This window comes from Peromyscus californicus, unplaced genomic scaffold, assembly GCF_007827085.1.
Source record: "Peromyscus californicus insignis strain IS unplaced genomic scaffold, ASM782708v3 Scaffold_24__1_contigs__length_46423439, whole genome shotgun sequence".
Lineage (NCBI taxonomy): Eukaryota > Metazoa > Chordata > Mammalia > Rodentia > Cricetidae > Peromyscus > Peromyscus californicus.
The window spans coordinates 615,844-735,563 of NW_026294535.1; the positions used below are offsets into that span (position 1 = coordinate 615,844).

At 42.0% G+C, this 119,720-nt stretch overlaps 2 protein-coding genes and 1 long non-coding RNA gene across 7 annotated transcripts; 2 read left to right on the top strand and 1 right to left on the bottom strand.

The window, feature by feature from the left end:
• Window positions 1-232: 232 nt before the first annotated feature.
• On the bottom strand, window positions 233-47,951 carry Aldh1l2 (aldehyde dehydrogenase 1 family member L2). 2 transcript variants are annotated; one of them, XM_052752901.1, is made up of 23 exons: window positions 47,787-47,951; window positions 40,074-40,218; window positions 37,788-38,022; window positions 35,032-35,197; window positions 33,228-33,329; window positions 32,944-33,033; window positions 30,659-30,793; window positions 29,368-29,493; window positions 28,775-28,866; window positions 26,950-27,097; window positions 25,140-25,259; window positions 24,448-24,575; window positions 22,598-22,748; window positions 21,902-21,972; window positions 21,595-21,700; window positions 19,091-19,178; window positions 18,559-18,652; window positions 16,569-16,668; window positions 13,140-13,238; window positions 10,948-11,113; window positions 8,548-8,653; window positions 7,455-7,654; window positions 233-5,495 (listed from the first exon to the last, which is right to left on the bottom strand). In XM_052752901.1, exons 1-23 carry the CDS (start codon window positions 47,832-47,834, stop codon window positions 5,440-5,442), a joined length of 2,772 nt encoding a protein of 923 aa, XP_052608861.1. In that variant the 5' UTR covers window positions 47,835-47,951; the 3' UTR covers window positions 233-5,439. The 2 variants fall into 2 exon arrangements, with proteins under 2 accessions (XP_052608861.1, XP_052608862.1); XM_052752902.1 differs by lacking the exon at window positions 25,140-25,259.
• A 58-nt stretch (window positions 47,952-48,009) lies between these two features.
• LOC128119573 (uncharacterized) lies at window positions 48,010-57,271 on the top strand. Of its 2 annotated transcripts, none has more exons than XR_008221570.1 (3): window positions 48,010-48,326; window positions 52,341-52,417; window positions 57,076-57,271. It is a non-coding gene; the product is annotated as an uncharacterized LOC128119573 (long non-coding RNA). The 2 variants fall into 2 exon arrangements; XR_008221569.1 differs by having other exon boundaries at window positions 48,010-48,236.
• A 1,039-nt stretch (window positions 57,272-58,310) lies between these two features.
• On the top strand, window positions 58,311-117,649 carry Washc4 (WASH complex subunit 4). 3 transcript variants are annotated; one of them, XM_052752904.1, is made up of 33 exons: window positions 58,311-58,447; window positions 61,339-61,478; window positions 64,261-64,314; window positions 64,400-64,465; window positions 65,312-65,357; window positions 65,886-65,953; window positions 68,082-68,164; window positions 69,749-69,791; window positions 70,190-70,293; window positions 71,038-71,158; window positions 73,307-73,430; window positions 73,529-73,656; window positions 74,935-75,095; window positions 80,658-80,784; window positions 87,847-87,972; window positions 90,328-90,435; window positions 91,156-91,302; window positions 91,425-91,504; window positions 92,825-92,930; window positions 93,482-93,598; window positions 94,862-95,030; window positions 95,473-95,627; window positions 97,958-98,032; window positions 98,622-98,726; window positions 100,445-100,579; window positions 102,338-102,446; window positions 105,265-105,331; window positions 106,248-106,334; window positions 107,844-107,991; window positions 110,179-110,275; window positions 110,827-111,023; window positions 111,594-111,693; window positions 115,532-117,649. In XM_052752904.1, the coding sequence occupies exons 1-33, from the start codon at window positions 58,387-58,389 to the stop codon at window positions 115,597-115,599; spliced, it is 3,522 nt and encodes a 1,173-aa protein (XP_052608864.1). In that variant the 5' UTR covers window positions 58,311-58,386; the 3' UTR covers window positions 115,600-117,649. The 3 variants fall into 3 exon arrangements, with proteins under 3 accessions (XP_052608864.1, XP_052608865.1, XP_052608866.1); XM_052752905.1 differs by having other exon boundaries at window positions 115,535-117,649; XM_052752906.1 differs by lacking the exons at window positions 58,311-58,447; window positions 61,339-61,478; window positions 64,261-64,314; ... (1 more) ...; window positions 65,312-65,357; window positions 65,886-65,953 and having other exon boundaries at window positions 68,097-68,164; window positions 70,178-70,293.
• Window positions 117,650-119,720: the final 2,071 nt, after the last annotated feature.

Consider the following 119,720-nt stretch of genomic DNA (forward strand, 5'->3'; position numbering starts at 1 on the left):
ATAATGCAGGGCAGAAGTCAAAGGATGGGCAACTTGTGGGAGTCAGGTCCCTCCCTCCACCATGTGGGGTCCAGGGCTCAAATTGAGGGTTTAAAACTTGGCAGCAAGAGCCTTTTCCTGTGGAGCCACATCACTGGCCCCTAACAAATTATTCAGTAAGATGTGTTGTGGCACGGATCTAGCAAAGCAATTTTACATGCCCAAGAGTAGACCCACTTGATTATAGTCAGCAAACTGTGCAAAGATGTGTTTATTGACATAGTGATGGCCTCGTTGATTGAAAATGAAGGTAACAAGTTAGTGTCCATTAACAAGTGTAACTGTTGATTGAGAATGAAAGTAACAAGTTAGTGTCCATTAACAAGTGTAACTATTGATTGAGAATGAAGGTAACAAGTTAGTGTCCATTAACAAGTGTAACTGTTGAATGAAAATAAAGGTAACAAGTTAGTAGCTGATCAGCAAGTCTAACAATGGAGAATAAGGCAATCTCAGGTGTGTGGTTATTTCTGTGGAAAGAAACTGATGGATGAGTCACTTCATACGTTTTTACATAATTAAATACTATTTAAAACTCATTTAAGCATGTAAGAATGACAATCCCTCTCAGCCACCACCCCCTTCCTGGTTTTGTTTTTTGTTTGTTTGCTTTTTGTTTGTTTGAGGCAGGGTCCCACTATGTAGTCTTGGCTGGTAGCCTGGAACTCACAATGTAGACCAGGCTCACCTCTGCCTCCTGATGTGCTGGGATTAAAGGTGTGAGCCATCACACCCAGCCTCTCAGTCACTCCTATCTGCCACCTCTCATGTTTTTGGAGCCTAAGTGGGAAGAAAATAGGGTCTTTTTCAAAAAAAAACATAATTTGATATCCAAGTGAATTTTTAAAGTATATTTGCAATAGTAGTAACAATCCCTGTACAATGAGCCACGATTCGTCTACCACCTTTCATTATTCCCTTCTACCCTAGGCTTCCCCTAACACATTTTCATGGAACATTAAATATGGAGAGGCTCTTCACCCTTGTCCTAACTACTTCTGCAAAATCTCTTGCAGATAATATCTATTGAGCTGATTTTATTTTATTTTTATTTTGATAAATAATTCTTTGTATTCCTGCTCTTCAGTATCCAGGCCCTGTTGAAGGCATTGGGAATAAAAATCTCATGGTTAAGACTATGAGTTCACTGCACAAATACTTAATATTTTATTAAGTGTGATTTAGGCAGGTCACCTAACCTCTCAACTAGAAAGCAGATCCTCTTGAGCTCTCCTACATCTTAGGCCTGGAACAAAGCCAGCACTTGTTCCCAAAGATTACATCCCAGTGTCTGCATCGAGCTGTTTGGTATAGGCCAGGTAGTGGTGAGTGCTACAGAAAGAACAGACGGAGAGGCACAGAATGACAGAGCAGCCACATGTGGATGGCAGGTCATGTATGCTGAGCAGGCAATGTGTGGAACATGATTTCTGATGAGAGACGTCAAAGCAAGGCAGCAAGAAGCTGTGGACAGCAAGGACAGTTCAGCAGGAGGCAGTGGGATGCTGGTGTTGGCTTGCCTTGTCAGTTACCTTTCTTCCCAGCTCCATGTTCAGTGAAGTCGAACTAGTAAGTTGAAATCAGCTCTGAAGAGAGTTTTTACACGGAGAGTGCTGTGTCTTTCCCTCCTCCCCCACACCTGCAACAAAATCCATCACCATCACAGCGCTGGCACAGGGACCAATTCATTCAGCAGCCTGGAGGCGGGGACAGACTTGGTGTGTTTGAAAAACATCAGAGTGACCAGGACAGTCAGAACATAGAGAAATCAATAGAGGTGAGGTCAGAGGACCAAGATGGACTGGCAGTAGTGAATACACTGGGCTTTATGCTAAACAAACCCCTTAAGTTTTGAGCAGAGTGTCAAGACCAACAAGCTTTAAACAGGACACATGAGGGAGGAATAAGAGAATTAATAGTCTATAAAATGAGGTTATGACGTGGTGTGGTGGTGCAGGCAGAGAAAAGAACACCTCCATTCATTGGCAAAGGTACTGGCAAGATTGAATAGAATAGCAGTTATCCTATAAGTATAGAATAGTTACAGAATAGTAAAACCTGCTCAGTCGAGTGGCACACAGGAGGCCCTCAAATGACAGGTGCTGTGGACTTAGCGTTCTGGGGACAGAGACAGGAGTGATCATTGACAATTACAGTCAGCAGCTTGAGTATCAAGTGCTGAGTTTGAGGCAAGAGCCTAGAGAGAAGCTTAACCCAGCTGCAGATAGGAAAAGAAAGGTCTGGAAGGAAGTTTGCTCAAAGGACAGAACAGAGACATGGGCATAGGGAGCTAGGGTAGACATGCTGACCATATCTGCATTGCCCCAGTCCAGGGCCAAACACATCCGGGCTTAGAACAAATGATCTGAAGGAACTTGATTAAGCAATGACTTAGTTATCTCTGCTAATTAAGCCACTTAGGCAGGCTCCAGGACCCTCAAGCTTCAGTTCAGTTCCCAATGTTGGGTGTTTCTTGCTGCTGTTGATTATCATCAGTACTCAGATATCAAAAGCACACTTGCCAAAAACTGTATAGAACTCGCCATGGAGAAAGGTCCGAGTCTGTGGCCCACACATGGCCTTGGGAAGCTCTGAGGATCCCTTGGTTCTCATAGGATTATGGATGTGTACATGAATTTGGGAGCAGGAGTGGCACGAGCATTTGCTTTTATCAGATTCCCAAAGAAGTTCAAAGTTAACAGTGTAGCCACCTTGATTAACATTTGAGGGTAAGCAAGGTGGTGGTGGCACACGCCTTTCATCCCAGCTCTCCAGAAGCAGAGGCAGGTGGCTCTCTAGTGAGTTCAAGGCCAGCCTGGTCTACAGCCAAGGATACACAAAGAAGCCTTGTCTTGGAAACCAATAATAATAATAGTAAATAATAATGATGTAATAATAATAATAATAAAATACAGGATAAACAACCAGCCCAGGAGAGGAGAGCAAGCATGTTTTTTTGGTCTGCCATGCTATTAAAGCAAATTGATACTATGCCAAATCATGATAAGATACTTCATTTTAAAGTGTCCATCTTAAGCAGCATCAGCAGTATTCTCCAGTGGTAGTGAAAGTCAAGTCAGTGTGGGCAGGATCATCGTGAAGGGAGGGAACACAAGGAGTGGGACCGCAAATAAAGGGATGCTTCAGAACTAGAAAGATCACAAGCTTCAAAAGGTGGACACGGTAGAAACAAAGGATGAAAGTGGAATTCCCAGCCCACGGTCTGCTTCAGGGAGCAGTTGCTCAGGGAGAACTTCCGGAAGAGATGGGAAATCAGGAAAGAGCAGAAGTAGCAATGGAGGAATCAAGGCTTTCCTGAAGTTTTTGCAGCAGCAGGTTTCTCCTTTTTGAGACAGGATGTAATAAAGCCCAGGCAGACCCTGTACTCACTGTGTAGTTAAGGCTCACTTTAAACTTCTGGTCCTCCTGCCTCCGCCTTCCAAGTGCTGCTGCTGTGTCTAAGAACAGATTCTTGGTGATCAGAAGGCTTGCCTCATGAAGAGGGTGATGCCTCCAGAGTCACTTGCAGGGGGAGGGCCAGTGGTAACTTAGACCAAGGCTTCTGCCATTTTCTGCAAATAGGAACTGTAATTTGAGGCCAGTGAATAGTCATTTCAATTCTGTTTCTGATGGTAAATGAATGGTAGTGTAATAAGAAGTGCTGGAAGGCAATCTTTGCTGCATTGGTCAAGGCGGGATCTTTCCCTGGAAATGTTTTCTGCCTCTAATGTTACTGATTCCCTGCACACCCTCATCTAGCTTCCAAAGTTGGTAGTACTCCTCAGGAGTGTCTGCCACACCCAAGGAATGAGTGTTCACCGAAGCTGCCCTTCAGAAGGAAGATGTAACGGAAGTTAGCTGTTCTGGCCATCTTCTGGAGACTTCTGTGTTCAAGAAGTACCCTTTGTCTGATTACATGTCAGCAGCAATAATTAAACCTGTGTCACAGTGGGACTCAATGTGAGCACTGCACAGGAGCAGTGGCCAGTCCTTGAGTGATGTGACAAAGATACTGGGGGTGTGCGTGCCAACACTATATCACTTAAGTCACGGAGTTTATCGCCGTCTTACACCAAATTGAGCCCCGGGGACATTAGGTCACTAACTTGCCTGACATCACACAGCCAGTGAGCAACAGAGTCAGCAGGTAGAGAAGTGGGAGGCAAGATGTCCTGTGAAAGGGTGAATAAGCATCCAGGAAAACAGCCATGGGAAAGGTGCCACTTTTCCTGGTGCCACTGACATTTTAATAGTTAGTTTTGTTTGTCTGGTAGCCAGGCTCAGTGATCATCCTGCCTCAGCCTCCTGAGTCTGGTGTTGCAGGCAGGAGACACTGTCTCTAGCACCATTTTTCAGTGCACAGCAGGTGTCAGAACTGTGCCAGGCACGATGTGAGGAGAATGGGTGGGAAGTGTAGGAAGTTCATTTCATCCATCAGTTCACTTCACTGATCAATGAGCCTTCTTGGAAGTTCCCTCATCTAGTCAATTAACTCATCTCGGTATTTTTAAAGCAGAGATGGAAAAAGAGACTTACATTTAATTGACTATTTACATATACGGCGAAGCCCAGTGCTGGGGCTTTTTTTATTGCACAGAATCCTTTTAATGAGGGTATTGAGGAAGGCACTGCTACCCCTGTTTTACACACCAGGGAGCCCACATAGGAAGCCAGAGCTCAGAGAAGGTGGGTAATTTTCTCCAAGCCAGGTAGTATGACAGTCTAGTATGACTAAGATTGGCCATCGCATGCTGTGTACTTCCGGAAAAAACTGTTTACTAGAATTTAAACTATAGGACCAAAGACGATGACAATATAGGACCAAGGTCCTCAGAACTTCAGTTTGTACCCAGTAGGTAGATATGGAAGAAAAGCCATGGGCTGCTCGTCTGTCACAGTGGGCTACAGGAGAGTCAAAGGCACAAAAATGGATGTTCTATGAAAAGGGAAAAGGACAGCCATCACATTCTACATGGGGTATGCTGTGCTTTGAAAACAAAAGTAAAGAAATGGTTGTTAGTGTCCAATCTGTATGGCCCGGGGATTAATGATCCAGAAATCCTAAATGTATCTGTACATTACAGCTGAGTGAGGTCAGTGTGTTCAAGAGGGATGGCCTTGAAGAGAATAGTCCTTCATGGAACAGAAGGGGCTTAGATACTTTAGAAATACACAGAATACCCAACATTGTTAAAACCTAACAGAGGTAAGTCATTTGGTGAGAAAAATAGTATACTAGAATTTACTGAGGCCCTCAGGCAAATGCTCACACAAGCGGCCCAACCCTCTTCTTGGTCCTTGTATGTATTTTTGTGGCTCACAGATGGTTCCTCCTTCCTCAGCTTGTGACGGTTTGAGAAGCAGGCTATTCATCGAAGGCCTCCTGAGGCTGGCATTGCTCTAATACTCGAGTGTCACCGTTTTGGTCTTGAGGTATTCATTCAGGGCTTCCTCACCTGTGGGAGAGAAGAGTAGCCAACAGAACATTCACAAGGATGGGTGAAGATTTGTGGCCTAGGCCAGTGCTCCTCAGGTTCATACAATCATCCGAGGGCCTTGCTGACTTGCAGGTGGATTGAGTTAAGTTAGGGGAAGGCCTCACAGTGTGGATACTAATGGACCATAGACCAAGATGGGTGGTAAGGGCTTAGGTAGCCTACCTGGCCCTCTAAAGATTGGCGTGTTGGTTGGCAAGCTTCAGCCCTAATCTTCCTCCTGTTCCCTGCTGGATGAATTCCGTTTCCCCAGTTTACAATTCTGTGACCAGGGTGCTGCCTGTTCGGTCACATTACGTAAAGCAGAGTTGAGTATGGGTTGGAAAGCTTGGGGACTTTCAATTTCACCTTACTGTGAAGAGAAAGGAAGTGCAGCTTCCTCTGCTGGTAGAGACACAAGACCATGTCTAGGCTTTGCCTGTTTCCAGACAAGTGATCTCTACAGAAGCTAAGCCACGTGGAGACTAGTGAGCACAGTGGATAGAGGGGACAGAGGTCAAGGGCAGAGTGCCACATGGTGACTAGTGAGCACAGTAGACAGAGGGCTGTCGAACGTGTCCCCTTGTTAGAGTGACGCAGGGAGAATTACCAACTTGTTCCCAGCCTACTCCAGAGCAATCGGATCAAGTATCTGTATTTCCTGTAAAGCTCCTAGGTGATTATAACCTGAGAGATAACCAGCACTGAGACTACACTGACAAGGCTGAACTTTCAGCCTTGGAGAAGAACCACCAGACAAACTGTTGTGTTGCACAGTAAACAAGCCTTTGGCTGTCAGTTACCCTGTCAGAGGACAAGCAGAAATGGCCGCTTCTATAAATTTTCCAAGAAAACCTCCAGCTCTGTTTTAGACCCAAGACCACTTTTTATTCCTGTGAGTACACTGTCAAAAATCATTAGGAAAGAGAATCTAACACCTCAAATGAGCCAAATCTACAGATAATTTTCAGCAAATCAAACATTTTATATTTCAGGCTGGCCTCAAATTTGCTGTTCGGCCAGGAACGCTCTTGAACTGGTCCTCCTATCTCATGGCCTCTTAAGTGTGGTGGCATGAACCACCACAGCATGCTCTCACATCTTACGTGTATTTTTACACTTATTACGCTGAAGCAATACAGGACTGTAGAGCAGGAGGTGAGCTCCGCAGCTGGACCGGCTGGCTTTCACTTCTCTGCCAGTGCCTGTCAGTATGGAGCTGGGCACCTCACCCGGCCGTCCAAAGCCTCGTCTCCCCACTCTGAACAGATGAGTTCCTAGCCACTGTCTGCTGGGAGCACTTGCTTGTGCTCCTCGTGTAGTCTTAGGTTGGGGCCCAGCACAGCTTCAGCATCCAAAGTGAGCTGTGGCTTGAGAGTTGTCAGGGCGGTTGCCGACGGTGAAGGCTGTTAACTGTTGTACTCTGATCCTGGAGCCCTCCATGCCCAACAGACCCTGCCTATCTCTGTGACTCTGCAAGACTCAGCGTAGAGACAGGACCAACTCCAGAGCTACTTCCACCCTCAAACTGTCTTCTTGGTTCCACTGAGTTCCACAAAACTAAACCAACTTCATACTGAAATTCAGATTTAGAAACACATTTTACCAGTGAGATTGCTGAGTGGGTGAAGGCATTTTTCAAGCAAGCCCAATGACCTGCATTTAATCTCCAGGACCCACGGGGTGAAAGGAGAGAACCAACTTGGACTGCTGTCCTCTGAGTGCCACATAATGACATGGCACACTTATGTATGCACACAAATAAATATCTGAGGTTGTCTTAAAAATGTATTTAATTTTTTTTTTTTAGAATTTCAGTGTCCTTTGTAAACTGCTGTGTAGGAGAGCCCTTTAAAACAATAAGGGAGTATTGTTGCATGGAACTGCATGTTTCTGTGTGATGTAACATGGATGCACAGGAGCAAAATAAGCCACACTCACCCAAGTCTTTTCCAAAGCCAGACTGCTTCACTCCGCCAAACGGGGCCGCCACGTCTGTCTTGTTGTAGGTGTTGATGAAAACTGTGCCCGCCTCTAGCTTGTCACTCACGTACATGGCTTTGCTGATGTCTCTCGTGAAAACCCCAGAGGCCAAACCATATTCAGTGTTATTTGCTCGACGCAGCACCCCGTCGATGTCCCTGTAAGATGTTTCCAGAAGCAGAAAAACCATTAAAAGTACAGCGAAGCACACTCACTCTGCTTGAAGGTTTCTTTTTCATGTTAAAACAGGATAATTTCTTTAAAAAAAAAAAAAGATTTATTTATTTATTATGTATACAGTGTTCTGTCTGCATGTATGCCTGCACTCCAGAAGAGGGCACCAGATCTCATTACAGATGGTTGTGAGCCACCATGTGGTTGCTGGGAATTGAACTCATGATCTCTGGAAGAACAGCCAGTGCTCTTATTTCTCTGGGACCTGATTAATGTTTTTTAAGTGAAATACTCCAGGCCAACTCTGAAAGTTGCATGTGATATTATAACCAAGAGTATTCCACTCTTCACACATGCCGTGGAGTGTCTTTTCCCGTTTGACCAGCATTGTCTGTTCAGTCTTCAAGGATCATTGGTGAGCGTCCTCTCCCTGATTTTCAGAGCATGTCTCCTGTGTGCAACCCTGTTCAGATCTGTACAGGTCCAAAGCTCTCCAGTGTCCCCCCCCAATCCCCCTGGTTATTCTGTCACCTCAGTTTTTGAGACAGGGTCGCCCGTGATAGCTGGAGCTCACTAGTCAGGCTGGGTTGGCTTGCCAGGTGACCCTTCTGTCTCTGTCTCCCAGCTCTGAGCTTGCAGGTGTATGCACCACACCTCCCTTTTAAGTGGGTGCTGAGGATCTGCACTCTGGACTTCACGTTGACCCGGTGAGCACCACACCCACTGAGCCATCACCCCGCATCTAATTAATTAACCAGCTGACTTATCCTTAGGGTGGAGAATTGCATGTTCATGGGTTGTGTGCTCTATGTACAGCACAAGGCAGAGACGCTATCTAGCTGAAACCCACGTTACACCGTGTGCCTAAGGAACACACCCATTTTGAAATTTAGAAATGACCATGATAGGCCCGAAGGATTCCTCTTTGGCAAGGTACATGTGGTCTTCAACATCTGTGAACACGGTTGGTTCCATAAAGAAGCCTGTGAGGAAAAAAATAAAAGCATCCATCATAGGTGAGATCATTTCATCCCCAGTTCACCCCAGGCTTAGCTAACAAGAAGCAAACCATCTTTCATGCGGTGTCTGCCTTCCTGGCTGCTCGTTTTTTAATGGCTTTATTATGGAAACTTCAAGGATGTAAAAGTAGAGCATGGACTTAATAAATATTCATAACTCACCATCTTTGATTTGATATTTTCCCCACTGATATGTCTTCAAACAAGACCCAGATTCCATTTCCACTCCCAAGCATTTCAGTACAAGTCAGGCAAAAGAACAGGCATTTTAAAAAGAAAACCACAATCGAGATTAACTCTCATGAAATGGACAAGTTCTTTATTTGTGTTTTTACTTCATTTCCTTCCAGTGTTTGATAGTTACTACCCTCTTTGATTTAACTAAAGATTGAAATAAATCGACAGGTGCATTTGATTGTTTAATTTCTCACTTGTCTTTTACTTCGGTATTTCCTCCTCTACTTTATTCTTTTGAGATGATATCTCCCTATTGTCCAAGGTTACCTGGAACTTGCTTTGTAGCCCAGGCTGGTCTTGAACCTCCTTCCTGTCTCAGCTTCCCAAGTGCTGGAGTTAATGTGTATGCCATCCTGTCTGACTATACCATAGAATATCTTAGCGTTTTAAATTTGTCAATGCTTTATTATGTGACATTTGTTTCTCCATATGGTGTATTCCTTAAAAAAAAAATTGGACCCTGGAGAGATGGCTCAATGGTTAAGAGCACTTGATTTTCCAAAGGACTCAAGTTCTGTTCCCAGCACCCACATGTCAACTCACAACCATCTAGAACTGCAGTCCCCAGGGATTCAGACCTTCTTCTGTCACAGGCACTAGGCAAGCATGTGATACACAGACACATGTATAGGTAAAGCGCCCATACACATAAAAATGATGTCTTTAAAAAAAATAATGTTTTATGTGTTTGCCTGCAGGTATGCACACCATGCGCTTGCTTGGTGCCCATGGAGACCAGAAGACCTCCTTTGGAACTGCAGTTATAGCCATGAGCCACCACGTGGGTGCTGGGAACCAAGCCGGGTCTTCTGTAAGAGCTCCACTGCCGGAAATACCTGATCCATCTCTTCAGTGCCCAATGCCTTGTTCTAACAACACCAGCCTCTGTGGACCACCATTCTCTCCCTGAATCAATGATTTCATCTGTTAGAGAAATACAATGAAGTGATTTTTCTAATTTATATATATTTTTTTTCAAGACGGGGTTTCTCTGTGTTGCCCTGGCTGTTCTGGAACTCGATCTGTAGACCAGGGTGGCATCAAACTCACAGAGATCCACCTGCCTTTGCCTCTGGAGTGCTGGGGTTAAAGGTGTGTGCCACCACAACCCAGCTTTTTCTCTCTCTCTTTCTTCCTTCCTTTCTTTTTTGACTTGCAAGGATTCTTTTGTGCAAATGTTTCTATACCACCTACTCAGTCTTCTTTTATTTTCCTTGCAATTACCAATATTTAAAATAAGGAGTCAGTGCACAGTAACAGTCCAAATAGTAATCGTCTCTGTTTTTTGGTGATCGTACTATCAAGCCCTGCCTTGACAGCAGGAGAAACCCTTCCCGGGCTCAGCTGGAGAGTGACAAGACTCAAGATGACCAACCAGTGCCTGATAACACCATCACTCCTGTTCAGGGACAGTCGAGCGCTGGCCCATCAACTTTGCCATGCCCCTTGCCTCATAAGGGCGCATGTCACCCCATTCTACACAGGAAACCGAGGCTTAGGAAAACTGGCTGCCTCCATGCCCTCCGCTTAAAAGTGGCAAAGCAGCAGGCGGATCTCTATGAGTTTGAGGCAAGTCTGGTGGTCTACAGAGCAAGTTTCAGGACAGCCAGGGCTACACGGAGAAACCTTATCTCAAAAAACAACAACAACAAAAAAGTGACCCAGCAAGATAAAGATATACTTTTGGGTCAAATTATAAATATTGCTATTGGGTTGGTGTGATGGCTCAGTGGTTAGGAGTGTGGTCTGCTCTAGCAGAGGACTTGTGTGTGTTTGGTTCACAGCACTCAAATCTGGCAGCTCACAACTACCTATAACTCTAGCTCAGGTGGAACTGATGGATCTGGATTCTGTAGGCACCTGTATTCACACGTGTGTGCGCACACACACACACACACACACACACACACACACACACACACACACTTCTGCAGGGACAGCACTAAAACAGAAGTCATTTCCATCCATTCTGGCTTTGGGTGGGGGGCAAGCACCGGGCACTTCCCTAGGGGTGCTCTTACCCAACCGCTGCACCTGTCTTCCTCCGTATACCAGTGTGGCCCCTTCCTTCACTCCAGTTTCACAGTACTGCAGCAGCTTTTCTAGATGCGCTTTGTGGTTTTGGGGCCCGTGGTCCGTAGCTCTGTCCAGCGGATCACCAATCTTCATCATTTTAATTTCTTCCACCTGTATATTGCCCAGTCCACAAAACACAGTAACTGTTAGTAGTAACAGTGGATCCCCTGGCTGAGTTTCTACATGTGGTGCATGGTGTACTGAGCAGCTGAAGGATATGTGGTTGGCTCTTTCCAGCCTCACTGGAAGCAAGTTTTCACTACTTCCGTGTTACAGAAGGAGAAACTGAGGCCTTAAAGGAGTTAAGTGGGCTGTCTGGTCACACACAGTCACTCTGTACTGTCTTTAAATACCAAGTTCTTAAGTACTCTTTTCTAACAATACAAGCCCATGCTGTGTTTCCAAATCCCAAATGTTAATCCAGTAAGCAAACTGACATTCTGAAATTAACATGTCACCTTAGACTCTTGATGGAAATAGAAATTCTTTTTAAATGTGGTAGAGTGCCCTTGTGAGATTCTCATGAGATAGCCATGCCAGAAGAATTGCTGGTATGTTTTTCTTTCTTTTTTTTTTTTTTTTTTTTTTTTTGAGACAGGTGTCATGTAATCCAGGCTGTCCTAGAATTCACTGTGTACCAGGGCAGACCTGGCCTGTAACCCCAGGATAGAATGTTCTCATGAGAAGCTGGTACACTGCTCCTCGATGGCAGACCTGTGATTGCTCCTTGTCATCCTTGTCACAATCTAAGTCTACGTTTTCTGGCTGGAACTCCAGTTCAATGAAAAGAAAGGATGAAACCACCATGACCCCATACGTTTGAACACAGGTCTGCTTCTAATCTCTTGCTGTCTTGCAAACCCTGTGCTAGAGAGATGCTCTGCAAGAGAGGGACCATGGCAGCCTGCCTGGTTTTGTATTGCCAACACCCAGCACAGTGTTTAGCATTGCTAGGTGCCCAACAAATACTCTTGAGGGGCTGGTGAGATGGATCAGAGGATAAAAATGCATATTCCTCTTGCAGAGGACTTGAGTTCGGTTCCTAGTACCCACATCAGGTGTTCACAAGCACCTCTGACTTTCAGAGTGTATACACACACACACACACACACACACACACACACACAGATATCTTATTGGTTGTGGTGGTGCCTGTCTTTAATTCCAGCAACTGAAAGGCAGAGACAGGCAGATCTTTGAGTTTGAGGCCAGCCTAGTCTACATAGCAATCTTCAGGTTAGGCAAGGCTACGTAGTGAGATCCTCCTCATAAAAGTCTTTAAAAAGGAAATACAATGCATAAATTTTAAAAAATGGTCTGTATGCAAAACATGTTTGTACTGGACCAATACAGCAAGTGCTTGAAATTTCTGGTCTCTGCTTTGGAAATTTCATCAAGTGTCAGATCCTATAAGTCTCTATACCTCTGTACTGTGAACTGGGTCCTCCTGAGACACCAAGTGAATTACTCTGTAAGACTCCGTGACCACCCACTGACTCCTCACCACCTGCCTCTATATAATTGTGTTATACTCTCTCATGAAGAAAGGATACCTTTGCTTTTGGGTGTTTATGTGTCTGTATCTCTCTCTCAATGTGTGTGTGTGTGTGTGTGTGTGTGTGTGTGTGTGTGTGTGTGTGTGTGTGTGTATGTATTTGTGTGTATGTGCACACACACATGCAGAGGCCAGAGGACAACTCAGCTATTCTTCCCCAGGTGTTCTCCACTTCTTTTTTGAGACAGGGTTTCTCCTCGGCCTGGAGCTTGCTGGTTAGTCTAGACTGTTTGGCCAGTGAGTCCCAGGCATCTGCTTGTCTCTGCTTACCTGACCAGCACTGGGATTACAGGTATATGCCAGCACACCTGGTATGCGTGCGTGTGTGCGTGTGTGTGTGTGTGTGTGTGTGTGTGTGTGTGTGTATGTGTGTGTATGTATGTGTGTATGTGTGTATGTATATGTGTGTTGGAACACAGGGCCATGTGTGTGTTAAGTAGTCATTCCATCACTGAGCCCCCTGCACCCCTAGCCAGCTCAATGCTATCGATATCTCATATCTAAAAATCATGAATAATCCCAGAAATCCTTTTCAGGAAAACAGTGCATGTAAAACTCACAGCAAGTATGAAGATGCCTTACCACTCTGGTTACAAATTCGTCGTGGATGGACTCTTCCACAAACAGTCGTCCAGCTGCAATGCAGTTCTCTCCTTTATTGAAAAATACTGCACCCATGCCCTTCAGCAGCAAAAGAGAAACTAACATTAGCACTGCTCAAGTCAAGCCTGCCATCCAGTTACACAGAGACGGCAGTACTTCATGGGAGAGCATGTTCATATGTGTGTGCATGTGGACCAGAGGTCAATACCACATATTTTCCCCAGTTGCTCTCCATTCTTTAGGTTTTTGTGAGGGCAGGGGTGTGGCTACAGGATCTCTTGCAGTTGAGCTAGAGGGTGGCTAATGAACTCCAGGCACGCTCCTGTCTCCCAGTGCTGGACTCTAGTGCACACTGCCCAACCTGGCTTCCTATGGGGGTGCTGGGAGTCCATATGCTGGTCCTGATGCTTACTGAGCCATCTGCCTGCCCACACATTGTCATGCAAAGGCCACAGGTAACAGAGGTGTCAGATGGTCCTGTAGATTGTTGGTGATGGGGATTCCTGGGAGATACTTGTTTTGACTTTTCCCAGTTCTGGTTCATGAGCACTCATTTTAAAATGTGTGACAATGAGGGTATACCTAAAATAATTTTGTGCAATAAATTTATTCTACAAAAAAAGTTTTTGAGAGCTGTGCTGTGATGGTGCATGCCTTTAATCCCAGCACTCGGGAGGCAGAAGCAGGAGGATCTCTGAGTTAAGGCCAGCCTGGTCTACAAAGTGAGTTCTAGGACAGTTAGGGCTACACCGAGAAACCCTGTCTTGAAATATGGAAAGAAAGGAAGGAAGGAAGGAAGGAGGGAGGGAGGGAGGGAGGGAGGGACGGACGGAGGGACAGAAGGAGGGAGGGAGGGAAGGAAGGAAGGAAGGAAGGAAGGAAGGAAGGAAGGAAGGAAGGAAGGAATAAGGTGGAGATTGACAGAGCAGGGCCCCCAATGTTGTCCTCTGAATCTGCACAAGTACACACTCCCATCCTGTGTGCTCACACACATGTACACACACTCCCATCCCTGTGTGCTCACACACATGTACACATACTCACATGCAAAATCATCCCTCAAACCCTACCCCCATAAAAGGGATATCTTTAAGGATATGTTTACATTTTTTTAAATGATGGGCACAAAAAAACAGCAGATCATGCAGACTCGTGGAGTTGGGGTGATCTTTCCTTTGTAAATCCAGCTGCTGGCTCACTCCCAGGAAGCCTCCCTAGACAGAATTGAAACCCTCCGGGCACTTTGCAGCAGCAGCTGCATTTCTTGCAGTGTCTACCATTCTTGCATGGTGGGAGCTGTGGCTCTGCAGGGTATGGATTCCTAGTGGGTAGAGTGTAGCTGTGGCCAATAGAAAAAAACTGGCTCTCTGTACCCACTACATACTGGTTGTCTTCATGCTTATGATTTTTTTCACCCTTCGTAATCTTTATTCATCTGACACAGTCCAGAACATAAAATTTGGTGCTTTTAAAAATGTAATGGGGGATGGGGCATGACTGGAGAGACGGCTCAGCCATTGAGAGCATGTGTTTCTTTGGCAGAGGACCTGGCTTCGGTTCTCAGCACCCACACCACACACATGGTACGCGGACATACATTCATGCAAAACACCTATACATGTAAAATAATCTCTTTTAAAAAAATATAACAGTAGGGCCTGAACAGTTGGTTCAGTGGTTGAGAGCATTTCTTGTTGCATAGGACCAGGGTTCCATTCCCAGCAACCACATGGAAACTCTCCACCTCCTCAGGTACCAAGCAGTCATGTGGTGCACAGATGTACACGCAGGCAAAACTTATACACATAAAATAATAAAAATAAATCTTTAAGAAAAGCATATGGGACTGGAGAGATGGCTCAGTGGTTAAGAGCACTGGTGGCTCTTCCAGAGGTCCTGAGTTCAATTCCCAGCAACCATACGATGGCTCAGAACCAACTTAATGAAATCTGGTGCCCTCTTCTGCCCTGGAGGCATACATGCAGACAGAACACTGTATACATAATAAATAAATAAATAAACCTTTTAAAAATATGACAGCAAGCTAATGGAACAAATCCACCTTCTACTTTTCTTTCTCTTGTCTTTTCTCTGGAATGTTCTGGAAAGGTTCTTAGAAATGAACATATCCAGGGGAGTCTTGGCCTTGATATCAGTGTTCCCCTGTTGTCTGTCACTGGAGTCTCCAGACACAAATAGGCCAAAGAAGTTGGGGGGGGGGGGGGTCCTTCACTGCAGACCTCTCCACTGTCTTTGGGGTCCTCACCCAGTGGGGTTTGGCTGAGAATGCTCATTCAGATTACAGCTGGGGGGGGGGGGGGAGTGGGCAGAGGCTGCTCAGGGCAGAGCAGGAAGCCACACATGCAAATAGAGTCAGTCACTAGAAGGCTAGCACCCTCAACGCTGGCTCACCTCTGTCTCAGAAAGGAAGAGAGAGGATTCGCCCAATTATTTTCTCATGCAAAACATAATTGAGCTTCTTGTTTTATTTAAAAGATGTTTCCACAATTTGAAATAGTTTAACTCTCTTGGGCCACAAAGTTAGTAGGAGGCCCTGTGCCTCCTCACCTAGCTTCGTCCATAATGGTGTATGAAGTGGAAACCAGGGAGTGATTGCTGCCAGGTACTGTGTTTTTAAAGGGATGGAGCCTTGTGATGTCCATTCTGGTTCTGAACTTCCAGACTCACATGATCCTCTTGCCTCAGCTTCTTAGGTAACTAGTACAATATGTGTGTGTGTCACCCACTAAGCTCAGCTGCTAACTACTATCGACTGATCGATTGATTGATTACTTTTGGGCAGAGTCTCTAGCCCAGGGCAGCCTTGACTTCAGTATGAAGCTTAGAATGACTTTGAACTTCTGATCCTCTTGTTTCCCCATCTCAAGTGCAGGGATTATAGATGAGTACCATCATACCCAGTTTATGCTGTGCTGGGAATCGAACCCTGAGTTCTATGCATGCACAGGCAAGCCCTGCTAACTACTTTTGATCTTTATTTTACAAATCTTTTTCATGTTACTTTTTGGAGGCAGGTGTATGAATGCTCTAATGTGTGTGTGGAGGTCAAAGGACAACTTTCAGGAGGTGGTTTTTCCTTCCACCATGTGGGTCTGTAGGATGGAACTTGGTGTCAAGCATGGAGGCAAACCCTTTGCTGGGTTTGTTTAGACAGTCTAACTGGAGCCTGGTGTCCAGAACAGATAAGAAGGATGAAAAAGGCAAGGTGCTAGCAGATAGGAGGAGATATTATAAAAATATAAAAAGCCATTTAAAAAATTAAGCATCCTTAGGATAAACAAAAAGATGACATTTGCTTATGACTAGCTAAGCTATATCCCATCTGAAGACCTCCAATAAAGGAGGCTTTAGAACTAGGCACCTACTGCCTGGGTCTGGCCCACTTACCATCCGCACTGCCTTGTCAAGTTCACAGTCATTGAATATTATAAGTGGGGATTTGCCACCAAGCTCAAGGGAAACTTTCTTCAGGTTGCTCACAGCACAGCTAGAGGAGAACAAACAGGAAAGATTTGTTAGTCTCTCTCTCTCTCTCTCTCTCTCTCTCTCTCTCTCTCTCTCTCTCTCCCCCAAACATGTTACTACTTGACATGTAAAACATAACTGAGCCTCAGAAATATTAGGAACCTCATTTATGAGGGCACAGTGGTGCATGCCTGTAGTCCAGCATTCAGAAAATGGAGGCAGGAAGATGGAGCGTGGAGAGTTCAAGGCCAGCCCTGCTACACAGGGAAACCGTGTCTCCAAGAGGAGAGGGGAAGGAAAGAGAAAAGAAACCCAAAAGGGAGGCTGTGAGGTAAGTGTGTGAGGTTCACATGCTTTTTTGCTCCTGTTATATATTTTAGAGGTTTTCTATAATGTTTGAAAAATTCTGTGGTCAAATGATTGTAGCTGGAGAGTTTCTCTCTGGGTCCTGCCAAGCCCCCAGTAGTCTCGCAGCCCACTTATAAAATACTCAGAGGCTTATATTACTTATAAACTGTATGGCCATTGTTATCTAGTTTCTATATCTTAAATTAACCTGTTTCTATTAATCTGTAAATTGTCACATGGCTCGTGACTTACCAGTACTTTACATCTTGTTCTCATGGCAGCAGCAGCTGGCAGTGTCTCCTGACTCAGCCTTCCACTTCCCAGAATTCTCTTCTTTGTTTGTCCCGCCTATCCTATACTTCCTGCCTGATGACTGGCCAGTCAGCATTTTATTTATCAATCAATCAGAGCAACACATTCATAGCATACCCAGCATAGGGAAATTCACCTTTAAGAATTCAGTTATATCAAGGTCTGCAGAGCAAATTTAGCTTCTAGACGGCCTGCTAGACCACTGTGGGTGGGACACCAATTGCCAGAGGTGCGGTAGTTATTCACTCCTTCTGTTACGTTGGTTTTTGTTTGTTTGCAATTTGAGCAGTGCTTGTGACAAACCATGAGAAGGCCCATCCCAACCTTCATAGGTACTCCTACTCAGAGTGGATAGAGTCATAGAAAGAAAAAATAGCCCACAGATTTCTCCCATGACTCAGTGGCCATTGTGTTTATCATTTTGATTTGATTGTTTTGGGCTGTGACCTGGCACACCTTCTACCTTCATGTTGGTTGTGTTTGTTTGGATTTGCCAGACAAGCCATTAACCACACAGCTCTGTCCCCAGTCGTGACCCTGGTTTCAACTGTGGAGAGCTTTGTCTTACATTTATGTATCTCAGAATTTGTCAGTGATAAAGTCAGTTTCTCCATTTGATGTGGTTTTTCTTTCTTTTTAAAAATTTTTATTTTTAAACTAGAGCTGATGACCGAACCCAGGGCCTTACACTTGCTAGACAAGCGCCCTATCACTGAGCTAAATCCCCAACCCTCTTTTTAAAATTTATTTGTTATGTATATAATGTTCTGCCTACATGTATGCATGCAGGCCAGAAAAGGGGACCATATCTCATTATAGATGGTTGTGAGCCACCATGTGGTTGCTGGGAATTGAACTCAGGACCTCTGGAAGAATAGCCAGTGCCTGCTCTTAATCTCTGAGCCATGTCTCCAGCCCCTGGTGTGACTTCTCTAACTCTAATTTTGTTGTTTATTTATTTTTTGAGACAGGGTCTCAGGTATCCCAGGTAACCTTCCAACTTGTTTTGTAGCCAAGAATGACCTGTACCTTCTGACCCTCTGCCTCCACCTCCAGAGTGCTGACATTACAGGATGGGTCACCAGATCTGCTCTATGCAGCTTTAGGAATCAAACCTATGGCTTTGTGCATGCCAGGCAAGCACTCTACCAACTGAGCCCTATCCCCAGCCTTGGTTTTCCTTGTTCTGAAACTTTCTATTGAAACCCCAACAGAAGCCTGGTAGAGTGGGCTCCCTACAGCAAGCCAGTACCTGCTCATGATCTGTTTGCCCACAGACGTGGAGCCAGTGAAGCCAAGCTTGCGGATATCTGGGTGCTGAGAAAGCCGCTGTCCTGCAACACCCCCTGTAGAAGTAATCAGGGCCAAAACATGACTCAGATCTTGCTGGGAGGATGGGTTTGCACTTGCTGAAGTAGGTTTCTAAGCTTGTATGTGAACCTGCATTTTACATTTTCTGTGTTAATTACAAATGGATTAAAACAATGTCCTCCATGCCCTGTCTGCACCCCCACCTCATATTGATGGAGAAGCCTCGATTGTTATCTTCCAAAGTACTTATTGAAATCACAATAGCCCTCCTTAGGGCAGTTTTTACAGTGCTCTCCAGTCCCCCTTATAACTCCCTGTACCCCACACACTCAATTTCAACTCTACATTTTTATCACACTGTAAGTATGTTTATGCTTGGTGACCTGTGTCCAGAAGTGTTTCATTTAGGCTAAGACTGCAGTGGGAAACAGGATGTAGCTCCTGAGTCACTCATTGGTCCCCTGCGGGCTTACCTGAGCCTGGAACGATGTTGATTACCCCCTTTGGAAAGCCTGCTTTCACAGTCAGCTCTGCAAACTTCAGCGCTGTCAAGGGCGTGACCTAGAAGTGAAGACAGGAATTGCCTTCCTCAAACCTGTTCGGTCCTTACCAGGGCCCTGATTCCCTCCTTTGTGGGTGTGGTGCACACATGGGGTATGTGCACAGAGTGTGGGTGTGTTCGCTTATGGAGACCAGAGCAGGACGCTGTCGCCATCCACCTTACTGCCTCACGACACAGTCTCTAACTGAATCAGAAGCTTGTTGTTTCAGCTAAGCTGGTTGACCAACAAGCTCTTATACTCTGTCTACACCCACTCGCTCCTACCACTGCTGGAGTTAAAGGCATATTCATCTGTGCCCGGCCCATTACAGTTTTTGAGAATTCGAACTCAGGTGCAAATGCTTGCAAAGCATGTACTCCTACTTAGTGAGCCGTTTCCCCTGCCCCGAGAGCTCATTTTGTTTGTATTTTACATTGCTTTTTGTTGTTTTTTTAATTTTAAGATAACTTCAGACTCACAGCAAAGTTGCCAAAGTAGTCCAAATAATTCCTTGTATATAGTTCACCCTGATCACTCAAATACGGAGTCTTTACTGCATTGCTTTCGCCCTCTCTCTACTTTTTAATCTTCCCCCACACTAACACTGATGATATAAATGAGGGCTTTTTCGTTGGATCTCTAACAGTGGAATATGCAGGAAGATCCAGTGAAGTACGGAAAGTACCCGAGCTTCTGTTTCAACTGACAGATGCACAAGAAACCACCGTGACTCACAGTTAGGTCTGGACAGTAATGTTCAGTCTGCAAGAAGGTCAGGGGGCAGAGGGTCACAAAGGACATCAGTGTCCTATGGAGGAGTAGGTGCTCAGTGACAAGGGATCTATCTCTGTCTCTGTCTCTCTGTCTCCGTCTCTCTGTCTCTCTCTGTCTGTCTGTCTGTCTGTCTGTCTGTCTGTCTCTCTCTCTCTCTCTCTCTCTCTCTCTCTCTCTCTCTCTCTGTGTGTGTGTGTGTGTGTGTGTGTATGTGTGTGTAGGGAAAGGGATATCACAGTGATTCCCTCCCTGGTGTGCTCTCTCTCTCTCTCTCTCTCTCTCTCTCTCTCTCTCTCTCTCTGTCTCCGTCTCTCTGTCTCTGTTTATCTGTGTGTGTGTGTGTGTGTGTGTGTGTGTGTGTGTGTGTGTGTGTGTGGTGCAGGAGGGAAGGGAGATCACAGTGATTCCCTTGCTGGCTTTGTGTGTCAGGGTCATAGTCCCCTAGGTTGCTCATCTACTCTGAAAGCTGCCCCATGTGCAGCTGACAAGCCTGGCTATGTGGAATCACAGACTGTATTATGGTCTTAACTCAAGCAACCTTCATAAAATGGACACATAGTTGAAAGACTTGGCATGGAACCTGTAGGACAAATACTGCAGTGCATGTGGAAAAGAGCTACTGGTCCCCTTCTAGTGACAGATGGGTAAGCTACACCATGATGCTTCAACAGTGGCAGCCTGGAGAGACTCGGTGAGAAGCTGGCCCCAGACACTGAAGAACCGAGAAGCCTACTGTGCCAGCATGTGGATTAGTCTCTCACAGTACTGCAGTTGAAGGGAGGTGGTCCACAGAGTGTGGGGCTAAGTCTCTCACAGTACTGCAGTTGAAGGGAGGTGGTCCACAGAGTGTGGATTAGTCTCTCACAGTACTGCAGTTGAAGGGAGGTGGTCCACAGAGTGTGTTATTATGCCCTGGAATGAAGCCACCATGGATAGAATAATACTTAAAAGTGCTCCTGCAGCTGGATGTGGTCTCTGCCTGTAATCATAGCACTTGGGCTGCGGAGGCAGGAGGCTCAGATTTTCCAGACCAGCTTCCGCTGCATGGAAGTTAAAGCCCAGCCTGGGCCACTTGAGGTGCTCTTAAACAGAAACTACTGTAGCATTAATAGATGTCTCTAAGAACTGCGTGATGCATTTTTAAAGCATTCCCTTGTTACCCACATGCATACATGCTTAGGCATGTTCAACCTGTGGCCCTCCAGCCCTTTGCCTCCAAGGATAGCTGTGCATGTGGCCCAGCACCTTTGAGGATGAGTGGGTTACATCACAGAGTCAGAGGTTGTACATCCCTGGACCTTACACAATTGCTGTAATTACTAAGTTATTTTATGCACTTCCCCCTCATCTTCTATATCTTCCTAAGATTTTTGGTAATTACATGTGAATGGCATCAGCAAGATGGTCCTTCAGATAAAGCCCTTGGCACCAAACCCAATGGCCTAAGTATGATTCCCAGATCCCAAGAGGCATTGTCCTCTGACCTCTGCATACATACATGTGGTTCTCCCGGCACACACGTTTTAAAAATGAGAATTTAAGAATAATATATGAAGAGTTGTCTGTGAACTGTGAAAAGCTTAAAGGTGTGTTGTTTATCAATGTATGTTTGTTTTCAGTTTGCAGGCAAGGGGAACCCTCTGCACGCTGGGCAGGCTCACCTGTGCCGGCTTGAGTACTAGGGTGTTGCCTGCTGCCAAGCATGCTGCACTCTTCCAGGCCAGCATCATCAGTGGGTAGTTCCAGGGGATGATGATGGCACAGACACTGTGGGGAGAAGGCCCACAACCTTAGTCCCCACACAGCAGCACAACGTCCGAGTCACCCAGAGGCTGGAAGGCCCATGGCCTTAGTCCTCCACACACCAGCACAACATCCAAGTCACCCAGAGGCTAGAAGGCCCATGGCCTTAGTCCCCGCACAGCAGCACAATGTCCAAGTCACCCAGAGGTTCTCCTCTTGTCTTACCCAAGTGGCTCCTTCTTGGTGAAGGTCAGGTTGTGATTTGGACGGGCCTGGTTGATTGGGATTGTAGAGCCCTACAGGAAAGAAAGGCTGATACTTTACTAATTTAAATTACTAAGCTTAATCACAGATAATATGCTTTTTGCCCTCTCCTCCTGTTCAACGTCTAGGAAATAAATCCCTGAATTAGAATGAATTGCTGTTTCTTTCTCAAAAGAATTTAATAGGGCTGGGGAGATGGCCAGCTCAGTAGAGTGCTTACTGTGTGAGCTAAGACCTAAGTTCAGATTCCCGGCACCCAAGAACAAAACTGGGTGAGATGGCACGTGTCTACAATCCCAGCACTGGAGAGACAGGACAGGAAGATTTCTAGAGCTTGTTGGACAGACAGTCTAAGCAGATCCACAAGCTCTAGGTTCAGTGAGAGACCCTATCTAAAGAAATAAGGTGTAGAGCAATGGAGGAAGAGACACCCAACATACATCAAACACACGTGCACACAGCTCAAGGAAGAAAAGTACTTAAAGGAGGCTCATAGTGGGTGTGCCTGCTCTTCTGCAGCATTGGGGATCCAGCACTGCTCCTCTCCAGAGGACGGGGAATAAACTGCCATCACAGAATCAGAGGCCAAACCTGCCGCAAACTAGTGCTCTTAAGGCCACTTTCCTCTAGGAATGATCGAGGAGTGTTTGTGCTTACCTGAATTTTGTCACACCAGCCTGCGAAGTATCGGAATGTTTGCACAGACATTCCAATGTGAGTCTTCAGAGCCAGGGTGTAGACAGCCCCGGAATCCAGGGCTTCTATGGTTGCCAGCTCCTCTTGGTTTTCTTCCAGTAGATCAGCAAGTCTGTGTGGGCAGTGAGAGAAATCCACTAAGCACTTATCGATGGAGCCCTTACTAGGTGTATATGCTAGCCCTGCTCAGGGTACCACCCCAGACTGAGATTCCAGAGACTGATCCAGAGCAATGCACCTACCCCTGTAGAGATCATGGTCTAGGAAGGTAGCAATTAAATCATTGTATAAATTATTTATTTCAGTGGGTTATTAGTACAGATTCTGCAGTCTATGGATCAAACCCAGGCCCTCACACATGCGAGGCAAGTATTCTAGCTCTGAGCTACAACCCAGCATTTAACTCATGAGTTACAGGGAGAAGCCAACCATGTCTCCAGCATGTGCTCCTTGCCTCCTAGGTGCGTAAGCAGTAGAGTAGTAGCTGAGCCAGTCGTCATAGGCAGGAGGTAGTGGGTCAAAGGAACCAGCAGCAGGAGAGTCGTTTATTAACACAGGGAGGTGTCAGAGCACAAGCCACACACCCCTAAGGACCATGAACACTTGTGGCTTTCTGGTTGGTACAGAAATGTTTTCAAAACTGACAGAAGAGGACAAAGCAGGCATGTGGAGTGAATCACAAACTCCACAGCAGTCTCCAAGGTGCTGGTTTCCTTAGGAAGGTGTGTGGGGTCTGTGTGGGAAATAGTAAAAATAGTCTTTCGTATTCACCCCTGCCCCATTAACCCCTTCCTTCTATCCCTCCCTTCCTGGGGTGGTTCTTCTTGGACATTCAGGAGTTGGGCTGGACAGGACACCCTCCCCCCATGCTTCTAGCAGATCTCACTCTAAGAAATTTGTCAGTACAGGTGAAATATTTAGCTATAGATAAGCAGAAGGCAGTATGAATCTTTGAAACTAATTGCTTCTAGAATATTCATTCATTTATAATATTCTTCCAAGACCTTGGTATTTTTCCTCCTTCCTTCCTCGTCTTTAAAAACAAGGTGTGGAATGTCCCCCCATGTGCAGCTCTGTCCATTCTCTACTGGTCCGTGACCTTGGAGGATGACCTTTAGATCCTATTTATTACCTGGTGACTGAGAGGCATGTTGGGAAATTTGTGAAGTAGGTGAAGGATGGGGTCAAGGGGTTAAATCTCCCAGGTCACTCTTCTAAGTGCTCTCCCTTTTTAAGACCACTGTAGAGTGCTCTTGTGCAGCTACAGAGGAGTCCAGAGTGCTCTTTTGCAGCTACAGAGGATTCCAGAGTGCTCTTCTGCAGCTACAGAGGGCTCTAGAGTACTCTTCTGTAACTATAGAGGACTCTAGAGGGCTCTTCTATACCTACAGAGGACTCTAGAGTGCTCTTCTGCAACCATGGAGGACTCTAGAGTGCTCTTCTGTAACTACAGAGGGCTCTAGAGTGCTCCTCTGCAGCTGTAGATCTTGGCAGATTCTAGCCACCACTTCTTCCTCTCTCCCTTCAGACCTGGGGGAAGTACCAGCTTTCCTGCCACCAGCCCTGCCTTTCCTTAGTCTTTGTGGGAGTTCCATGTTGTTCCCCACATCTTACATACTCCTTGATGACCTCCAACTGATACAAGCAGTAATCAGATGTCAAGAACTTGTGTGGGATTTTGCATGACTCAAGTAATGAGAGACATGTTATGTCTTCCACAGGTGCATAGAATGTTTTGTGGGGTTTTTTATACTCTTGACAATATTAACTAATACCCTGAGATAACACAGTTGTTTTTTCAGAACACACACCTGTACATCAGTCTTCCTCTCTCTCTGGCATTCATCTTTCCCCATTCACCATTTTCAAAGGCGTCCTTGGCTGCAGCTACTGCTTTGTCAACATCCGCTAAGGAAGCGTAGGACACTCTGCATATCGTCTATTTCAAGGCAAGCAAAAATAGGTTTCCTAAGGGATCTATCAGTGTGGCTCTTGGAATTAATATTAGACTTCTTATAAAAGTAGAGTATGACTTATCAAATGGAAAAAAAATCCACGACAAAACTAATCCATCTAGGGCAAAGAAAATGACAGAGTTTGAATGTGGAAACTGAACCTCATCTTGATCCATCTTATGCCTCATTTCATTCTGGAAGAACAGGTTTAGGGCAATTGTACAGTTCTTCCTCGGGGAAGTGGGATTGCTTGCCATGAGTTCTCAGAGTCTGAAGGATCCCCTCCCTCACGGAGCTCTGTACAGAGAAATCTTCTGCTGTGTATGGGCACAGCAGTCTAAATTCATCATAAACACTCAGTCTACTTAAAAACAGTTACTGTGGTTCACAATAGTCCATGTCAGAGCTGAATGGGTAAGAGAAATGCATGAAATGTATTTGAGGAGCTTGGGGGCAGAGCTAGAGCCAAGTAACCTCAGCCCACCTGGTGCACAGCCTTGTGAGACAAAAGCTCATGGCTGCTGGTCACTGCAGCTGTCATTACTCACAGATCCATCTGTGGGGTTGACAGTATCGTAAGTCTCCCCATCCTCGGCATCCACAAACTGTCCATTTATGAAACACTGATACGGCATTTTCACTGTCATTTCATTGACCTCCTTTGAGACCTGAGAATAAAGTCAGTGTATTTCTGTGCTTATCAACTTGATAGCAGATGGTGGTAAAGAAACAGTCACAGGGCTGGAGAGATGGCTCAGTGGTCAAGAGCACTTGCTGAACCATCATCAGGACCAGAGTTCAGATCCAGGAAAACCATGCACACTTGTACCCCAGCTCTGAGGGTTGTGGGAACAGGACGGTGACTGGGGTTTGTGGCTTTAGCATAGCCAAGGAAATGTGAGCACCAGTGCAAGCCCCAGGTTCAGGGAGAGACTCTGCCTCAAAGGAATAAGTAGTGAATGATAGAGGAGGCTGCCCAACACCCTCTCCTCAGCTCTGCTATTACACACATACAAACACACACACACACAAATCTTGAATCCACATGAAGAAATAGATTTCTCAAGGTAACTTCTTAGGTAATTAGAGAAATCTGTATAAAAGCACTTTTTTTAAGTTCTACCAGAGTTCAAAAAACAGTTGTTATCTGCCTGTGAGGAATTGGCACAGTAGTTAAGAGCACTTGCTCCTCTTGAAGAGAACGGTTTCAGTTTCCAGTACCCACATGAGGCAGCCCACAGATGCCTGTAACTCCAGCTCCAGGGGGATCTGACACCCTCTTGTGGCCTCCATGGACACCTGCACTCATGTACCACACACACACACACACACACACACACACACACACACACACACACACATCCATAGGTCAAAAGAAAATATTCACAAATTCATGTCTGATAAAGACTGAGTGTCCAGAATTGACAGAGGACTTTGACTCTAAAAAGTCAAGATAACCAATTTTTTAAATGGAAAGGGATTTGGATAAACATTTTCCCAAAGAAAAATAAACAAATGCACAGCAAACACTCACAACAATCCTTCATGTCATTGTCCATTAGTGAGTGTAAAATCAAAACCATACTGATGTTCTTTACACACGCCTGTCAAGACAGCTAGAGAGAGCCTGAGAAAAGGCATGGAGAAGGTAGATTTACACTGGCAATGGGTTACAAAGTGATGTGGCTGCCCTTGGCAATTCCTCAAAAGGTTAAGCATAGTTACAGTCAGCTATTCTATTCTTAACATTGTACCTAAGAGAACTGAAGATGTGTGTTCATGTCAAAATGTATACCTGAAGTTTTCTTTATCAGTATAATGATAACAACCTCCAAACTGAAATGATCTAAACACACACCATCTGATGAGTGGATTCAAAAAAGGAAATATATCCTTACACAATGGAATATTACTTGGCCCGAGAGAGTTGAAGTGATAACAGCTACAAGGGTGAACCTTGAACATATGTCAGAGGAAAGAGAACAGATGCAAATGGCCACATGTTGCACAAATCTATACATGAAATACTGACATTATGGCAAATCCATAGACAGAAAAGAGACTAGTCTCTGAGGGTCTTGGATATAGAGCAGGTCAGGAGAAAGGCATACGATTGCCACTGGGTACAGTCTTTCCTTGTGAAGTGATCAAAATATTCCAAAATTAGATAGTAGTGATGACGATTGCAAAATTTGTGAATGTTCTAAAATGGCAAAGTTAACTAGGGTAAATTTTATGACACCTGAATTGTATCTCAATAAAACTAGCCTGAAAGGCCATAAATATAAATGGCAAACGCGCATGTTCTCTGTAGCAGTGGATTGGAAGTTTGAAGTTGAGCATCTGTGAGACACTTACATAATCCACCACCAGCTCCACCTCTTGGTCCTCTCCTCTCAGTTTCCGCACGACCATTTGGATGAAATCCTCAAACTTGGTGGCCATGTAGACATCTTCATTCTGCAGTTGAAGACCACCACATTTCTGTCTGATCTCTTCCACCAGCCTTGAAGTGAGAACCAGCTCACATTATGTCCATTTTTAAAGAGTTTGATGGCCTGTTCACTAGCATTGGTCAAGAGGTTTGGGAGTGATTTTTGTTCACATCATACAAGATTGTCTGTGATGGTAACTACAGAAGATGTTAAGATGTGGGACAGCCTGGAGAGACACACTTACTGCTCTCACGAGGACCTGGGTTCAGTTCCCATTGCCCACATAAGGCAGTGCACAACCACCTGTAACTCCAGTTCCAGGGGGATCTGACACCCCTTCTGGCCCCTGTGGGAACTGCATGCATATGATGCACGCAAGGCAAGCAGGCACACACACAGATATAAAATAAAAATAAATTCAAAATGTGTTGCAGCATGAGAAAATTAAAAATCAGTCTTGAGGACAGTTTTGTTTTGTTTTGTTGTTTTTAACTTTATCCACAACTATAAATAAAATAAATTAAGGGAAGGAAGTTTTAACTATAGTGAAAAGTTAGGGGCACATGAGTCTGAACCTTTCAAATGGACTCAGAAAATGAGAAAAAAGGCAGCTTCCTTACTGGAAAAATTATGAGACCTGAATGTAATAGAGAATATTGTCTGTAGTCTATCTATAAGAGCAATTGTTTGTATTACATGTTTAACTTAGGTACTAGCACCCATAGAAGGCTGATGGAATTCACAAGTCCTTTTCAGTCCTTGACTTCTGTACCTAACTGTTCCTGTCAGCTGACCTTTCTTAAGTAGAAAGGTACACCAGTTCCAGTGTGGAAACCCACCACTTACAGTCCTCTATAATTTATTCTCTGAAGAAGTTGATATATCTTATAAGTTATTAATAATAATAAAGCTAGCAAGATAAAGTGGATAAAGGCTCTAGCCAACAAGCCCGAGAGTTTGACCCTAAGAATACCCATGGTAGAAGGCAAGAATGAATTCCCACACATGTGTCACGGCATGTGATTTCCCAGGCACACCAACACAAGTAAATACATGGTTTTTTATAAAGATAATGACAAATGATTAGGGTAACTCACTCTAACAGAAAATCTTGCCAGCAATAAATAACAATAACTACCATACAGTATTGGAATCCTTATTAAGCTAACCAGAATTTTCTAGGAACTCATGGATTATTGCTAATAAACTATAGTTTAGAGACCCAAACCTCTTGACTTTGATGATATCACGTGTTCTTGAAATTAATATTTTTGGTTATTCCATGACTAATAAATAGGAAGATGCGAGGGGTGTGGAGAGGGTGGGGAATGTCATGTTGGGACATGGGCAGGTGAAGTATAAGAATTAGTGTTCCAGATTTGGAAGGGCACATACTCTTGTAGAGGACCTGAATTTGGTTCCCAGCACCCATGTGAACAGTTCATAACTGCCTGTAACTCCAGCTTCAGGGCATCCAATGCCGCCTTCTGGACTCTGTAGGTACCTGTACACACTGACATTGGCATTCACTCACACAGACACACACAGACACACACACACACATACACATAAATAAAATAGTAATACATTTTTTAAAATAACAAATAATTAGAAACATTGAAGTAATGTGAAAACAACCTGTTAGTCACAAATACAGATCTGTGAGTGTGACCATGAAAAAAAATGAAGAAAAGGGAGCTATAATAGATGAAGCTGTGTGTCCGTGCACACAGAGGTGGTGACTTTACCTCACGACATCCATTGAGCTTGCTCCAGATTTAAAGAAGTCTGTGGAGTCTTCAATCACAGGGACATTGCTCAAAATTCGAGCCCAGATGACCTGCACAGAAAGGGCCACTTTCATAAAGAAGGGCTGTGTGGAGTCCCAGGGCGGAGACCTATTTGCCCTTTACCTGAAGACACAACATGAGGGCTTTGCTCATTATCTCCTTGAGTCACAAATGGCCAGTGAGTATGACAGGAGGTGACCTGAGCATCCTACCTTACCATTATGGCCCCAGGGAAAATGATATACAATTATATGTGAGTTTTTGTCCTGGCTAAAATAAAAATGACCTTCAGTCTGGGTTTCTGAATGGTTCTACCTTTACCCTCCATGTCCCAACTTCACCCAAGCCCTCCAAGCCAACCTAGAACTGAAAAATAAATTTCTATGTATTGTGTCTGAGCATATCAGTTTCTGAGCTGGTTTCTTAACCACAACGGATACAGAAAGAGGAGATGAAGCCACACTTCCATTCCTCTAAGGACAATTACAGCAGCTACAGATAGGTATCTGTTTTCCAAGAGAAGGGTTGCATTATGGACGTCACATGTTCACCTTGATGGTCTCTGCCACCTTCATCTCCTCAGCTGTAAGTTCTACTGCTGATGTCTCACCCGATGAGAAGTACTGGGAGGCAGGAATCATCTTCCCATCCTCAAACTGCAGATTTCTCACCATCAGCTATGAGACATCGAGAAAACAAGCTGAGGATTTGGACCATCCTGTTGGGAGGAGGAATCTAATGTGTTAGATGGGTATAGAGACTGACTGATCTGAAGGATACAGACATCTGGTCAAACTACTTCCCTGTGTCTAAAAGGACTCAAATGACATCCTAATAGAGGCTGAAAAAAGGACAGAGTCAAGTCTAGAGCCAGATGCATTTCAAAATGGATGGACAGTGCACCCAGGGGAAACTTGCATATTGGTTACAGATACTTGGACCAAATGACACTATAGATGCCCCTGAGGACACTCCACTGCTGCCAGCATACAGTCACTCACTCTGGTGCGTCGTGGATGCACGTCCTGGAATCTTATTTAAGTCAAGGAATCCTGATGGAGACCGGTACTATGTGCCTGCTTTACCACTGCAGAATTGGAGGCTCGGTGAAGTTCAATGATTTGTCTAGTAGCACTCGGGTAGTAAATAACAGAGCTGGTTTAAGACCTAACAGTGACCAGGTGCAGCCCACGCCTTTCATCCCAGCACTCAGGAGGCAGAGGCAGGCAGATCTCTGAACTTGAGGCCAATCTGGTCTACAGAGCTAATTCTAGGGCAGCCACTGCTACACAAAGAAACCTTGTCTTGAAAAACAAAACAAAACAAACAAGAAAAAAAACCTAGCAGCAGCTGGCACTAAAACACTGTATCATTAACAATTCATTCATCCTCAACAGTGGGGACAGATCTGCAAACTACAAATGCCCTTTATACTGTTGCTGGGAAGCTGTCCAGGAGACCCAGAGCTAGCCATAGGGGTGGGGCTGGCCTGGTGAGGTGATAGCAGTGCACAGTGAAGAGGCCACATGAGTTTCCCTGGATCTTCCTGGTCTCTGATGGGGGGGCAGATATGGATCTGCTACTTCATAGATGGGGAAACTGAGACACAGCAGGTGCATGAGCAGAGGTCCATGTCTCCCTCTTCTGACCCAGTTCCCAGGTCTCCCTGTCGTCTCCCTGTGAAGGTCCATGGGGCCTTCACAAGGAACCTTGTTCTTGGGCATACAAGGGAAGCAGGACACACCCCATGAGCCTCCCACCTCCCAGTGAAAGCCGGAGGAGGCTATTCCCTACTAGTCGTGGTTACAGAAGGAAGACAAAAAAGTGACTTTATACACTCACTGCTTTTCCATCGTTACCAAAAAGAACAAGTCCATTTTTGGTAACAAGGCCAGGCGTCTTGGAACCTCTAATGTCCAGGGGTTCTCCAGCAGGCACAGAGCTAGTCAATAATGATGAACCGTAGAAAGTCACCATCTAAGAAAGAGATCAAACCCTGTAAACTCAGGACGTAAAGCTACTGCCAGGGTGTATGTGCAATCATCATTCCTTGGTCTAACACTGAAGTTCAAATTTCTGTAGGAATGTTGGGACACGATTTTGTCATGTGTGTTTATTTGGTGAGACTGAATGAAGCATCAGTAGAAATGGAACACATGAAAATCTCTGCAAATGTGTGATCAAAGTCCCAGAAAGGGGCTGGAGAGAGGCTCAGTAGTTAAAGTGTCTGGTGCTCCTGCAGAGGACCCAGGTTCATTCCCTAGCACCCACACGGCCACTTAGAACCACTGTAACTCTGGTTCCAGGGGATCTGATGCCTTCTGCCTCTGAGGGCTCCTACATGCAAGTGGTACACACACACACACACACACACACACACACACACACACACACACAGGCACACAGGCACACATATGCATACTTTTTTAAAATCTTAAAGATGGGGCTTTGGAGATCCTCAGCAGGTCAAATGCTTGCAGACTAAGTGTGAGGACCTGAGTTACAGCTTTGACACCCGGGTAAAGAGATGGGTGTAATGGTGCTGGCCTGTAATCCCAGTGCTGGGGAGGCAGAGACTGGAGGATCCCAGGGTTCACTGGCCAGCCAGTCTAGCCAATCAGTGAGTTCCAGGTTCAGTGAGAAAATATCTTAATACCAAAGTGCGAAAAGATATCAACATCAATCTCTGCCTTCCAGACACACTTGTGCACATGCACTCACACATCCATGGCCTCACACACTATACTCCCTCACACATGCACACACACACACATGAACACATATATACACACACGAGGAAAAGTTTCAGAAAGTTGCACATCCAGGTGATACAAGTGTGCATTTATCACGCATTCAAACTGACAGAAGGATGGCTGAAATTAAAAGAAAGAAAAGCAGAGCCTTTTCACCATAAAGGTAGTGTGTGTGTGTGTGTGTGTGTGTGTGTGTGTGTGTGTGTGTGTGTATGTGTGTGTGTGTGTGTGTGTGTGTGTGTATGTGTGTGTGTGTGTGTGTGTGTGGTGCAGGGGGTGGCTCATGGTGGTGAGGATTTGTCCAGGTTGTTTTTGTTTGTTTGTTAATTTGACACAAGCTAGAGTTATCCGAGGAAGAGGAACTTCAGTTGAGAAAATGCCTCCATCAGATTGGCCTGGAGGCAGGTCTGTGGGGTATTTTCTTAATTAATGATTGATATGGGAGGGTCCAACTAACCGGAGACTGTGCCACCCCTGGGCTGGTGGTCCTGGGTTCTATAAGAAAGCAGGCTGAGCAAGCCATGAAGATCAAGCCAGTAAGCAACATTCCTCCACGGCCTCTGCTTCAGCTCCTGCCTCCAGGTTCCTGCCCTGAATTCCCTCAGTGATGGACTGTTACCTGGATGTGTTAGACAAAATAAACCCTTTCCTCCCCAGGTTCCTTTTGCTCAGTGTTTTATCATGGCAATAGGAACCCTAAGTAAGAGAGTACTGAACTCAGGGCTTCATATATGCTAGGCAATCATTCTCCATCTGAGCCCCCAGGAACATGGGGGCTCTTCCAATGCAGGGTGATGAGGGGTGAGCCATGCAAGCTGTTCTGGGAGTCAATTCAAGAAAACAAGACCAGAAAAGGATGGTGACCAAGAGCAAAGGACACTGATTTTTTTTTAAAATTATCATTCTATAAATACTGACTGTCATTTACTAAGCTGTAATAATTAATAAGTATTAAATATTTCCTGCACACCAGGGACTATGTATTTTCATGAATTGGCATGTATTAACTCATTTGATCTATCTTCCTCCCTCCCTCCTTCCTTCCTTCCTTTGCAGACAGGGTCTCACTGTGTAGATCACCAGGCTGGCCTCAAACTCCCAGAAGTCTGTCTGCCTCTGCCTCCCCTAAGCTGCAGTTAAAGGAGGACCACAAATTTGAAGCCAACCCAGGCAGCTTAGTAAGATGGGGCCCAAAAGTGTAGCTCAGTGTCACAGTGCATTCATGGCTTGTGCAAGGCCTTGGGTTTAAATGCCAGTAGTATACAGAGAGAGAGGGGGGAGGGAAGGAGGGAGGGAGGGAGGGAGGGAGGGAGAGAGGGAAGGAGGGAGGGAGAGTTAGTTTGTATGGGGGCGATGTGTCCCTTGAAAGCGTACCTGTCCATTTATCTCTGCCCAGGCTCCAGGGACCTTGTCATGACCTCGAATCCAGTTATGCAAAACTTCAGCAGGCTGGTCCCAAGAAATCTAGGTGAGCACAAACAAAGGCTGTAAGGCCTGAAGGTGCCAGTAACCTTTCTGTCATCAGGGACAGGTGTGGGGACACATAGGGCCAGCTGGCTTGGAGGGGCTGCCTCTGGGTTAGGAAATGGTATACTGGGAACTACTCAAAGGTGACAGTCAAAGGCTGTGACTTGGCTATGTATTACTGATGTGAGTACCTCAGCGTTCTCCTTCTTCTGGATCCCTTCGTAGGTTGCCCCCTCTTCTGGCTGGGGGATGCGAGGAGCTTTTCCATCAGCTATGAGTTGGACAGCTTCTACCTAAAGCCAAAACCATCACTGGTGTTACAGCCCAGTGATCCATGAAGACATGGCCTGTCTAACGGAGGACTGTAAACAACATACTGACTGCATATAACTCTGCTCAGAAAGTCAGGCTGTGATGGTAACTGCCATCCATCAGGTCCACCTACATGCCGACAGCAAACACAGCTACTTTATGTAAGTTATCCTTTGGAGATATCAAATGTATTCTGAAAAGTGTATATACCACATTCTTGTTTTGCAAATGAGGAAACTGTAGTTTCAGGAAAAGTCAAACAACTAACTCTAGATTCAGCCACACTTGGACAAAGATAGCTATTAGTGCCACCAAACACAATATACATAAACTAACTTAGAACACCGAAAGTCTTTGTTTTTCTTTCTTTTTCTTTCTTTCTTTCTTTCTTTCTTTCTTTCTTTCTTTCTTTCTTTCTTTCTTTCTTTCTTTCTTTCTTTTTTTTTGAGACAGGTTTCTCTGTAACTCTGGCTGTCCTGGAACTCCCTCTGTAACCAAGCTGGTCTCGAACTTAGAGATCCACCCACCTCTGACTCCCAAGTGCTGAGATGAAAAGCATGCACCACCATGCCTCACTGATTTTTTTTCTTTTTTGGTAATTCAGTTGCACATCTTTTGAGTGTGAACTTTGTAGATTACAGTGTCATTTCACAACAAGAACAGGTTTGACGTGCCTGAAAGGATTTACACCTAGGTGTGCCCACTCCCCATATCAAGCCTGCACTCAAGCATGAATTCTTGTTGGGGCTGCAGGTGCAGCTCAGGGCAAAGCTCATGCTGAGCATAAGCAAGGCCTCCAGTTCAACCCAGAAAGACAGGGGAGGATGGGAGGAGACAGACTGTTGTGTTCATTACGACAATGCCAGCCATCTGTGACTTCACTTGTTGGATGTGTCTGCATTCTCTTTCCTGACACATTCACTGGGAAGTCCATGTGTGCCTCTGTGCTATTTTGATTGTAATGATTAGTTCTGAGCACCTGTTGTGTGCTAGGTCCTTTACACAAATGATGTCATTTAACTTTCAGAATACTCCTACAAGCTAGTGTTTTCCACATTCTACATAGGAAGGGACCAAGGCCCAAGAGGCCAAGGGGCTTGCTGCTGTCGGTCCATGAAGTATCATCTGCAGGAGGTAGAACAGGAACTTGAAGATGGGCCTCTGCAGTACCAAGGGCCCTCTGTGTTAATCATCACATGACATAAACAGAGGTCTCACTCTTCCCTCACATAAATGATGACTACCTAATAGAACCTTGCTACTTTTTCTACCAAATTCTCATTGGCAGGGGACAACAACCAAATGACATAGAAATTACTTGCTGAATCTTTGAATATTTTTATGAACAAAATATTTAATGTCATGGTATGCTCGGAGTTTTTTTCTCAGAGCATATCTGAATAAATAAATCAATAGTCATATTTCACTCTGTTATGCAGACTAAGTAAAAATACCTTTTAAGGAAGTCTGTTACATGGGGAAAAAATTTAAAGATTCTTTATGTTTCCTTATAATTAGCCACGGTCAACAGGGTTGGAGACTCAAGTATTTAGCAAAATGATGAAACAGTTTGACTGTTGTCTTGTTCATGCCTGGCTTGGCAGGCGATTCTTGATGAAAGAAAAACATCCCTCCAATGTTAAGGGTTTCCAAAATTGGTGTTGATGGTGTAAATATACTGACCATGGCCTTGATTCCCTCAGGAAAAAGGAACCGGTTATAAAGTGCATCCACTGTATCATTGGGTTTGACATCACATGATCTCTGAAGAAGGATGGGTCCTGTATCTAAACCATCATCTGCCCAGAAAACAGACAACCCAGCTTGCTTATCTCCTGAGATTAGAGTCCTGTGGAAAGAAGAGTTTCAACTTAAAATGACTGTAGATTATATCAAGTAGAGAACTAGTCATGTTAAAGGGAAAGGGAATTACAATGAAAAAGGGAGACAGTGAATGGGTGACCTGGAGAAGTTTGAAGTTTGTAATAGAGCTCGACTCAGTGGAGCTCACAGAGAGCAGCACCCCACAGTTCTATTTAATGCATTTGTATTATCTATAGTCTTGCAGGAACAGCTTGTGTGCATCTTTTTTTTTTTGGTTTTTCAAGACAGGGTTTCTCTGTGTAGTTTTGGTGCCCGTCCTGGATCTTGCTCTGTAGACCAGGCTGGCCTCAAATTCACAGAGCTCTGTCTGGCTCTGCCTCCTGAGTGCTGGGGTTAAAGCCATGGATCACCACTGCCCTTCATGGTGCATCTTAAAAGGTGTCAGAATCCATCCTTACTGCCACCCACGGACAGTTTTCTTCTTCGGGACCAAGTAATTTTCATTCCTCCATTTACTTCCTACATTGAGCTTGGTCATGTATTAAACAGAATTAAGAATGGAAACTAAAACAGAGGTTGCTCAGCACAATGAGTGAAAAGGAAAACTGAGGGGCTGGAGAGATGGCTGAGAAGTTAAGAGCACTGGCTGTTCTTCCAGAGGTCCCGAATTCAATTCCCAGCAACAATGTGGTGGCTCACAACCATCTGTAAAGAGATCTGGTGCCGCCTTCTGGCCTGCAGACATATATGCAGACAGAACATTGTATACATAACAAATAAATAAATTTGAAAAAAAGAAAAGGAAAATTGAGTGTTAAATTTAGGTTGTATAACTGAGTAAAATGTCACTTAAGATTAGAATTAGTTCTGGACTGGCTGCATAAACTGTAGTAAAAGTCAGTTGATACAATCAACTACGTGTGCTGTATACAGCCTAGACTGAGAGAAATACTTGGCTCTGTAGTGGCTTCTAATGCAAACAATAACAGAATATGTGGGAAAACATCTATAAACACATGTCAGGGAGCAGGCACATATGGAGAAGTTGTAAAGTGGTTGCTCATCAGTGCCCCAAATCATCTTTTTAGATTTAATTTTATTAAGTGTTCTTGACTTCTGAGCCATCTCCCCAGCCTCAATCCCCCTCTCTGAATCATTTTTATTTCTCTGAGTGATCAAGCAAGTAAGGCCAAAATCCAATGGGTCTGTATTTTCAGTAATATTGAGGAATTAGTTGGCATTACACTATCAAGAGCCTTGAAAATATCCATATGCTTTGACCCAATGATTCTGCATGTAGAAATAATTCAAAATGAAAAAAGGATTCAAATGCAAAGGTACCTACTACTATTATTTATAAGACCAAAAGGCATCAATCTTTAAAGACAATAAAGTATTTTCAGCACATTTAAACCACAGATAGATTTCTTATACATTCAACAAGCTGATGCCAGGGAATACCAGGAAGGTGGCAGATAAGGGAATGAAGGTAAAAGAGGCAGGAAAGATCCAGTTCAGCCTCAGCATAGGGTACCGGTGTTAGGTACTTAGGGTGTGTCAGGAACTGTGCTTGAAACAGACGTGAAAATGTTGGATAGTCTTTTTGAGGAGCTTTAAGTCAAAGGACAGGTGATGGATGATAAAGAAGCCAGTTTCCAATGACTGTACATTTTCTCAAATGTACTTGAGATCCTTTGTGTAAAAAGAAAAAAAAAATTTAAGGTACATGTCAAAAGTGCAAAGAAGTCCTGAGATAAACCAGCATGAATCAAATTGATCTTATTTATTTGACCACAGAAGCTTTGTGACCTAGTTATAGCCACTGGAATTAATAACCAGAGGCCATTCTTGGGAAATTCAGTACCACTTCATATAGTGACTCCAGATCTCAAAGGAGTTCACACAATTTAAGCAACCAATCAGCACCTTACAAGCAAGTCTACTCGTGTGTGTGTGTGTGTGTGTGTGTGTGTGTGTGTGTGTGTGTGTGTGTGTGTGTGTGGTGAGTGTGTGTGTGTGTGTGTGTGTGGTGAGTGTGTGTGTGTGTGGTGAGTGTGTGTGTGTGTGTGTGTGTGTGTGTGTGTGTGTGGTGAGTGTGTGTGTGTGTGTGGTGAGTGTGTGTGTGTGTGTGTGGTGAGTGTGTGTGTGTGTGTGTGTGTGTGTGTGTGTGGTGAGTGTGTGTGTGTGTGTGTGTGTGTGTGTGTGTGTGTGTGTGTGTGTGTGTAGTGCATACATATACAAAGGCCAGAGATTGACATCAAGTATCTTTCTCAGCTGTTCTCCACTCTATATACTGAGTCGGGTCTCTCACAGAACCTTGAGCCCATTGATTCAGCGAGATTGGCTTGTTAGTGAGCTCCAGGGAGCCACCTATTTTTTCCTCCCCCTAGCTGGGATTACAGATGGAAGCCTCCATGCCTGGCTTTATATGGGTGCTAGTGGTCTGAACTCAGGTCCTCATGCATACATGGCAAACACTGCTGACTGAGCCATCTCTCCAGCCCCAAGTACACCTAGTTTCTGTATCATATAGAGAAGAAAAAAATAGAAAAACAGTCTATTTGCAAGGACTATGGAAACAGAGCCATCACATGCCCTGCTATTACAAGTCTCACCAGTTGATGGCAGATGCTCCTCTGTGCCTGGGTAGCAGGGATGGGTGGTAGATGATGGAGCCGTGCTTTGGGCCGTCAATGACATCCATGGGGATGAACTGTGTGCAGAAGGGAAGCACATTGAGCTCGGCGCCCACTGACTGGTAGGCTTCTGCCACCTCCTTGATGGTTTTACCCTTGACTCTCCATCGGGGGAACTTGAACACAGGGGTCCCATCTTTCTCTGCAGCCAAAGCTGAGCACAAAAAAGAGATTGTCTTATTCAGAAGGCCCTGGTCTTACATTAACACACAGTAACATCACAATTTCACATATCTTTTACAGGTTAACCACTGTGGAGGATAAACTTGGGTTGTGACTAGAGTTTGATGTTGTTATTATTATGTCGGGACGTTCATATAGGTATTGAAAGCAAAATGTATTTCAGTCCAAAAGCTGGTGAGTAGATAGTATCTTCAGATTTTGATGGAAGCTTTTTTTAAAAGAACTTTCATTACATTTTTATTCATTTCGTGTGTGTCTGTTTGTCTGTTTGTCTGTCTGTTTGTCAATCATATATATCCATCCTAGGCCATTTCCAGGAGCCACGGCAGGAGGGTTTGCCAGTATCCTTTTGCTCCCTGTCCCTTCCCTCTCCGGTTGTCACAGTCCTAAGGGAGGAGATGAGGTCTCCAGGACAAAACCTCAGCTCTGAAGCCTTGTTGAGTCTTGAAGGTGTCTAAACCAAGGTGTCTTGCACAGCAATCGACATCCATCCCACCCCCCATGAGTTCTCACCAGAGCCACGTGAGGCAGGGGCCACTGAACTGGAGGTTGGTAAGCTAAGCGATTGGCACAGGGTCACACAGCTGGTAAGTGGCAGAATCCACACAGGCCCCCTGATTTTAGAGCATATCCTGCTAAGCATGCGGCACCATCTCAAGGCCACATTGTGCGTAAGTCATTGGCTTCATCTTCTTTTTCTGAGTTATACCATGAGTCCAAATGGTCATGGCCGATGGAACAAGGCCCTGGGTTCAGGCACCAAGGAAATGCCACTTTCCCGGATGTGTTTTGAAATGAGTCTGATAATCATATTTGTAATCCAAAAAATCCATGTATATAGCAGGGACGGCTGGTTGTCTGCTCTCGTCCTCCAGCAGTGGAACCTCCTAAGGTGGTGGCCAGCTTTGTCAACTTGACACACGTTAGAATCACCTGGAAAGGGAGTCTCCACGAGAGACTGTTTGGATCAGGCTGGTCTGTGGGGGGGTTATGTTGATCACCTTGGTTGAAGTGTGAGGACTCACCCAAGATGGGTGGTACCATTCCCTAGGAGGGGGTCTTGAGCTGTATGAGAGTGAGAAGGCTAGCTGAGCACTAGTATGAAAGCATTAATCCATTACTCTCTGCTCATGCTTGAGTGGAGGTGACCTGACAAACAGCTTTAGTCTCCACTGCCTCTACCTCCCCACTGTGGTGGACTCTAACCTGAAATTGTGAGCCAAATAAATCCTTTCTTCCTAAATTGCTTTTGTCTGGGCATTTTTTTAAAAAAAAAAATTACAGCAATAGGAAACAAAACTAAGACACTTCATACAGTTAAATGGGTAGTTGCCTCAAAGGCAATCTCAATTTCTCAGGCTCCTCTGCAATTGAATTGGCCTGTACCTAAGATCTGGCTGATTGGATATGAATGGAAGTGATGTGTGCCATTTCTGGACTAAGTCCTTAATAATAAGCTTATTCTCTGCTTCCTCTATTTCTCTTTTTGGTATGTGGATATGTGCTGTATGGACATGTTCATACGAGTGTGTGAGCATGTCCATGTGTGCACCTGTGTGTGTAGAGGCCACAGGTCAATGTCAGAGATCTTGCTTAAAATCCCTCTTCATCTTATTTTTTGAAACAGGGTCTTTTACCGAACCAGGAGCTTACCAATTGACTAGGTTATCTGGCCAATGAGTCCCAGGGATTCCCTTGTCTCTGCCTCCACCCAACAATGCTGCCATAACAGACAAGGCCAAAGCACCAACTTTTGTGTGAGTGATGGGGATTTGAACTCGGGTCCTCAAGCTTGTGAGGCAAGCCTTTTACTGACTGAACCATCTTCCTGGCTCCCTCTTTTCCCTGTTTGCTCGCTGGACCACAGACTTGGTTGGGTCTGAGGCAGCCACGTTGGACCACGGTTCTGAAAGGCTTGTCTTGATAATACAACAATTAGAGGTCATAAGCAGTGCAACAGAAGCAGCTCAGATCCCAACCAGCCCTGAGAGTGTTTGACCCAGGGTTCCAAGATGCACTCACCTAGTGGATCAGCCTTTCCGTCCTTGTCTGGAACTGTGAACACGCCCACCACTCGGTGACCCTCTTTCTGGAGGTGGCTATAGACTTGCTGTCCAAAGAGGCTCTGGCCAATAAGTGCCAACTTCAGCTTGTTTTTGAAATAAACCTGTGAAAGGATGTAGCAACAGTGACAACTGGCACTGTGAACAGAAAACACTAGTTGGCAGATGTTGGAAAATGAATCACATAAGATGATGACTCAAGGGCTACCAGAAGTTCCAAGACCTCCATTTTTGTCTGGTTGCTAGTACAAGACCAACCTTGGCTACACAGTAACTTGCAGTCCAATGTGCCACTTGTGGGTAATAATGCCCCCCCTCAACTAGACTCTCTAACAAAAAAAAAAAAACATAGTTTCAGGCATGAGAAACCTTCTTTCAAGTTGTTGGGCAGGGGAGTCCAAAAAACTCCCCATCAATACTATTACTGTTGCCCTTGGTGGCCTCTCAGAAGTTGAAGACAAGACCCCATTGCTGAAAATGCCATGTACTTCAGACACAGAGTCAGAGAAATCAAGCTGGATTTGACTGAAAGGCCTCTTCCCTGAGGACGAACTTTCAGAGTACTAGAAGGTGCTATGCAAGCTGCCAAGTGAGAAAAGCAATCAGTAGTCCTATCTAGCTGTGACATTTACAAACCACGGTGACCATTATGTCAAGATATCCCTAAAGTGCAATAGTGGTGCTTACATCTTGGTGGAACCAACAGCTTTGTAATTAGACTTAAGAGCTCAAGACCCTCTAAATAGGAGGGAATTTATGCCTGGTAATATAAACCTAGCCAACTCCCCACGGCTAGTGAGGTCACAGATCTTAGAAGAGATTACAGCACCACCACTTTACGAAACTATACGATTCCCCTCTGCATTCTAACTACTCACCTTCTATCCACAGATGAGTGCAGCTCTCATTCCATAGATAGAGTTAATTCTAGAAAGCTATATGATTGGTTAAAATGCAGAACTGATCATGGGCTACCCAACCCCAACAGATACATCTACAATACAATTCCTGCACCTCCAATCTCAAGTGACCAACCCTAAGCACATACAGAAACAGGCAATGCTACATGGACTCAGAAGGTTTTACACACACACATATGTGTATGTAACAATAACAATTGAAGTGGCACATGGGAGGAGCTGGAGGAGGAGAAGGGGGAGAGAAACATCATAAACACAGTACTCACGAATGAAATGCTCAAAAATTTTTAAAATGAAAACAAAGCTGGATATGGGAGCATACACATCTAATTTCAGTGCTGAGGAACCAGAGACGGGTGCCTCACTAGAGCTTGCTGCCCACCAGTCCAGCTGAATCGGCAAGCTTCAGGTCAATGAGAGACCCTGTCTCAAAAACAAGGTAGATGGGTGCTGAAGAGCTGGCTTGGTAGTTAAGAGCACTTGCTGCTCTTCCAAAAGACCCATATTCAGTTCCCTGCCCCCATGTTAGGTGGCTTACAGCCACCTGCAACCCCAGCTCCAGGGAATCCAACCCTCTTCTGACCTCCATGGGTACACACACACACACACACACACACACACACACAGAAAGAGAGAGAGAGAGAGAGAGAGAGAGAGAGAGAGAGAGAGAGAGGGAGGGAGGGAGGGAGGGAGGGAGGGAGGGAGGGAGGGGGGGAGAGGGAGAAATAAAACCAGCTGGGCGTTGGTGGCACACCTTTAATCCCAGCACTTGGGAGGCAGAGCCAGGTGGATCTCTGTGAGTTCGAATCCAGCCTAGTCTACAGAGCGAGATCCAGGACAGGCACCAAAACTACACAGAGAAATCCTGTCTCGAAAACAAACAAACAAACAAAAAGAATAAATAAATAAAACCAAAGTAAATCTTTCCCAAGGAACAAACCAGAGTTGACCTCTGGCCAACACACACACACACACACACACACACACACACACACACACACCAAGAAAAAAAATAAAAAGGTTCTATAAATATTTTATCTCTGTATCCTATAATTAGGGCTGAATAAAATCTTTCTGTTGGCCACCTTACAAAAATTTCAACCTCGGGGGCTGGAGAGATGGCTCAGCGGTTAGGAGCACTGGCTGCTCTTCCAGAGGTCCTGAGTTCAATTCCCAGCAACCACATGGTGGCTCACAACCATCTGTAATGAGATCTGGTGCCCTCTTCTGGCCTGCAGAGATACGTGCAGACAGAACACTGTATACATAATAAATAAATAAATAAATCTTTAAAAAAAAAAAAAAAAAAAAAAAATTTCAACCTCTCCTCACACAATTACTAGAGTCAGATATTTTAAGACATATGAAACACAGAGGGGCCAGGCTGTAGCTCTTTGGGGGAGTGCTTATTCACCATGTACAAGACCCGTGGTTCGACAACCAACAAAAGTGGAGGTCGTGGAAACCCTCAAAGTACAGAAAAGCCAAGCGTCCTCGTGCTCTTGCTACATTCCACGTGACTGTTACCTAGCTAGTTGGAGTTCAATTCTAGATCAGCTGAGAAAGTGTTCAAAGCAACCATGTTGTCACTGAAAGTACCATATCCATGAAACACTCTCTGAGCTTTGTGGGTGACTCCCTACCCCACCCCTCTCTCCAGCACTGTGAATGAACTCAGAGCCTTCAACCTGAAGCTTGCACTCTACTACAGAGCTGCATCCTCAGCCCAAGGGAAATACTCAGATTTCAGGACTCTAAAATCCTGTGTATTTGTGAATTCACAGGATTCCAGAAAACTGGACTTAAGATATTTCTTGCTTTCATTTCTCCGAGTCCAGTCTAAGTGCTGACTTGACCACGTTGGCAGAATCCACCAGGAAGATGCATTTCAAATGTGCGTTCTGGGTTCTCGATGCTGATTTACTGAGTCAGAATCAGGGGCCCAGGAAACTGCATTCTAGCAAGCTTGCTAGTGATTCCTGGGCTCACTGACACCCGAGACTCTCTGCTCCGTGTGCCAGATGTGCCAGATGTGTCAGACCACAAGAAATAGTCTGCCCTGGGAAGCTCGGGGCAGAAAATAAAAGCAGAAATAACTGGAAGCATTTTAATGGAATGTTGGTCCGTGCCATGCATTTCATGTGCCTGACTGCATTTGACTTACACAGACTCCCAGAAACAGGCATTCATAACTCATTTTCATAGATGAAGAAATTAAAGCAAAAAAGTTTGGAGACATAACCTGAAATCCAATAGTCACCAAGAAACAGGATGGGATGTTCCGGTTTGCTTTCCTATTATTACAATAAGCACCATGACCAAAAACAACGTGGAGGAGGAAAGGGGTTTATCTGGCTTGTAGTTCCAGGTCACGGTCCATCATTGGGAAGTCAGAGCAGGCACCAAAGCAGAGACCATGGTGAAAAGCTGCTTACTGGTTCCTCCCTCATGTCCAGTCAGCTTTCTTGCACAACCCCAGTATCTAGGGATGGTGCTGCCCATGGTGGGCTGGGCCTTCCCACATCAATTATCAGTCAGGACAATCTCTTACAGACATACCACAATTCTGTAGTTTCTCTCTCTCATTTGTTCTCTGTGCACATTTCTCTTTAGGACCCCCCTATTCTACAAGATGCATAGAAAAAGTGGTCCCTGTCCTCTGGGAATTTGTCAGTAGGGAGGAAAGACATCTAAGTAGACATTTCAGTGACACAGTTCTAGGATAGATGGGCACAGTCAGGTTCTGAAAGGGGAAGACATCACCCAAAGGCAATTCTTCATAGTGGGTAGGAGATAATGTGTACATATGTGCATATGTGTTTGTGCATGCGTATGTGTGCAGGCATACATATGTGTGCATGTGTGGTGGCCAGATGTCAATGTCCTACTCAGTCACTCTCAGTTCTTATTTGAGACCAAGTCTTTCAAAAACCCAGAGCTGACTGATTCAGGCTAAGCTGATAGCCAATTAGCCCTAGGGACCACCCTGTCTATGCCTTCCCATCTCTTAGGTTACAGGTGCACACCATCATGCCCAACTTTTTACACAAGTGTAGGGATCTAAACTCAGGATTGGATGCTTCTTTAGTAGGCCCTTTTACCTGCGGGTCCATCTCCCTGACTCTAAGGGAATTCTTCGGCTGAATCTCAGGGCTGTCATCTTGGGAGCTGGCCAAGGAAGTGGGGAGGATTACAGGAGACTCCTGGGAAGTTCCAGGCAGAAAGAAATGAATAAATGGCACAGTGTCCAGAATGGGGAATCATGGGATGCTGACAAATGGCAGCTGAGATAAGAACTGCAGAGAGCTTTGCCTATGGCCAGTAGTTTGTACCATATTATGAAAAACAGTGGGGATCCTGAGTGACTTTGGGCAGGAGAGTAGTGTGGATTCACTTCTGGGTGAGCAAAGCTCTGAGACAACTCTGTCAAGGCATGCTTCTTATGCTTAAAAATGAAGCAGAGAGTGAAAATAACAGCTGGTTTTCAGTGTACTCCCAGGATGTATTTGGAGTGTGCAAAGTGTACACCCATGGCTAGTGTAACAGGCTCTTCCATGAATAAGAGTGTGTCATGCCTCACACAGAAATGAAGCTGTGCACAATTTACAGATGCTGCCATCAGTGACAGCTTGTGCAACTTCATTTCCTTATTGCATCATTATATAAAGAAGGTATTCACATCAATTGTCATGCTGACTTTTTTCTCAGTGCTGGGGGTCAAAGCTGAGTCGCTGTCTATGCCAGGGCAGGGTTCTGCCGCTAGCTATACCCCCAGCCCTTATCACTTTCTAAAATGCTTTTTAAAGTTTCATTATTTTTATGTTACAAATGTGTATGTGTCTGCACGGGTTTATGCCACGAGTGTTATGATGGCCTCAGTGGCTAGGAAGTGATATTGGATCCCCCATAGCTGGAGTTACAGGTGGTGGTGAGCTGCACAACATGGATGTTTGTAGAGGGCAAAAGAAGGTCCTTGTGCACACAAATAAGCACTGGAGAAGCTAGGAAAGTTAAACACATAGCTTATCTCTTCAATGGAATGAGGTGCGTAGTTGTTTTCCTGGATTGCTGGAGGGAAGTGTAGTTTACAACCTGGTAATCCTTTGCTACATGTTGGGCCAGGCTCTGCCTGTATCCCCCAGAGTATTGTTTGTTTATCCCAGACTTTCCCCCCTAAAACCTTGAACATTACTTCTAGGCCATAAAACTCATCTTTGTGAGAGATATCACTGTACTTTACAACAGCCTAAGTGACTTCTATGCTCTCTTAGGGTCAGGCCAGTCCTGACCCATAGGCATTGTGCTTACTTACCTCAGTCAGTCCCCCTTGACCCTTATCTTGAACACTGCTTCTAAGTCAACAGTTGTATTCATAGGACTGAGTTTCTTAACTATGGCTGAAGTCAGATGATCTGGGTCAGACTCTAGAAGTCCTGGCCCAGCACCAGTTATCAAAATCAGGCTGATCACAGTTTCACTCTTTACCCTGACCGTTTTTCCCCGCCTGCTGTGAAGTCTGCATGGACCCTCTCAAAGGTACTGGGAACTGAACTCACATTCTCTGTAAGAGCAGCAAGTGCTTGGAACCTCTGAGCCAGCTCCCAAGCACCTCACAACATGTTTTGTCAGTGTCCCTGTCCCTCCCATCCCCACCATTCCCCCACCCCACCCCAACCATGAGATAGTTTCTCTGTGTAGTCCTAGCCCCTGGCCGTCCTGGAACTGGCTCCGCAGACCAGGCTGGCCTTGCACTCAGAAATCCCTGTTTCGGCCTCAGAGTGCTTGGATTAAAGGCATGTGGCACCACTGCTTGGCTTTTTTTTTTTTAATAAGAAGAAAGAATAAAAAGTGTTTTAAAGAGGATGTCAGCTCATCTGGTAAGGGCATTTGCTGCCAAGCCTGAGGACCTGAGTTTCCAGGACCAACAAGATGGAAGGAAGCAACAATTGTCCTCTGACTTCTCCATGTGTGCTGTGACATGTCCCCCATCCCCAAATAAAATGTGATTTAACAGTGTTACAAAAGAAACTACCAAACTTCCAAAGTGGTAGTACCATTTTATAGACCACTTATATTTATATATGTATGTTCATTTTAAAATAATTCTTAAGGCTGGGTGGTGGTGGTACACACCTTTAATCCCAGCACCCGGGAGGCAGAGGCAGGTGGATCTCTGTGACTTTGAGGCCAGCCTGGTCTACAGATCGAGATCCAGGACAGGCACCAAAACTACACAGAGAAACCCTGTCTCGAAAACCCAATAATAATAATAATAATAATAATAATAATAATTCTTAGAGAGCACAGTCTACATTATCTTTAGAGTAAAATGCCCCTGGTTCCTCCCCTATCTCTCACCATCTTCCTTTTGATCACGCAGAACTCTGCTCAGTTCTGAACTCTGTCTGTGGCCACCTTCCCACATGGATTCCTGGGGACAGTAGGCCCCTGGGACAGCCTGCCGCTTTGCCCAGCCCTGTTTCTATTCCTGGTATCTGTCACCTGGTGTGTTCATGTTCAGTGTTTATTACTGAAAACGTATGTAACCCCACAAGAAAATCTTCTCATCCTTCAAAACTCCTTCCTTTCAGCTTTCCAAGAGTTCCCTGACAAGGCGGTAACAAAGGCCAGTGAAGTGACGCAGCCCCTTGCTGTCTGTGCCACCTGACCAGACTGTAGAGCCAGTGGTTGAAGAAACTAAGGAAGGGTCCAAGGGCTGCCCAGCAGGACAATCAAAAGCCCAGGGCACACAGGCCTTGCCTTTCAGATTTTATTAAACTGTGACTGTTCCCCTAAAATCACTAGAATTGATTGTAAGGAGTAAGATGAATTCTGACCATTTGGATTTATCTAGGAGACACAAAACTTTGAAATGCACGAAAGTCTGGGATGATTCTTAGCACTACTCAAGATTCTGCCTTAAACTTCTTTTACACTGACACTGTCAGAGAAAAACCAATGGAGGGAAATCTTATAACACGGCCAGGACGTACTGCTTACAAAAGACATTATGTACACAGGATAGACACTTTCCTTTGCCGGAACAGCCTGAATTGTCTACACTCAGAAAGGCTCTTATTCCAAGGCCCACCCAAGTGCTGAAGGCCGAGTCCCTTGCAACGTGTAGGCTCCCGGTCCATTTCTTCACGCGCTGATGCAATCCCAAGCCTGTGGGCTGGGCCAGCGCCCGGTTCTTACTCTACAGTTTAACAGTTCCAGCGTGGCTGCTCCTGCAGCGCTGGGGGGTGCTGGAAATCTGGCCGATGCCACTGGGCGGGAAGCACCAGGCAGTCCCTGCTTGCAGCGATGAGCTTGCCTGGGTCACAGTCACATCTGATAAACCTTGCAAGGCCAGTGCCTAGTGCTCACTCTAATTCACCGTCTGGATCCTATACCGCTCACGTCGAGGACTGGGAACCTCTCGGTTGAAACGCAAAACAGAAGGAAACAGACGCTGGCTCCGGTCCCTTTACCCCTTGTCAGTCCCAGCTGGTCATCCCAGCCAGACCTGACACGTTCAATAACCTCGTCTGCAACTCATTCCCTGCAGGAGACAAAGGCTCACTTGACATTTCCCATCCCTGAGACTGCAAGAGCCTTCTCTGAAGTCGCCCAGTCTGAAAAATGCTGCGGTCCCTTCTAGCAAGGTCTGGTCATCACTGGCCACCCCAGCCTCGCCGTCCCAGCCCTGCAGCCCCTGAGGTCTTGGAAAGCAAGACCAGGACATAGATGCTCGCTTCGGTTGGACTTACCTGGCCGGTTGAGAAGTGCCGAAGCGCCTGGCAGCCCGGCCACAGCATGATGGCGAGGAGCGTGAGATTGCCACGGGCTGGGCTCCGAAGGCAGGCGTGGGGAGTGGGGGCACCAGGGCTGCAGAGTGTTCAAGCTTTGCTCACCGACCCGCCCCTCGACTGGCATGTCCCGCCCCTCGGCTGGCGGAGCTCCTGTCCCCGCCCCGCCCCCTCCCGCACACGTGACCCGGACAGGTCTTGGGAACCAATTGGTGCTCAACCCCAGGGGCATCTCTTGGAAGCTACCTGGATTCCGCCTCAGCTCCAAGGATAGCCTAGGCGTTCACTAGAGGTGGGGACCTTCCACCAGTTAGTTACTCAGACCCCTCGGAGTCAGGAAGAGAGATGTGCCTTATAATGGTCCATCCGACACCCTGCTAGGGTTACTTTTCTTTATCAGCTTGGCACAAGGTAGAATGGCCTGGGAAAGGGATTGCCTAGATGGAATATTTCTTGGGCTGATTGATTGTGCGTGGCACCATTTCATGGGCTGGGCCTGCAGTAAGTGTGCCCGCGTTTATTCTCCTCTCTCTCTCTCAATCTCTCTCTCTCTCTCTCTCTCTCTCTCTCTCTCTCTCTCTCTCTCTCTCTCTCTCTCTCTCTCTCTCTCTCTCTCTCTCTGTCTCTTCCCCCACCCCAGCCTCATGTTCTTGCCTGTCCATGGCTTCTGGACTCTAAGTCCTTAAGTAACAGTCTCAGGAAAGCGACCGGCTTAAGCTGTATGTCCGTATGTTTGTACGGGCTGAGCTGGGAAGGTAAGGCGCTGGGCACCCTTGCTTCAGAAATAGCCTGATACCTCGATCATTGGAGGATGACAGAAAGCATCAGTGAGACACTGCCCACTGGGCTTGTCGCACTGATCTGGTCCCCAGTAGATAATTCATATTTGTATTTGTCCCTTGACTCTCTGAAGAAACTCTTACACATGCTATAATGGAACCCTTGTCCCAAAATGACTTCTTAGTCCCAAGTTCGGGACTGGCATGCACTCTTGTTTCTTGATGTTCTTCTCTACATGTGATAGTTTTTCCCCAAATATTTATTATGAGCTCATTAATTGAGCAGAGGAACCACTTTCTCTGCCATTTCCATACATATGCCTTGCTCTTTGGTGGACTCCACAGTCCCTAATACCTTTAAACAACCCACTTGATTTACTTAGTCATGCCTGGACAACAAACAGCACTGGATGCTACAGAAGCTAGAAAAGCCAGATCTGAGAGAGATTTGGCTTTCTCCACCCCCCCCCCCCCGCCTCTAATTTCATAAATACATTCTTTTTAACCCCAAACAAACGATGAAATATGTTCATTCTCAAAGAAGTCTCTGAGAGGGTTGTCACTGGCTCTGGTATTTTCTTTGTAATAATGTGAAGCGAATGTTACTGAATTCTTTCTTAAATCCATTTCACTTCTGAGCACTCGGAGTTCATGCGCATTGTTTAGGGAGCTTCTTTCCTTTTTTAATTTTTTTACCTCATTTTAAATTATGTGCAATGTGTTGTTTGTATGTGGGTATCTCCGGGTGAGTGCTGACACCCTCAGAGGGGAGTTACAGGAGGTCGTAAGTCACTTGAAGTGGGTGGTGGAAACTGAACTCTGGTCCTCTATAAAAGCAGTATGAGCTCTTAACCATTGAGCCTTCTTTCCAGCCCCCATCCAGGACATTGCCTGTAATCCTATCAGTATCTCCAGACTAGATTTTTTGTTCCAGTTTTACTGATATGTATATCAGTAACTATGTATATCAGCTTGGGGAAAGTGTATGGTCTGAGCTGAACCTTCCTGATAGGAACTGGTCACATGGATGTCCAGCCCATATCACTTAAGAGTCTGCCTTCAGCATCTAAGGAATAAAATGGATAAGTATTTTCTAAAGCTGAAATATCTTTTTATTTTGACATTCTCATGTGTTGTGGAATAGAATATTTGTTTAGCTATATAAAGATGTGTTGCATTTGTTTGTGTTGCAGAATAATTGTTTAACTATTTAAAGAAGTGTTGCATTTGTTGATGCTGCATCTTTTTAACTATGTAAAGATGTGTTGCTGTTTCACCTTGCCTGCCTAAGGCACCTGATTGGTCTAATAAAAAGCTGAACAGCCAATAGCCAGGCAGAGGAGGGATAGGCAAGGATGGTGAGCAGAGAGAAAAGGGGAGCCAGCAAGTCAGACATGGTGAAAGCAGGATGGACAATACATAGATGAGGTAAACAGGCCTCAGGGCAGCACATAGTAGAAGTGGGTTAATATAAGTTTAAAAGAAACAAACCTAAGCTAAAGCCAAGCATTCATAATTAATAAGTCTCCATGTCATGATTTGGGGGCTGGTGGTCCAAGAAAGCCTGCCACACTCAATGCTTCATAAATAAAAAGTGAATTTTAGTTCAAGTAGTAGAATGCTATCATTAAGAATGTGTAAAGATTGATAAAATGCAATTATAGGAAAGATGCATTGAAAGTTTGTAAACATTTAAATATTTCTCAAGATAATGTTCATAGCACTGTAATACAGAAGAGAAGTAAAGATCCCACAGATTGTTTTATAATCTAGGGAAACCGACTTTTCCAGGCAATCAAAATCACTTTTGAATTTTGAAGATGGCTTGAAAGGAAGGAAATTGAGGAGGTGAAATGGGTTTAGGATAAAAGGGCCTCTGAGTTTCGACTTGAAACTGTAGCATGAAAAGTGATGGATGTGTCTGGGACTGAAGAGACAAAGAGGAGCTGCATCTGAGGAGGCTGCAGCTGTGACATGGCCTTGGACTGATGGCAGAGTCCAGGGGAGTCACTCTGTCTCTAGTGAAATACGGAAAGCGTAAATAACCACACCTGGTATCTACTGATAGTAGCTCCAGTTAGTTGTAGGTCTTAACACCATGGAGGAGCAGGTAGGAAGGCTGTGAGATCCAGAAGTAGTGGGTGTCTGCTTCAAAACAGTATCTGCTGGACATGTCAGCACATGTGAGCTCACAACTGTGCCTGTGTTCACAAGGTCTGCACAAGACCAAGCCAGCCCAAATGCCAGCATGGACATGGGAGGGGCTCATGAAGCCCCACCTCTAGCTGAGAAGCTACTGGCAATTGACAGCTGCTGAGGAGGAAGAGTAAGTTCTCATCAGGCATGTAGCTCCTCGAAGGCTACCCATGCCCCAGTAAGGTGATCCTATACCTATGTGCCTATATCTATACAGACCCACCAAGTGGGTTCAGTGGGCTTTGGGGGGGAGGCAGAGAGGGAGGAAGGGATAACACATGAAGTTGGTGGCAAAGTAGCTAGAGTAGAAGGTGATTTGGAGGGGAGGGAATGGGGATGGATTTGATCAAAACACATGATATTAATGTATGAAATCCTCAAACAATGAAAAATAAAATGGACCAAGAATATATTTTACCCTAATTCACAAAAACAGAATATTAAAATGATTATACTCTTACATTTTTACCGTTATTTATTCTTTTATTATTCACACTATCACTTATAATATCACTTTTATCATGCAATTACTTTATTTCAATGTTTTGTTCTAAAGAAGATTTATGTTAGGTGACTCTTAAATTTTCATGGATGGTGGGGTGTTTTTTTGGTGAGACAGGGTTTCTCTGTATAGCCTTAGCTGTTCTTGGCTGTCCTGGAACTCACTCTGTAGACCAGGCTGGCCTTAAACCCACAGAGATCCGCCTGCCTCTGCCTCCCGAGTGCCACCTGACTTATAGAATCTTTTTAAATTCCAATTTGTCTTTGAAATAGAGGAGGCAGTATGAATTGAACACATCAGCTGAGCAACCATAGAAAAAAGGTCTAAATGAAAGACACTCTTGGATAACAGACTCAGTGTTGTGGCTTCCTTTTCCCTCTGGTCTCAGATAAAGTCCCAGCACACCCGAGGGTCTCAAGCTGCCTGAACTTCAGGCTGTCCCATGTTGCTAGCAGCGGAAATTTCCCAACCAAAAGACAAAAGTCAGTGGACAAAATTTCTCAGTTCTCTCCCACTCATCTCTCTTAAGATGTCACCCCCTTGCATCCCTCTGTCCTCTATCTCTTTTCTTCTCTTCATTAATTCCACTCCTACATTTGTTGTTTTTCTCAGCTTGGCACAGGTAAATATTTTTTAACTTTACTTTTATTTCATTTTATTTGGTATATCTGTGTGTGTGTGTGTCTGTGTGTGTGTGTCTATGTGTCTGTGTGTGCATGTGTGTGGGACTGTGCCTGTCCATGCATACACCAAGAGACCAGAGAAGGACATCAGCTGTCCTGTATGCCAGGAGGCCAGAGAAGGATGCCAGGTGACCTGCTTTATCATTCTCCTGAAACAGGTTCTCTCACTGAACCTGGAGCTAGATCGGTGGCTGCCCAGCCCCAGCCATCCTCTTGTCTACACCCTGTCTCTAGCACCGAGGTTACAGGTAGACAGCTTTTTACATGGCTGCTGGCGATTTGAACTCTGGGTCTCAGGCCTGCATGGCAAATTCTTTACCCAGCCTAGAAAAGTCTGTTTTTTTGTTTTTGGCAGCTGATGAGATGGTGTATACCTGTGATCCTAGCACTCCAGAGGCAGAGGCAGAAGCATGGCTGCAGCTTTGTGCCAAGGTGAGTGTGGGAGGGGTCAGAGGTCAACCTGCAAGAGTTGGCTCTCCTTCCACGGGCGGGGGGTGGGGGGGGGGGGGGGGGGGGGTGGGGGGGCGGGAATAGGGGAGGTCTACCTCAGGTTGTCAGTCATAGCAGACATTTTTACTCACTGAGGCATCTTGAAGGTCCAATTACAAACTTTCTGAAGTGTAGAAAGTATTTACTCCCACAATAACTAGGGATTTTAGAATAAAGTTCTAGGTATCTCCACACTGTCCTCTCATGTGGTGGCTTGTTTTGACTGAGTGACTTTTGGCCACTTTGCCTGTGTGGGAACACTGCTGTTTGTCTCTCTGTTTTTATAAATCACTATACCAAATACTCATTTTATTGTACATAAGAATGATGTAATCCTGATGAATCTCATTTTTTTAAAATAATTAACTTATCTTTATTTTATGTGCATTGGTGCTTTGCCTGCACATATGTCTGTGAAGTTGTTGGATCCCCTGGAACTGAAGTCACAGATGGTTGTGAGCTGTTGCCATGCGGGTGCTGGGAATTGAACCTGGGTCCTCTGCAAGATCAGCCAGTGCCCTTAACCACTGAGTAATCTCTCTATCCTCATGAATATCATTTTTCTTAACTGCTTTTTAACTTGTACTGTTATTACTGCTTAAAATTCCTCAATAGAGATAACGGTATGGGGGTTTAAGAAATAGCTCAAGCAGCTAAGAGCACTTGCTGGTCTTCCAGAGGACCCAGGTTCTATTTCCAGAACCCACAAGGTGGCTCACAAACATCTGTAACTCCAGTTTCAGGGGATCCAATGCCTTCTTCTGGCTTCTGTGGGCACCAGGCACACACGTTACACATAGATAGACACAGGCAAAAACCAAACAACAAACAAAAACGCATAAGCATAAAGTAACAAAATATTAAAAAAAAATAATGTTATGATAAAAACCCAGCACTAGAGAGCACCATCTAAGTACCTGTAAGATGGAGGACTAAAGTCTAATAAGCAAGTTTAATGATTAAAAATCAAAAGTTTGAAGCTGGGCATGGGTGCACTCCTATAATCCCAGTCCTAAAGAGACAGAAATGGAGAGATTGAAAACTTCAGGCTAGTCTGTACTCTATAGTGAGATCTGTCTTAAAAAATCGAGGTGAGACACCCTCCTGGCATTACCAGGCCTTGGGTTTGTACCCAGCACACACAGGGTGGGGGAGAGAAGGTGGAAGACAACCAGTGAGAATGAAGCTTATGTTAATCAGATCATTCAATAGTAATATAACATGGAATTTGCTCCCTATAAATAATGAGTCTTTGTACTTTTTATTTTTTAATTTTGTGTGTGTGTGTGTGTGTGTGTGTGTGTGTGTGTGTGTGTGTGTGTGTGTATGTGTGTGTATTCAGGTGCCTGTGGAGTCCAGAAGAGGGCACTGCATCCCTTGAGCTGGAGTTAGGCTTTTGTGAGCTGCTGGACATAGGTGTTGGGAATTGAACCCTGGTCCTCTGGAAGAGTAGCAGGCATTCTTAACCACAGGGTCATCTCTCTAGTCCTATAAATGTCCCTTTGCTATGATGTGTCGTCACGAAGTTCACAAAGAGACTTCGGCTGGCAAGGGGGCAGAGGTGGCAAGTACTTGAAAAGAGGCAGGGGTGAGTGGGGAGCAGTGAGATCCTGGAGTGAGTTGAGAGTCCTGAAATTGGATTGGATTTGGAGTCGGCAGGATTTTAGAGAGCAAGGTCACTTTGTGTGCTTAGTCCTTCCTGCAGAAGAAAGGCTCCCTTCCTGCTCATTGGCCGTGTTGGGACATAGCTAGAGAGTCCTCACAGATGTCAGTGCCATGCTGTTTGGATTCCCCAGACACTAGCGCTGTGAGTCCAAATAACTCTCTATGTCCCTCAGAGTCAAGTGTTCTGTTTACAGTGACGCAGAACAAACCCAGGGACACTGTAAGGGTCAAAGTCATTCCACTTTGCCTGTTATTGATCTCACTGTGTATATACATTTCAATAAAGGTCTCTTGGGACAAACTTACAGTGATCACCAGTGACCTAAAATGCATGCCCCCATTTTCCTTTTCACTTTGACTAGCAGAGAAGCTATTGACCAGCCGTTTCTGTTGGTTCTTGTTACCCTTGATACAATGGCTCTCCTGCGGTGTGGTCCAGAGTGACTGGAGAAGGCACACTAGAGTATAGCAGATTGCCAGCAGTAGGGAGTGTCACTGCGGCTTCAGCTGCTGCATCTTGAACTTCTCTGCAGGCACAGGAGTCTATGCCTCTCATGAACACTCCAGCCACAGAGAGGCAGAGAGACTAAGGTAGGCCATTCCTGGTACATGCCCATGGAGCTAAATATATTTCTTAAAAGATATATTACAAAGAAACCTGATGCCTTATTATTATTATTTAAATTTTAAAAGCAAGACTGTGTGTGGTCTTTGAATAAAGGATGGTTTTTTATCATTCCTGGCAGCCTCCAGGGCAGTTCTAGGGAAGAGATGTCTCTGAGCACATTTTAAGCCAATCACTACAACAGAGCTTTCAGTGAAGCTGGGGGCAGTATGTAGAGGGGAGAGATAGGAAGAGACTGCAACCAGCCAGTCATAGGTCATGCTACGTAGGTGATGGAAAGCCCTGAATCTTTTTCTGTCATTCACTGTTGAATATTATAAAATAATGAAATGGATAAAGACAGAAAAACAAGTCATTAATAATCCCACAACCCAAGGGTAACAACAATTTTGTCAAGCCAAATTAAAACCAAAATGAGAGATTTTTCCAAGAGTACTACTTTTGGGAATAGCCACACAGGAAACAGTCATAGTAAACCCCAGCCATGTTCAAAAGGGCTGAGCAAAAGGAAGGTTTTAAAGGTAGAAATAAGGAGAGTTACATCAATTTTGTGAAACCATCTTTCTTTTTTCTTTTTCTTTCTTTTTTTTTTTTTTTTTTTAAGACAGGGTTTCTCTGTGTAGTTTTGGTGCCTGCCCTGGATCTCTCTCTGTAGACCAGGCTGGCCTACGAATTCACAGAGATCCGCCTGGCTCTGCCTTCTGAGTGCTGAGATTAAAGGTGTGAGCCACCACCACCTGGTGAAACCATTTTTCTTGGCCACAGTAATTATAACATGGGCTGTATCAGCTCATGACTGGACAGTCATCCATCAGGTTCTTCAGAAATTCTTTTCCTAGAAGGTTGTATATCCCTCTCTTCAAACCTCGGAATATGGCAGAATATTTTGTGACTGTTATTATTATATAATCATGGGAATCGAACCCTTTCTTCATGACATCCTGTCTTTATTCATTTTGCTTTTTGTAGGGTTGAAACGAGACCTCATTTTAACATTTTATTTCTCTATGTACAACTCAGGGCATGCATGGGGATGTCAGTGGACAAACTTCAGAAGTCAATTCCCTCCTTTCAGTATATGGGCCCCAGGGGTTGGACTCAGGCTGTCAGGCTTGGTGGCAAGCACCTTTGCCTGCTGGGCCATCTTACCCTCATGAGATTCCATTTTGATCCTGACACCTTTTGCATTTCATTCACAACTTTTGCATTTCATTCACAACTTTTGCATTTCATTCACATTTAACAATAAGATTGATAGAAACTTTCACTGATTTAGAGCAAGAAGATGAGAAAGAGAAGGTGTTGTCATAGTACCCAGCCTGGCCTAGGTGGGTTGTACAGCTATTTACTAAGTAAGCCACAGATCTCACACAGGGTGGGAAGCAGGTTTCAGAGTGAAATACCCAGAATTCAGTTGTGGATTCAACGATGTTGATCAGATGTCCATGTAAAGTTCCTGTGGAAATGTCTAGCTGACATAGCATGAAATTATAGTTACATTTAAACACCATATCAACCTTTGGTGATAAATGTTTTCTTAGACTCTTGGCTTTCCCCCAAACATTTCTGCCAAGACTTTTGCTTTTTACAGATCATCATGCTCTGCGTTGTCCATTTTTCAACTTTCCTCCAGATTTTTTCTTTTTAAAATAACAAAGCCAGGCATGTTGGCACATGCCTGTAATCCCAGCACTTAGCAAATAGAGGCAGGAAGATCGAGAATTCAAGGCCAACCTCAGTTAGAGAATTCATGGTTAGTCTGGGCTCCATGGGCTCAACAACAACAACAAACCTCTTGTTATGGATTATGCAATAAACACAAAATAAATGGTAGCTGTTAGTAAAGTCCTAGAAGTTCTTTTACCTAGAATTCTAAATGTAAGCATCTAAATAATAAAATTACTCCAAAAGGAATTCTGAAATAGTACTTTTAGAAAACCATCCTGCTGTAATAATTGATTACTAACTCCAATACTGACCCGTAGTCACCGTGAGATACTTGGCTCAGCCGTGTAACCGCTGTCACAGCTTCCCCTGCCACATACATCCTCTTTTGGTGGTAACACCGTTTCCATCTCCTCCACTCCCAGGCCAAGTGATTCCTGTAGAGTTGCCTCTTCCTGTGTTCATCGCATCCGTGGAGCATATGACCTACACTAAATCAATCAGTCCATTCCTCCCGTTCTTTCGGTTTCCAAGACTGGCTGAAAAGTGTGCTCAAGTACCAAGAAAGGCTAATCGCTACTGGCAAGACTTGATTCTGGGACTTTTATTTGAGCTATCAGTTAAGTGTGCTCTTTTTCTCTCCTAGGCTGGATTTAGCCTTGTGATAATGTGAGCCTGAAGCTGCCAACAGCTACCATATGGAACCTAAAGAATGCTGACAGAATCAAACAAGCTACAGAAAGAAACCCAACGAGTTTCACTCCATAGCCCAGGAGCAACAGGGCTGCTCAATTATAATAATGAGATCTTGTCTCAAAAATAAAACCATGTCCAAACCTCAACATCTCAGAATATGCTTTTCAATTTCTATATTGATTTTTGGTACTTTATAATGCAAATAACTTTAAAAACTCTACTTGCAAAAGATTCAGCTAATAGACACAAGAAAAATTTAAGAGCCACTTTGTATTTATCAGCACCTGCTCTTTCCCAAGTAAACCATTGTCTTGTTTAATGAGATTTGAATTCTTCCTATGTATTTGCAAACACATGAGAATATATGCATGTTTGCAGAGATTGTAACTTAACGGCAAATATGCATTGTTCTAAAATCGCCTCCTGTCTTGTTTTTTTATGCCATTCGAGACCTATTTCATTTTACAGCTCTCTAGGAATTCGGAGTATGGATGCCCTAAGTTTTTACATTATTACTTTTTGATGAATATTTAGACTGTTTCGTATCAGCACTTACTAAAAACCGAGCTGATATATAGCTTTTTGTGTAAACTTTAGGATAAATGTAGAACTCGGGGTAACACAATTCCCACCCCACCTTCTTAAAAACAAGGAAGAACAGTAGGTATAAAGCAAGCCCACAGTGAGGTTGTTTGGTAGCGTTCCTAAAGTCACTACTCTTTACACACAGAGGTCTTTTCTCAAAAAACAAAACAAAAGCAAAAACAATTGGGACAGGACGTGCACGGGGGCGGAGGAACCGCGAGGTTTAGTAAAGACAGAATGGGAGCTAGTGAGACAGATTTCTTGGTCCACGGGCCAGGGCAGCGTCTTAGTGAAGGACCCTGTCTTTGCGTTGGGCCCCACCCCCTTATTTCCACTCTTTCCACGTCAGACTGATAACTCCCTTAGGTATTAAAAACAGCCCGGACGCAGCAAGGAGAAACTGAATGTAGCTTGAGAACAGACGCAAACGGCAACGAGGCCAGAGAAAGGATGCAGGATGCCAACAGCTACCGTCACTATGGCGGCAGCGACGGGCGCAGGCGGACGGACTCGCTTTCCCAGCGGCGCCCGCGGTCCGCAGGGCCGAGAGTCCGCTGGCTCCGGCGCGCGGGGGCGGGGCCGAGGCCGGAAGTCACGTGGCGTGACAGCGGCTGGGGTGAGGCCTGCGGCGCGGCGGTGGCTGCTCGGGGCCGTGTCTGTGGGAGGCGCCGCGGCGATGGCCGTGGACACTCTGTCGCCGGACTGGGAGTTCGACCGCGTGGACGACGGCTCGCAGAGTAAGACTGCGGTCGGGCGAGGCGGCCCGGGTGGCGCGGCCCGGGGAGGACGGCGCGGTGCGGTGCTGTGCAGCCGCCCACCCGGGACTCTCTCGCGGGCTGGACCGGGCGCGCGGTGCTGTGTGACGGCCGGGGTCGCGTCCGCCCGCTCGTGCCCGGCGTCCCTCCCGGTAACGGGAACCGGCCAGCGGGGACCGGTCCCTGGGGCCCGCCGCTAGAGGCCAGCCTCCCGAGTTGCCCATCCCATCCCAGGGCTTGCGCCAGATGCTCTGAACCTTCAGTTCTAGAAGAGTCTGGGTTCCTGTTTCGGCTTCCTGTTTTTTTTTTTTTTTTTTTTTTTGCTTCTCAAACCAACTTTTGAAGTTTGGGTTCACGTTCTTAGAACCATGGAAGAGCGAAAAACAGCTCTACCTGGCATTAAAACCAAAAACATCAGTCAACACGGGAATATCATGTTATCCCTTCTAGGCCTTGTATTGATTTTTATGTTTTTTTAAAAACCTGTAATTGTCATTGCAGCTGAAAAGTTTTTTTTAAGTTTGTTTTATTTTTTACCAGATCTGCTTTGCAGTTGTTTAATGAAATCGAGTCGTCCGATTTTATTTTTAAAATCAGAAGTCCAATCCTCAAAGCCTTACAGTTTCTTTCATCAAAATGTACAAGCCAGTCTAGTTATATTAGAGAAACTCTTGAGGTTGATTTGTTTTTTTTTTGTTTTCTGTGTGACAGAAGAGAAAAATTAGGGCAAGTTGTTTGAGAATTTTTTAGATTCACATCTTTCCCCAGAGTAGGAATGCCATTTAAAAAAACTACAGCAGAGTCGTGAACTATTTTAGAGATTATAACATGTACAGATTTGTATGTACTTAGGTTATATTTGCCTCTACATCCAGTTGGACTACTTCAGGGTGCTGTGCAGACTTTGAGTAAGCATTTCTTAAGGTATTAGGTCTTATCCAGAATGAAGAAAAATATGGGTGGAAGGATAATAACCATTTTTCTTTTTTGTATTTTTGGTTTTAAAGTGAACTGCATCTTGTCAGGTGGTTTTTTGTTTTTTGTTTTTGCATCTGACCAAAGTTGGAATGAAGATGTATTGGGTTTGAAAGTGTTTCAGCTTGCAGTAGAATGAATTACCAGTTAATTTATCATATTAATATGTGGGCATTTTATTAGACTCCAGAGGTTTGGGGAAAACAGGACTGAGAGCATGGGTGAGGACTCAATATAAGCACACATATGTGTGAAAATGCCATTAAGAAAAATAAACCAAGAAGTGCAGTTTGCTGGGAGAAAAGTCTGGTTTGCACTTTAACTTTTATTTGTTCACAGTTATTCAATATCTTATCAGCAAGGAACTTAAGTGTTTCTGCAGGTTTTCAGTTGTTTTTTACCTTGGTCTAACCAGGTGATCTTTGAGCATGTTTTTCTAGTTTAGTCTTTCAAGAATCCATTTGCTGGTCAAATGATAATTTGGTCATTTAGTATAATAGAGTAAGACATTAACATGGAGTTGTTAGCTGTAGGTAATAGATTTCTCTGTGCCTGGCTTTCATTAGTTTTTGGACTGTGAATCATATCTAGACTAATTGTTTTCCAAAATTAACTAAAGGAGTGCAGTCATGAGACAGAAGTCTTAGTGAACTGAATTGATGCCCCTGATTCAGCTGCAGATTAAAGGTCAGGTGTCTGTATTCCATACAGTATGAGTCAGAAATACTATATTTCACAAGGGCTCCACACTTCAAATTTGAAGGGAAAAAATTTTTTTAGAAGACAAAGACTGAATAAAGTTATATATATCAGTAAAAGAAATTGAACTGGAATTGAATTTTTTTTTTTTTTTTTTTTTTTTGGTTTTTCGAGACAGGGTTTCTCTGTGTAGCTTTGCGCCTTTCCTGGAACTCACTTGGTAGCCCAGGCTGGCCTCGAACTCACAGAGATCCGCCTGGCTCTGCCTCCCGAGTGCTGGGATTAAAGGCGTGCGCCACCACCGCCCGGCTGAATTTTTTGAATAAGTAACATTCTTAAGTATAAGATGAAATGTTTATTAATTTTGGTGAATAGGCTTCTGAAAAATCCAATTTATTCCAGTGGCTCTAAGCCTAAAGTCATCTACTAATATTAAATTCTGTAAATCCCAGCTGTCTTTTTATTTTTTATATTGTTTTCTTATTTTACATGTTTGTGCAGTACCTGCAGAGGCCAGAAGTTGGTATTGGATCCCCTGGATCCAGAGTTACAGAACTGCCACATGAGTGCTGAGAACTCAACCTCAGTGTTCTAGAAGAGCAGCCAGTGATCTTAATGGATAAGCCATCTCTCCAGCCCTGCCTCAGCCAGTATGTTTTATCTGGCCTTTGCATCTTGATTATAATAGCTAAATAACTGAACAAGTCTAAAGCATTTTGGTAAGCTGGGAATTACAGAAATAATAATATAATGTAGCAGGTCTAAAACCTCCATGTAAAAAAGATTTGGATATTTTTTTTAACATTTTAATATGTATAGAGTTAGCCAACTTTTTAAAATTTGCTCTGTAACAACACAGAGTTTTATACCTGCTTCCCATCAGGTAGTTGATAATCCTTTGCAACAGAGGTGTGTGTGACTAAAAAATAGTATAGCTTCTGGACCCTGCGTTGTCTGAGGTGTGACTCAGGCTGGTTACCTGGGTCCTAGGGTAAGGGGCTGCTGGTTTTCAAGTACTTTCACATATTTGGAGAAAATTTAAAGCTGAATGACTCTTTTAACTTTGGAACTTTATTTCCAAGAAGTGAGGCACTACAAAGTAATAATTAACAGTGTTTTGCTGCAGTTTTTGAGATTACTTGAAACTAGTATTCTGCCGTTCATTCTTTGTAATTGTAACATTCTGTTTCAAAATTTAGAAATTCATGCTGAAGTTCAACTTAAGAATTATGGGAAATTCCTTGAGGAGTATACATCTCAGTTGAGAAGAATTGAGGACGCACTGGATGATTTGATTGGAGATGTTTGGGATTTCAATCTTGATCCTATAGCATTAAAGGTCTGAATTTATTTCATCAAAGTATCATAACACAAGGTCCATTTGTTTGACCTAGCCTTGTTTTTTATCTTCAAGAAAATGAAAAGAGCTAGATGGACACATTGGATTTGTTTCTTTTATTTTGTTATTTTATATGTAGTCAAATATTCTGATTTTTTAAGGATTTCTCATTGAATTTTGCTGAACAGAGAGCTCATCCACCTTATATTCTAATGAAGGAATGAAACATTTCTGTCATTTCCCAAAAGTACCCTTGAATGAAATTGGGGATCTTAATGTGGGAATGCTTTTTTAAAATTTATTTATTTATTTTATGTGCGTGGTGTTTTGTCTGCATGTATGTCTGTGTGAGGGTGCCTGATCCTCTGTAACTGGAGTTACAGACAGTTGTGAGCTGCCATGTGAGTGCTGGGAATTGAACCAGGTCCTCAGGAAGAGCAGCCAGTGCTCTTAAACACTGAGCCATCTCTCCAGCCCTGGGGATGCTTTGTATAAAATAAGATACTCTTAGCGTATTCTACTTTAAGGCAGTGGTCTGTCACCACTTAAGTGATAGATAACATGTGCTGAGCACTCCTTTGCCAACCACTCTCCTAAATCATACATTAGCTTTTCTTTTGTGAGTTGTAACTCATAGATAATACAGTTCATCTGTTTTTGTGTGTTTTGGGACATGGTTTCACTATGTAGCCATAACTGGCTGGAGATTCACTGTGTGACCCAGCTAGCCTCAAACTTAGAATCCTCTTCCTTCAGCTTCTTGAGTGCTAGAATTATAGGCATGAGACTTGACTATAGTTTACCCATTTAAATTGTACGATTAGTGATTTTAAAAAAGTATATTTGCAGATTTCTTTGTCCATTACCATCATCAATTTTAGAACATTTTCACCATCTAAAAAGGAAATCTTAAAAAAAAAGAAAGAAAGAAAGGCCGGGCGGTGGTGGTGCACGCCTTTAATCCCAGCACTTGGGAGGCAGAGGCAGGCGGATCTCTGTGAGTTCGAGGCCAGCCTGGACTACTGAGTGAGTTCCAGGAAAGGCGCAAAGCTATACAGAGAAACCCTGTCTCGAAAAACCAAAAAAAAGGAAATCTTATACTTAAGTCCCCCTCCACAACACACACACACACACACACACACACACACACACACACACACACACACACGTATCCATTCACACGCATCCACTAGTCACAGGCCACCAGACTGCATGTCTCTCTGAATTTGTCTTTATTAGATGTTTCATATGAATGAGATCATGCAGTATGTGAGCATTTGTACCTGGCATTTCGCTTAAACCATGTTTTGAAAGCTCGTCTGTGGTGTAGCCAATGTTAATACATATTTTTTAAATTGATAAGTGATATGTTCCATTGTATGGAACCCTTATGCCACATAGTTACCCATTCTTTAGTGGATAGACATTTAGGCTTTCTCCTTTTGGCTGTTGGAAATAATGCTACTTATGTGTCTTAAGTTTTTATGTAGACATGTTTTCGTGTTGTGCACACATATATTCTAGAAGTAGAATTACTGAGTTCTAATGGTAACTATACTTAATTTTCTGAGGATTTTATTTTACACATATTTGTGTGTGTTTGTGTGCATGAGCTGTGCCTTTATCTGTTGAGCTGTTTTGCTGACCCCTTTCTCGTCTTTTTCATGATGTGGCCACACTATTTTACATCCCTATCAGTAATATATGAGTGTTTGAGTTTGTTTGTATTATTGCCAACGTTTGTTGTTATCTGTCTTTTAAAATCACAACTGTCCTAGTGAATGTGAAATGATACCTCTTGGTTTTGTGAAAGGATGAAATTGTCTCAGCTTTTAACTTCCATCAACAGAAACTTTCAAATCTCCTTATATTTTATCTTCTTGTACAGCCCTTTCCCTCCCCACTTACCCTGGGACCTTTCTTTAGTCCTTTCATTGGGAAATTATTTTGTTTGCTGCTCTGCAAGAGTCAGATACCAGTAAGATCTCTATAAATAGAAATTATAAACTAAATGAGAGAAGTTATTTTTAATTTACGTATATACTTTATTGTTAGTATGTAACTAAAAGAAAGGTCCAGTTTTCACTTAATAGAAAATTCATTTTAGATAATAATCAGAAAAGTTTTATGAGCCAGGTAGGAATGAAGCTGCATTAGATGATAAAAGTGCCTGCACTGTATTTTGTTTCTGAGCTTCTTCAGTGTTCTGTTTGTTTTAAACTTACTCATTTTTATTTTATTGGTGTTTTGCCTGCATGTATGTGTGAGGATACCAGATCCCATGGAACTGGAGTTAACAGTTGTTAGCTGCCATGTGGGTACTGGGAGTTGAACTTGGGTCCTCTGGAAGAGCAGTCAGTGCCCTTAACCACTGAGCCATCTCTCCAGCCCCAGTGTTCTGTTTTGTAGTTACTTAAGTTTGGCCCTTTTGGTTACAACATCTTATTAAGTGTATGCTTGCCTAACACTTTCCAGAAGGCTAGAGCTCACTGTCAGTGTTTTCTTACTGTACTCCCACCATCGGCCACCTCTGTCCTAGAGCACAGCTGGAACTAGTAGAGTGCACTGTGTTGTGTTGAGGCTGTTTCCCCTCTAGTGTGTTGCACTTTGCTTCCTTTGTTGAGGTGATCAGGAACATAATACTTGAGTTGATGCTAATGCTGAATGTAGGCTCTAACACAGGCTTAACTGTAATCCATTTAATCTCATTTTATGTATTTACATTTGCAGTGATTTGTTTTTTCTCCAAATTTAGCAATATTCCTTTCCTTTGTTTTTGTAGCTTCTGCCTTATGAACAATCCTCCCTTTTGGAACTCATAAAGACTGAAAACAAGGTATGTTATCCTAAACCTAAAGTGCATTCAAAAAATGCTCTCATTAGTTACAATTTACTTTTTTCTGTTTTATTTATAAAACTAGGTCTTAAACAAAGTCATCACTGTTTATGCTGCACTTTGTTGTGAGATCAAGAAATTAAAATATGAGGTAATTGTTTATATTCTTTAAGATCATTTAAAAGCATATTTGGGTTTTTATCTGTGCAGTGTACAATAAATACTGACCCACTTAAAATAACAGCAGTCCTGATAGTAAGGAGTACTTAATAATCCTAGCATTCATTGAGTACTTACTTACATTGTAATGCTTAGGATGGCAGCAGCAGGTAAGGAACAGGTGGAAAAGTTGGGGCTTACAGTGGAATCACTAATAGGAACAGTTTTAACCTAGGTCTGCATACCTCCTGAGTAGCACATCTGTTGTGTGTGCTGGCTATCCAGACGTTCCTGCCCATGCCCCCCTTGGTTTTTGGGTTTTCGAGAAAGGGTTTTTTCTGTGTAGCCCTAGTTGTCCTGGAACTCACTTTGTAAACCAGGCTGGCCTCGCACTCATAAAGATCCACCTGCCTCTGCCTCCTAAGTGCTGGGATTAAAGGCGTGTGCCACCACCTCCTAGCTTTTTTTTTTAAGTTTAAACTTTTTATATGTATTTGGAGCCACTGAACTTAGATAGACATTCATTTATTGCTACCTATTATGAAGCTAAAGTGAACTTCATCATTTTCCTCTCCCCTTTTTTATAGTCTGTGACTGCTGACTGAGCTTGTGGGAAGATGTGTGATAATGAGGGTGGTCAGATGACGAGGTAAAGGTTGAAAGGATCAGGCTTAGCTTTTAGTGACAGTAGTTATCCTCGTTACTTTAAAGAGAAGCTGAATTCATTGGAAAGCAGTTTTTGAAATATATTTAAGTGATGTAGTATGTTATTAGAGAATTAAGAGAGCATAGGATTTGAAAGCAACCTTTTAAATTATTTTAATTTTCTTTAAAACAGGCTGAAACTAAGTTTTACAATGGTCTTTTGTTCTATGGTGAAGGAGGTAAGTTAAAATTTTAGAATTGCAATCATTGCTACCTATTATGAAGCTAAAGTGAGCAAAAAGCTAGCAGACCATTCTTGAACTAACATGGTTATAGAACATGTAGAAAAACAAGCATTCAAAATTTTTAAATATTTATTTATTTTGTGTTGTGTGGGTGCTGGGAACCAAAGTTGGGTCCTCTGAAAAGCAGCAAGTGCTCTTAACTGCTGAGCCAGCTCTCCAGCCCCTGGCATTCAGTTTTTTCGTTGCTTCACTGGTTTGGTTAAACAAGTGAAAAATGGAGTCATGGCAGCAAATTCTCTAGGACTGGTGTTTGTTATTTCATCAGTGAGAAAGTCCTGTGACTGGACCACTTTTGGTGGTGAGGTGTGGCTGTTTGAAGGTGTATATAGTTTATGACCATGCTGTTTTCCCCTTCTGTGTAAAAGTCCAGTGTTTTTGGTCCTGTGCACTAGTGAAAGAACTGTTTGTCTCTGTGGCTGAATTTAAATAAACACTGAACTAAACCTCACACTGCTCTTTAAGCTGCAGACTCCAGCATGGTGGAAGGGGACTGCCAGATTCAGATGGGGAGATTCGTTTCCTTCTTACAGGTAACTACTTTTTTTTACTTTCTCTTGAGCCATTGATTCATTTATTTGAGACAGGGTCTTATGAGGTAGCCTTGGCTGTTCTAGAGCTCACTATGTAGACTAGGCTGCCTCAAACTTATAAGAGATTCATCTGCCTCTGCCTCTTCACATTCTGAGATTCAAGGTGTGCATTACTATGCCTGGCTGAGTCTTCTCTTTATAATTTTGCATAAAGATTACACATGATTGAAAAGTTCTGAAACATTCAATGCTGAGGGCTTGTACTCAGAGAGTGAAACAGTTACTTAGCATGGGGTTATAGTGTAGGAGATCGTAACTCTTGAATGGTTTCTAAGGGATTTTAGGGGAACATCGAGAGATGTGAACAGTTGTTTAAAATTGTTTTAATAGATTGTCTTTATGGAATTTGTATACTTTGATTTATGGACAACTTATCTTTTTAAGTTTAAAAATGTGTTTGGGGGACTGGAGAGATGCTTAGCCATGAAGAGCACTGGCTGCTCCTCCCACAGGACTGGGGTTTGATTCCCAACACACACCCACGTTTATAACTCCATTTTGGAGGGACCCAATTCCCTCTTCTGGTTTGGGCCCCAGGCATTCTTGGTGCACAGACATACATGTAGATGAGACCATACACATAAAAAGTAAGATAAAAATTTAAAAACTTTTTTTTTTTTTTTTTGTGCGGAGAGCTCCTTTTGGTTCATTGGTTAAGATCATATACTTTTTTCCCAGAGGACCCCAGTTCAGTTCCTTACACTGGTTATCAGGGTCTTACAACTACACGAAACTTCATCTCTAGAGATCCGATGCCTCTGGCCTCCATGTGCATACCTACACACAGGCATACACATACATACTTGAAAAAGAAACAGTTTTTTTTAATACTTTTACTATAAACTCTGACACACACACACACACACACACACACACACACACACACACACACACACACACACCCGGGAGAACTAATGCAGAAGCTTGCTCCCACAGGAGCCTTGTTTAGTTGCACGCTAGCCATATTGGTTGTCCGAGAACACTTTGGTGTCTGTAAAACAGCTGAGCGAGCTAATAATGTTTCTAAAGTATCTGAGGGAAAGTGACAAGTGGGTGTATCTGGATTTGCTTTTTTATACCACTTGACAATCTTCTAATTGATTTGTTCTACTTCTGTCTTAGGGAATCTTTCTATATCTGCACTTATTTCTGCCTTTTTGCTGTGTCTGTGTTTTTTATTTTCCTGCTATCGTTTAACCTTCAGAAGTTTAACAACCAATGTAAAATGAGCTGTTTGAAGTTAAAACCTGATATTTAGCACATTGATAATGCCTGTATCATAGCACTCTAAGCACTGAGAAGGCTGAGTTAGGATACTGAGTTGAAGAGTAGTCTGGCCTATGTAGCAAAAACCCGTTTTAAAAAAATTACACATTATTTTTACTTTCAAAGACTTCAGATTGTGTATAGGTCTCTCACTAGTAACTGTGTAAAAAGTTCACTGTCCAGAGTTCATCTGATGTGTTTGGTGAGCTGTGTGTGTGTGTGTGTATACACATGCATGTGTGTGTTTTCTGTGCATGCATGTGTGAAACTGCTCTTGGTGCTGAGGGAGACTAGTATATAAAAGCCACAAAAAGTCTTGCTCAAGGTTTACAGTTTAGAACAGAAGAAAATTTCATAAGGTTTTAAGTATTTCAGGTGGAAATTGGTTCTGTAAAGTTAAAAGTTGAGAGCTCCTGTAAACAAATTTCCAGGTCTGGGCACAGTAGATCTGAATTAATGATTATTGATAAACGTCTTTGGGGTAAGTGCTGTTACACTTGATGTGTGCCAAGCTACGTCTGTGTGATTAAAGATAACAAATGAAGCAGTTTAGTGACTAGTGGAGATTGCTATCTTCGTTACCTTACAGGGAAGGGGTGAGTTGTCGCTGCGGTTTAGGAGCTGCATGAGTTGACTCAAACAGTCGGCTTAGATGGGGTGGTGAAAAGCAGGGCACAGAGGTGTGCGGGAGGCGAGAGAAGTGCTGATTGATTGCTTGAGGGCTTCTAAGTCTGCTGCAGGCAGCTGGAGAGCTGACTGGAAACATTCAGCCCTGTAATGTGCATTCATCTTGTCATTTCAGGAGCTGTCCTGTTTTGTTACCAGGTGCTATGAAGTGGTGATGAATGTCATCCATCAATTGGCTGCTCTGTATATCAGCAACAAGTAATGCACTTTAGAATTGTTTTGGTTTTTATAAAATAGCAGGAAGAACTTTTTGGAAAAGTAATTATTTGAAATAGCTTTTTATTCATTTATTTACTAAGTATGTACACTTAGGATGTCTAGATACTGCTGAAGATGTGTATTCCTTTTTTTAAATGTGCGTATTTATACACTAAGGAAATGCAGCTTTCACTAAGTTCATGAACCTGATTTCTGTCTGTGTGAGAGTGTTGGCCCAAGAATTTTAAAGAAGTTTCATGATAGAAAAAAGCTGATAGAGAATTAGTTTACAAGTAGTGTGTTTTTTTTTCCTGCATACATTTAATGGTTATGTGATTTTTCTTAAACTACACAGTCTTGGGGATGGAGCCAGTGTAGGCAGTCTACACTGAAAAAGAACTTAAAATTCTTATGATCTTCCAGGTGAGATGTCCCCGAAATTAAGAAAACTGACCAAATTTTCATGGTGCCCTTGCTGTTCTTATCACCAGAAATTATATCTAACACTTGATCAGTTCTTTGTATTAATTTCTCTTCATCTGCTGTACACTGCTGAGGAATATGACTCACACTTTAATGAGAGCCAAGACCCAGAGGTGGCATTCCCAAGATCTCATGGCAGCTTTGGTACTGTTCTTTGTGGTCGCCAGTCCATTGTACCATCTGTGTCATAGTCTATAAGTGGGTGAGGTACACGTTCTACTTCGCTTGATGTGCTTCTAATCAACTGGTGTATTCTGGCTTTTCACCCAAGTGATCATTATGTGAGGAGCGGAGTGAGTGAGTGGTTGCCCCACACCCCCATGCTCCCACACTCAGAGCAAATGAGTGGTCCCCCCACGCCCCCATACTCAGTGCAAATGAGTGGTCACCCCACACTATACAAATGAGTGGTCGCCCCATGCCCCTACACTCAATGCAAATGAGTGGTCCCCCCACACCCCTACACTCAATGCAAATGAGTAGTTGCCCCACACCCCCACACTCAATGCAAATGAGTGGTCGCCCCACACTCTGGGTGGAATCCTGAGGACTCTCTTCCTTAGTCCTGCTATAGAAAGATAATATTTAAAGTTTTTTTAGTTCAATTTTAAATGTGCATTCTGTATTCTGGAATACTTTATATGTAGTTTGATATATAAGTACTGCATGTATTAAGGAAGTTGTAGGAAGTAAGTGTGGTAAAGCCCTAAAAGCCTGATGCATTGCTTTAATGCTTTTTTTAATGCTTTAATGAGTCTGACTTGTTCTTAAGGTCTTTTCCCAGGTACCAGTGTTGATAGAGTAAAAAGATGATAGTTGGTAACTGAGAAATTGTAATGATTCATCAAGTTTGTTTCCTCTTACTTTTTATGCCAAGGTACATCCTTTAGGTTTAAAAAACTCAGGTCTCTGGCCAGTTGTCAGGGCTTGACTCATGAATGGAGCACAGCAGGGGTAGCCCAGACATGGTCTTGCCTGCTACTTTAAGATAAATACATACTGCAATTCAAAGAGTTTCTGCTCTTGTACTGATTCTTGAATTTAGAATGAACTGTGACCATAAAGGATTTTTTTTGTAACTTGGGTATTATTTTATTATAGGATAGGACCCAAAATTATAGAGACAACTGGAGTTCATTTTCAGGTAAAAGTTAATTTTCTATTTGACTTTGGAATTTGTGTGATTAGGAAGTATGATAATGCTAGCATCCCCATTCCTGTTTCTGTGTTCCCTTCTGTCTGTGTAGTTGACAAGGCAGCTCTTACTATGAATTGGCACTTGTAGTTTTTCCCAGTAGTGTTCCACTGCAGATTTTCTGTTGTCAGTGAACACATCTACAGTGTCACAATAACAGAAGGAATATGAGGTAAAATATACTCTGTGTAGGCTAGTACCATTTGAAGCTCAGATCTGTAGTTAGTAAACCCAATGATGCCTCTTTTCACTAATTTAATAATGAACCCAAACGTGTTTTGCTTTAAACGTTCACATGAGACTTCTAACTAGTGACTAAATGATAATCATTAAAGGTTTTTTGACAGACTATGTATGAGCACTTGGGAGAACTGCTAACAGTTTTGCTTACCCTGGATGAAATTATTGATAATCATGTGACACTGAAAGACCACTGGACTATGTACAAAAGGTACGCCAACTAATATTTTCAATAGTTTGTATGGCTCATGGTAAAAACTAAACAAATGCAGATTATTTATATTCTTAGCAAGACCTAGGGATCTATGTTGAAAAGGAATTCGTGTCCACCATTTCTTTTTATTTGTGTGTATATGTTTGTGTCTGCCTGTCTTCATGTATGTCTGCACATGGGTGTGTGTGCCTAGAGAGACCAGAAGAGGGAGTTGGATTCCCTGGAGCCAGAGTCACAGGCTGTTGTGAGCCACCTGATGATGGGTTTTCTATGCAAGAGCAGCTCAACTCCTAATCACTGAAATAATTCTCCAGCACTGTCATGTCCAGTAATTTCATGAAGACAGTCAGCCCCGTTTTTAGATGGGTTTTTATAAGCTTGATATAAGTGAGCATTCTCAACATGTTATAGAATGGTTACATTTTTTTCCCCATTGGGTTCTCTGTTCAAGTGGAAATTTTTGCTTTGCATTTCATTTCATCTTATTACATACCCTGGAACATTCTTTTAAATTCTTATTCAGTTTATAAGTAGTCACTAAATGCTTGGTTTATACAGAGCAACTGAATATAAGATGGTTTAAAAAAAGCATGAAAATTTTATTGGCATTGCTCCATTCACATTTTCCAGTGTGGAGCGCCAAGTAAGAATAATAAATACAAAATTTAGTTTCTTGGAATATGTTTAGCTTTTAAGAATTTATTAGATAGATGTAAGATCTTTCTTTAAATCTCCTACAAGGTTACTGAAGTCTGTCCATCACAACCCTTCAAAATTTGGGATTCAGGAAGAAAAATTAAAGCCACTTGAAAAGTTCTTACTGAAGCTGGAAGGACAGTTACTTGATGGAATGATATTCCAGGTAAGTGGAGGTTGGTGCAGCTCAGAATTACAGTGGGACACTTTTGTAGAACACTTTCAAATTTCTTTCCTTTAGAAAGTGCTTTGGCTTATAAAAAAATTTCATTATTAGTATATTAAAGTATAACTCAGTATCTAATAGTAAACAAAATGAAAAGTTACTTTCAAAGAGGGTTTTTTAATTAAACTATGCAAAAATATAAAACTGAGTCAGACATGGTGATGCACCCTTGTAATCCCAGCACACAGGAAGCTGTCCAAGACTCCAAGGCCAGCCTGGGGTGCAGAGTGAAGTCTAGGTCACCTTGAGATACAGAATGAGACCCCATCTCGAAAATAAAGACAAAAATCTAAGGACTTTAAAATCTAAGACATAGTAATTTGCATTAAATATTATGTTTGTTACTAGCTTCTAGATTTAGATTTTAAGATTAAAAAGTCTGAAGGGCTGAGGATGCAGTTGAGTGGTAGGGTACTCACTTCTTTGGCATGCTCAGGGTCCTAGATGTAATCCCCAGGCCTGCAAGGAACAAATCAAAACCCAAAGCAAAACAACACAAAAGCTTAGTCAATTCCTGTACACTCAGTGAATGTGCACAGATAATACCTTCTAAATTGAAATGAACTAAAATCACTTGGAAACATGATACTTCTTAGTTCCTCGATGTATTGACAACACAGAGGCAGTACCTCAGCAGTACTGATGGGTGGTGTCCTGCTAGAAATGATACTGTGTTCTCTTTTGTCTGCTTCAGAATTAGGCTTAGTTTTACATTAGCACAGTTTGAACAGATTGGCCTCAAATGAGTTTATTAATCTCTTAGATGTTAAATGTAGTTATTTTTGCTCTTTTTTTTTTTTTTCCCTGGGGACATTTCTACATATAGTATGCTAGGAGCTGGGCATTGTGGGTCATGCCCATTATCTCCTAGCACTTGGGAAATTCAAGCAGGAGATTTCATAAATTTGAGGACAGCTTGGGCTACAGAGTGAGACCCTGCCCAAAAGGGGAGGGAGGAAGAAATGCTAAGAAAGTAATTATAAAGTAAATGGATGGATGGATGGATGGATGGATGGATACTCCTAAAGGGTACTCTTTAAAAAATGATGTTGCAGCTGGAGAGATCCTAGCCCCCATATGTTGGCTCACAACCATCAGTAACTCCAGCTGCAAGGTATTTGACACCTTCTTCTGCCCTCTGTAGGCGGTTCATGTATGCAGTACAGAGACATACATGCAGGCATTACACTTGTACATATACAATTTTGAAAATGCTTTTAGCTGATGTGGTGGAACACACTTGGGAGGAAGAGGCAGGCAGATCTTTGGTGATATTTTATTTGTATGTTAATAAATAAAGTTTGCCTGGAGATCAGAGGACATAGCCAGCCATAAACAAAAGTCAGGCAGTGGTAGCACACGCTTTTAATCCATCACATGGCAAGCAGAGTCTCTGTGTGTTTAAGGACACACTAGGGAACAACCAAGCGCAGTGACACGCCTTTAATCCCAGTACCAACCATAGAGACCTGGAGGCCTGTACAGACAGGCAGTGATGAGGAAGTGAGGTGGCTGGGCTGAGAGCCAATGAGAGGGCAGAACAGCAAGGCAATAAAAGCCTGAGTAGACAGGAAGTAGCTCTCTCTTGGGAAGCTATGGCAACATGGTGAGCTAAGGTAAGCTGGTGACTCTCACTATTTCCCTGATCTCTGTGGCTTTTACCCCTATATTTGGCTCTGTGTTTCTTACTTAATAAGACTGTTTAGAAATTCATCTACACAGATCTTTGAGATCGAGGCCAGCCTGGTCTGCATAGCAGGTTTTAGGACAGCCAGGTCTACATAGATCCTTTCTCCCTCCCACCCCCCACAAAAAAGGGAAAGAAAAAAAAATTTTTCCAGTACATGAGCAGTGATTTCTTCTATTCCTCTCTGAGCTTTACTTGGATCTCTTCAGTTGGGGTTTGAGTGCCGGATGATGGCACTCACTGTCAGCACATACACACACCCCATCACAGCGTTTAGATATTAAAGAGCATGAGACCCAGTTTTGTAGTTAAAATGAGTACAAAAGCAGTTCACCTTACCTAGGTGTTTGGTAGTTTGTTACTGAGAGTCTGAATTTTCTCTTCAAATGTTTCCTGTGCAGGCTTGTATTGAACAGCAGTTTGATTCTCTCAATGGAGGAATATCTGTGTCGAAAAATAGCACTTTTGCGGAAGAATTTGCACATAGCATTCGCTCAATTTTTGCAAATGTGGAAGCCAAACTTGGTAATGTAAATTTTGTGTTTGAGTTTTTTATCAAGTTTGGATTTCCTTAAACGCCTGATTCAACCAGCTTGTTGTATTTTATGTTGTTCCTTTATAAGGTGAACCTTCTGAAATTGACCAGAGAGACAAGTATGTTGGGATTTGTGGGCTCTTTGTACTGCACTTTCAGATTTTTCGAACTGTTGATAAAAAGTTTTATAAGTCTTTATTGGACATTTGTAAGAAGGTAAGAACTTGAAACTTTCTGTTTTCAATTTGTGATGTAAATTTTGATAAAGCTAGTTATCTAAAAGTGCTAAGAAGTTGTTAATTAAAAAAGAACAAGTTACCTTTTATGAAATGTAACTGTGTTTAAAAAAAAACAGTAGAGCTGGGGAGGAGGCATCATGGCATCATGGATTAGTGCTTGCAGTACACCGTAAGGATTGGAGTTCAGGTTCCCAGAACTCACTGAATGTCATGTAAACATGGCAGCCCACCTTCAGTCCAGCACTGGGAAGGCAGAGATGATGTCTTGCTGAGCTAGGGATACAAACTAGCATGTGTCATAGAACTCGGGATGAATGAGGTGAACAGTGGAGGGGGACTCATGGGCTTCAATACACACGTGTGCACACTTGTGTGTATACACACACGAAAAGGTGTACATGCATACCACACATACATGCAAAAAATAAAAGCAGTGATAGTGTTGTTTTAGAGTGCAAACATTCTTCAAATGAGCAATATGGTAAATGAAAATAACTGCATTTCATATGAACGTGTGTACGTGTGTGTGTGTGTGTGTGTGTGTGTGTGTGTGTGTGTGTGTGTGTATTAACTTTCTGTTTGCTTTATTTTTGAGACAAGGTCTTGCTGTGTAGCACAGGCTGGCCTCAGTCTCAGCAGTCCTTCTGCCTCAGCCTCCTCAGTGCTGGCATTGCAGAAGTGCACCTTACATACGCACGCCCTGGTCACATTGACATCCTGTTAGTACTTTTGACATGACTCTGCCTTCCTCTTCCTTTTGTTTTCTCCTCTTGCCCTCTTTCTTACCAGTAAAGTAGAAACATTTTACATTGTTGATCTTCATTTGTGCTATTTCCATGATATGACTTGGCTTCAGAATTGAAACTTAGTTTGTGTGTAGTACTATCAAATAATAACAGACCACGAGACCTTAGCTGTCTTTAAGATTGTTTTTCTTCTAGTATTTTATTAATATGACCTGGCAATAAAGTCATGAAGGGATGAATTTCATTTTGCTTTTTATATATTATTAATTACTGTGAAATCTGTGTGTGTGTTAATATTTAGTCAGAATAAAGTTATACTTACCACCAACTGGAGGAATGCTTTCATTCTTTCTACAATAAGACACTTGGGGAAAAGATACTTGACTTGTAAAATATTGAGATTTTGGTAGTTACTTTGTCTTGAACTCATTCGCAGTGTATTATAACACTACTAAGCACATTATTGTTGGACCTGCATTCTATAATTTTCTCTTTTCCCTTTATTTCAGGTGCCAGCCATCACTTTAACTGCCAATATTATTTGGTTTCCTGATAATTTTCTGATTCATAAAATGCCAGCAGCTGCCAAACTTCTAGACAGAAAAAGTCTTCAAGCCATTAAAATTCACAGGGATACCTTCCTACAGCAGAAAGCTCAGTCACTTACCAAGTAAGTTTTATAAAACAACTGTAAAGGAAGTGTTTAGATACCTTGTATAGAAAGTACTTGTCACAAGATGAAGTGTGCATACTAAGAGACCACGTTGTACAGTCTCCAGATGAGTCTTTGTTTTTTTATATCTATGTATAATTTATTTAGAGTGTCTAGGTATACATGTGTAAAAGACAGGACAGCTTGCAGGAGTTGCCTCTTCTCCCGTGTGGGTGGTGAGTGCTTGGATCCTGACTCTGGTCCTCCGGCTGTGTGGCAAGTCAGTGAGCCGGCTCTCCAGCCCACAGGTTGACTTTCTAAGAACTTTGATTTTCCCTTTTCTTTTTAAAACTATTTGTTGTGTGTTTTCTCCACCTGCTTGGATCCCTGTGTCAAGCTTAGAGTGTCAGGTTCGGTGGAGGTGCCTTTCCCTGTTGAGCCATCTCCCAGGCTAGAACTATTTTTAATTTATGCTTTATGAGAGTTAATGTGTGCAGATAATCAAAAGTCCCAAAAGCTAAAATTTAAAAGTAATTTTCTGTAGCTCAAGTCTTTCCTGTAATTCAGTCCTGCTTCTAGAAAGACAACTTTTTTTTTTCTTCTGAGATTTACCTTTTTATTTACTTAATGATACCAGGTATTGAACCCAAGACCTCGTGCAGTCCTAGGCAAGTGTATCCCCATGCTGTATCCCCAGTCCTTTTATTTGTGTGTTTTTAATCTTTTACTGTGTACCTTTCAATAATGCATAAAACAGAAAATTGTACGAAGAGTGCCAATGTTTACCATCACTCAGCTTTAGTAATGAACTATTCTAGTTTGAGTACATTGCTAACATGTTAACCTGGATATAGTTTAATTGGAATGCTCTGGGACTCTGTCATTGGCTTCGTGTTGGTCATGCATCTTATCACCGTCAACGGAAATGGATGATTGGTGCAGGGCAATGGTGGTGCAGGCCTTTAATCCCAGCGCTCAGGAGGCAGAGGCAGGTAGATCTCTGAGTTCGAGGCCAGCCTGGTCTACAGAGCGAGTTCCAGGACAGCCAGGGCTATACAGAGAAACCCTGTTTTGAAACCCCCCACCCTCACAAAAGAAAGAAAGAAATAGGTGATTTGGTAAAATTGGGCCTCTGCTGCACAAGGGAGAGGAAGACAAACGTCCAGCATTCCAGAGAGCCCTTAAGCTGTCTGAGGACTCTGTGCCCTGTGCTTAACCATAGGTCAGTGGATGAAGAGAGCTGATTTATGCAGGTCTACTCAGGGCAAGTACCAGCAGTGCTGTGCCCTGAAACAGAATTGGGGAGACAATGTTTCCATTTAGATTAAAGACATGGATTTAAGCAGAAAGACAGATACCAGGTTTTAATAGCAGTATGTTAAATAAAAAAAGTTGTTGGAATTTTAATTCATAGAAGTTTGCCATTCTTTTAGATTGATGGAGTTGTTTAAAATGCTAGTCCACACTTGGATTGTATTAACAAGTAGTGCCCAGGTTACAGACTTAGCTCCACCAAGGAGTTGGTGCTTCCAGAATTTCACTGAATTTCCCCTTTTCCCTTCAAGACAGGACCTTGCTGTCTGGGTTGGTATTTTCTGTGCAGCCTAGACTGGCCTCAAAGTCTGGTACTCTTCTTGCTTTAGCCTCCTAGGCATTAGGGCTATAGGTGTGTGCCATTGTGCTCAATGGCACTGACTTCTTTTTAGATTATAGCTGGTTAGCTGGTGTTTGGAGGGTACGTGTGTGTGTGTGTGTGTGTGTGTGTGTGTGTGTGTGTGTGTGTGTGTGTGTCTGTCTGTCTGTCTGTCTGTCGTCTGTCTCTGTCTGTCGTGTGTATGTGTTGCTAGAGATGGAACTCAGGAGGTTTTAAGGTTTGAAGAGGGCTACAAGCTGTAGTGTCTTGTAGTGTAGAGCTAGATTGATGGTATTAGAGGGACTGGGAAACTTGTCTTCTCTTTTTAAGCCATAAGGAGTCTTCAACCTTTAGAGAAATCTGAGGCAAAATGTGGTGTGTCTCTGAATGTGAAGAGGCATTCAGCATCAGGATAGAGTAGATTTAAACTCTCTGGCTCCAGAAGGCTAAACGATACTTTGAAGGGAAGATGACAGATAATAACTATGATAGTTCCCAGCATTGTAGTAGACCTTTGCACGCTATAGCAGGCATTACACGAAAGACTGTAAGAACACCAAGTCATGTAGCCCTGCTCCATCTTCATAGGTAAGAAATAATAAACACAACTTAGTTTAAGGTGTGTTTACTGTAAGCCAGGAATTTTCAGAAACTTTGCCTGTCTCATCCATAAGGAATAATAAATAAGAAAACCCTGTAAAGTAGATGCTCCTGGTATTGCCATTTTATGAGAACCTAGAATACAGAGATTAGATTTGTTGACGTTTTAATAGCAGATGGCAGAGCCACATAGTCCGGCTCTTAAGTCTGAAGTGTCACATGCTTCTCTTGGCTATTCACCCCAGCTCTCATAGATGTGGAGAGTTAGGCTTAGAGAAGTGAACTTGGTGAGCTCACACATCAGTGTCTCTGTGTGGCGTGTAGACAGTGTGGATGGCTGGGAGCCCAACAGGCTGTGGGAAGGAAGTTTTTGTAGGTGGAAATTGAATATTTTCTTTTCCAAGACCCCTTACCTGGCAAATTTTTACCCTTCAGCTTTTTTATTTGATTAGGTTTTTTTTTTTTTTTCAAGATAGTCTTTCTACCTAGCCCTGACTGTTCTAGAATTCATCATGTAGAACAGGCTAGCCTTGAACTCAGAGACATCTACCTCCTCTTGTCTCTCTAGTGCTAGGATTAAAGGAATATTCCACTACTCCAGCTACCCCTAAGCTTTTTTGTTTCAACATATTCCTGTAAAGTCAGTATAAGAGCTTCATGGTCTAGAAGGATGGCCATTTTTTAGTTTTCCTTGCAGTTGAGCGAAAGAGACCTAAAATTCACCATAATGACATGAAACGTGGGGGTGGGCTGGTCCTGTCACTTGAGAGAAATCTGTAAGGTGACAGCTGTCTGAAGATAGTTCAAGGGAGCTAGGGGACTGTTCTCTGCTTCCTGCCATCAGTGCCCCTGACACTCCAGTCCAGAGTAAAAAAGTAAAAACATTTTTACTATTTGTGGATCCATTTTGATACCGGAAAAGAACTGCCTTTGAGGGCTAGAGCAATGAGCCTTTGTGACCCCTTCAAGTTGATGTGTAGATATTGATACTACTTTTTACTGGGTAATGGATTGTTTTTTCTTTAATATTTCCCCATTTATACTTGAAAATGGAGCTAACAAATTGGTAAGACGCTTGCCCATTTATATTCTGTCAATATGGTTTTCAAAATTTGAAGCAGCCAGGTATGGTGGTGTATACCTTTAATTCCAGGACAGCAAGTTTGAAGCCAATGTGGGCTACATAAAAAGTTCAAAGCCACCCTGGGCTGCACAGCCAGACCCTTCCCAAACAAAACTACCCCCGTGCCCTCCCTCAACAACAAAATAAGCTAAAACTGGAAGCAGTTTCAATTTTTTTATCCTGAAGAGACAATGATAAGCTGCCATCTGGCTGTAAGACTTGCAGCAGAACTGACAGAAACCTCTGCTTCATCCACAGTGTCTTACCTAAGGCTGATTGAGTGCTTTTGATTATGTATTACCATGGTCAGAATTGTTGTTTTTTTTTGCCTCAGTTTCCATGTGACATGCCTGCCAAACATTGGACAGTGAGTCCTGTCCTTTCCTGTTTCTTTACCGTCCTCCTTCCTCCTCCCTCCTTCCTGTCCTGTCTTTCTGCCTTTTGTTTGCTGCTGGGGTTTATCCTGAGTAGTAGACAGGATCAGCATTTGTTCTTGAGCCTTGTGATGGGAAAGGGGCCCAGATTGGGGCTTAATCTTGACTCCACTGTTTATGAGTTGTGTGATGTGGGCGTGCTACTTTGTGTGGCAGTTTCATCTTCTGTAAAATTGAGAGCATAGTCCCTATAGTTAGGTTTTAGGGAAAGAAGGGGAGAGACCCACAGGGTGGGCAGGAACAGAGAGGTAGGACCACTGAATTGAAAGGTTCTTCAGGCAGGAGAATTATTAACATGCAGCCAGTACTGCAGGGGCCTGAAGTGTAAGAGGCTGCAGTCCTTTCAGACAGAGCACGGGATGTCTACTTTTAAAGGTTTCCCAGGGAAGAGGAGGTATTGAATGGTAAGGAATCAGACTTAGTTAACATGTGACCTGTACTGTGTGACTGAGACAGACGGGAGTGGAGCACCTGTAACGTGGGTACATGACAAGGCGCATGCTTTAACTGGACAGGGGAGTCAAATGATAGTGGTAAGGATGCTTTCAGCCCCCAGTGACGGGCATGGGGCTTGGTGTATTTGTACCTTGCTTGAAGTCCTCTGCTGAGGGCCTGGGTGTTCTAACTGCTACATAAGGTTAATGTGAGGTTTGAATGAGCTAATTTGTGTCAAGCTTAAACAGTGATTGGCATAGTGTGAGCATTCACATTAGCTTTTAAATTCAGATTCTGGCTGCTTCTACTTTTTTTTTAATTTAAAAATGATTTAAAATAAAAAATTATATGTGTCTGACTGTGTGTGCCATATATGTGTAGGTTCCCACTGAGACCAGAAGAGGGTATCTGATCCCCTGGAGCTGGAGTTGTGAACTCCAGTTGTGAGCTGCCATGTGGGTGCTGAGAACTGAACTCTTTGCAAGAGTAGGAAGTGCTCTTAACTGCTGAGCATCCCTCCAGCCCCTACATCCACTGTTCTTACTCTCATTGAAGATGTTCTTTCTCCCGTATTGCTACAGTTGTTCCATAGGTGTTACCTCACCGTGGCTTATTGTCACCATGTCCGCCAAAGTGATAGCGATCCTTTTCAAACCAGCTAGAGTCAATGGCCATTCATGTCCAGTGGCGTCCCTTGAGGACTTGAAGTTCATGCTTTCCACAAGGCTGTCCCCAGACCCTTCCCCACCCCCACCTCTGACCTGCTGTTCTGCTCTCACCCTCCTCTTTGTGCTCCAGCCGTACTGGGTGTTTGTTATTACCTAAACAAGCTGGAAAGCTTTCCCAGAGTCTTGGGATGTCTGTACTTGTTACTCACACTCCTTAAATTCTCTTCTCTGACATGTTTGCACATCTCACTACCAATCTGGTTCACATCATGGCTCAAAATCATCCAGACTACAGGTCTACACTGATCATCCTATTTAAAATTATACAACTACTCCAGGCTCTGGTCCATCCCCCCACTCCCCAAAAAGCATGTATTACCAGACATTTTAAAATTCTTTTGCCTTTAGTTATTGATTTATTATACAACTCTCCTTTCTAGAATATAAGCTTATGAAGCCAGGAGTTTTCATCTGTTGTATTCTCAGTACTGGAATTAGTGCCTGGCTTGAATGGGCACTCAGTAAATATCTGTAGGTTTAGTAATTTACATATGCATATAGGATTTCTTTTGAAGGCCAGAGACATACCATTCCTGCTGGAAGGAACGCTTTTACTTTTGTCAGGATGAAGAAATGGAAATTATTTTTGTTTGTGTTCTGAGTAACCTCAATGTTTTCCTTTGCTAGAGATGTGCAGTCTTACTACGTCTTTGTGAGCTCATGGATGATGAAAATGGAGTCTATGTTATCTAAAGAGCAAAGGATGGATAAATTTGCTGAAGACCTCACCAATAGATGTAATGTTTTTATACAGGTAGTTGCATTTTCTTACTTAGAATATTTTGGGTGCAATTTCTTTGAATTTAATTTACAGAGGTTACACTTGGACACAGCTGTGAAAGGGAGGGATATGTTTTTATATTTCAAATAAATTGAGGGGCTGGAGAGATGGCTCAGTAGGTAAGAGATGCTGAACTTCTTTTTTTTTTTTTTGGTTTTTCAAGACAGGGTTTCTCTGTAGTTTTACGCCTTTCCTGGAATTTACTTTGTAGACCAGGCTGGCCTCGAACTCACAGAGATCCTCCTGCCTCTGCCTCCCGAGTGCTGGGATTAAAGGCGTGCGCCACCACCACCCGGCTGAGATGCTGAACTCTTGCAGAGGACCCAGATTTGATTCCAGGCACATGGTGACTTACAACCACCTATACCTCCAGCTGTAGGGGATCCAATGCCACTGCCCCTTAGGCAGCTGCATTTATGTTTGTTTAATCCATGCATACACACAAAGAGAATTAAACATTTTTAAAAAAGAAAACATTTTAAGAACCACAAAAATTGATTTGCTTGTATTTGATCTGGACTACTTAGATTTTTTTCATATAGCTATTCAAAGCTATTTCCTTTTAAGCAGGACTTTTTAGCTATATCCTGTAAGTTTTGTACTTTTATCATTTTGGTTCAAAATATATCAACATTTTTATTGTAACTAATTTTTGAATTTTAAGTTTTTTTAAATGTATTTATTTATTGTGTATTTGGTTGTATGTGTATTTATTTATTGTGTGTTTGGAAGTAGAGTGCTATCTGTGGGAGTTGTTCTTTCCTTTGATCACGTGGGTCTTGATGCTCAAACTCTGGCCATCAGGCTTGGTGTCAACTGCCCTTAACTGCTAAGCCATTTAAACAGCACTCCTTTAAGCTGGGCAGTGGTGGTGCACTCAGGAGGCAGAGGCAGGTAGATCTCTTGTGAGTCTGACCAGCTTGGTCTACAGAGCAAGTTCCAGGACAGCCAGGGCTACATAGAGAAACTCTGTCTTGAAAAACAGCAACAACAAAAGATACGTCTTTCTTTCCAGATACATGAGGATTTCTTTTATCTTTAATTATTACTATTATTATTATTTTTTAATTAAATTTTTTTTTGGTTTTTTGAGACAGGGTTTCTCTGTCCTGGATCTTGCTCTGTAGACCAGGCTGGCCTCAGACTCACAGAGATCCACCTGGCTCTGCCTCCCGAGTACTAGGATTAAAGGCATGCTCCACCACCACCCGGCTATCTTTACTATTTTTAATTATATGTATTTATCTTGTGTGTGTGTGTGTGTGTGTGTGTGTGTGTATACACATACACTTAAGGTGCCTCGGTACCAAGTGGAAATGAGGATAACTTGTGGAAGTTGGTTCTCCTCCACCACCTGGGGCCCAGGGATTGAACTCAGGTTGTCAGGCTTGGCAGCAAGCACCCTTACCTGCTGAGCCCTCTCACCAGGCCTGCCTTCTTCATCTTTCTGTTATTGACTTACAGCACTTAAGGTGATTTCACTGTTTTGAAGCTGGCAGATACCTGGCTTTTACAGCTTTGATAAATATCCCATGTGCAGTTTAGAGTGGATTGTGTGCGTTTGTCAGTTGTAGAATTTGGACATGACAAGATTTTATTAATGGTTTGGTCTGTATTCCCTAATTACTGAGAGTTTGGTGAGAATGTCCCACTATTTTGTGGGTTTGTCTACAAATAATATCTATAGTTCTACCAGGTTTTGTTTTCTATTTTGTTATGTTAAGTGTATACTGTTTAGAATTGTTTATCTTCCCAGTGATGGGACTTTTTTTTGTTTTTCATTAAGAGTGTCTACTTGGGAACTGGGAATGTATTTTAGAGCTGGAGCATGTGCTGAGCATATGGAAAGCTTGGGGTTCACTTCTCGGAGCACCTTCCATACTAGGAAGCAGTTGTCCGTGTTGATCTCTAGTTGATCTCTTGTGTGATGATATTAACACAGTTGCACAGTGTTTCTTTAGCTAATGTCTACATAGTGTGCCTTTACTGATCCTTATATGCAGCCTTTCTAGCTTCTTAAATGAAGTGTGTATCTCCTGTAAGCAGTGTATATTTTCCCTCCATCTAGTTTTGCTTAAGAGTGTATGTGTGTGTGTGTGTACATGTACACATGTGTGTCCATTTGTGGGTGTGCTTGCTTCTGTGGGCGTGTGGAAGATAGAACTTGATATTAGATGTCTTCCTCAGTTACTCTTCACCTTATTCTTTGAGACAGTCTTTCACTGAACCTGGAGCTCACTGTTGCAGCTGGACCAGCTGACTAGCAAGCCCGCTGGGAGATGCCTGACTTTGGGCTAGATTATAGACAAGTGCCACCTTGCCTGGCTTTGCTCATGGTGCTGGGATCTGAGCTTGGGTCGTTGTGCTTGTCTAGTGAGTACTTTGCTCACAGAGCCGTTTCCTTAGCCCCCCACATTTGTCTTTTCATTGAGCCATGAACCAGTGTCTGCCCTTGTTCCCTGTGTTTCCTGTTTTTAACAGGGGCCTCTGAGGCAGAGGCTCTGGAGAAGCAGCTCCAGGTGTCAGGCTCACTGCTCTCAGTCTCTCTCTTCCCAGCTTTTGACCACTCGCTCCCTAGGGTCTTGCTAGCTCTTTGACACCTTCCACAGAGTTTCGATGCGTGTCACCTGGCTTTCCTAATGGTTCTTAATAGGAAAGTCATTCTAATATGTCATTATTCTGTTGTTAACAGTAAAGATGAATGGGTTGATAGTGGCACTGGGAATATCACACTTCAAGACTCCCACTGAAGGGGAGGGTTTCTCTCTCCTGCCTTAGATGCTTGTTGTTTCTTGTTTTTCTTTTAACTTGCCCCAGTGTGCACTAAAGTGATAGTCCTCTAGCTGACAAGGTAAGACATATGTATGCCATAGCCTCAGTCTCACGCCACTTTCTCAGGACACTGTCCTCTGAACATTTATTCCTTCTCTAAGCTGAGCACATCTCTTCAGCACGAAGCTGTGTGGTTTAGGGAAGCTCACATTTGTCACTACATGTGGAGCACCACTCTGGTAGTCAGCCATAGTTATTCCTGGGATAGTGCTTTCTCACCTGTGATTAGGCAGAAGGCTGGCAGGCCCTTAGCCAAATTAAATAAAAGACAGAAAGAGAGAATCCAAATCAATAAAATTAGACATGAGGCGGGATGGGGATTAGAATAGACACTGAGGAAATTCAGAGAATCATAAGACATACTTTAAAAATCTGTATTCTACCAAATGGGAAAACCTAAAAGAAATGAATGAATTTTTGTTTGTTTTTTACAACCTACCAAAGTTTAGTCAAGATGAAATAAGCTATTTAAACAGACTTATAACCTCTAATGAAGTCTCTCAACCAAAAAAATCCCAAGGCCAGACGGATTCAGCACCAGTTGGTAGAGTTCTACCAATCCTTCAAAGAAGTATCAACACCAGTACTCCTCAACTTATTCATAAAGTAAATCCCAGGAACTATGACTCTGATACATACAGAGGCCCAACAAGAAAAGAAAGTTGTATACTAATATCCCTTATGAACATAGATTCAAAAATTCTCAATAAAAAACTGAATCTAACGATACATTAAAAAGATTATCCATAATGATCAAGTAGGCCTCATACCCAGGGATGCATGGATTGTTCAGTATGCATAAATCAATAAATGTAATCCACCACATGAACAGACTGAAAGACAGAAACCATATGATCATCTCATTAGATGTAGAAAAGGCCTTGACACTATCCAGCACCTCTTCATGATAAGTCTGGAGAGACTAGGGATAAAGGGTCATACCTCAACACAATAAAGGCAATGTGCAGCAAACCCACAGCCAACACCAACCTAAATGGAGAGAAACTCAAAGCATTTACACTGAAACCAGGAATAAGATAAGGATTTCTCTACACCTGTTCAGTAGACTACTTGAAGTCTGACCTAGAGCAGTAAAACAACTGAAGGAGGCCAAGGGGATATAGATAAGACAGGAGGAGTCAAAGTTAAGACCCTACAAACTCCACCTACAGCTGATAAACACTTTCAGCAAAGTAGCAGGATACGAAGTTGACCCACAGAAATTAGTACTCTTCCTATTTACAAATGATAAACATACTGAAAAATAAGGAAAACAGTACCTTTTACAGTAGCCTCGAAAAATATGTGTCTTGGGATAACTTTAACCAAGCAAGTGAAAGATTTGTATAATAAAAACTTTTAAAGACACCAAGGAAAAGAAATTGAAGACATGAGAAGATGGAAAGACTACCCATGCTTACGGATCAGTAGGATTAACCTTGTGAAAATGGCCGTTCTACCAAAAGCAATATTTAGATTCAGTGCAGTTCCCATCAGAATTCCAATGCAGTTCTTCACAGAATTTGAAAAACAATCTTCAACTTCGTATGGAAACACAAAAAGCTCAGGACAGTTAAAACAATCCTGAATAATAAAAACTGCCAGAGGTATCACCATGCCAGATTTCAAGTTATATTACAGAGCTGTGATAATAAGAGTGGCATGGTATTGTCATAAAAACAGATTCATTGATCATTGGAAACAAATTAAGACCCAGACATAATCACACCTATGGACATCTCATTTTTGAGCAAGAAGCCAGAAATACACATTGGAAAAAGCAGAGTATCTTCAACAAATGGTGCTGGTCACAGGCTAGCTGCATGTAGAAGGAGGAGAATGGATTCATAGCAGTCATCCTGCACAAAACTCAGCTACAGATGCATGAAAGACCTCAACATAAGACCAGCTATGCTTTGATATTTTATCTTACCCCGTTCAGAATGGCCAAGATAATAAAACAAATGATAGCAAGGATGCTATCCTTTGTACTGGCAAGGATGCTAGGTGGGAGTGCAAACTTGTACAGCCACTATGAAAATCACTATGGTTCATCAGAAAGCTGGGAATTAGTCTACCTCTAGATCCAGCTATCCCACTGTTGGGAATAAGGACTTACTGCAGAGATGCTTGCTCATCTATGTTCATTGCTGCTTTATTCATAATAGCCATAAATTGGAAATACCCTAGATGACCCTCAACAGAAAAATGGAAATGAAAATGTGGCACATTTATACAATAGAATATTACTGTTGTATAGCTGTTAAGAAAAATGAAATTTGTAGATAAATGATTGGTGCTAGAAAAAAAACTATGTGAGTGAGGTAACCCAGACTCCCAAAAGACAAATTGTGTGTATTTTCTCTTATATTTGGATGCTAGCTTTAAACATCCAGTATGTGTCCTACAGTCTGAATAACCACAGAAGTCAGGTACAGGGGCTGGGGTAGAGGTGGGGGACGGGAGAGGACCTCCCAAGGAAGAGGAAATAGAATGTAGTGTTGTGGATTGATAAAGAGGAAACTAGACTAGGAGAATTAACTAGAGAATATGGTACCACACATGAGACCTGTACATTCCCCCCTCAGAGGGAGTCCCAGCACTGAGATGGGAAAGTGGACACGGGATCCCACCCCTAGCCAAGAAGCTGTTTGCTGTTGATACCTGCTGGCAAAGGGAGTCAGTTCATCCAGTGGAGTGTCACTGGGTATGTCACCCACACTCCAGGGCAGGTCCTGGGCCCAGTAGTTGGCCAACACAAAACAGACTCTGTGGTTTGTTTTGTTTTTGCTGTGTGTATGTGTATGTGTGTGTGTGTGTGTGTAGGATATTTGACTTTTTTTTTTTTAATTTGAAGGAGAGAGAGCATAAAGTTGAGTGGAGAGGATCTGGGGAGAACTAGGGGAGTGTAGTGATATTTGTGGAAAAACATGATCAAAATATTGTATAAAATTTTGTTTTAATTTAAAAAGAAACTGAAGAAAAAATACGGGCTTTTAAACCCTTTGGAGGTTTAAATTAAAAACATATGATGGGCTGGAAAAACAGCTCAGCAGTTAAAAGAGCTTGTTACTTTTCCAGAGGACCTGAGTTGAGATTCCACCACCCACATTGGCCGCTCACAACCACCTGTGACTCCAGTTCTGGCAGATCCACTGACCTCATCTGGCCTCTGTGGACACCTGCACATGTGTACACATAAATTTAAATATATATTTATTCGTGTTTCTCTGAGCTTAGAAGCATTTAAAAAACACTTTAAAGCCTCAGAAGACTTATGTGCTCCGTCATGAACAGAATGGAAGAGAGAATGTGATCTTGTTCTTGGGCTGGATGGAGAGAAGGCTGATGAGCACACAGATACATACTGTGGGAATTGGTCTAGGCCAGTGGTTTTCAACCTTCCCAATACTTCAGCCCTTTAACACAGTTCCTCATTGTGCAGACCAAAAGGCATAACATTTTTGTTGCTACTTCATAACTGCAATTTTACTACTGTTATATATCATAATGTAAATATCTGGTGTGCCACCCCTGTGTGACCCACAGGTTGAGAACCAGTGGTCCACGCAGAGAGGAAGGTGGGTGGTGGCTTGGTGCTCAGAAATTCCTTTGTGTGTCTGCATGAAGGAAGCAAATCCCCTGAGTTTTCAGTTTCTGGCTCCTTAGTCCTTGGCTCCCTGCTGAGTGTCAGCAGGTGGATCTATTCTCTCCCCAGCAGTTAAGATGAGGGTGAGTTATTAGCTATGTCCCTGGCATGTAGACATGATTTTACTATTTAAGTGAAGACTTAAAAGCTGGTATTCACTGCATCAACAGAGTTCAGGGGACTATTAAGGGCTGCTTTGAAACTCAGTGTGGTATTTTGTCCAGAAGAGTATTTCTAACTCTTTAAGAATTGACTTTAAAAGGGACTTTGAGTGGCTGGAGAGATGACTTGGAGGTTAAGAACACTAGCTGCTCTCCCAGAGGACTCAGGTTTAATCCCAGCAGCTGCCTAGAACACCACTTCCAAGAGATCCAGCACCTACTCTGGCCTCTGCAGCCACTGTGTGCATGCATTGCACAGACATACAATTCCCACACACATAAAATAATCAGAGAGACTTGAGAAATACTGGTTATTGGTATGCAGACATACATAGAGAACGAAGTCTGAATGAAATCTGTGTGCTTGCACTCAGTGTTTATTTTCTTTTGTAGGGCTTCTTATATGCTTATAGTATTAGCACCATTATTAAAACCACAATGAATCTCTACATGTCCATGCAGAAGCCTATGACCAAAACCTCAGTGAAGGCATTATGCAGGCTCATTGAACTTCTCAAGGTAAGTCAATGCTGTTTATTTTGCCACCATGACTGGGACAGTAGAATGCTCTAGGGAGGTTTTACTTCCTGATTATATCAGAACACAAACAGGAGAAAGTGAACTTAAAATTGAAAGAAATCTCTGAGAAAGGACCATATGACTAATCAGGCACTTGTTTATACAGGGTGTGTGTTGATAGGCTCAGAGCTCAGCTAGCTCACCTTAAATGGGCTCAGATTGATACTCCCTAGCTCAAAGCCCAGTTTGTCATGAAGCCCTGCGTGTCCATGTAACTTCCTGAGTGCTCTCTTGAAAGTGAAAACTGGGTATGGACCTGTGTTTACATCACTGTGATGCTGAAAAGAGTTGAGGACTGTCTGTTTAAAAACTTGTTTGGCAGCTAATCTCAACAGATAGAAGTTAGAGTTAGCTTCAGGGTTATTAATAATTGTCTTATTCATGGAAGTGTTAAAAGGCAAGTTGCATGAGTTGAAAAATATTTGTGCTAAAATACCCATTACTTAACAGTGTTCTTATGGCTGGGCGGTGGTGGCACATGCCTTTAATCCCAGCACTCGGGAGGCAAAAGCAGGCGGATCTTTGTGAGTTCAAGGCCATCCTGGTCTACAGAGTGAGATCCAGGAAAGGTGCAAAGCTACACAGAGAAACCCTGTCTCAAAAAAATAAATAAATAAATAAATAGAAAATAAAAGTGTTCCTGTGAAATGAGGTCAGTTTACATGGCACTGTTAATTGTAGTTTAGAGCAAGCACTGTGGTCTTGTTAGTAAGCAGGTACTAAACAGAGGTGATTAGATGACTTCAGAGTTGGCGCACTTAATGGAGTGTAAAATGTTTCTTAGCATAAATCCTTGTAGGCAGAAGAGCACAGATAAGAAATTAAGATTCAGGTTTCTTGGTAAGTTTCTAGTAATCAAAAAAAAAAATGGATTTACTTAGGATTCTTTTTTTCTTTCTTTTTAAAAGCTGTGTTAACAAGTATCTTTTTGTTTTTCTCCGAGACAGGGTCTTACTATATATCAGTGTCGTAGTTAGGGTTACTGTTGCTGTGATGAAACACCATGGCCAAAAGCAACTGGGGAGGAAAGGGTTTGTTTCACTCACAGTTCCATATAACAGTTCATCAGAAGTGATGAGGGCAGGAACCTGCAGGCAGGAGCTGATGCAGAGGCCATGGAGGAGTGCTGCTCATTGACTTGCTCCACATGGCTTACTCAGCCTGATTTCTTATGGAACCCAGGACCACAACCCAGGATGACACCACCCACATGGGCTGGGTCCTCCCCACCAATGGCTAATTAAGAAAATGCCTACAGCTGGATCTTATGGAGGCCTTTTCTCAGTCGAGGTTCCCTCCTCTCAGATGACTCTTGAATCAAGGTGACATAAAACCAGCCAGCACACTGAGGTTACCTTTCAACTCATGGCAATTCTCCTGCCTCACCCTTCTGAAGGCAGGATTTTAGGCCTGTCCCACCATACCTGGCATTAAGTCAGTTAGTGGGCACAAGTTGTTTTGACAATTTTTAATAATCAGCACTTAATGTTAGTGATAATGATAGTGAATTTTTTATTTTAACATACTGTGTTTCTGGTTGGGAAAAAAAGGAAACAACCCATACTTGCTTTTATTTTGGTTTTCTAATGATTGTGTAAAAAAAAAAAAAAAATCTTTGATTCATGTGGAATCTGGAGTGTTTGTAGAAAAGGATCCTCGTTTCATTTAGTAGATATCTTTCCCAAGCATGCATTGTCTTTTTATTTTCTTTATGATTTTTGACAAATGCAGGTGCTTAATTTTATTGCAGTTGAAGTTTATTCCATCATTATTCCCGTGTGTGTGTGTGTGTGTGTGTGTGTGTGTGTGTGTGTGTGTGTGTGTGTGTAGGGGTATATGTATGTGCACCTGTGGGTAGAGGCCTGCAGTCAACCTCAGATGTTGATTCTTTAAAGCTGTGTATTTTTTTTTTTTCTTTTTGGAGACAGGGTACTGGGGCTTACAGAGGAGGGTAGCAAGCTCCAGGGATCCTCCTGTCTGCCTTCTAAGCCCCGGGGGTTATAAGCTTGTCCCCCCATGCTTGGGCATTTTTTTTTGGTTTTTGGTTTTTTTTTTTTTTTTTTTTACATAGATGTGCGAAATCAGACTTAGTTCTTCATGCCTTTGAGGTAAACAAGCACTTAAAGACTGAACCATCTCTGCAGCCCCAAGTGTGGGTATTTGTTTTGTTTTGTTTATGCTGGTATGTGCGTTTGGATATTTGCCCCCCACCCCAGTCTCACACATTCCTTCCTTTGCCTAGGGACATGAAGGTGTTCTCTAATGATTTTGCAAAGTTCCTTTTGTCTCTTTCAGGCAATAGAGCACATGTTCTACAGGAGAAGCATGGTTGTGGCTGATTCAGTGTCACACATAACCCAGCACCTTCAGCATCAAGCTCTGAACTCTATTTCTGTGGCCAAGGTGTGCAGATCACTATGTACTCTGTACTCAGCATAATTAAGCTGTCTGTTCTTGTGTTTTGTCTGCATTTCCTGCATTAGCCTCTTTATTCTGTTCCTGCAGGTGTGTTATTTCTATAGTGCAGTTACCATAGTTGTACCAGAGAATAATTGTAGTCCCTGAGAAATGACCATGAGTGACTAATACAGGCCCTTCTTTATACAGGGTGTGTGTTGATAGCCTCAGAACTCAGCTAGCTCACCTTAAATGTGCTTAGATTGGTACTCCCTGATGTAATCGATGCAATAGCCGACACTCAGGAAACCGTCTAGCTCAAAGCCTAGTTTGTCATGAAGCCCTGGGTGTCCATGTAACTTCCTGAGTGCTCTCCTGAAAGTGAAAACTGGCTGTGGACCTGCATTTACATCAGTGTGACGCAGGAAGAGCTGAGGACTGTCTGTTTAAAAACTACATTGGCAGCTAATCTCATGATCAGGAAGGGAAAGGTTTTGATTCCTCCTCTTTGGACATTCTTTCTTGTTAGAGTGATGTGAGTATGTTTAAGCCCATTGTGTTTGCTGTCCTGACAGTGCGGAGAGAGACAGTTCAGAGCTAAGTTCAGAACATGGTTTCCTGTGCTCTCCTGAGCTGTGCCAGAAAGAACAGAATCGAGAATTTCTTTTCTTTTGGGACTTAACAATGTTAGAATTGAAACTTATAATTTTTTGTTTGATCTTTAAGAAAAGAGTAATTTCAGACAAAAAATATAGTGAACAGCGTCTTGATGTGCTGTCTGCTCTTGTTTTGGCTGAAAACACCCTAAATGGACCAAGCACGAAGCAACGACGACTTATTGTTTCTTTGGCATTAAGCGTTGGCACACAAATGGTAAGTTTATTGCTCTTACTCATGGAATAAACCTGAGGACTGAGGTTCACAGTTGACTTATTAGCATAAGAAATTTGGCCTTATTGTGATTACACTTCTGTGTTTTCCCTTCTTGCTGATAGAAAACCTTTAAAGATGAAGAGCTCTTTCCTCTTCAAGTAGTCATGAAAAAGCTGGATCTTATCAGTGAACTTAGAGAACGGTAAGTAGAGCTGGGTGTGGGACGCCAGTCAGAAGCCATTCTCCCTCCTCAACGCTCCCCCACTCCTCACTCCCAGCCTTGCTGAGGTTACAGGGTGTGCCGCTACAGTCAGCTCTTTTTCTCTTTGGCACAGCAAGAACAAGAGTGAGATCCACAGGGAGCATTAGTTCCTCTCTGTAACCTCTGTGACTTCACCATTGTCCTGACTTAGCTTTGCTTTCACAGGAAACGTGAATCCTCTGGAAGAATTCACATTCGATAAAACAGGGTACCCTCAGGGTATTTGGCAGGTTCTGGTGTCCATTGGTGTTACTTTATTGGTGCCACTACTGAACTTTCAAATTTGGTGCTTTATAATAAAGCTGTATACTTTTCGAGCCATTTGAAGACCATGACGCACCATGTTGTGTAGTTTTATTTGGATATGAACGTTGATTTATTCTCAGAGGCTGGTAATTGGGCTGGACTGACTTGGAGAAGGCTTGTTTTTGCAGGTGCTTATGACTATTTTCTTTTTATTAAGTGAATGTAGGTTTCCTAAAGTGACAGGGAGCACTACACTTTTGACAGGGTTGAGCTATTGTGTTACAGCCCAATTTTCATTTAATGTTCATAATTTTCTTCGCTGTTCTAAGAAGCTGATATTTTTGTAGTTAGTGGTATTTGATTTTCAGTCCTTGAGAGAAGTATGGCCCTTTACTGTAAGATACTTGGGTAAATTTCTTCTCCTATAAGACTCTAAATAGTCATTTGGTAGCAAAGACAGTTTGTAGGCTCTATGTGACAGGTTTATTTGGTCATAGTGACTTTAAAGGAAAAAAAAGTACTCTGTAGTCCTGGCTGGCCCAGGCTGGCCTCCATCTCACAGAGGTCCTCCTCCCAAGAGCTGGGGCTTAATAGAGTTGAGTGCACAGTATACGGAGGGCTGAAAAACAAAAGAGTGAGGGGATACCGAGATCTTACCTTTTAAAATTGTTTTTCGTTTTGGAGGCAGGTAAGTTATACATGTAATGCAAGTATTATTCCAGATAATATTGAAAATAAATTTATTTTGAACATCTATTTAATAGTCTGGGTTTTTCAACAGTCTTAAAACAGAATTTTGATACTGTAGGGTAATAAAATGTTTTATTGCCTTTGCTCAATTTGAAAAATACTTAGTCTTATGAGTTTGTGTAGTAATGTCAGGTGAAGTGATGCAGAGAATGTAAAGTGTGGAAGACAGACCTCTTCCCCTTAGAGTATGTAAAGTTATTCTTTGTATTGTTGAGGGATGCTTGAATTTTGGTACCACTAATTACTTATTACCTTATATTGTAGAGTCCAAACACAGTGTGACTGTTGTTTTTTATACTGGCATCGAGCTGTCTTCCCAATTTATTTAGATGATGTATATGAAAATGCTGTTGATGCAGCTAGATTACATGTAAGTAAATAGTAATCTAAAAGAGTAAACATCATTTCTAGCCACTTTTTATGTTTCAAATAGGTCATTAGATTTAATAAACCATCATAAAATTGACCTGTAATGATATTTTGAACAGTGTTATTATGTGCATATCCAATCATGGTTTATATAGTCCATGATTAAATTGTGTATCAGTACTAGTGAAGTTACTTGTACTGTGCTTAACTCCTCTCTACATACTTTAGCCATTCTGGGCTCACTTGATTGAGCGTGCCTCAGTAGTCTTGATGTTACTTGTTGGCAGGCTGTGTGTTACTCAGTTTCTTATGGAAGGACGTGTGTTTGAGTGCACAAACAGTCAAAGACTACTAAATGTCAGCTTTTCTTCTTTGTGTGTGTGTGCTTTAATTGTGTGTTTCAGGTTTTTAGGAAAATAAAGCAGTCATAGAGTAATATTTTTTTCCTTCAGGTCAGAGTTTTTGTCTTTGTGTGTAATTAGCCTTTACAGTGTTATTTAGAATTCTGTATTTTTTTTTCTAAACTCGGGTATGTTTTAATTTTCTTGCTAGTACATGTTCAGTGCTTTACGAGACTGTGTACCTGCCATGATGTATTCAAGGCATCTGGAGTCCCATGAGCTACTTCTGGATTGCTATGACAAGGAAATTATGGAAATTTTAAATGAGGTAAGATGTTTAAGATTGAAAGCTTAAGAGCAATGCTTTGGAAGATAGTGTGAAGCCATCTTCACTGAATCAGAAATTATTTAAACAAATCTGGGTGTTAATGAAGCACTGGTTGAGGCAGGAGGATTATGAATTCCAGGCCTTGGCCCTTGTCTCAAGAAAGCCCAAACCAATTATTTATAAATTAAAAATTTTTTATAAATATTTTTGTTGGGAAGATAAGATTAAAAATAAGTAAACCTCCCAATATCGTATTCAGTGTGATGGAATTAGGAAAATTTTGTATGCTCTTACTCTCCTTTTGGTTGTCCTCCTGCGTTATCAAACCTTACAAGTGATCATAAATGTTAATTAAAAATAAAATAAATAACTGGTGGCATTTGGAATTCTGATAGACAAGAAAAGATGATTGATTTAATTACATAACAGTGAATTGTGTATGTGTGTTTTAATGTGTGTGTAGTTTGTATGTTTTTTTGTATTTTCTCTCTGTTCACCTATGCTGTGGTACAAGTGTCCCCACAGAGATCAACCTGAGGTGTCTGTCCTTGTTTTGAAACAGGACAGGCATTGCACAGACCAGGCTAACTGGCTCTAGAGTTGTGGGGAATTCTCTTTTTTACCATCTCATACTGGGATCTGGCTAGGACTACTGAATCTGACTTTAGCATTGATCTTGGGATTTGAACTCAGGTCCTCACACTTGTTTATAAGTGCTTTTAATCTGCTGATTTATTTCCAAAGTCTTCATGATTTAAGAAAATTTGTTTAGATTTATTTTTTGTGTACTTTGGTTGCCTGCATGTATGTATATGCACAATTTGCGTGCAGCTCCTGTGATTTTTAATGATAATTATAAGAAAATCTATTTTTCTTTATTGCATATTGCAAGATCCTTCTTTTACTGCTATTTTCCATAAATTTTATGCTTTATATTACATATTCATGTTCCTTATAGTGAAGCCATTGGTTGTCTGTTTTTCATGAGAATTAAATTTAATTTCATGAATTAATTAAATTCATGAAAATGAAATCTCAGTATTTAGCTGCCCCCTGACTTAAAAAAAAATTACTAGTTTAAAATAGCAGAGTAATTTTGCTTTTCAAACAAAAATACAACTTTACCATCGAGGGTTTATCATCCTAAATCAAGACATTAGTTGGTCAGTGTCTCATCAGTGATCTGTGAAGGTCAAGGCATGAACACGTAGGAACACTGAATGGGAGTGTCATCTTGAACAGTGCTCCATTCCTTTTGAATAGCATTTGCTGGACAAGCTGTGCAAGGAAATCGAGAAAGACCTGCGGCTTTCTGTGCATACGCACCTGAAGCTGGATGACCGGAACCCCTTCCGAGTTGGCAGGAAAGACTTGGCTCTGTTTTTCTCTCTGAACCCGATTCGGTTCTTCAGTCGTTTCATTGACATTCGAGGTGAGTGCTTCCATGTCCTTCTGACCTAAGTGGCAGGTGACCCTGAGGGTCTCTTATTCCCCAGAAGTGTTTCACTCTTACTGTGTAGCTCAGGGTAGCCCAGGGACCCGGCTGTAGCCCAGATAGACCTGAGACTCTCGGGTCTCCTGCTGTGGCCTCTGAGTAGTGAGGCATATCCCACCACACACAGTCCCTGCTGTTTTGTTGTTTGGTTTTTTTTAAATTCTTTGAAGATAAGGTTTTACTCTGTAGCTGAGGCTAGTTTTGAACTTAGGCTCTTCCTGCCTCAGTCCACTGAATGTTGAGCCTAGCACCTTATTTTAAAGGAACAAATTTGATTTTAAAATTATGTAGTGTTCTTTTCCTTTCTAACTTCATTTCTCTTTTATTGTTCATGAATCAAACATGGCAATATGTGGGTTTTGTTGTGGTTTTTTTTTAGCTTATGTAACTCACTATCTAGACAAGACCTTCTACAATCTCACGACAGTAGCTCTTCATGATTGGGCCACATACAGCGAAATGAGAAATTTGGCTACTCAGCGCTATGGGTTGGTTATGACAGAGGCACATCTTCCTAGCCAGACTCTGGAACAGGTATGTGTAGTATTTCTGATGTGGTCAGATAGTATGACAGTACTAATTCATAAAATCTGTTTTGTTTGTTTTTTAACCCTAATGACACATACACACATTTTCTTTTTTAGACTTACTTATTTTATGGGTATGAGTGTTTTGCCTGTATGTGTGTATCTGCACTATGTGAGTGCCTGGCACTCACAGAGGTCAGAAGAGAGTGTCAGATTCCCTGGAACTGGAGTTCCTGTGGGGTGGTACTGAGCCACCATTTGGGTTCTGGGGACACAACTAGGTTCTCCATAAGAAAAGTGCTGTTAGCCACTGAGATAGCTCTGCATCCCTTAATGTAGTTCTTAAAGAAAAATTTTGTTAAATAAACCTCATATTTGATAAGGATAAATATTAAATGCTACTTAATGGACTTTACAAAAGAATTAATCATTGTCTTCCTGGGTATACTCAGTTCCGCCAAGCATTTGAAATAAATATAAACATAAGATACACACACAGGCTTTCTAGGAATGTACTAAGATAGTGAGGTGACTTCTACAGAATTCTAAAAAGTGTTGACAAGGCTGGATTTTAAATGGGTATAGTATATTAAATTTAATAAATTAGAAAAAACAGCTGTCTACATCGTTATATGCAAGTTGTAAAGGAGCATTTGGTTTTGCTAATTCAATTAGCTGATTTATAATATGTCAGTATTTTATGAATGTTGTCATTCAGGCACTCAGTTATTTTGTGTGTAATTCTTTTTAAAATAGTCATGTTAATATTTATCTAAAAAACATTCTGTCCCAAAATTTGAGGATCATAAGTTTTCTTTAACCTGATGTATTTATGTATTATTTTCAGGATCATTTTGTGCATCCTTTCATTCATTTGTTTCGGCATCTAGTGTATGTTGAAAGAGTGCTGGACAAGGAACCATGTTTAAGGGTTTAGTTGATATGCTTATATCCTAGGGGGAGATAAAAAGTATGTGAAGAAATTTCTAGGGTAGAACATAATAAAAGTACAGTATTTAAGTGTACAATGGTGATACTTTGAGCACTAGTTTAAAAAGCTATAGAATAATGCATAGTATACCACTGAATATTAGGGAAGCATGTTTAGAAAAAGAAAGGAGGACTCAGTAGAGTTAAAGGGTTTGGTGGCTGGAGAGATAGTTTGGCATTGAGAGCATGCTTTTCTTGCAGTGGACCTGGGTTTGGTTTCCAGCACCCACATGCTTACAGTGGCATGGGATCCAGCACCCTCTTCTCACCTTTGCAGGCACCAGGCCACAAGTCATGCACAGACATACATGTAGACAGAACACCCATACACATTTTAAAAATACACATGCCTTTGATTCCAGCTCTTGGGAAGCAGAGGCAGGCAGATCTCTTGAGTTTGAGGCCAGCCTGGTCTGCAGAGCAAGTTCCAGGACAGCCAGGACTACACAGAGAAACCCTGTCTTGAAAAACAAAACAAATGAACGAACAAACAAACAAACAAACATACATACATACATACATACACACACACACACTATATATATATATATATATATATATATATATATATATATATATATATATATATATATATATATATATAGGAGGCTGAAGAAATGGCTCAGCAGTTGAGAGCATATATTGCTCTTGCAGTAGACCTGAGTTCAGTCTCTAGTACTCACACCAGAAGGCTCACCACTGCCTGTAAGTCCACCTCCAGATGACCTGATACCCTTGTATGCACACCCCTACACACTTTATCATATAATTAAAAAGATAAAGCCAAACCTAAAAGGGATCTGGTATACTCAGAAGAAGCATAAACTTTAGGAATTAGATGTTCTAAAATTCCAGGGATTTGTCTATTCTAGCTGTTTGACCTCAGAAAACTCTGTTAGCTTCGTTTTCTTTACTTCTGATGTTTAGAAGAATAATACCTAATGTTTTTGAGAATTACATATGAAGAATAGTTCTTGTGTAATTTCTGAAAAGTAGTATGCATTTTTACAAATGTTCTTATGTCTTTTAAGTAACTTTTGGAGTCTAGTCATTAGTTTACTTTGTAAAAAATGAAGAGAAGCTGAAGGATAGTCAGGAAATAGCTGTGGCTCTGGGTCTTGTGAAGCAGGTTTGTTTCTGTACACGGAAGAGGGATAAAATAAAGAGCAGCCAGACTCTCAAAGGTGTATAAGTGGCTCTTGGAACTTTGGTGGTGTCTTTTATGTAGTTTATAAAAATAGTGCGAGTGTTGGGCAGCAGTGTAATCAGTAAGGTGTTATGTTGGTACACGTGTGACTAACCATGCGCCACTAACAGTCGTGGGTTTCTGTGTGGATTGTGTTGTAGGGACTCGATGTTCTGGAGATAATGAGAAACATTCACATATTTGTCTCTCGATACCTCTATAATCTCAATAACCAGGTGAGTGGAATTTAAAAAAGATTTTATTGATTGTTTTGTGTTTTTAAGGCAAGCTTTCATTCTGTACTCCCGACTGACCTAGAATTTAAATCTAGCCTAGGCTGGCTTTGGGCTAATGCCTACAGAGTGTTGGGATTACAATGATACAAGACCTTGCCCAACTCAGATCAAGTTTAAAACAAGGATGGCTTTATAATGGAATGGCCGAAAGGTCAGGAATTGACTTTTCAAAGGTTAAAGTTGATAAAATATGAAAAACAGAGAATAATTATGTAGAGATTGTTTTTCCCCTTGAGACAGGGTCTTAGAATGTAGCTCTGGCTAACCTAGAACTCGCTGAGTAGGCCAAGCTGGCCTTGGCCGCACAAAGATTTGCATGCCAGGTGTTGGCATTAAAGGATGCATCACCACAGCTGCAGTGGTTGAGGTACCTGGTTCTTCTTCGCTGCAGTGTGGTGGTGTCATCTTCTGGAGTGACTTTTCAATTAAATTATCCTTAATGAAAAGATTTTAAACTTTTCCTTGGGTTACTGACCAGTCTTTGCAGTGGGGTGTATTCTTATTGTTCATGAATTTGTTTGCATTGCAGATTTTTATTGAACGGACAAGCAATAATAAACATTTGAATACTATTAATATTCGACATATTGCTAATTCAATTCGAACACATGGGACAGGGATCATGAATACAACAGTAAGCATCTTTTTGTGGGTTTGGTGGGTAATAGACTCTTGTCAAATTTAGTAATTTGGAAGATTACTTTTTATAGATTATTTTGGTAAGCACACACTACTTTCTGTTTATATCATACCTGAATTTCCATTTTTTTTTCTGATGGTATAAATAAAAGTATCTGTTGCTACCATTGTGTTGAATGAGGTAGGTGCTATGATGGAAAAGGCTTTGTAAGGTCTCTTAGCCCTCTGGACCATATTGTTAGCAGTGGAAGTCTGTATGTGTGTGTTGGTTCTCTTATGCTCTCTGAAAGTTACTTTGGAAATTAGTCACTGGGACCAGTTCACTTACTGTCATTAGTGATGTTTTTGAGGGAGAGGGATGCCTCCTTATTTAATAACCATATGCATAAGCAATTTACTAAAAATAATTTGAATTTAATTTGAAATGGGTAGTTACTTGTGGAGATCACTAAACTTGTAAACTGTTTTTCCTCTCATAAGGTGTGGTTAATTTTTCCAGGAGAGGAGAAAAATGTGAGTGCTTAAAGAGACCATTAAACTATTTGGTGTAAGGGAAGGAGTATGAGGAGAAGACTGGGAAGCCAAATGGGGGTCATTGTGGTGCACACCGAGGAAGGTTGTAGTTTCTGAGGTGATGTGTATGATAAGGTTAGAGCTTCCTCCAATGGTTAGCAATGTGGATAGTCAACATTTTAAATAGAAGGCATCCTCAGATCTGAGGAGAAATGCTTTCTTCCATCAGAGCAAACGCTTGTGTAACAAATGTTGGTAGAAGATTTTATGTTTATCAGGCATTGTGTGCTAGGCATGCAAGTGAAAAGGTAGGCATTCTCTGCCTTCTTGGTGATAGAAGAGTATTGACATTCATGTAGGTTACCTGGGAGGGAGATGGGAATCAGAGTGGCAGGTTACCCACTAATACAGTGGGAAGGAGAGAAAAAGAAAAATAGAAAAGACCAAGGCCTTTATGCCTTAAATGTTTATGTCATAAATAAGCACCCACTTGTGTAACTAGGTAAGTGTGAACAGTAAATTTACCATTAGTAATATATGAGAGTAATGGTACAGGGATTAGTGTAGGGCTTCCATTGCAGTACAGAACTCATACTTGAATCTCAGCTCACATCTCACTTTCTGAAGATTTGTGTTGGACCTTTAGATAGTTATTCTCAAAGGACTGCACTCTTAATTTTTAGAAATGATTACTTAATGATTTGATAATACATGTTTAAGTTGTCTGCTACTTTGCTGGAATATAAGCTTGATGAGCACGAAGACCTCTAGCAGTTGGACAAAGATTTCAGAGCCATATAGATGAGTGGCTGATACCTTCCTCAGCATCCCGTCTCTTACGTACATGTCCTTCCAGCCTTGCAGATTTGTAATAAGGCATCTTGCTGATGGAGGAACAGGGGAACAGGTGACTAGGATGTAAATGGTTTAAATACTGGGGTTGAATTGTTTCCCAGTGTAGGTCTTAGGATTATCATGAGAACATTTTCTCCCCACCCCCACTTTTCTTTCCTCTTTTGGTAAAAATATGTAAGAGAAGTCTGTAGAAATTTCTATAAATTTGGGCAGTTAAAAACTATTAAAGTATTTCAGCTCAATATTAGTTGAACTTTATAAATAAATAGTACTTTTAGGTCAATTACTCTGTAACATTTATTTGAAATTTTATATTAACTTCATTTTTTAATTTTAATTTTATAGGTTAATTTTACCTACCAGTTCTTGAAAAAGAAGTTCTATATATTTAGCCAGTTTATGTATGATGAACATATCAAATCCAGATTGATTAAAGATATTCGGTTTTTCAGGGAGATCAAGGACCAAAATGATCACAAGGTATGCTGCGCCTTCTTAGGTCCCTGGATTTGACTGCTGTGTAAATGACAGATGCTTATACTAGCTAGGCTTTGTTGCTTACCTCTGTGGGTGGTCTGCCCATGTCACTTGTGTCTGCCCTCCTCTCCTGCTTCCCTATGGTTCTTTATGTTCTCTAGAATATCAATGATCATTGTAGCCCAGCTTATTTTAGTTTACAATAATACGCATACAAAACTGTGCTCCTTTGGAAGCATTTAAACAATGTCAAGTACATCTGCATCCCCCCCTTCTCTTCCCAGTTCTGTTTCTGGAGGCAGTTGTTGTTAGTGTAGTGCAGTACCATTCCTGGCTCTCCACAATAAACATCTGTAGCTTCACACATTTTATAGAGAGTGCTTTTTATGGCGGAAACAGAGCAATCTTGTCATTGTTTGTATCATGCTCTTGATGTCTGCAGATAGTCCTACTTTATTGTTTTTAAGAGTTAATATAGGAAAGTTATTTAACCCCAACTCATGCTATTTTAGTTATCTCGCCCTCTGTTCTTAAAAACAGAGCTCTAGATAGCATATCTCTAATCTGTTTCTGAAGGAAAACATCCTTGAAGAGAAATTTCTAGAATAATGAATGAGAATGTATGCTCTATGTTTCTAGCACTACAGAGATACTGCACAGTTGTTTCCCCACCACTAGTTTTTAGGAATGCTGTTTTTGGGGGCTGGGGATGTAGCTTCTTGGAAATGGACTTGTCTGCCATGCCCCGGTACCATGAGGAAACGAAATACACCTGGAATAACCAAAAACAACAGAACCTGCGCTCATAAACAGAACTGTTTTCCCTTTGCCCTCCGTGTGAGTTTTCCCTGGTGAGGTTAAAAAGCTGTTGCCTGCAGGAAGTTAGTAGGATAGAGGCCATAACTGAAGGTAGAGAGCCTATATGCTTAGATGTGTTATGGATCTGCTTTGCTGTTGTAGAACTGTTTGGGTTTCACAAAGATATATCTAGCCTCAGCTGCTCATATACTAGTTCCTCAGTGTATTCCGTCATAGTGAAGGAATTACTATGACAGTACAGTCATCAGTAGAGAAATGTACTAGATGGAAGTTACAAGTAACCATGCTGCTATAGAGAGCTGGTGTCATTGTCTGTTAGCCAGAACTTGAACCACCACCACCCCCAAATTGATGAAAGCAACTAGAAAATTTTTTTGTTTTGGTTTTTTGAGACAGGGTCACATGTGAGGGTGGCTCACACTTGCTACATAGCCAAGGAGGGTCTTGAACTCTTGATCTTCCTGCTTTTGCCTCCCAAATGCTGCCATCATAGGTTGGTGCTGCTGAACTTAGCATTTAAAGCAGCTAGTGTGTTATTTGGAAGGAACGTGTTTATAAATTCTCTGGCAACAAGCCTGTAGAAATTTGGCTGAGTTTCTTTTTTCAGTCTGATAGAGTAGTTAAATATTAGGAGGCTAATAATGGTGATGGGGAAATAAGTTGAGTCTCATCGCTTTTTCTCTTTAGCTGATATTAAAACAGCAACAAAAGCATTGACCTTGAACACCAGGAGGGTTTGTTAGACAGATTTGTCCTTAAATTGACCTGAACATCAGGAGGGCTTGTTGTTGTTATACAGGTTTGTCATTAGACATAAGTGATTTATTTTTGTAAAGAATAATGAAATACAAAATTAGAAAGGATAGTGATACTAACATGATCAATTTAGTAAAAATTTTATGTTTTAAGGGCCTAAAAATATCTTTAAATTTATCTCTTTAGTATCCTTTTGATAGAGCAGAAAAATTCAATCGTGGCATAAGAAAACTTGGAATCACACCAGAGGGACAGAGCTACCTTGACCAGTTCAGGCAGCTCATCAGCCAGATTGGTAAGTCACTTAAAAGTATTGAGAAATACAGTACAAGTACCAGACTCGCATATACCATGTATACAAGACAGCACATGCATTGTTGTGTGAATGCTTCTACTTGACTTCATCCCACTTACTAAACCGTTGTGTAGAAACTACTGATAAATAGTTAAATAAAATTAGTTAAAACAAATTAGACATTCACTTAATAAATGCACCCCCAGAGTTACATTCATATTTAAAAATCAACGGCTAAGTAAAAGTTAGTAGTTTAATAGGTTTTGTGTAAATTTAATTATAGATTATATATTTAATGACGTTATTTTTCAGTACAGTATCATTTCGTACTTTTGTAGGATTTGTTGTGTTTTAAAAGCAGACTTGACTTCTCAGAAACAGTATATAATTTTTAAAGGGAAGAACTCCATTTAAATCCAAAGGTTAGCAGGCTCTCGATCTTCTCTGAGCTATTCACATGTGTTGTCTCTGTTAATGTCATCAGAGCGAGCCTGTGAAATAGGCTGAAGAGAAACTGCCAGCATGTGGAAAATCTTTTCAGTTGATACCTGTCTGCTGAAATAGATACTACTGATATTTATTGAGCATGCTGTCAGGGCTATAGCTCTGTATGAAACCACCCACAGTATGTAAAGTATTACTTCATTCACTCATCATGGAGGATTTATTTATGACAAATAAATGCTTTCAATGCTGATGTGACAGTAAATGCAGTCTCTGCCTTTTAGAGTCTAACACGTGGAGGTTGACATATAGTAATTTATATAGTTGGATCTAGGCCACAGCTAACAAATAGAATCTCAATTTGAACTCAGTAGTCTGACTAGGGCTTTTGCTTTTAATTCTATGCTCAGCTTGCCTCTTATATTAGTTGAAACAGTTAAACTAAGTATTTAATTCTTAAAAGATGTATGTTATGAGGCCAGAGACATGGCTAAGCGGTTCAGATGTTCTTCCAGAGGACCCAGGTTCAATTCCCAGCACTCACATGGTAGCTCACAACTATTTGTATGTAACTCCAGTTCCAGGGGATCTGACACTCTCACACCAGTGCACATAAAATAAAATAAATTATATATTTTAAAAAAAAACCTCTAGAGACATAACACACTCTAAATAAAATATATAATTTTAAAAATGCATGCTACATATTTTTTAAAGCCTGAACAATTGGAACAGGCCTTAATGTAGCTCATGATCCTTAATGTAATGCTTATGAAATATTAACTGTTACCTTTTTTTAGCCTGGTTTTTTTTTTTTTTTGGTTTTTTTTTTTTTTTTTGGTTTTTTGAGACAGGATTTCTCTGTGTAGTTTTGATGCCTGTCCTGGAACTCACTTTGTAGCCCAGGCTAGCCTCAAACTCACAGAGTTCCGCCTGCCTCTGCCTCCTGAGTGATGGGATTAAAGGCGTGCGCCACCACTGCCCAGCTGGCCTGTTTTTTTCTTCCAAATAATTTCATTTCCAGTATATATCGAATTCCTCTTGTGATGCAGGACATGTTTGCTCAAGGGATGGCATAGTGAAGAAGGCAAATGTCATAATCAATGGATCCATAGCCTAGTTGAGAAAAAAGGCAGACAAAAAGATAGGATATCCATTAATAAATTCTGGATAAAATGTCATGGGTCTGTGCAGTGATATTCAGGAAGCCTTTCAGGGAAGTAAAAGTTGAACCAGGGACCTGAGTAATGGGACAGAATAAACCTTGTGTATATCTGGGAAAAGAGAATATTGGTCGGGCAATGGGAAGTGTAAAATCGTGTGTCTCTTAGGTGTTTTTGAGGAATAGTCTAGAATAGGGCTAGAATGAAGGTAATGAAGACCTGAGTAGCAAGGCACACCTGGAGCAGCAGCCTCGGGCAGGATCATGCAAGGCTGTGTTGGCACATGGAGAGCGGATGCCATTCTTAGATGGAACTGGTGCAGTTTTCAGAAGGACATGACTTGCCCCCGTTGAGTTGATGAGATGGAGGGGTACTGTGGGTGCTGAAGGAGGTAATGGGGAAGTAGAATCAGCCATTGCGTATCACAGTGGTCTAGCTAGACAAGAGACTTTGATGGTAGAATAGGGTGAAAACTGTTTTTGAACCTCTGTTTTCCCACGCCCACTGCTCCTGAAGATTGAACCCAGGTCCTCATGCATTAGACAAGTACACTGCCATTGAATGGTATCTTTAGCCAGATTCTGGCTCTGTTTTCGGGGTAGAGCCAGTATAGTTGTGCACTGATAGGGTGTGCTGTGTGAAAGGAAGGAAGTAGTCGGGATGGTGTCAGGGCCTTTGCCCTGAGCAACTCCAGGGATGGAATTCCAGTTTCTGGAAGAGGAAATATAGTTGGGGATAAAGGTCTTTAGTTTGACTTGGATGTAATTACATGTTTAATTTGTCTTTGAGGTATAGGTATGAGTACTGGATAAAAGTTTAGAGATCAGAGGAGTCCAGGCTAGAGAGATGTGGGAGGTACCAAGTAAAGATTTCCTGACACCACTTCAGAGGGAGGATGTGAGTGTGTGGGAAATTATACTGAATTTTAAAATGCTTGATCATTTTAATGAAGCTGGCAATTAATGATTTTAATTTATCAGTTGAATTACACTTATCTTAAAATATTAATGTTTATGTGTATCAAAATCTAACTTAAATGCATAACTCTGCAACAGTTTTCCTTTTTATGGAACAGAAACTAAAATTAAAATATAGCAGAATATTTTGGTATTTAGGAGTGGAGACTCCTCGGTTGACTACTTTATGTAACATGTTCTGATTGTTAGAATTGCTCATATAAAGATGTGCTTTTTTGTGTGTGATTTTTGAAGGTAATGCTATGGGCTATATCCGAATGATCCGATCTGGTGGTCTCCATTGCAGCAGCAATGCCATTAGGTATGGATTCCAACATGACTGCTTCCTTGTTTGTGAAGTTTGTCTTTCTTTTATGATACTGCAGCAGAGGTATCTGTCTTTGTTAATACCTTTTCAGGCTGTGGACCTCTTGTTACTGCCCTGCCCTCTGCCCCTCATGTGTACTCACTAAACCTAAAACATGAATCCTAACACCTGAGGAATTTTTTCCTCTTATATTTTAAGATTATATTAGAGGACTAGAGAAATGGTACAACATTTACTCTTCCAGGGTACTTGGGTTCATTCCCAGTACCCATATGGCTGCAAACAACTGGCTGTAATTCCAGATCCAGGGGATCCAAGACCCTCTTTCAGCCTCCACAGGCTTAGTGCAGACACACAGGCAGGCAAATGCTCATACACATGAAACAGAATTAAATAAATCTTTTTTTAAACATTTTTTTTTTAAAAGAAAAGGGTTTCTTTAAAAGAAAAACAAAAAACAGAAAGACTATGCTGGGCAGCAGTGGTGCAAACCTTTAATCCCAGCACTCAGGAGGCAGAGCCAAGCAGATCTCTGTGAGCTCGAGGCCAGCCTGGGCTGCAGAGTGAGTTCCAGGAAAGGTGCAAAGCTACAGAGAAACCCTGTCTCAAAAAACCAAAAAAAGAAAAAAAAAAAAAAAGACTATATCTTTGAAAATATTTCCCTAAAGTACAGTGAATTGATTTTTATCAGTATAACTAGTGAATGTAAAGGTTGTATGATTTTTGAATATTAAAATGTGATCACATAAAATTTTATTTGGAACTAAAGTGATATTAACAGTATTACTTGAAATGCAAAGTTTTCCCTAAATACATCCTTAACTTTTGCCATTCCATAGTACTTTTCATGTGTATGTTGGTTGCATGTAATTTATCTGCCCCATGAATTCCTTCTCAAATTCTCACATAGATTTGTGCCGGATCTTGAAGACATTGTGAGTTTTGAAGAGCTAGTAAAGGAAGAAGGGCTTGCAGAAGAAACACTCAGAGCAGCCAGGTAAGCTGGAGAGTGGCCAAGACTGGGAAGTTAAGATGTGCCTACAGCAGACAGATCAGACGGCAGTGAAAAGATAGATATGTTTGTAGTCTCAACTGAGGATATGGGCTGTTTTTAAAGACTACAGTATTCTAAGATCTTTTCAACTTGAACAAACAGTGATCTTTTGGAATATGCTCCATATGCAGTCACATACTCCTGTCTGGAGTGACTGACTGTAGGTGAGACCTAAAGCTTCTTTTGTAAAACCAACCAGTGCTGAAGACATGGCTCAGTGGTTAAGAGCATTTGCAGCTATTGTAGAGGACTTCAGTTCCCAGCCACCACATGGAGGCCTTAGGGTGATGGCTAAAAAGTTAGAGAAAGAGTTGAATATACAGATGGTTCCTGAACTAAGTAAAGTAATTTTAACTTTAATCTTTACAATGGTATAAAAATGATAAGCATTCATTTGAAACCATATTTCTTGTTTTTTATTTTGGATCTTTTTCTAGGCAAGCACTGTGCACTATGATTGTTGTGATGCCGGGCTGGGGCAACAGGAGCAGCTCCCAGCCAGCAGTGTGGTCTGCTGCTAAGCTGTGCTGTTGAGTAGCTTAGGGGTGTTCAGTGCAGTTCTACTTCATTTTCCACATACCACATGGCCAGTTTATTAGGATGTGCATGTCACAGGATGAAGAGCATCTGTAGTTGCATCCTGTACATCTTGAAGAACCTTGTACTGGTGGAGGTTGAGAACAGTAGTGGTTCTACTCAATCCCCAGTCATAGCAGCTGCAGGTTCTGAAGTTTGTAAGAGAAGGTCAGCTCCTGAAAGAGGACCAGATGGAGGGTGAACAGATGCTAGAACCATCAGATTACAGTGAGCATGGATTCTCAAGAAATAGAGACCCAGCAAGATCAATTAATGGATAAAATGCTTGCTGCCAAGCTTGATGACCTGAGTTGAAGCCTCAGAATACACATGGTGAACAGAGGAAACCAGCTCCTGCAAGTTCTCTGATCTTTACATGCTCATACACTTGCTTACATGTGTGTAAGCATGTACACCTATACACACACTCTTACACTAATGTTTAAAAAAAATGGGTGAGAGATGGCTCAGCAAATGAGAACACTTGCCACTTAGCCTGACAACCTGACTTTCACCCTCAGAACCCATATGGTGAAAAGAAACTGACTCTCACAGGTTGTCTTCTAACTTGGACACAGGTATGTGCACATGTGCCTGGCACATGCACAGTCATACACATAGATGTGCATGAACACAATAAATAAATGCAAAAAAAGAAAAGAAATACAAACTACTCTTTAAGCCTTCGGATGCTGTATTCTATTTTAGGGACTAAGTTCACTAAGTAATACTGATTAGTTTCTGCTCATTCTGAAGTCCAAGGAAATTTTATGCTATTTCCTGATTTGGAATGGCATTACTTAACCTGAGAGACCTGGATTCTTAAAGGCCACACCTTTGAAAATGAACCAAGGAATGTTTTGTTTTGTTTTATAGGCATTTGGACTCAGTCCTCAGTGATCATACCCGAAATTCTGCTGAAGGTACAGAATATTTCAAAATGCTTGTAGATGTTTTTGCTCCAGAATTTCGAAGGCCAAAGAATATACATCTCCGAAACTTCTATATCATTGTCCCTCCTCTAGTGAGTATTTGAAAAACTAGAAGTGAGTTTTTAACAGGTGTTAGTACAGATTCAGTTTCCATAAAGCATGAAGTATATTCATACCCTTGGCTGTCAGTGGGATTGTGACGTCAGGGATGCTGACCAAGGGCTTGAACTTGTGGCTGAAGGTTCATAGATAGGTGACAGGTTCTTCCTAATAGAAAAGAAGCCTGGTGTCATCAGTCACTTGAGTGTGTATCCTGCATGTGTGCCCTAGGATCTTTACACAGGATTTAACTGCTCCCTGTAGATGAATGTATTAGAATGTCAGATTTGTTCCAACCTGTCTTTTTGGGATAACTTCTCTTTTCAGTTATGAATACTAACACCTATAATAAATTTGTAGTACTTTCTCCTAAATTATTTTTTTTCTTTGCTAATTCCATAATTGCTGTCTAAAAACAACTCAAGTTATCACAAGTTATATTATTAAAACAATTATTGCAGTGAGAAATGAGTTTAGAAAGGTATATATTAATAATAAATCTGTTCTTAGAAGGTTTCTGTACCAAATTTTTCTTTCAAATTTTTTAGTAGACATCTTTAAAACTGACCACACACAGGCACATTATAGCTTTTCTTACATCTGATTTGGATCAAGAGTAGTTTTCCATACTTTGGGGTGTGGCTCACTCCATGGAGTGCTTTTCTCGCATGAGTCCCTGGGATCTACCCCCAGCCCTGCGTATTCTGGATGTGGTAGTCCATTCTTGTAGTCTCTCCTTAGTGGGGGTAATAGGAATAGGAGGGTCCAGAGTTCAAAACTATCCCTGCCTAGCCTGAACTATATTCTATGGTGTTTAACAAAGGTGTTGGAGACATGGGTCAGTGTCTACGGGCACTGACTGCTTTTCCATAGGGTCAGCTTTGAGTCCCAGAACTTCCACGGTGGCTCAGAATTGTCTGTAGCCACAGTCCCAGGGGATCTGACACCACCGGCCCCCCCAACCCCCTCTGACTTCCATGGGCACTGCATGCATATGGTGCATATATATACATCCAGGCGATCATGTATACACATAAAAACGAATTAAAGAGAAATTTTAAAATGCTCAAAACAAAAGCCCCCTTTTCCTGAATCACTAGTTACATAGTTTGTGAGCATCACCACTTGTTACTGTTAGCCACCACTGAAGACCTTTCTCTTCACACATTTTTTGTTTTAGAAATCTGTTATTTACTGTGTTTTATAACTCTTAATGTGGTAGAGATGCTCATACCCATCTGCAGAGTGCCAAGGTTAAAGATGTGTGGTATTTGGTAATACTGTACTAACTTGAAGTCTCCCCATGGTTCTTTACTCTGGAGAACATTATATTCAGGCCATGGCAGGCAGCCATGGAACCATTGGTAAATTTTGGGAAGAGTCTGGATTTTTTAAAAATTCAGTTATATAATGGACTAAGTATAGTACAAAGACATAGCGTGCTATTTTTTGTGCTTTATAGTCTGAGTCCAGAGGGAGAAGGAAATATAAGTGAGCTGCCCCCCCAAAAGATTTAAAAGGGAGTGATAAATATTTCACAAATTGGTGGTGATTATCAGATATTTTATGCTTAGTAAAAGCCACTACTAAATAAGTAGTATTTTAGGATGAGCTGTGAAAGCAGAAGGAAAGATTGCTTTTTTATTTTATTTTACTTTATTTATTTTTTTTGGTTTTTTGGGACAAGGTTTCTCTGTATAGCTTTGGTGCCTGTCCTGGATCTTGCTCTGTAGACCAGGCTGGCCTTGAACTCACAGAGATTCGACTGCCTCTTCCTCCCAAGTGCTGGGATTAAAGGCGTGTGCCACCACCACTCAGCTTGGGATTGCTTTTTTAAAAGTGCTTGTGTTTTGAGGTAAAGTGAAACCATTTTCTTCTCCCCTTGTTTCCTTGTGTTTCACTTTGGGTCTGAAGCTTCCAAGAGTCAATGTTCTCACTCTAAACTGTGCACAGTAACTTCCAGTGAGCACTGTGCCAGGGTAAAGGTCAGTGGAGGGAATTCTCATACTTAGAGGACTTGGCAGAAAAGCCCTCAAGAGACACTTAAGGATCTGTGTCCTCACCAAGAGGCAAAGAGGAGCTGAGAAGAAATTGTTTTTGTAGTTCTTGAAATGTCTGTTACAGCAAATTCAGCAGATTTTATTAACTCAATTGTTTTTCTGTATCTTACCTCTTTTTAGACTCTCAACTTTGTAGAACATTCTATAAGCTGCAAAGAGAAACTGAATAAGAAAAATAAAACAGGAGCTGCATTTACTGATGATGGTTTTGCCATGGGTAAGCTTAACAGAACGATTTTTCCATTTTAGTTTACCTTAAAGTGGGCTCTCAGAAGAATTTGCTTGAAAATAAACTTATATGCCCCTTTATGCTTTTAAATGAGGCCCTTTCCAACCTCTGTGTTGTCATTTAATACCATTAGACCACAAGTAAGTTTGTCTAGGTTGCCCTGTGTTTGGGCTTGCCTTGTTGTGGTTTTAGTTTTACATCTTACGTTTGGTTTCACTGATGCCTGTAACTTCCTCATTTTTCTTCTATCTATTCTTCTTTGGAAGTTTGTTTCATGAACATATACAGCTCTGGTTTACTGATGATGTCCATGGTCCTATTATTTTATTCTTTTTTTTTTCTTTAATACTTTTTACCTTTTTTTCCCCCTTAAACCAAGGAACCTAGAAGAGATTTGGTTAACTTTATTGTTTCTGCTGTGAAATGTGATTTGAAAGTGTTGATTCAAGTGGCTAACTTAGTGCTTGGAATTGTGGGTGCTGGAGAAAGAGGAACTGAACTCACTGAAATGTAAATTTTGGTTTTGCTAATGACTGCAGGTGTGGCTTATACCTTAAAGCTTTTGGATCAGTACCAGGAGTTTGATTCACTTCATTGGTTCCAGTCTGTTAGAGAAAAATACATAAAGGAGATAAGAGCAGTTGCTAAGCAACAGAATGTGCAGTCAACTAGCCAAGATGAGAAGTTGCTCCAGACCATGAACCTCACTCAGAAGCGACTGGAGGTCTATCTACAGGTAGTGGCCCTCGGATCCAGATCCCTCTGACTAACTTGTGATGTGCATTACACTTGATATCTGAAGCCATCTGAGATAATAACAGTAAAAAGAATACATGTTAGAATTGATATTTGGAAACCATTTGGTCATAAAAAAATAGATTGGGCTGGGCAACATGGCTTAGTGGAAAACATGCTTGTCCTGCAAGCCTGAGGGCTGGAGTTGAGATTCCCCTGAACCCTGGAAAGGCTGGGAAGGCATAGTTCCTGTAATCCTCGCACTTAGATGGCAGATTCAGGAAGGACCTTCCAGCAGGCTGGCTAGCTAGTCTACCCAGAATCAGTGGGCCCTAGGTTTGAGTGACAGACCATGCCTTAATAAATGAAGAGTGATTGAGGAGGACACCCAACTTCAACTTTGGACACACACGCACAGATACTCAACCTCACATGTGAACAGGCTTGGACACAGTGTACACACGTGCACAAGAATGTCCACGGTACTTAGAGCTCCTTTGGAGACATCAAAATACTACTTTGTTGTTTTGCTGTAAGTATTTACTTTTTTATTTCAAATTTTCTCATGTAGGAATTTGAACTGCTTTATTTCTCACTGAGCAGTGCAAGAATTTTCTTCAGAGCAGACAAGACTGCGGCTGAAGAGAACCAGGAAAAGAAAGAGAAGGAAGGTTAGTGAGTGACATAATTGTGCGAAGACCAGTGAGTCTTGACAATAGACACCAGTGTTCCATTTTCTTGTCAGATTTCTAGTTTAACGTAATCTTCTGGAAAATAATTAAGACCTAGAAATTTTAATGTTTTACTAACACCCGATGGGTCCCATGTGATGTGGAAGGAAGGTTTGTTTATTCCTAAGTCCGTGTTCTGGGTCATTTCACAGAAACAAACTGAGCAAGTGGCTTCTTTTTCCTTACTGCTCAATCCTGTATGGGGGGAAGGAAGAAGGAGGCTGACGAACTGTGGCTGGAAACAGCTGTGCCACACAGATGACCAAAGTGACAGTGGGTTTAAGACGGTGTGAGACCCCTGGGATGTGGAGTGCATGATAAAGAGCATCCAGTCTGCACAATGAGGTCCATGCAGCAGAGAATGCTGTGCCTGGGAGTTGTTTCCATTTGAGCCCCTATGGAACTCCTTGTACCCGTTCTAGTCTGTGGGTAATGGAGGCTTACAGACTTCATTCAGTGTGCAGAGCCTTGTGCCCATCTAGTCTGTGGGTAATGGAGGTTTACAGACTTCATTCAGTTGTAACACGAATATTAAAAAGGTCTTATTAATAAAAACAAACCTGGTGCCAGTTATTGGGGTGAATGCTGGAAGATCAGAGAAGCAGAACAAGCCACAGCCACCTCACCTTGCCAGTTCCTCAGCTGGTCTTATTTCCTCAGACTGAATGTCTCTGAATCCTCACCCCGAATGGATCTCAGCTGAACTGCTGCTCAAAAGCCTAAAAGCTTAACCAGGCCTCTAGTTCCTGGTCCTCACGCCTTGTATACCTTTTTGCTCCCTGCCATCACTTCCTGGGATTAAAGGCATCACCATGCCTGGCTGTTTCCAGTGTGGCTTTAAACTCACAGAGATCCAGATGGATCTCTGCCTCTGGAATGCTAGAATTAAAGGTGTGTGCTACCACTGCCTAACCTCTATGTTTAATATTGTGGCTGTTCTGTTCTCTGACCCCCCATATAAGTTTATTGGGGTGCACAATAGATCAACCACATTTCTTCTTTTTTGTCTAAATAATAAAAGAAGCTTATAACTAATATAAGATAAAGTATATACAATATATACAGTCAAGAATTACATTAACAATGTCTAGTCCATTAACATTTGACAGATTCAGACAAAAAACTCCATTTTATATATATTAACAATGTCCAGTCCATTAACATTTGACAAATTCAGACAAAAAATTTCATTTCTTATCCTATTTAAGACAAGTAGTTCCTTTTTAAAAGTAGATTCAATAATCTCCCTTTTTATCTTATCATATCAATATTCTCTTTTTTTTAGTAGATCTAAAAATCTACCTTTTATCTTATCATTTCTGCATCTTCCCTTTTTTTCAGAGTAGATTCAATGATCTGCCCTTTTCTAGATCTTCTTTTTTCTTTTTCTTTTCTTTTTTAAAACAAGAACCCTGTATCTAATCTCCTTTGTTTAGCACTTTTTTTTTGACCATTAACAATTAACAACTTGTAGCTAACCATCCTAACAATAACAATTATCCATAAGCTATTGAACGACCAAAAAAACTCCCACCCCACCTCTCGGGAATGTGGGCATCATTTTCTTAACATTACTTCCTACTTTCTGGGGGTGAAGACATCTTTAGGGAATCCTGAAAAGAAAATTTTTGGGTTAATTATCAAGTCCTGTGTCATTTGTCCAGTATCTGCATAATGGGAAAATGTAAGGCTTGTCTCAAGTCCTTGCTTGAGTTGTCTGTGAGTAATGGAGGCTTACAGACTTGATTCAGTGTGCAGAGCATTGTGCCTGTTCTAATCTGTGGGTAATGGAGCTTTACAGACTTTAATCAGTGTGCAGAACCTTGCTCAGGGCTTCACTGTTAAGTCTCCATTCCTCTCAGACTTGACATGGAAAAATAATTGTCTGTTCTGAGGAATACATGGTTCATTTTTTTCTGTTGTGGAAATTATGAAACTTAACACAGGTACAGGAGCTAGGTAACATTTAGAATTTTATGGGTTTTTTTTCTTGTTTTTCTTATTTGTCATGTTAATTTTCATAAATTGAGCTGTAAAATATTTTCATAAGGTGGTTTTTAAATTTTTATTTTTTGCAGTGAGTGGAGGCTGTTTCTTTGGGTAGACTTATGTGAACAAGTTTATTCTTGTCATTATTGCATATGTTAAATGTTATTTATCAGTGCTAGGTATTAGAAACATATCCAGGTATTTTTAAAATCTGAACTAACAAGCATGTGCTGAAAATGACTCCAGATGCTTAGTCTCTATAAAGTGACAACTTGTCCATACTGTTGTTTGGGTTCGTGTTCAAGGTAACATGAGCGGGCAAATACGTCTGAAGGAATGTGCCCTGGGATCCTCTAAGTGTGAAGTCACAGTTGTTGCTTTGGTTTTGCTGAGGCATTCTCTAGTACAGCTGATAGAGCAGGCGGCAACTACGTTATGTCTGTGCCCTAAGGCCTGAAGCATGAAGCAGCCACAGTCAGCCTGGCCTTGAGGCTCATGCTGGGGAGCTCCTGGCTGTGTCTTCTTCCTCAGAACTGTTAGGGCACTGTCTGGTCAGGTTACTCACAGGCCTGCTCAGTCTTCTCATCTCATTACGACTGTGTTGAGCTGCAGTTGGCTCAGTGATGAGAGCTGTTTAGTACATTAGACAAGTGACTGTCATCTGCTGACAGACAGTATGTGCTAATGTACATTTTGCACAAAGTGCCAATAATTTGTTGGCACAAATAATAAAAGACTGCAGTGGTAGCACATACCTTTAATCTCAGCACATGAGAGGCAGAGGCCAGCCTGGTCTACAGAGAGTTCCAGGACAGCCAGGAATACACAGAGAAACACTGTCTCAGAAAAAAAAATAAAATAAAAATAAAAATACAATAAATAAATTAGGAGCTAGGACAATGGCTCATGCCTGTAATCTTAGTATTTGGGAGGCTGAAGCAGAAAGATTCCCTGAGTTCAAGGCTACCATGGGCTACATAAACTCTAGACCAGTCTGGCCTGCAAAGTCTCAAAAAATAAAATAAGGGGCTAGGGAGATTGTTCAGTAGAGAAAACTTGTAGAGAACCTGAGTCGAATCTCCAGCATGCATGTAAAAGCCAGGCATGGTGGCATGTGTCTGCAAACCCAGCTCACCCATGGGGCCAGCCAGGTCTAGCCAAGAAGAAAGCTCTGGGTTCTGTTTTAGAGACCCTGTTTCAAAGAATGAGGGGCTGTAGAGATGTCTCTACAGTTAAAAGCACTGGGTCTCTTCCAGATGATGTGGGTTTGGTTCACTTACCAACACCCACATGACAGTTCACAACCATCTGTAACTCCTGTTCCAGGAGATCGACACCCTCTTCTGGACTCCTTGGGCACCACACATACATGTAGGCAAAATACCCATACACAAAAGAAAAAAAATTAAATAAAAAAAAAATTTTTAGTGAAGAAAATGATAGAGGTAGATACCCAGTGTACACATACATCCATACTGTACACACAAACTAAGTAAAATAAATACTCTTCACTGGTTACTCATCTGGACTGTTCTGACACATACATTCTAGCTGTGCTTCCTCAGTAATGGCAGTATAGCACGATGGTGGGTTCTTGTCTGGCTTAGCTGGACGGAAGGAAGATTTCTTAACGTTTAAACAAACTAATGTAATTTGTGATGTTAGAAAAATACTTCATGGATGCAACTTTATAAATTGGCATTTAGTAGTATAGCTTTTTTCAAATTGTATTTATTTCTTTTTAAAAATTGATGAATATTTCCATTGATATTTTTACTCTTGCTTTCAGAAGAAACTAAAACAAGCAATGGAGATGTACCTGAGGGTACTGTGTCTGCAGATCCTGTTGTGAAATGATGGTATGAATCATCAGAATTGTCATGATACTTTGCCGGTGACATGGATGATACAGACTGCTTGATAAATGTCATTTCCTAGGTCACATCATGGAAAATTCTGTATGGCAGTGCTCTGGAGTCAAGCCCATTTTATTTCTAAAGCTCTAGTTTTCAAGGGCTGAGAAACAGATATTAAAGTTGGATCTTTGTCTGGAGTGTAGGCTAAAGATGCTCCTGCAAAACTCTTTGACAGTAAGCTATGGAAGGGAAAGTCCAGATTCCCAAACCATCGCTTCCCATCTCCTGTACTCTGTGTGTGTGTAATTTGTGTATGTCTTTGATCCACGTTGATCTCAAGTCATGGGAAAGCCAGTTCATATACTGTCCACAGCCAGTAAATACTCGACTTAAAAGAGTTGAGCTTGAAATTTATGAAGCATCTGTATCAAAGACTATGTGAGGGTTCGTTGATGCTAGAGGTGAGTGTGCACAGCGTGACCATCTGTGCACAGTGTGGCTAACTGGTGATCCTGCCTGTGTCGTTCAATTCCGTGTGACTCACATGAGCTGCTGGTGTCTTTGATGAGACATTTTATAATAGTTTACATTGCTTTGGGAACATTTATCCTCCAACAGTTGCTTTAAATTTAAGATTTACTTAATCTTCAAAGAAAACTCAGATTAAGCCATAGACTCCCACTTGAAGCTTCACTATGTTTGAAGGCACTCTTGTGATACTGGGGAAAAAAAGAATGAATTATCCTACGTCCAAACTCAGGTTTCTTCATTACATTAAATTGAAATTTTGGTGGCAGTTTAGACAGATTTTTACTTTAAATCCAGTATAATCTAAGACATATGCTTAAATAATAACTGCACTATGGCAGGCTTTCAGTAATTTACCACTGTGAGAATGAAACTAGTAAGTCACTTTCTGATTTTAAAAGAATGAAAGATTGTGAGTAAATTTAGTTCCCAACGAGCTACTAGCTTTATTTTTATAAAGGTATGCTAGTTAATAGTTAAGTAATCATGGCCTTTTGAATATATAATAAAATGATGCCTTTGGGATGAAAAGGAAGGTTTAAAACTTTAAATGTAATGCAGACATTTTCTAGAAATGCTTGTTTTTCTATTGCATTTGCCTGCTTAACCATTTCTTTGGATAAATCTTGCAAATAATCCTAACAGCTTTCTGACATGGCTCCTTGGTTCTAGCTTTTCGAGTGGAGATACTGGGCCCTGCCTCAACTCACTGGTTAGGCTTGGGAACTTTCCCAGCCCAAGCTAAATACTATGACTGTTAAGTCAGAGGAAACAGAATAGATTGGAAATGTTTTTTTATTATGTAAACATGGCTTAGAGAATTATGAACAAAGGATGGATTAAAGGCATTTAATGTTTGTAATTGATACTAACTGTAGAGATGGCCCTAAAGCATGCTGCATAATTAATAATTTATATTTTCATTATTATAAATGTTTATATTAATGATACTGGATTTGATTATATCAGATTAGTCATCATTTTATAGGACCAGTATGTTTTTTCTTTTTTAAAAAATGTTCATTATTCCTGCACATAGAATTCACATACTGACTCCCTGAACACATAAAATTGGGAAGAAAGTGACTGATAATTGTTTTATCTTTAGTTAGAAGTAATGTCACTACAATCTGGATAAACTATAGTAAGTTCCTGTATTTGAAATAAAATCTCTGAAGAGAGAAGTATTTAAATGGTATTAACCTGCAGAGCTACAGGGCTTCAGTGTATTCACGCTTGAGTTAATGTATACATTGGATGATGGTTTTCCCTGCTATTTTTTCAGAAATACTGTAATTTAAATATTAACATGAGTGTTTTGTTGTAAATTCACAGAAAACTTAATGATGTTCCAATTCTCAGGAATTAAGAACTAACCATAACATTGTCAGTTCTAATTAGATTTGTAAAAGACAGTAAGTTTGTTATCTCACTTGAGTGTGGAGGGAGGGGTCTCCTTTTCCCCAGCTCTAATAGAATACATGATGTATAATAAAACATTAATAAATACAATTTCAAAGTTGTCCTTTTCTTGGATGTTTACGGCCAGAGCTGAATGTCCTCAGCAGTGTGTGTTCTTAACGTGGTTTTGGTGGTATGTGGAGCTGAAGACTGACAGACAAGCTGTCTGCTGAGTGGTACTCCATCCTGGGACCTTTCTGAGGTTCTTTTACCAAAAATGCATGCAGTCTCTCTCTCTTTCTCTTTTTAAAATAATCACCGTATGCATATAAGCAAAAACTTCTAAGTATGGGGTTGGGTTGCATGTCTGTATATTCCGATAAGGGATTTTCCTTTCCTTCATCAATTCTTGATCATTCACAGGTTGATTCTCTCAACTAAGAAGAACCAACATGAAGTTACTTTCTTTCCTAGTCCTGGAGAGGGGTTCCAAGTTTCTGTGACATGTTAGAATAACTTACCTGTTTACAAACAGGAATTGTTCTGAAATCATAATAAACAACAGTTTTCATTTTTCCCTTAGAGAAAGTCTTGCTGTCTGTAGCTCAGCCTGACCCTACACTTGGAGTGTCCTTGCTTTGGCCTGCCATGTGCAGGGGTTACAGGTATGCGCCATGTTACATTACAGGTTATAGCTGCAGCTTATGTGGGGACATGAGCTGGAGAAACAGCTAACTGCTGCCTTTTTTTTTTTTAATGTAGCACTACACTGATAGGGTAGAGATGCAGGAATACCACCATAGACCATGGTCTTCGTGCTGGGCTGCTGAGTGAAAAAACACTAGATTTGTTCAGCATTAGTTTGGCATAATTCTCCAGCTTCATGTGACAGACATTATTTTAAGTGAAAAGATATAGAAATCTTTTAGAAATTAAGCAAAATCACAAGGCTATGTAGATGATGATGGCAAAGTTAGAGTTCGGCTCATACAAAGTAAACGCTTATTTGTAGTCGATTACATAAAAAAGTTTAGCTGGTAAGTAGATTTCCTCCTTCCAGTGGTGTGGCTCTTTACCACTTGGCCTACTGGATATCCTGTTCCCATCAGTGAAGGTACACTCAACAATGTAGTTGATACATACCTGATATCATAATTTTGGATCATGATTAAGAACTATAAATACTTTTACAGATCTGTGTGTAGTGAGACATTTTTTAGTAATGCTCCCATTAAGGTGAAGGGGAATAAAACATCCATAAGCACGACCTATATAAAGTTATTAAAGTATTTAATTTTTGGATTTGCACAAAGGTTATGAAATGTGGTATTTGCTGCGCCCATGACCAAGAGGTGGCTCAGTGGTTAAGAGCACTGACTGATGTTCCAGAGGACCCAAGTTCAATTCCCAGGCTGTCCAATGTCTGATCATGCCAGGATTAAAAAAAAAAAAAAAAGATTCATGTGACCCCCTCTCCCTTTCCTTTTAAGAGGTCATGTACAATGGCAAGAAGCACTGCCTCCTTTGGGCCCTATAGCCCAAGGTCATGGGCAGAGCAAATACCACTACAATGAAACTTTAAAAAAAAAAAAACACTCATCCCTGGTATTGGTATTACCTTCAAAATTAATGCATCGAGAACATTTGGAGATTGCTTTGTGTCTGAGGTTATGTACATATCACATGGTAAGTGGTTAGAAGCACAGATTCTGGAGCCATATGGATTCCAATCTCAACTTGCCTAGAAGCCAGGTTACTGATCCTGTCTGTTCTGTGCTCCATGTCCTCCAGCAGAAGTTGGAACAATAGTAGTATTTAGCTCAAAGGAAACAGTACTTTAGAGCCAGGCATGGCTGAATATACCATATTCTAGCATTTGGGAGAGAGCCAGGGGGGACTCTTGAGTTTGTGGTCAGCCTGGGCTAGGTGGCAAGACTGTGTCTCTAAAAAGGACGAACCGACACTCAGTACTTACTGAGTTTAGTTCCCATGTATGAAGTGCTGTTAATACTAGCTAGTGTAACGTTTAGGTTGTTACCTCAATTTCCTTAGGTAGAAACACATTTGATGTATGTGTGTTACTAATCCCCGGTAAGTGGCTCAACTGCTCCCATTATCATTAATGTATGTGTGTGGGGGGGATTAAAATATCTATGAAATATATATATATGGTTTATTAAAAAGTGTTTATAG

Bases quoted from the DNA above. Each gene is read 5' to 3' on its own strand.
- Washc4 (XM_052752904.1), top strand. From the start codon at position 58,387: ATGGCCGTGGACACTCTGTCGCCGGACTGGGAGTTCGACCGCGTGGAC. The intron at 73,431-73,528 runs GTAATGTAAATT...TTCCTTTATAAG, and splicing joins AAATGTGGAAGCCAAACTTG to GTGAACCTTCTGAAATTGAC. The intron at 98,727-100,444 runs GTAAGCATCTTT...TTAATTTTATAG, and splicing joins CAGGGATCATGAATACAACA to GTTAATTTTACCTACCAGTT.
- Aldh1l2 (XM_052752901.1), bottom strand. From the start codon at position 47,834: ATGCTGTGGCCGGGCTGCCAGGCGCTTCGGCACTTCTCAACCGGCCAG. The intron at 22,749-24,447 runs GTGTGTGTTCTG...CTGCCCACACAG, and splicing joins AGAGGAAGACTGATGTACAG to ACTTGCTGATCTACTGGAAG. The intron at 11,114-13,139 runs GTAAGGCATCTT...GGCAATATACAG, and splicing joins ACGAATTTGTAACCAGAGTG to GTGGAAGAAATTAAAATGAT.